Source organism: Pelobates fuscus, chromosome 4 (genome assembly GCF_036172605.1).
Source record: "Pelobates fuscus isolate aPelFus1 chromosome 4, aPelFus1.pri, whole genome shotgun sequence".
Taxonomy (NCBI): Eukaryota; Metazoa; Chordata; class Amphibia; order Anura; family Pelobatidae; genus Pelobates; species Pelobates fuscus.
The window spans coordinates 81,420,946-81,546,235 of record NC_086320.1 but is presented as its reverse complement, the minus strand read 5'-3'; the positions used below and the strand labels follow the sequence as shown (position 1 = coordinate 81,546,235).

Below are 125,290 nucleotides of genomic sequence, written 5' to 3'. Positions count from 1 at the left end.
CAAGAGAGTCATCTGAGCACCACAAGCTGATTGTATATAGTGGTGCAGATTCTTCTAAACTGACTTAAAGAGACTCAACAATGTTTAAAGAGACACTTTCCGCACCCATACCACTATAGATTATCATAGTGGTTGGATGCAGTTACTATAGATTTTCTTAAACTGGACAAAACTGGACAAATCTGTCAAAGGTTGAATTGCAATAATGGGCTGCAAATGCTGGGCTCTGTCATATGGACTGATATGGGTTGATATTGGGGACATGAAACATCTACATTACCTTAGCAGCAGCTGAGATCTAGCCCTGAGAAAGGGCTAAATGTGGCCAAATCTCCTGAGAAAAAAAATTACGAAAAATTGAAGGGACTGCTTCCAAAAATCCCTTGCATAATTACTCTGGCTATTTACTTTGATATAGCGTTAAAGTTTGGCAGCCTACCTCATTTAGTTATCAACTTGTGTCACCCAAATGTTCTACTCCCAGAGGTATCTTGGTGGCCACAGGTCATCAGTAGGTTTATAAAGGGAGTTTATTACAATAAACTCAACACGTGTGGACTACTTAAATATATGCTCTCTCCAACAGCAATACTCACTGCAGATGAGAGACATATTCTTATACCTGAGGGTAAAAAGTGCCCTTTTAACGAAATTGAACGAGGAGCAGAACTTAGATCCCCTGGGGGGTAACACGGCCACAGCAGCTTTTGTCATCTAAGTGTACAAAACCACTAGCCCTCTGCTATGGAACTATCCTGCTAGGCCCGGCAACTCATAAATTATCTTACATGTCTCAGTGGGAGGAGGAGTTAGGAGTCACGATCCCATTACCTCAGTGGCATGAGGCAATGCGCAACACTAAACGCGCATCGAGGAGCCTGTCGCTCTGGGAGGCTTATTGCAAAATAATGATGCGATGGTACTTGGTGCCCCACAGGCTGTCGCGCATCTATGCGGATGCTTCTGAGAAGTGTTGGACATGTGAGGAAGGCAAGGGCACGATGTTACATGTATTCTGGGACTGCCCAATCCTGGGAGAGTATTGGGAAAAAATAGGGGCACTGATAGCTGACATAACACAATGCAAAGTCCCTTGGGGCGCCAAGGAGTACCTGCTACACATCGCCCCAGAGATAATGCATCACGGCAACCGTACAGTGGTGCTCAATATTCTTACAGTGGCGAAAATTACTATAGCGCTTCACAGGAAGAGTAAAACAGTACCAACAGTGGAGAGCATATGTCAAAGGCTGGACACGATTAGCTACTATGAACGAATAGCAAGCAGAGTACAGGGCAATGAACAAAAATATGCGCGAGAGTGGGACTGCTGGTCCGAGAGGACGGAAAACGCTGGCCAAACAGATAGGGGGTCCCCTAGCACCTAGAAACCTAGTGGGACTACCGCTCATGACGTTCTGGACGTTCACTAATAATTTTAACAACGGTTCTTAACTGTAGTGGGAAGCGAGAGTTGAGATGGCCTACCTCACAAAACATATACAATTACATACTTATACAATTACCGAACAACCAAGAATGCACTGGACAACAGCCCAAGGGCTGCAAACCCTACAAATGAAAGACGAAGGGGCGATATGATGAACCAAATATGACCCCCACCTCCCCCTCCTTCCTCCCCCCTCTTTATTTTTCTCCCTTTATGTTCTTCCTGTTTACCCCACCCACCCCACGTGACGACCTGTTAGTGACGGAGTCCACGCAGGGGGATCATACCCGCAGATTTGTCCCGTGATCTATCCTATGATTTGTCCCATGATTTGTCCTATGATCTGTCTTATGAGCTATCCTATGATTTGTATTACGACTTATGATTTGTCCTATGATCTATGATTTGTCCCATGATCTATCCCTATGATCTGTGATTTGTCCCACGATCTATCCTATGATTTGTCTTACGATTTATAATTTGTCCCATGATCTGTCCTATGATCTATGGATTTGTCCCATAATTTGTCCTATGATTTATTATTTGTCCCATGATAGCATCAGGGAAATTAAACCTGATGAATGCATTTCTCGATCTCATTTGTAATGTGGGATGGTTGCCCTAAGCTGATGTGAAGGCCAAACGTTGATGTAGGGTCACATCCACTAAGCAACTATTTAGCTCTTTCAATGTACGAGTGATAAGTTGGATAATGCATAAACAGTGAAGGACTGGGTTGTATTTGGCATATTGTTTGAAATTTGTAAACTGTACTGTTCGAATACCAAGTATAAATTTCTACTTTCTACTATGTAGGTCCTAGGAAAACAGATGCAATGATTAGCAAAGAGTGTTGATACAGCAGAAGAATTATCTAATTAAGATAGTTCTTGTTCTCAAGATGATAAACTAATTTTATGAAATATTTTTAGCATTCACTGGGATAAATCTCTCTAACTCAATACCACTTATTAAATATAATGTAGTGTTTTTTTGTTTTTTTTAAATCTGTTGCCCACATGTTTTTGTTGGGCATCACCTTTCACCGCCTGCAGTATAAAGGTAGATGGAATTTATTTTCCAACAAAATCAAAAGGGGCCACGGTTTGCCCACAGTTGTTTAAAACTAGCTAACGATGATTACTAATTATAATATTTCTAAGTGTGCATTTAGGTATTTGTCATATAAAATGCATTTAACAATATAGCAAAGCTGTTTAGTAGAAAAGAAACTCACCCTGACAAACCGCATTACTATGGCTTTAGCTTATTAGTTTAGTGTCGTTCTTACTCTAGATTCTCTTCCTATTCTAAGTTTTCTAACATGCTTCAAATGCAGTTTTCCATAGTATAGTTGCATAGTTTCAGCTAATTAAGTTGTGCTTTTTAGCATGCCTCACAGTAACATTTTACATCATCTACTTACAGGTAGCAATGGCATACAGCAAATTAAATAATACATATTCTTCAAGTTCACAAGAATAAAACCTGCAGCTCTCCATCTTGATGTAAACGTCACATGTAGAGACCTTAATGTTGCAACCAGCCTATTAGCATATCTCATACACGCCCCCGAGGATCCCAGTGTGACTGCTTTTCAGACTTCTGGCCAGCTCATTCATCTCCAAGAGACGAGATTGTATTTAGCACAGTTCACTTTATGCCTGGTTCCTCTCAAAATATAATTCTGGCTAATTTTGTGCCAACCATTTGGTGTATGCCCCATTCTTTTAGATCCATTCCCGTCTGGTTTTCTCAGGAAGGTGATTTTTTATTTGGTTATAGGCCAGCCCGTGAGAAATGTAATGCATTTCAGCTGGAGAATTACAGGAATTGGTTACAGACAGCTTTGAGAGTGCACTTAAACAATTGCTTCAGAACTACAGCTTGATGCTGTATCATGAATAGTGAATTTAAACAACAGATGGAGAGCTACAGGTTGTATGCAGAATGTAGAACCGCAGATTGACTAGCATTGAGATATGACGCAGAGCACTTGTTTTACTATACTTGAAGCTAGAGATGTAAAGGTTCCAGAAATTTAAAGGTGGCAGACATTTTTGGAGCTGCATGAAATAATGTAAAAAGTTGGGGGAAGTTTTCAACATATGCATTTTACATACAGATGAAAACAAAAATATGTGTAAATCGAATGCATCCAGTTTTTTTAAATGTATTTTTTGACCCAAGTTGAGGACCATTCAAGAAGTTCTGGCATGGAAACACAGTTGACCACAAAATCAATGTACAATATATATACAGATGCACACTAATGTTATACCAATTCCAATCTTATATCAGGTGCTGTACAGCCTGCCCTCTGTCCTGGCCCATCAATTTTCATGTGACTTTTATTTTCAAAATATCAAATATAGTGCCTATGTTTCAAGCCCTGGGAGGGTTGAAATGTCAACCATGGGGTTGATTTGCTGAAAACAAAGATCAAATGATAATTCTGTAGTGTGTCTGGTGCACTTTCTTTGGGAAACAAAATTGATGTAGCATTGTGCAATCCTATGGCATGGAACAAGCATTAACTGGTGATAGAACTCTGAATAAACTGTCTTAAACTTAATAGTTGCCCTGGCCTGTTTGTACACCAATAATAAGTATAAGATGAATAATTAGCCCTATACACAACTATGCAAATTGCTTAGCCTGACAAATGAACCCTTTTAGATTCCTCAAGGTTCAATTTAATAGTCAAAGGGGCAGCAAGGTAGTTAAACAGGAGATTAGACAAGATATTTGCATGGTAACCTTTATCTCCTGTCAACTAGTTTTTGGTTCAGGCAAATCTTTTTCATTTTACTACATCTGATTGAATGGCACGCAAAATATTTCCCATTTAATAACATTTTACCTTTTTTTTTTTGCTTACAATAATGGTCAAACTCCCCAAAACAAAAAATATATATATATTTGAGAATGATTTATTTTTGCTAAATATTTTTTTTCCAGGACGTCACATCTCTACTTAAGGCAGGAGTGTCAAACTTGAATCTTGAGGGACTTAATCCTTCTAGACTCAGGTTAGGCAACTTTCGGCACTCCAGATGTTGTAAACTACATCTCTCCTCTTGGTTTGCCAGCATTATGGCTGTAAGAGCATTATTGGAGATGTAGTCCACCACATCTGCAGTGCAGAAAGTTTTCTAGCCCTGGTCTAGATTTTTAGAATTTCTCTAATCAATATGTAATAAAACAATTAACACTGCATAAGACGGAACAACTCCCTGAGTGGCGGTTGCACCAAATATTGGAATTTGACACCCATTAGCTGAGGCCCCAGCCTATTTTGGACAGAAGACTATTACATGGGTTCGGAGATGCCACCGAAAACTAAAAGCTCCAGTTGTGGAAGAGGGTAAAATAATCATTGAGGTAACCAGCCCTCAATCACCCTGTGGGATGTTCTCTTTTTCCAGTTTAGTTCATTAAAAAAGGCACATGTTGCACAAGGCGCCGTCCGGAACCAACCAAATTAGATCTCATTATCTGATTTATGTGTCGGCCGGTGTTTCTTCTTGAGAATTTTCAAAGGATGTATTTATTGCTTCCAGAAAGGGCCCAGGATAGGTTTGTGCTACATGCTGGATTCCTCTATCGAGGTTTGTATTTTCATTGTGATCTTCTCGACCACCGAAGGCAGGACAAGATCTAGTTCGTGCATAATTTGGCTCAGCTCTTGTATTCCCAACCATCTCGCTGACTGTGCTTATTGGAGACATTCTCCACCGCCTCCTCTGCAACTGATCTTCTTTGTGTTTTATGGAATACCAAGCCAAAAATATAAAAATGAATCCTAAGAATTTCAGACCAGCTGCCAGTCCAAAATAAACAAAACGAAATGATGTCACGTTGTATTCCCAGCAAGAGCCTTGAACTCCACAATCCTGCTGCCAAAGCATGCAAGTTGTATCAATAACAGCCCCGAAGTAGATGGGAGTAGGAATGTAAGCTGCAAAAATAAAATAAACATACATTTATGAAACATCTCAATCTCAGTTATATGAATAATGATTGATCGTTAATATAACTGTAATGATAATTATTATTTATTTTAATGGGAATAATAGAAATATCTATAGGGGTTATTTATCAAAGTTCAAATAGCCATGTACCAAATAGGGCAACACAAGCAAGCTGCATACAGGGCCATTCTGATTGAAAAATAGGAACATTATTCACACTAATAAATAATGTCCAGAGTTTGCAATTCAGACCTTCAACTGACCTGAATTGAGGTTAAGATTTTAGTCAGACCAGACGTTGGCGGATAGATGAAAAGCAGACATGAATGCTTCAAATCTGGGCCCGGATTAAAAAAAAACAAAAAAAAAAAAAAAAAAAACTGAGCTGTTTGTCCATTGGCAGCACTAACAACCAGGACTAAACCTAAACTGGTTAATAACCCTCAGCGGTACAAGGGTTACTTATGTGGCACTTGCTAGTCAGCCACCACATTAACAATGTTAAAATGAATCAATAAAACCCTATGGGGATCAATAAGAGCACCATATTACAATAAGGGAGGTTTTAAATGTCGTTATGCCCCCAACTGCCATTTGGCAGGTGGGGGCATACCTACTGAACTTTTGGCACCATCCCCACTGAATAAATAACATTACCCTGTGGGCATCGTATGGTGGATTTTAAAATATCAGTGTATGGGTGTTTTACAGTGGATTTTAGAATATTTTGCGTCCGGTGGATTTTTAAATATCAGTGTATGGGGGCTATTTAAAAAAGAAAAGGGGTGAGAGCCCAGTGTCCTCCCCTGGCACACACCCATTGAAAGCAATGGAGGCCACAATTATACATGCCAATAGGTTCTTCACATTGAATATTATAATTAAACCCCACAACCACTGCCTAAAGGTAGGGAGTGGGGAAAGAAACTAGATTATCCCCCTGATATTAGCCCCCACCTGCTGACCACAGGTGAGGGCAGGGGGTGGACAGTTATCTGTCCATCCCCCATTATTTATTTTTAAGTCCCCATCAAAACAGCTTTAGCTTAATGATGCGGTTTTGGTTTACTGACCCTGCCCATCTCACTGTTCAATTTTCAGCCATTTAAAGGATAAATCACTTTGCTTATCCAGCCCTAGCCATAGCCCCTTTTGAGATTCACACAACTTCCCTACAGATTTCCTAAAAAAAAATAAGTGCATTTGCTACAAAAAATACAAAATAATAATAATTACTAAACCCAAATGTGTCAGGGAACCCTGAAACTGCATAAACATCGTATAAATGCATAATCAACAATATAACAAACCTGAGAGAATACAGAATTGCAAAGTGTATGCAGTGATGCAGGATTTTGAAAAACTCATGAATTATAACATGAAATGAACCTATGTTCAATATATGTGAAATAGTCTCTAAAATGAAAACCAAGATAGGCTATACATGCGCACCAAGTCTAATTGCTGTGTAATGGTGCCATCTATTGGCCATTCTTTGTAAACAATATACGAGTAACTGAAATGAAACTATAATTTACCATGAGCATTCATTCTATTAAAAACAGGGCTGGACACAAAAAGGTGACCTCTGGCTATCAGAGCATAATAGGAACTGTGGTCCTCGGTAGATGAAGCATTAGTAGGAGGTGGAAAACTGCAGACTTACAGATTTTGTGGAATTATACTCATGTACTGATGAACTGAAAAAAAAATCTTGATTTATTAAATGTAAGAAAAACTAGTTTAACTATAGAATAAAATTGTCTGAAAAGGCAGAATGTGAATTTAGTGGTTTTCTTTCCTTAACAAAGCAGAGACACTGACAGTCCAAAAGGAATACAAAATAACACAAGTGTAACACAATTACAAACCATAGTTGTTAATAGGATAATGATTGCACTCACAAACAATAACAAGAGCCTTGTATATACTCACAGGGTTATTCACGCAGCGAGAATTCTAATTCAAGGAGAATTTCAAATTTTAGCCTACACTTGCTGAACTGAAGGCAAAGTTGACTTAGAATATTTTCCCTACTATGTATTAATTTAACATTCACTTTTAATTGTGGTTAAACCTGTCGGTGTGATGTACTTTAACCTCTGTTCAAGGATCTTGCATTTTCCAAGAGTTAGGCAGAAGGATATGTAATAACATCAGAAGTGTAGATTAGAGTAGCCATATATCATACCTTTTTTTATTAGACTAACATAATATTTCAAAGACAAGCTTTCAAGAGTTTTCCTGAGGAAGAGAGGAAATCTCTCGAAAGCTTGTCTTTGAAGTATTATATTAGTCCAATAAATCAGAAGCAATACAATACTGTATTTTATTGTGTGTTACACTATGTGTGTTTTTTTTGTGTTCATTTTGTATTTCTAATATATTTTTCTCCTTTTATCAGCATTTTATTTGGGAATGTGGGCAAAGTCCTAAGAGAAGCCATCCACTTTATTCTGGAAATATATATATATATATATTATTTTGGGCCACTTGTGTGTGTATGGTACATTCATTCGCAGTAGTTCATTCTTAACCTAGGTTTTCATACAAATATCCTTATTGCCTTGTTGAACTGTGATCGGGAGCTGAACACTTACAGAGAGCTAATAGCTGGAGTGGCAATCATAGTGACTTTCAAATTTAGGGCCACGGAAGCCTAACTGAAAGTGTAGATGACTTGGAGAATTTTTCCAGTTCAGTTATTTTGTTTAGAAATTCATTTTGAATTCCTTACAATTCTCATTTTAGTGAGCAACCCTGTCTGAGTGACTTATGAAAGTCTTGTCTTTTGAAAAGTGATGCAAAGTTCTAAAAGTTGGAACATCACCATAGAAACCATTGGAAACAGCAAAATAATCCCATAGGTGATTCATTCACGTTTACAGCTTTGCACCCTTTGATTACTTTTCGTTACCTGCAAAAACATTTTGCTAAAAAATCAGTTCGGGCCAAAATGGGCAAACGGCCTATTGCTTCAGCTTCCACTGTATAAAAGGAATAAATAATTGCAGAGATAATGATCCCATGTTGGGTCCACTCTTAATTAAGCTCAGACTAAGCAGATCTCAAATATTTATCAGCATGTGATTTTGAGTTTGTTCCTTATGCGTTGTACACATTAACTGCATAAAATACATACAAGTAACAAAATTCACTATTCCATACATTCAAGTCTGCAAGAGTCTATACATTGAATCCAAAATACCTTTGTTATAGAAATCCAATAGGCATGGCCGGATTTACCCTAATTGCTGTCCCAAAGCCAGTTTCCTCAATGCACCCACGATATATACATATGCAAAGTGGGCTGGGAGAGAGTGTGTACATGTATAGAGTTCACTCTGCATTTTTCTAATGTAATATGGCCTAACTTCCAAAGAATCCATTACTTCTCTTGATTTGACTTTTTAATTTTTTTTTTTTTTTGTCAAAGCCCTATTATTATTATTAATATTATTATTATAATTATTATTATTAAAGGACCACTATAGTCACCCAGACCACTTCAGCTAAATGAAGTGGTTTGGGTGCCAGGTCCCCCAGGTTTTAACCCTTCAGATGTAAACATAGCAGTAAACATTACAGGGTTAATCCAACCTCTAGTGGCTATCTTCCTTACAGCCGCTAGAGGCGCTTCCCTGATGCTCAATGCTAAAATCGTATTGAGTATGCAGAACGTCCATAGGAAAGCATTGAGGAATGCTTTCCTATGGGCTTTTTTAATGCGCGTGCGGCTCTGACCGCGCATTCGGCTCCACTCGGGCGCTGACATCGGAGGGGGAGGAGAGGTCACCTGCGCCGAGGGAGCCCGGCGCTGGATAAAGGTAAGTGGCTGAAGGGGGCTTTAACCCCTTCAGCCCAGCGGGAGGTGGGCCCTGAGGGTGGGGGGACCCTAAGGATTATATAGTGTCAGGAAAACGGGTTTGTGGTCCTTTAACTTTTTTGCCTTTACAGTACTTTTTATTAAAAGGAAAAATAAAACATACATAATAAGAAGTAAACATTTTGCTAAAACCCATCTGCACAAGCGTGCTTAACAGAAAGCCAACATGTAGATTAGATTGCTAACATCAATTATTTGGGGTCTAATTAAGGATTTAATTGTATCTCCCATAATCTGTGTATTCAATCAAATTGTATTTCGTCTCTTTAACCCCTTAAGGACACATGACATGTGTGACATGTCATGATTCCCTTTTATTCCAGAAGTTTGGTCCTTAAGGGGTTAAAAGAGGCCAAAGGCAAAGCTATACACACTCTGCCATACCATAGTAATTGGACAGAGTTGGAGTTAAGTGGTATATTTTCAAGATGTACTGTCTAGCTTTTTGATGCATTCATCCCACATTTTATATTTTTTGGAACTAATATAAAATATAGAAGCAATGCCTCTCCTCCTATTTACATTGTTGTATCACAACTTCTTTTATATAATTCCATGTTTCTACCCGTGATGTTTTCCAATTTCTGGCTATATATAATTTAAACGCTAGCAATATAACAGTAGGCATTTTTTATTAAAGGGCATAACTGGTATAGTAAAGGAACACTATAGTCACCTAAATTACTTTAGCTAAATAAAGCAGTTTTAGTGCATAGATCATTCCCCTGCAATTTCACTGCTCAATTCACTGTCATTTATCACTATGATTGACAGAGCCTGCATGAAAAAAAAAAAAACTGGTTTCACTTTCAAACAGATGTAATTTACCTTAAATAATTGTATCTCAATTTCTAAATTGAACTTTAATCACATACAGGAGGCTCTTGCAGGGTCTAGCAAGCTATTAACATAGCAGGGGATAAGAAAATCTTAATTAAACAGAACTTGCAATAAAGAAAGCCTAAATAGGGCTCTCTTTACAGGAAGTGTTTATGGAAGGGTGTGCAAGTCACATGCAGGGAGGTGTAACTAGGGTTCATAAACAAAGGGATTTAATTCCTAAATGGCAGAGGATTGAGCAGTGAGGCTGCAGGGGCAAGTTCTATACACCAAAACTGCTTTATTAAGCTAAAGTTGTTCAGGTGACTATAGTGTCCCTTTAAGTCTAGGAGTCCATGTCGTATGTCTAGGAGTCCATTAATATTAAAAAGTATTTGTTGGGGGGGCGTGGCCTGACGTCCGACAAGTATGGACGTGTAAGTCCCGAGCTCCTCGCCACCAAGCCAGCATAAGCCGTCGGACACCCGTTAGCCTGCCTAAATGGGACGCACAAAGAGGCAGGAGACCCAACATACCCCCAGGGCAACACCGCCGGCACCGCCGTCAGGCCCGATGGACGGGTACCTGCAAACACCGCTGGGACCGAGCCGCGAGGCGCACGGATCCAAGATGGCGCCCGTCTCCCCAGCTTCCTCCTGCTCGGAGCCCGACCAGCCTACTCTGGCTGATATTGGGGCAGAGATCAGGAGACTGGCAGCCACTATGGCCAATATGGTAACCAAATCTGACCTACAGTCCCTGACAGCCACCCTCACGGCCTCCCTCACATCAGCGGTCACGGCACTGCGCACTGACATGGAGGCACAAGGTGGACGCATCCAGGCACTGGAAACCCAGGCCCTGGAATCAGAGCGCCAAGCATCTGCTGCAGATACAGCCCTAACTAGGCAGGGCAACATGCTGCTGGCCATGCGCAGACAGGTGGAGGACCTGGATAATCGGAGCCGCCGCTCCAACATTCGGGTAAGGGACCGGAAAATGTGGAGGCACTGCTCACTGCGCTCTTCCTCCAAATCCTGGGGACAGATGCACCGCCAGATATACGCTTTGAGCGGGCGCATAGGGCCCTGAGACCCAGGATCAGGGATGGGGACCCCCAGAGATATCATCTGCTGCTTGCACTCCTTCCCCCTTAAAGACCGCATAACGGGCCAGGACCCGACACACGTGGCGCTATCAAGAGGCAGAGGTCTCCCTGTACAACGACCTCTCTCCTACCACGTTGGAAGCTAGGCGAGCTCTCAGACCCATCACTACAGCATTGAGGGAACGCAATATCCCGTACAAATGGGGCTTCCCATTTAGCATCCAAGTGAGACACCATAACGAATGGGTCGCTGCGCGCTGGCCGGACGAAATAACACGCTTCCTCCAAAGGCTAGATCTCCCGCCCATAGCGGTCCCAGACTGGATACTGGAACCGCTGGACCGAGAACCCAGACCCCAGAGACAACCGCGGGCCCCACGGAGAGGCCCCAGGGAGAACCGCATACATGATGCGCCTCCACACCCATCCAACCCAGAGGAGTAGCCATACCCAGGTGACGCCGGACTCGGCACTACTATGCTACCCGAGACCCGGCTGCTCGAGAAGATATGGACACACGCAGTTACACACAGCTACTATCCATAGATCACAACCCCCTGATTCAATATGTCGACTCCATGGAATGTTTAGGGTGGGCGCACACCTTGAGACCGACACAGTTTGGGTGGGGACTGGGAGGGATACGACATGCACTTGACCACGGGAGATTGATCTGATGGTCACTGGTTTGAAAGGCCCGACTGGCCATGCTGACTCCCACCCTACACCCATTTTTACGCAACCTATGGCCCACGGGGGTGGTACCACCGCAAGACTCTTTTTGGGAGGGGGAAAGGCTTGTGATAGCCACATGGGGAACCCTGCGAGGTTGCAGAATCACGGGCTGGCCCACCTGGCCCGACTCACTACCACGCCTCCACTGTGCCGGCGCAAAAGTCTGATCCGGGGATGAACACCCGTCCTGGCAGGGATATCTCAATCTGGAGGACTCATACCAACAGGTTCAGGGGGGGATGGTGGACGATGGGTGGACCAAGTATTATGGGCTTATGTGGGGAGCGGGTGGGAGGGCGGGACTTACAGAACTGTATATGATTGCAGGAGGGGGGTCTTAGGCCTAGACCAACAGCTCTGGGATGGAGAGGTAAGGGGGAAAGCGGGAGAAATGGGAATCTAGAACCCCTTTGAGTAGATGCCTAGTGCAGATAGATCGTTGATACAGATCGTTGATACAGAGGTTACCGTGAGCAATACCACCCCATACCCTGCAGGCCTAGATGTGATTACAAAAAGACACGCTGGGGTAGGATGAGGGAGTAGCTGAAGGTGAATAGGAGTTGGAGGGAAAGTGAAGGGGACTCATTGCTGTACCTACTGTATATATGCCCCAATAAATGTTCTGAATGGGGAGGGAATATACTGTAATGCATGATATGCATTTTTTTTTTTATTATTTTATTGTTCACCAAGACAGTGGCCGTGACAGCTTACCCATTGAGATGGTTGGTGGTGACCCCACCCCTTCAAAGGCCCAGCCCAACATCCCGTGGTTCGACAAGCACGGTCCCTCGGGGCACCGCCCTCCTCACGTTCCCTAGCCTTGACACGACGTGGATCTCGATCCCGGCCACCACTCCCCGTCTGAGATTGACAGTGCAACCCCTAGCTATTACTTTGCCTGGTTACATTACGTTAACTGCACTTCCCGACCGACAATTCCTGATCCCCCGACCGTACGTTGACCCCCGCGGCCATCCGCGCCCTATCGCCCCAGGGGTGGGGACGTATGAGTAATACAATGAGGTGGGACTCATGCCTCCACACCCACATGATATCCCCTAACTAGGCTACAAATAACGACAACACTGAGAGCCGTTGAGGACCCTTGATAAGGCCCATTACTAACACTAACACGAGCAAACGACATTCGAAAGCTCCCATAGTGGTGGTACACCCGTTAGGTAATCTCGGACTTATATACCTAAAACGACAACCAGTGAACACATCCTAATCTGGTGATAAAATAAGGACGCGACCACTAACCCCCGACAAGTTCGCGTGAACAAACCCGAACCACGGGGAGTTGATAGTTGGAGGTCGTTAGATACTCTCTGACAGACCCGACTGCCGGCTGCTGCCGTGGTCACGCGAACTAGCCCTGCCAGGAGGGACTTCCGACACCTACCTATAGGTGCCGTAACCGTTTCCCTCTGGGGACGGAAAATCCATCTTCACCTTAACACCCCCACCTGCGCAGTCGCGCAGACAGGGGTCCCGGGGACAAATGACGGATCTCCTGACACACATCGATGTCCTTAAATTGCAACACAAACGCTCCCACCTCGAAGAGACATACAAGGAATTGCTGGAGGCCCGAAGATCGTTACATGCCCACATGACGACCCGATACTACAGCTCCATACAACGTTCGAAAGCCTTCTTCTACCAACACGCCAACAAAGGAGGGAGGCTGTTGGCCAGAATGCTTAGGGGACCTCAGGGGATGACCCAAGTCCATAAGCTACGGACGTCGGATGGCACGACCACACAATTCCCGGATAAAATAGCGTCCGAGTTTCGCTCGTTCTACGCCTCATTATACAACATCCCGGGACCTACACTCCCAGAGGAGATGGCGACCAGACGAGACAGGATACGGAGCTATATCGAATCGCATGTAAGGACGCGATTGCAGCAAGGGGAGTCAGAGTTACTAGATACACCGATCACGGAAGCGGAAGTAGCAGGTGCACTCAAGTCCGCCAAAACGGGCCGAGCCCCAGGTCCTGACGGCTTTACACTGGACTATTATAAGAAATTCCGAACCATACTGCTCCCGAAACGAAACTCACCACCGCGTTCAACTCTTTGGTAGATGGTGCCCAGTTCCGACACGAATCCCTAGCGGCAACTATAACGGTCCTCCCGAAACCGGGGAAAGATCCTGAACTATGCAGCAGCTATAGACCAATCTCACTGCTGAATGTGGATGTGAAACTTTTCACCAAAATTCTCTCCACCAGAATCGGGAGAATACTCCCGAGACTGGTCCACCCAGACCAGACGGGGTTCATCCCTGGGAGGGAGGCTAGGGACAGCACCCTTAGAGTACAATCCATCCATCACCTAGCGAAGAAGTCCACTGATAAGCTCCTACTACTGTCGACAGATGCGGAAAAGGCATTCGACCGGGTCGACTGGACATTCCTTGTAACCACACTTCGGGAAATGGGCTTCGGAGGGAACATGATGACATGGATTGATGCGCTCTACCACTGCCCCAATGCGAAGGTGAGAGTGAACGGAGCGCTTACCGATTCCTTCCCGATCCACAATGGGACACGACAGGGGTGCCCACTCTCCCCCATGCTCTTCGCCCTGGCCCTTGAACCGTTCCTGGAAGCGGTACGCAACTCGAATGCGGTCATAGGCTTCAAAAACGGTAATACAACACACAAAGTAGCGGCATACGCGGATGATCTTTTATTCTTTATCACGGACCCGGAGGCAACAATGCCCCACTTAGTCACTATGATCATGGACTATGGGGAGGTCTCAGGATTCAAATTGAACATGAATAAATGTGAAGTACTCAACATCACCGTTCCGACAGCCCAAGAAAACACGCTGAAAAACCAGTTCCCATTCCGCTGGTGCTCACACCACATGCAGTATCTAGGTATAGCAATAACCAGAGACCTGGGCGACATGTACCGAACGAACTTCTTGCCATTGATGCGACAAATCCAGCAAGATCTAAAAACGTGGACATACCCGCACATTTCGTGGTTCGGCCGGATCGCAATTCTTAAGATGAATATACTACCACGGCTATTATATCTGTATCAGACGATCCCGCAGGCCCTACCGACGGCATATTTCGCTTCACTCCGGTCCGCGATGGTGAAGTTCGTTTGGAATGGGAAACAGGCAAGAATCCGACAGGACATCTTATGCTTACCTCGAGCGAGGGGGGGACTGGCACTCCCCGACCTCCGCAAATACCACCATGCGACAGTACTACAACGTGTACTGGAGTGGCATACCCAACCGGCGCATAAACAATGGATTGAACTAGACAAACACCATATCGGCCCCTCCTTTCTGACTTCAGTGTGGAATTCGAAGAGGATACCAAGGGTGACTCTGGAACCAACCTCTACGGTTGCGCAGACACTGAAAGCATGGGATACTATCAGGAGAGCCCCCCACATATCTCAAACACCAAGCCCGATGACCCAAATACCGCACAATCCTCAGATAGGAGGAGGACTGCTGCAGGCGGCATGGTCCTTCCTTGGAGAGGAGGAATCATTCCCCATACATAGGCTGCTAACCAACACAGGCGTGACCCCCCTGAGGGAACTAATGGAGGGCGACCAACCTACCAGCCTACAAACCTTCCGTTATATGCAACTCAGATCATACTATCGGACACTCCCGGACAAGGAAAAGCTACATAGGGACTTAACCTGGTTCGAAACACTCTGTGACCGCAAAACTACCCTAGCTAAGGCAATATCACTATTATATCAACATATGCTAGTAGGGCACCTCACCAACAACGACCAATTCCGCAGGCGCTGGGAACGCATGATGGAGACATCCTTCACCGCGTCCCATGGGATAAGATCCTCATTTTGCACCATAAATGCTCATCGAGCTCCCAATTTCAAGAAACGAACTATAAACTCCTTTCATTCTGGTATAGAACGCCTGACAGTCTACACAGGATCTTCCCAAATATACCTGACACATGCTGGAGATGTGGGGATGAGCGGGGAACGCCGCTACACATCTGGTGGGACTGCACACTCGTCAAGCCATACTGGGACGAAGTTCTACAGAAAATAGTGGAAATCTCGGGGACAGAAGGAACCCTCAATGCAGAGGCGGTCCTTCTACACTCCACGCCTGAACCCATAGGAATATATAGGAAAAACATTCGTAGACACCTAATTAACGCGGCTAAGTCATTGATTCCGCTATATTGGAAACAATCAAATATCCCGACGATAAGGCAATGGATGGAACGTGTGGAAGATATATATAGAGCGGAATCGCTGCAGGCCACACTTATGGGCCTCGAGGACAAACACGTGGAAAGGTGGAGCCCATGGCTACTCTACATGGCGGACCGAAGCACTGCTGGGAACGGTTGCCTGCAGCCCCAGGGAACCTCGCGCCCCCACACGAATGGGGACTAACATCAGACACGATACGTGCGATACCATGGGCACGGGCGATGGGGACCCTCGCCCCACTACACCACCTTGCCCATCCTTCCTTCAATCCGCTTTCCCCTTCCCCTCCCCTCTCTCTCTTTCTCTCGCTCTTTACTCATTTCTCACTCATCTTCTCTCTAAAATCTTCCAACAATGATTTCTGTACTAATTGAATAATAGCCGCAGCCCCTCTCAACCCGAGATTACTAACGGCTGTGTCACTTACTCACAATCACACATCTAAATAGGAGCAAACATCCTGTGATCCTTCACCCTGCGATCACAAAACGCAAATAAGACACACTTACGACCAAAAACTGACTAATACCGCAGGACCGATACCCTTCATCACCCCGAAGAGTAAGAGGCCTAGAGGTGATAAGGTACCGTTAATGGAACCCAATAGGCAGACACAAAGTCCACACTTACGAGTATACCTCTCCTCGAGCAGCAAACCGGTCACTCATATGACTACCCTAACGTGCTAAAAGTAACCAAATACCATATCTGTATAGTACATAAAATTTCTCGAGTGATGTTCACGCATTCTACGATGGGACCTGCGCGTGTGTTCTGTTTGCTTGTTCAATCTATAGATTCATGCTGTTATACATTGCTCAGGGCACGCCCTGAATTGTTTATGTTTGAATAAAGCCATTTTGAACCATAAAAAGTATTTGTTGCCAACCAGATTGAATTATGGAACAATCCCACCAAATGTGTCTTTCATTCGCCTCTGTTTGACCACATCTCCAACAAGAATAAATCTCTCCAGGATACATTTTTGTTATTCGAGCAGGGGCCAAATACCATCTATTGGACAGTTTATATTGTATTTCCACTAGATTTAAGCAGTGTACCGTGCAGTATACCCCCTGTAGAGAGATATACCAATAATTTAAATTGATATCAATTCTAAGATCTTTCCGCCAGCTTCCAAGACCCCTAGAGCACAACTGCCTTTTGATTGCCTTCAATACTTCTGTACATCTCGCTAATCATTTATAACCCTTTCCTATCTTTATAATATCACTGAGTTTCTTAAAGAAGTGATGCCACAAGAAAGCTTCTAACTCTAAAATAATTGTATATCTGTTCCTTTGGAAGATTATATAATTGTTAAAGATCTTAAAATGTTCTAGGTTTTATTATATCCATTATATGAAGTATATTCATAATACCATTATTTATCCATACCTTTAGATCTATATTATCTATCAAATACATTAGACATTGTGCTGGAAAAGAAGGAAGTATTTTGTTTTTCACGTTCACTTGTCTTTTAAACATACGCTAGAAACTCGTTAGATTATTAAGAATTACACTATATTCTCCCTCAATGTATTTTTTATTATTCTTTATGTCCCAGAAAATATTAATCAGTTTATACAGAGATTTTAAATAAGCTTCTTCCAATGCGTACCATGGTATCTAAATGCATCTGTATAATACGAGACAATAAGGCTGCTCTCTGATATAAAAAAAAATCTGGGAAGCCTTTTTTAGGGATAAGAGGTTTGAGCTTATCTTAGGCTTTCTTCCGAGCCATACGAATTTAGAGAAAGCTGTATTAAGCATTTTTAACCAGGGAGTAGGGACCTCTAGTGGTATCATTCTGAAAAAGTAAATAGATTTTGGTAGAATGTATGCTTTTAACATATTCACCCTACCCCACCACAAAATCTCTAATGTTCTCCATCATTTTAACGAATGAAAAGTACCTCTCAATATTGGCCAGAAATTTGCTTCAATTATCTTATTGGGATGTGCTGTGATGTTAACTCCTATATATTTATAGCTATTTTTTTCCCCATCTAAATCCATATTGCCTATCCAATTCTTTAATTTATTGGTTCCTCATATGTAGTGGCATTGCCACCGTCTTTGCCACATTTAACATATAAATAGATACGCTGCTAAATTTCTGTATGAAATGCATTGCTTCTTTAGTAGATCTGAACGGATCTATGAGAGTTTTACAAAGTGTCATCTGCGTATTGACTTATTTTTATTTCTCTATTTTTAGAATTGTAACCCCTGATTTTTTTTATTAGAGTGGATATCTATTGCTAGAGGTTCAGCTGATAGTACGTATAAGAAAGGTGAGAGAGGACATCCCTGGCAGGTTCCATTTCCCAGGTCTAACTAATCAGAATTGATCCCTTGTCCTATAATTCTGCCCGAAGGAGCTGAATAAAGGGCCATAATAGCTTGGCTGATATTCCTTTTAATTTTACTCGATAGCAATTTATTCACCTTGTTTCCTTTATAATAGTATGTTGTTCTTAACGTTTGGAGACTTCTATTTGCTTTATTTAATAACTGATTGTTAATTTTAGATTCTACTTCCTTTATTTTTTCACTAGTTTCTTTAGATGGTGAGATCTCCGCCAGGGATTCCTCTCTATTTTTTCTTATTTGGGCATCTAATCTTATCCACTGACCTCTAATCACACATTTAAGTGCGCACCATTTTGTCTTAATAGAGACTCCACACTCTTTATTATCTTTAAAATATTGAGTTTGCTATATGTTTTCTATTTGCCTCTGTTTAATGAATTGTTGTTGCAGTTCTAACAGTACCATGGAACCAGCCTTATCTCTAAGGCCTCTGTCCTGGTCAGAACTCCTACATCCGATAAAATCATATCTATACGCGAATACGCGCAATGGGGCTTAGAAAAACATGTAAAATCTCTCTTTAGAGTGTAATATCATCCAGGTATCTAATAAAGACGCTCTTAGAATTAGTTGACTAAGTTTACTAGCTTGATTAATAAGATTCTTGTCTGTCTTATTCTTCCTTCTTGTTTTTTTTTATCTTACAAATGATTCTGTACACAGTTAAAATCCCCAGTAACAATGATCCCTGCATGATCCTATCCAATCTAGACAAAAACTTAGCGATGAAACCCACTGGAGAGTGATTTGGTGCATAAATATTTGCTATGGTGTATACAATCCCTTCTATCTCGCCTATCAAAATTATCCACCTTCCTTCTGTAGCTATGTCTTGGAATTTGATTATCGGATATATATTTTTAGAGAATATTATTTCAACTACCCTCTTTTTTATCATTAAGTGAGTAGTGGATCATAAGAGGAAAGTTATTTGTACATAAATTAATTTTACCCTTCAGTCTCCAGTGAGTTTCCTGTATACATCCTATTGAAACTTTTTCCTTTTTTAACCAATCTAAAAGCATGCTCCTTTTTTGAAATGCCTTGGGCATTGATTGAGACCAGCCTAACCATTAACCATAAAAAAATGACCAGTACACGCAAGCAGTCTCCAACCACACTTTCATCCATGGTCCCAGAATGTACTTATAAAAACATAAACCACATAAAAAAACATAAAACTAATTCCAATCATTAATTGGGAATTTAGGAAGTATCTCCTGGGCTCATATGGGCTACAGGGACACTTCACCCACCTCATAAATCTATGAGCTGAGGGTGTGGAGATACAACCCGAGCAATCGTATTAATTTCAAAGGCACGACATTCTTTATGTTAGAGACAAATTGTTGTTGGATTCATAAAAAAAAAAAAGAACTTTCTCCTTTCCCTTTCTTTTTAACTATTTAGTGATTAACATTACCTTAGTGTTACTTCAAACCTAAAATAATACTCTTTTTGACCCATTAAAACTTTAAAGACAGTTATTAACGTTCAACGGTATCTTATTCTTTATATGTCTATCAGTTTTTGTCCCTGTATTTATCCATGTTAACTCTGGTTTATCATTCTTATTGTGTATTTCTATACTGTCGACTTATTGACCTGAAATGATATTAAGTGAAACCTATAATTAATACTGTGCAATTAATCTACAGAGGATCCACTGAAAAACTATTTTCAGTGGATCCTATTTAAGTTTCCTATTTTTCTTATATAGTGTAACGATCTCAATCTCTCAAACTTTGTGATCTTCCTTTATGCCCATTAGTGATTTTATTTGATTTTGTTTCTTATTTGTATTCCCCCCCTGGTACCTTTCTTCCCCCTTTCCTTTATCATATCCCACTTATATGTGCTTTATACTAATTAATCAGTTCTCTAAACGGAGAAGTTCCCCGAAATCTGTATGTCTAATATCAACATGTACACTTTTTTGTGTGTGCTTTTGCTCCTTTTACTAGTTTCCCTCCTACTTCTTGTTGAACCATGTGGCATTGTAGCTAAACTTCTAAGTACAAATAAACATAACCAAAAATCCTGTAAAAAAGGTTTGGATAATAAAAAAAATGAAAAAAATATTTTAAAAAGCTCCTTTCTCTTTTGTCTTCCTTTGCTGTGTTTCTTTATTTTCTGTGTCAACTTCTTCCAGGTTCTTGCATTTAGGACACTGATATGTTGAGTCTGGATCTGCCATGATGTAAGATGTTGCTTCATAGAGAATAATAAGTCTAGTTGGGAAACCCCATTTATAGCGGATATTGTTTTCCCTTAAGATTTTTTGTACAGAACGTAAACAATCTTCTTTTCGCTCTCGTGTAAATAGGAAAAATCTTAAAATATTTTGATTCTGTTAAAGGGGTCCTCTGTTCTTGATAGTTTTAATACTTGTTCCTTTGTTTTATATGATGTGCAGCATATTCATACATCTCTTGTAGTGTTCCGGCATTTGACGTGTTCTCATAGTTCTATGACATCTTTCCAGTATCGCTGAGTTGGTGGAGTTCTAAATTCCTAATTTTTGAAGAAATTCTAAAACAAATTTAAAACTAGTTTGTCATTAGTGATTTGTTCTGTTATATCTCTGAGCCTAAAGTTGTTGCATCTGGCTCTATCCTCTGCATCGGCCAGTTTTTGTTCCATTTCTTCTATCCTTTTTTTTCAGAATCTTTTGATCCTTTTGATCAATATATTGTTGAAATAATAGCGCTTAATTTTTTTCTTCAGTTAATTTAACTCTGGTGCCTAATAATATATATATATTTTTTTTTTTTAAATACCATCATGTTGAGCTGGATTTCAGATTTTATCTTCTCTAGTTGAATCTCAAAACAAGTATTTAAATATTCTTGTAATGAGGGTGTTATTTCTTTGGCCATAGTCGTTTTGGTGAGTTGTACCGCTAGTTCTTTCGCTATAGGCTCAGTTTAATTTTGCGGTTCTGAGTCTGCCCTACTAGGTTGTGGAGAGAAGAAGGATAGCTGTTTTTCGGTTTTATTATCAGACTTCTTTTCTTTCTTGTTAATGGCTCGCTTTGTATCTAAGTTTTTGTTCAATGTCATTGTAAATCTTTGTAAACAAAAAAACAAAAAAAAATAAAAAAGGAAAAGACGGAAGAAAAGATAACTGGAGTGTGGGGCAGCCCCAACAAAAAGAGTTGCCTTTGCCTTGTTTCCTGAGTTTATTAAGTATTTTGACATATAAGGAGTGTCCAACGCTGTTTCTTAAAGAGGGCTTATTCGCTTAGCTACTTTTCCTTTTTGTTTTAAGTGTATCTCTATATATGCTGATTTATTTGACACAAATCAAACTTCTTCCTTATATATTTGGGAATTCTTTAGAGTCTCTACAGTTGCGTACTGTAAGATATGCTCAGATTGCACCAAAGCCAGGCTTAGTTTGGCACTAAATCAAACGACTTTGCAGGACAACATTTTCTTTGGGGGGTTTCACGTTGTTAGCGTATTATGTCAAAGGGTTCCACGGAAGAAAATAATTGGGAACCCCTGCCCTAGAGGTATGTGTTAAGCATAGCCCTTTACATCATTAATGCTGATCATCACACGTGTCTTAATATATTTAGGGGCCCGGCATAAGTGTTTAAAAGTATACAATTAATTTATATTTAATATAAAATTTAAGGGTGAGGGTACACATTCGGCACATGAGTACGCAATACATTTGTCTGGGAGTTCTTTCCCTATGTTATTTTTTATTTTACATAAGTATTTAGTAATGGAGCACTTTCAATACCACCGCCATTACAGCCTGATGAAGTGGTTATGGTGCCAGGACAGCCCTGTCATCCTCCCAGCTTACTTAGTCATAATGTTTTATAACAGTTTAACAAATTTACAGGGAACCACCAAGGGCCAGCACCGGCAGCCCCTGCTTCCAGATTCTCCATGCAAGAGAATCCAGTTCACTCCCACCGAGCTATGCAGGGCTGTGCCCATTGGCTGAGAGCGTCAGCTGAGTGCACTCAATCAATGAGTGCAGTCCTGTATTGGCTGTATTTAGGATATTTTATATATGGGACTGCATGTGTACGGTAGAATACTGTGGTTCGTTGTGTAAGGAGTGTGTGTGGGGGTGCATGCGTGGGGACTCTGCTTGTTTTTCATTTGTTGGGAGACTTCTTGTGGGAGTCTGTGTTTTGGAATTCTGTTTATGGGGTTGCATGTGGGGTGGAGGAGCTGTGGTACGTGGGATGTGTTAGGGTTGTAGCAAGATGTAGATGGATGTGTGGGGAGGATAGGGACTATGGTATAGGGGATGTCGTGTGTGAAGGAATAGTGGCAGTAATGTATGGGGAGACATGGGCTGATGTCAAATAGGGACTTTAGTGTATGGGGGTAAAGGGGGTGTAGTATGTTGGGGTATGGGCTGTTGTAGGTGGGGGGGATTAGGGTGTAATATGGCTGTAGTGGGGGATGTTCGTTCAAGTAGTGAGGATAGGGGGTGATAGACAAGTATATATATAAAAATTAATAATTAATAATCAAAACTAAAATGTATTTCCTCCTCTCCTCCAGCATTAGCATGGCCAGGCCAGTAAGAGAGCCTTTGATTTCCCCACCAGCCATAGAGACCCCTCTTTGGGTCAGCTATCCAATGCCCAGACAAAAAGATCTTTTGATCTCCCCTGGCTGCCTTGCAGCCACATTAGGGCGTCTAGGGTGTGGGCTATACATACAGTCACTCACAGACATAAATCCCACCTTAAATGTACTAATAGAACGCAAATGCATTTGATTGAAAAAAGAAAAAAAGTTTTGCTGCTTTCTACAGAGTAACCCAGCCTCTTTCACTGGCTGAGCCGAGTATGCACTCAGAATATATCGAATAAAGAAGTTGCTTTGTGAAAAAGAGAATGTGTAGTTAAAGTTACAGGGTTTTGCTTTATGTTGGTGCCCAGTGTTCCTATAATCGTATTGGTGCCCAAAGTGTGTCTGGAGTGTTCTTTTAATCACAAAAGTCCAAACTGGCCCATTAATATAGCTACATAGTTGGAATTAAGACATTGTTTATCCCTGGCTGGATAGACATTAAAGAAAGTGCATGCACTAAGCAATGTGATAGTGACAGCGCATACTTACCAAGAGTCCGCAAGAGAACAAACTGCATTCCTAAGGCAAAGGGCCTCTCTGCTTCCTCCACTGACCTGGAATCAAAAGAAATGCACTCATTACTGATGGCTGATTGTTGCTTCTCTTACTATAACCAGTTCATTACATGTTTATATTACTGTCTTGTACATCAGAACCCATTATATTATTATGATGTTTAATGTATGCCACTACAGCGTTGGTTTTATTATCTTGTGGTTTGGGCATATAAGTCATTACAGGTTTGTTATTCTGTCATTTCTCTATGGAGTCACTAGTCATTGAGCAACTCAAATATTTCTCAAGTCCAATTTCCTTTCAGCTCAGTGGTGGAGCTAGGAATAGATTGCATACAGAAAAATACAGATACAGGTCACAAGGGGCGCTGTTCTGCCAGCATACTGAGGGTATGGTTGATGACTGTGGACACTTTAATATGTAAATGATAAACCAGAGCATTCCAATACTTGTTGGAAGAATATACAACCTGTCCACTGTTACTAGTGTGAAGGTGTGAGATGACATCATATGGAGTTATCTGTCCCTACCCATACCTAGCTTGCTTCCATTCTTTCTCCAAGGCATAAATCCCAATATTAGCCTATTAAACACTGGATCCACAATTAAATCTTTGTCCTTACTGAATATCACATAAATCCCTAATGACACATAATGCTGTAGACTAGTTCCCTATTGAGTTATATCAGTTAGTTATTTTTATTGCCATGTAGGATATAAAGCAATACCAACTTTCCTCCATCCACCATTTTCACAAGCAATTCGGCAATAGTTTCTCAAAAACTCACTTTTATAACCCATTCAGAGTATTTTAAAGACAAATGTTCTAAATATTCTGGCTAAGCCATACAGAAGCTTTAGTTTAGCATAATGGCAAAACAGACACCTGGCGGCCATGATATCCACCATGGAGGACAAATGTTTGTTTATCAAATATAAAAGTGTCAGCTCATATGGTTAGGTACCTCCCAGGTCATAATTCACGCTTTAGAAGCACTGGAAGAGACTTGTTACAACTTAACGTGTAGCCAGGTTACAGATGTTAAGAGGAAAAATTCAGCTGCCAATGAATGTTTGCCTCGTGTTCTGGATTTAAGGGAGTAAGTGAAATTACAAATCACTTGCGAATTATCAGATGACTTGAGCCAACTGTCAAATGAATGAAAAAAGATTGCAAAGTGTTAGGGCTAGTAGGTGAAGAGATAGGGCTGTGAATAAAGGAATTAAGTTTAGTTTTGCGCTTATTTTTCTGAATCTTGAAAATAGTCATGTAAGCTTATTCTCCTGCTATGCAGCTGCTAGTTTGCTGTACAGCTGTGTATATACAGAATATTCATCTATATCCTACAATTTTACTATGTGACATTGGTGCTAAAGCAGAATGGTTTATATGCATGAATTGCAGAAGATGAAAAATTACATTCCTCTGAAAGAAACTGCTGGAATTAGCAAAAACATGATTTTTTAAAAAATATATATATATATATATTCATCGGCATTCAGAATCTGGTGCAACGTCAGCAAATTAAAGTCACCACTTCAGTGCAGAAAAGCCCGGGGCTGAAGCTGAACAAACTGTTGTGTAGTACGGTATTTGGTTGAGTGCCTCCCAGGACATTGATGAGAATGCAATCTATGCAGCATGTTAATGTCATCTCCATACAGACGTTATCATTTGCATCATCTGGAGACTGAAACGACGATTCACTATCTGTTTGGGAATTCTATAAATATAATGCGAATATGAAATAGCTTAGACATTTTTTTTAACATCCGAGCGACATGATTAAAATATTTGTCAATCATTTCATGACGCACATAATTAAATCTGACTCATACAGGCCTCAAACTATTATAAACAGGGTAACTGGACGTAAAAAAGAAATGATGGATTAGAGCTGCGCCCTTAAACTGCCGCTTACAGTAAAACCACTCTCAACACTCTCAGCAAGCCACACAGTGATGGGAATTGCAGCTCACTGCATCTGATGAATTGCAAATTTGTTCAAGTCAGTTGCATAAATAATCTATATTTACTATGTGCACTGTTGTTTTTTCTAACAGAACTTGTAGTTCAGTAGTTACAATTATCACATAGGGTGAGTGGTATTGTCTATAGAGGTGACAGTGGTCACTCTGTGGCTGCTATCAGGCTATTCACAGTTTGAATCAGCTGTGTGCAGGGATTTTCCAAGTTGCTGCCACACAAGTACTGCTGGAGTCTACTCCAGAACTGGAAAAAGGAGAGGAGAGACATTGTCGGCATATACCTGCCCAACAAGCACATTCTGCGTGCAAGACCATGCCTGAATCATGGATAGCAAAGTACGACATAAAATTCCTGATAAAAAGAACAGTCTTAAAGGGGAACTGTCACTTCCCAAAATTTCTTTTTTTTTTTTTTTATGTAATTTCTTTTTATTTGGTTTTACACATAAAATATACATTTCACATTTCAATATTGGTATGCATATAAAGGTTTAGCAGTGTACAAACAAGATGCTTAGATGTAGTACTAATACAAAAGTCTTTCAATGCAAAATAATGGTGTTGTGAGACAATTCCCAACAGTCGTGGAGTAAACAAAGAAACAGAACTGTTAAAGACAAAAAGACGAAACAAGGTAGTTCCTATCGACATGTGTATTTGTGTGAGCTCATGAAGGAGGGTGGAATTGAGCGTTTCTTGAATAAGTAATACCCAACAATATGTCAGTTTTCCCTACTAGCTGCTGTCTGAGATTACATTAAATTAAGTTAAATTAACTGGGGTTTCTTAGAAAGGAGGTCCATGGATCCCATATTGTGTAATAAGTGAGGTATTTGTCTAGTGCTGACAATCTCAATTCCTCCATTTTATTAATGTGTTCGATTTTTTGAAACCACTCCCGCCTTGAGGGTCTAACATCAGTTTTCCATAGCCCTGCTACTACAAGTTTGGCTGCGGTTAACAGATAGAGTATTATTGAGTTTTTGAACTGTTTCAAGGAGATTGGGATGTGGAAGAAAAGGAGTGCTTCTGGGGTTAGTGGTATTGGGACTTTGCTTATTAGCTCTGTGATTCTCTGTACTTCTTTCCAGAATCCCTTAATTCTGCTGCAATCCCACCATAAATGGCGGTAGTTGCCTAGCGCCTTCATGCATCTCCAGCAGATTGTTGGTGCATTTGAATCATATTTGTTGATGTCAATTGGAGTGGTGTACCATTGAGATAGAAATTTATAATTTATTTCTTGGATTGTTACGCTAGAGTGTGCTTTTATCATTTTCATAAAGATCGCCCTCCAAGTTTTTTCCTCCACTGGGGAGGGAAACCAAGAATTGTTTCTGATTGTGTACCAAGGGAGTGAGCCATTTGTGTTATCTTGTAGTATTTTGTAGCATATGGAAATAGTTTTAGTTTTTGGCGGGCGTGTGCATAACTTCTCAAATCTAGTGGCCTCTCTGGGTTGCCAGTGTAGCAGGCCTTCCTTGGATAGAAAGTGAGTAATTTGGTGGTATTGAAACGATTGTGATAGAGTAGGCTGATTTAAACCTATAATGTCAGTCAGTGGTATGAGTCCTTCTGTTGTGACTAGATCTTGTAGCATAACTTCCCTGTTTGCAGGTCTGAGTTGGAGTTTAGATAATAGTGTATTATTCCTGCCTGGGGGGAATCTGGGATTGTGGGATATTGGGAAGTAGGGTGAAGGTGTCGGGACAAAGTCTTTGTTCGTGCGTATGGTTTACCATACTTGGAGGGTGGTTGTGATGGTCGGTAGGTCTTTTGTTGAGTTCTCGTTATCTGTGGGCAGAGACCAGGGGAGTGACCTTAATGGAATTTGTATTTGTGCTTGTTCAATGTGCACCCACGCCTTCCTAGATTTCCCCTCCCGTGACCACTCCAGGATCCTTCCCAGGTGAATTGCTTTGTGGTATCTTTGTATATTGGGGCATCCTAGCCCCCCTCCCTCTTTAGGTTTGGTCAATAAATTGAAGGCAATTCTCGGACGTTTATGGGCCCATATGAATTTGGTGAGCAGCGATTGTATATTCCTGAAGAAAATCCTCGGGATGTGTATAGGGATGGTGTTCAGGAGGTATAGAATGCGTGGGAGGACATTCATTGAAATGATGTTAATCCTACCCATCCACCTGAAATGTGGTTTGTCCCATCTAGTTAAGTCTTTTTGGATTGCTGCTAATAGGTCCGGGAAATTTTCTTTATATAGGGTTTTATGTGTATTGGTAACTTTGATCCCTAGGTATTTAATGGAGTGGTTGGCCCATTGGAAGGGGAATTTTTGTTTTAATTTCTTTATTTGATCTGGAGGTGTAGTGATATTGAGGATTTCGCACTTGTCTGCGTTAATTTTGAAATTTGAGTGTGTACTGTAGTCCTCTATGATTTGGATTAATTTGGGTAGGCTGAGAATGGGGTGTTCTATGGTGAAGAGTAAGTCATCTGCAAACGCAGATACTTTATACTCTGTTTGTTGGACTGTGATACCTTTAATGTCGGGATGGTTTCTTACTGCTTGTAGAAGAGGTTCAAGTGTCAGGATGAATAGCAGTGGGGATAACGGGCACCCCTGACGTGTGCCATTGCTTATCGTGAATGGTCTAGAGAGTTGGCCATTTACCTTAAGTCTGGCTGTTGGGACGGAATAGATTGCCTTGATCCATTTTATCCATCTTTGCCCAAATCCCAGCATTTCTAGAGTATTGAACATGAAGGACCAATCAACTCTATCGAATGCTTTTTCAGCATCGATTGCTAGGAGCAGGGTTGGATTTTTGGTGTACTTCGTGTTATGTATTAAGTTTATAATTTTTGATGTATTATCTTTTGCTTCTCTGGCTGGGACGAATCCTGCTTGGTCTGGGTGGATGAGGTTTTGTAGGAATGGTCTGAGTCTAGTTGCTAGCATTTTGGTGAAAATTTTTATATCCACGTTGATTAGGGATATTGGTCTGTAGCTGGTGCATTTCTCAATGTCTTTCCCTGGTTTGGGTATGAGGGTTATTGTTGCCTCTAAGGTCTGTTTCGGGATGTGTTCTTTTTGTGGGATAGAGTTAATTGCCTCTAATAGGTGTGGGGTTAGTTCTGTTTGGAAAAATTTGTAATATGAGGCTGAGAACCCATCGGGGCCTGGACTTTTATTATGTGGGGTCTGTTTTACAGCTGTGTTAATTTCGTCTAGAGTGAATGGTTCTTCCAAGGACCTTGTAGCAGCTGCTGGGAGGATAGTGTTGAATTTGGTTTCTAGGTATGATTTAATTCCCTCTGTGTTGCCTTCCTTGTCTTTTAGGTTATACAGAGATGTATAATAGGTGTGAAAGGTGTCTGCTATTTCTTCTGTGGTGTGTGCGTAGGTCTCATCTGAGCGTTTGATTTTAGGTATGTATGTGAGCATTTGTTTTTGTTTTAAGGCTTTTGCTAGAAATTTACCACTTCTGTCTCCATGAGCGTAATGGAGCTGTTTTGTCCAGAGAATCGCTTTTTTTGCTTTGTCTTGGAGGAGTAATTTTAAATCGGTTCTAAGGGCTAGGAGTTTGCAATAGGCCTTGTCTGTTATGTATAGTTTGTGTTCTTCCTCTAGTTGCGAGATTTCTTTATGTAGGTCATTGATTTTTTTGTTTTTCTCTCTTTTGAGTTGAGCGCCCCACTTGATCAGTTCCCCTCTAATTACTGCTTTGTGTGCTTCCCATTGTGTAAAAGCGGAGGTGTCTGGGGTTTTATTTTCGTGGAAGTAATGTTTTATCGACTTTTCTACGGAGTCTTTCACTTTTGGTGTCTGTAATAAAAAGGGGTTTAGTTTCCACGTTCCTTTAGGGCGTGGGAGTGAAGGGATAGATATTGTGAGATATATTGGCGAGTGGTCGGACCAGGTCATTGGGCCTATCGAAGTGTCTGATATCAGACCTAAGTCTCTATGTTCTATGAGGAAAAAATCTATTCTGGAGTATGATTTGTTTGGGATGGAGTAGTGGGTATAATCTTTTGTCGTCGGGTGGAATACCCTCCAACAGTCTGATAGTTGGTGGGTTTTGATGATGTGTTGCATTTGAAGTCTGGTGGCGTTAAGATGGGTACTATGTGTTGATGTGCTGTCTCTATTGGCATCGAGTGATATATTAAAGTCTCCTCCTATTATGAGAATGCCCTTAGTATTTTGCTTTATTTTTGCCATTATCTTCCTCAGTGCCCCGCATTGATGTTTATTGGGTAGGTATATTGCCACAAGGGTTATAGGTTCCACCCCCACCATGCCTTGTAGGATAATGAATCTACCTGATTCGTCTGTGATATGTGTTGAGTACGTGAATGGGACTTGTTTCCCAATTAATATTGCTACGCCTCGTGACTTACTCTGGTTGTAGTTATTGTAATACACATGGGGGAATTGATGATGCTTGAGTTTTGGGGCTTCTGCACCTTTCAGGTGTGTTTCTTCCAAGAACACTATGTCTGCTTTGGTTTTTGCTAAGTCCGTTAGGACCATCTTCCTCTTCTCGGGTGTGTTCAGTCCCCTAACATTAATGGAGCATATTTTCAGTGAGCCCATTGTTGAGTGTTGTATTGGTATTTTGACTATTCGATAGTTGGGATGACTGTATGGGAGTCTAGTACTGGGTGAATACGTTGGGTATGGTCGATTAGGGAGTAATTGTTCGGGGATGCTTGTGTGTGTGTAACACTGCTAGTATACAGGTATACAAAATAAGTTCATTAACGATTAAACAATATAACAGCAACTATTTACAGGTATCTTTCAATGAAGTCGCAGGTATGAAGTACTACGAAGGGGAGTTCTGGAAGAACTTTGGGCCCTTCGTGTAGTTATAGAGATCTACCTTTAGATGAGTTGTGGTAAAATGAGAAGTTTGATTATGGGTAGATCTCTAAATAGGAGACGGTACTCTCCTCTGGGTTAATCTAGCACTAGGGGCTAGCCCAGGTGATGTTTAGAATTGTGGCAAGGTAGTGGAGTATGTGTTGGTACCGCTCTTGGCCTTCAGGGCCGTGGGTTGTGTCTTAAGTGAACTGGAACACTATATCACCGTGTACAGTGCTTCTAATTCTTTGCCTCCGGTACTGAGTTAACTCTCCGGATGGCGGCCATTTGACGCATGTCGTCCTTAACTGGCTTTGAACAGGTGTAGTTTAGGTGGATGTTCTAGATAGGTGTCAATGTGACAAGTACTAAAAATATAATGGTGTTTCGACCCTTCTGGTTGATATTATACATCAAGTCATTTACGTAATAACAACATGTCAAATGCATATGCTATAATCCAAATACATATGGGTCAGCAGCTAACTATTTTATCATAATGCAGTTACAAATGTATTCTTAATTAGCTGGTAAGTATAATTATTATTTACAGTTAAATATATCACATTACTAGTCGGCATTAACTGAGTATAATTACCCTTCCCTTAGTCGATGATTAGGCGGGTGGGCAAGTTCAATATTACTTTAGGCAATTATATGTCTCTTTTAACTTGAGAAGTTGTGTCCCTTTTGCTTCTAGGCCTTGTTTCAATTTATTTTCCTAGGCGTCATTGGATTCTTCCTTGATCTTAGGAATGGTGAGGCTGGCGGGGTCTTCCATGACGTTCTTCTCCGCGTGTCCATTACTTGTCCCGTCTGTCTTATGTTTTGCGGTTTGGTCTTTTCAGGTTCCGATATATCGTACCAGTCCGGTATTTCTATGTTAGGTATGTTTAGGCGTTGGGTGAAAGCTTCTACTTCTGCTGCTGAAGTTAGGGTGGCTTGTATTCCTTGGTGGGAGGCCGTGAGTGCAAAGGGGAATCCCCATCTATATTTTATATTGGCTTGTTGCAGGGCTAGCGTTAATGGTCTCAGCGCCCGTCTGCCCCTTAGGGTTAGCCATGCCAGGTCAGGGAGGATCAGTATTTTCGCATTATTAAACATTATGTCTGAAGATTCTCTGGCGTTTCTCATAATGTCCTCTTTTTCAGTGTAATAGTGAACTCTGCATATTATGTCCCTGGGGGAGTCTTGTGGTAAGCCTTTGGGTCTTAAGGCCCTGTGTGCTCTATCTAATAGAATTGGGGTGTCTTATGGCCTCTGCAGAATCTTGTTAAATAGAGACTGTAGTATAGTATGTAGGTTTTCAGGATTCTCCTGTGATTCTTGGATCCCTCTTATCCTAATGTTGTTCCTTCTGCCTCTATTGTCGAGGTCTTCAGTGTTTCTCATAATGTACAGGGTTCTGGTGTCTCTGTTTTTTTGTTGATGTTCTAGGGTGAGGAGTCTGTCTAAAATTTGGTCTCTATCCTCTTCCAGGTCTCCCACCCTCGTGTTTACTTGCCTGATGTCTGCAGAAATGGCGGAGACTTGATCTTGCACGGAGGATTCGAGCTTCGCTATCATGCTAGCCAGTTCATCCCTGGAAGGTAGATGTGCGAGGGTTTCTCTTATGTTTGCTAGCCCATCTGCGATGCTGGTTGATGGGGAAATCCCTTCTCCTGTCTCGCTGGGATCAGGCGTTTTGCGCGGGCAAGATGGCGTCGCCATGTTGTCAGTTAAGCCTTCTCCGAGTACTTTCACTGTATCTCGGAAATACTTATCGAGACCGTTCGAGTTTCGTGGCGTGCCCGATTCTTGAGTGTATAAGGGCTGAGTCTGTTTCCTTTTGTTGCCCATTAATTAGATATTTTCAGTTTTTTTAAGCCAGTATTGTTGCCGCCGACCGGGAGCTCACAGCACTTGCGACCGCTCACATCGGATGTCAGGACACGCCCTTCCAAAATTTCTAATATTATGTTTACTTATCCCTGTTTATGGTTAGCAAATATGCTTGTGTGGTGTGAAAAATACATTCAAAGTAGAAATCCACCCTTCTTTATGCTGTTGCTGGGCACCTCCATTTCAGCTCCCTGTCAATCATTGCTATAAGCATTGTCCTTTGTACCTGGCAAAAGGCATAAATAAAGCACACAGAGAAGAGAAGAACCGAAACAATGTTTCTTTTCCCCGTCTTCATCTGCAATGCTTGCCCTGGCTTTGCCTTGTCTGAACTACAGTATGATGTAATTTGCTACATATTTAGTGTAAAATAAAAAAACAAAAACAGAATCTTGAAAATAGTTAGCACAAGTTATAGGTGATTTTCAATGTTTTATTCTATTCTGTGTAATTTCTGGAGACGTACGTGCTGTTTTCAAATCCTTGCACTTGCAAGCCTCACTGAGAAGGAAGTGAGAGAGCAAGCGCTTCCTGCACCTTAGCGTATGCCAGGTCTAGGCAACCTTTGGTACTCCAGATGTTAAGCACTACATCTCCCATAATAACCGTACAGCAGCAAAGCATCAGAGAAAATGTCCACAACATCTGGAATGATGAAGGTTGCCAACCCCGGCCAATGCACTGAGCAGAGGCTGTTATGGTGCTTAGACCCTTTATGTCTTATTGGGTAGTTGGTACATATAACAGACGAGTAACTGCTGCGTGAAAATACAAAGGGTACCCAGAAATCTTTCTATCTAGATCTCATCCACTAAAACACAAAATATTATTTGTATTTTAACAATATTTACAAAGGAGAGAAATATTAATTATTATCAAATCAATAATTCTTCCGTGACCAAAAAGAAAAAAGAAAAATCAAAACAACAAGCTATACGTAAGAGATGGAAATCTGATGATTATAAACTGTGGCTTTATGAACCTGGATTTAATTATTTAATTATAGTGAAAGTAGAGTTGTTGTATGCATAATTCTTATTAGCTGCCTGCATGAGTCACATCACATTACACTATGCAGAGATCAGTGGAGTTATTCAGACAGCTGTTCTACATCACCACATTCTTCATGTGATACGGGAAAAGCAACTTTGTTCTGCTTCATATTATTAATACATATATCTATTCATTTATATCCAAATAGATATAGTTCTCCTTTTGCCTCAAAGTTTTTTTAGTATATTCAACAATATATGATTTCAACAGCATTATTTGTTGATTTCTAACTAGCAGAATAATGCATCATGCTATTCCACACAGAAAGACTGACAGACGCGTAGAGGGAGATATCCTCGGGAAGACATGATAAGCATGGAAGGTGACTCGATTTTCATATATTTGTCAGAAAGGGTTAGTAAAGGAAAACTGTAAAGTATAAACCAGAAAATATATGTTTAAACAAAAACAATTGTTCGCAGTGTTCGGAGAAATATTCGGTATTGCCAAATTATAATTAAATCAAAAAGAAAGATATTCCTGTTCGGGTAACTATTACTGTCCAGGATTTATTTCTGCAACTACTATTTTACTGCAAGACGTGGCTAGATCAGAAATATGATTTAAAAATCCCAACATTTTAAACCATATCTCTGAGATTACATTTTTCCTTTCAATTTTTTTTTTTTTAAATGTGCACACATTCCAAAAACACAACACTTCGAAGTCTAACATCTCGCAGTGGAATTCATCATCGTGCATTAAAATTAAAAATGTAAGATCCTGGAAGCAGGAAGCGTATGTTTGTCTATCTGTATCTCACCACCTTTCCACCATTCCTGGTCACATCTCTGTGCTACAGGTGGTTAGGACTTGACACTGCTGAGAACTCACCTGAGGGTAACTATGATTGCAGAGGGCTGTGCACACGCAGTGATGAGGGTAACAATGAAGAGGAATATGAGAAATGGAATGAGTGTGTTGCAGGTTCGATCACATTTTCCAGACACAGCGTAGCCATTTTCATTTAGGTATGTCTTGACGATAACCACTCGAAGTTGACTGCGCTGACCCACTGTTGGCGGAGTGATCACCTGACGACTTTGGACACAGGCGCACTCAGTATAATTTCTTATCTAAAAAACAAATACAAGGAGTGTAAATGTTGGATTGGCAACATTGTTTACATTGTCAACACTGTCAACACTGTCTGTACTTATAATTTGTTGGTGTGCTACTTCAGTACACATTGCCACCAGTTTAGAAAGATATATTCAACGACTAATGACAAACAAAAACGCAAAATTTAAGACAATATATATGATATATCCAACTTTATTAAAACTAGAGTTTGCAATGCATTTTCCATTTCACCACAATTCAATATTTAGGGAATAAACTAATTCATGTTTAAGTCTGCCAAGATACCATGTAATTATCTGTCAGTCTTTTTAAAGCCATGACACTGTCTTTCTCTCATAATGGAATCACACGCTATTATGCTATACAGCTGGCTAAAAGAACATTGGTGATTTCTTCTACATTATATAGATATTACAGGTAATTTAATAGCATCTTTGTTTTAGTTTGTTTTGTTAGATATCTGTGATTCGTTAAACACTGCTATGAAGAAAACGTAAATGCTGTAATTAATAGTAATTGCTTAAAATAGGAACAACTGGCACATAAGGGAGGTGCTAAAATATTACATTTATTATATTTATATAAAGCATGCTGGAAAGGGACACATACCATTTACACAATATATTCCAAAAACAATCAAAAAAAATTGAGGTTTTTGTGTTTTGGTTTTCTTAATATATTTTTTTTCTTCTTTATTTTTTTGCCATTGCCTATAATATTGAAAAGAATTACCAAACCATTCATTTTTAGATCGAGGATGATCATCAGATGCTGTGCAACTACATCTCCCATCATGCAACCATAGGTCTCTTGTCGATAGAAGGCACATAAATGAGTTACGCTAACTTGACCTCGTTTGGGTTGTTCAATAAACCGAGAATTCTAGAGAACATGTTTTTAGGCCAAAATAACAAAAATTGATATTTCCAACTTGACAATTTTTCTGGCTTGGCTATTTTGACCTTTAAATCTGTAATGTATGAATACATTTTATCTACAGCATGGAATTAAACTTGAAGGAATTTAGTAAAATCAAAAAAAAAAAAAAAGTACGTACTATAGCACTTAGTTACCATGTAAGCTCAAAACAAACACAAACACACACAGATGTGCTAGTTTATCTTGGCTCCGTCAATTTATGCGGTGCTCAGCTTACAATATCATATTTTAATTCCAATGAAGTGTAGGAAATAACTGAGATAATATCTTGACATATCTAGAACAAAGGTATTTTTTACATCTAACAATTATAATTAAGTTATTTTGGCTTCAAAGCTCAGACGCTTTTAATAAACTGTTTAATAAAGTTTCTTAAAATAATCGAAGAAAAGTTGCATATACCCTTTCCATACTATTTAGATGCAAGACAGGCAGTGATAATTTTTAAATCAATGACACTGATCAGCTCCATTTATATGAATAAGAGAAAGCAACTAATTGGAAATAGGATCATGCAAGCGATGCTCAATATTTAAGACCAGCTGCCAGCTTCGGATTGCATTAGGCATTCAGAACAACACATAATTTAACATATCGAGAAAATATATTTGCTATAGCCAAACCATCGGCAACCATGATGACAAAGATTAGATTTTTAAATTAAAAAAAAAATTAGATCACATTTTTTAGATAAAAACCACTGCTATTTTTGAATACACAATCAGAATTCTAAGATCAGAAGAAAACAAAAAGAAAAAAAAAGTGAAAGGAACCTCAGAGTTGATGACCTTCAGACATAGAAAGATATGATACCAATGACTTATATGATACCAATGACTTGACGTTCTCATCTTACATTAGCATGACAGTGAAAGGATGGAATGCCAACACGCTGTGATTTTGCTTCCCGAGCATTGAGATCACCACCTAAAATGGTAATTGATACACTGTCTGGACACCCCAACCCCTTGTTTTGAGCTAATTTTCAATCAGCAAAACATTTTTGTCAACTCTTCTAAAATGGATCTTTTAAAAAAAAGCCAGGTATCAAGTGTCTGAGCATAAGTCCAGGAGTATTTATAATGGACTAGAAGCTACCACATTGCCTAGCCACATGAAGGTGAATAGGAGGGTCTTTAAAATTAGGTCAAAGTTAAAATGTACAAAAAATGCAAGATCATTTTAAGGAAAGAGAAGTTAAAGACAAAATAAGCAGCATTGCTGGTCAAATTAACAATAACGAACACCACAATAAACTCAACACTAAAGAGCAAGTATGAAGATGAACTTATAAAAGAATCACATTGAATAGCCTAGGTCAGTGATGGCGAACCTATGGCACGCGTGCCACAGGTGGCACGGCGAGCCCTCTCTGTGGGCACGCGGCCACAGGTCCGCCATCACTGCAGAATAGGCGCCTGCCTGCCCGAAACGGCAGGCGCCTATTCTGCTTCTGCTTCCGGGTCGGGAGGCAGGGGGAGGGATCTGTGTAGCAGCTCCCCTGTCCTCCCGCGCGATGCTGTGTGGAGCGTTGCCGAGCGTTACCATGGCAACGCTCCACACAGCATCGCGCGGGAGGACAGGGGGAGCTGCTACACAGATCCCTCCCCCTACAGTACTTACCACCACCGGACCACCAGGGATGGCTGTGTCCCCCCCCCCCTTCATTGAAGGTAAGAAGGAGGGGGGTGGGATACTAACACACCACCCCTACCCCCCCAGCAACACCCTACCCACCACAGCACCACCCCTACCCCCCACAGCACCACCCCTACCCCCCACAGCACCACCCCACCCCCCAGCAGCACCCTACCCCCCCAGCAGCACCCTACCCACCACAGCACCACCCCTACCCCCAGCAGCACCCTCCCACGCCCCCAGCAGCACCCTACCTACCACAGCACCACCCCTACCCCCCACAGCACTACCCCTACCCCCCACAGCACCCTCCCACCACCCCCCAGCAGCACCCTACCCCCCACAGCACCACCCCACCCCCCCAGCAGCACCTTACCCCCCCAGCAGCACCCCTACCCACCACAGCACCACCCCACCCCCCCAGCACCACCCCTACCCCACAGCACCACCCCTACCCCACAGCACCACCCCTACCCACCACAGCACCACCCCTACCCACCACAGCACCACCACCACTACCCCCCCAGCACCACCCTACCCCCCCAGCACCACCCTACCCCCCCAGAAGTACCCCCCTACCCCCCCAGAAGTACCCCTACCCCCCAGAAGTACCCCTACCCCCCCAGAAAAACCCCTACCCCCCAGCAGTACCCCTACTCCCCCACACACAGTATCCCTACCCCCCACAGCACAGCACCCCTCTCACGCACAGCACCCGTCCCACACACACACACAGCACCCGTCCTACACACACACACAGCACCCCTCTCACACACACACAGCACCCCCCCACACACACACCCAGCACCCCCCCACACACACACCCAGCACCCCCCCACACACACACCCAGCACCCCCCCACACACACACCCAGCACCCCCCCACACACACACCCAGCACCCCCCCACACACACCCAGCACCCCCCACACACACACACACACCCAGCACCCCCCCCACACACACACACCCAGCACCCCCCGCACACACACACACCCAGCACCCCCCCGCACACACACCCAGCACCCACACACACACACACACCCAGCACCCCCCCACACACACCCACCCAGCACCCCCCCCCCCACACACACACACCCAGCACCCCCCCACACACACCCAGCACCCCCCCACACACCCACACAGCACCCCTCATTTACACACACACACAGCACCCTCCCCCACACACGCGCACCCCCCCCCACACGCGCACCCCCCACACACACACACACGCACCCCCCCCACACACACACGCAATTGCCGTGTTGGCACTTTAAGGAAAAAAAAGTTGCCATGTATTGCGGTTTGGGCACTCGGGCTCAAAAAGGTTCGCCATCACTGGCCTAGGTCATAGCCTTATCCCCAAGATATGATTAGTAAACTATGGGAACTGAACTAGTATGACAAAAAGTTGAAAATACTTTTTCAACACTATATGCTTATTTACTTTTATATGAATAGATTGTATTAAACTAAAACTTAAATTTTACATACATTTTACATGAAGAATGAAATAGTCACTATGGGGGTAATGGCACAATGTAGAAGCTATATTTTAGGTAGCTACTCATTGTACTTTGAATTTCTCTTTTTTATCATATACGAGTCTATAAATGTACAGTGTGACATAATTCTGAAATTAACCTGTATATGGCCTATACATTCACCAGATGATGTATTCAGTAAGCCTTGCTTGTGGTAATCTGACAACCCTGCTAAAATAGTAAAACAACTGCAGTCTGCTGTAGTAGTTATGGTCCCAGGACAGCCCTGGCACTTTTTCAGAGCAAGTATCTATTTAAAAGCCATTTGACAACTTACCTTTGGTACCCATTGCCAATGCCCCCTCATGTTAGCTCTATTGAAATAAGCCCTAATATCAGCTAATGAGCGTGACCGTGCACCTCCAGACTTAGCTCAGTGCAGGAGCTTCCAGACCCAGAGAAGGTGGCAGTGGACCTGGCACGCCCCAGGTAAATTGTCAAACCTTTCTTAAACTGTTTCACTACTTACTCTGAGACTGCACCAAGGCAGTCCTAGCACCAAAATCTTTAATTATTGAAGTGTACCCTTAAAGAACAAACTGTTTACTTTTCACTTTTTTATTTTCTTTTTTTTTGGAGCCAGTTTACCCTAGTTTACCTTTACACCATAGTGTATACTTCCCAAATGTCCTATGGCTAGCAGACCAGTTCCAATTTTGGGACCCTGTCTTACCCTTTTACCCATTTCTGGAACTCTGTTCTGAGCTGCCTACTGTGAATTCTGTGCATATTTTATATCTGTCGCCAGCATGCACAGCTTGCAGGCAGAATACATACAAAGGGAAGCTTACCCTCTGTGCAGTCCTTCCACTTTCATGCATTAAACTAATAGCAGATTTTTTTCTAGTTTATTTTAATTAAAATCCCTCCCTTCCTGCCAACTCATTCCACTCCCCTTTGGACTGGCGAGGTCATCCTGGTCCCCATTGGGTCACATTCAACCCACATCACAAGACATTCCGCTAACCTTAGAAGCTGCGTGGCGCGCCCAAGATGGCTGACATGCAATAATCTCAACAGAGCCGAGTGGACCCTGAGGGCCTGTGGTGGAGAGACCTCTTCAATGCACGCTTTGACGATATCTGCCAGAGGTTCTAGAAGTGAATTTCCCACAGATCTGACACACTCACCACTCCTGATACACAGCAAAGCCACAGAGTAGTGTCACCTGCTTGTACCAATTCTGGGCTGGTTGCCCAATCAGAGAAACCTCCACGCCGGCAACCTCATACCCGAGGGTTCTCTAGAAGTCAGCAATCCTGCAGACCCATGATCCTGCCACCACGGAAAGGGGGATCCAGGGACTAAAGGCAGGGGCTTCCTATCAGGCCTGGAGCCAAAGATTCATGGAGCTGCAGTCCCAGAGGCACACACAGCACTGCTCACCCGGTCTGATGGATATGAAAGTGGGAATTACCACAGCTATGGAGCTGGTCTTTCTGCCATGGCCCAGCATGGAAATTACCGGTCTCTGGAGGCCTCTCTGTGGCATCGGATGAACAGAGACTTCACTGTTATTTTACTGTCCATATTGGGATTTCTGTTCTCCTCTCTGAGCTTTTCAAGAGTGTTGAATACCCATTAAGCTAATTTGTTGTTAACTTTAGTCTAGCGTGTTTCATTCCTATTGTTTTTTGTATCTCACCTTAGCCTACGTGCCTTAGCATATAGCCGGAATTATGACACAACACAAAGCAGTCGTTAAGCAAATACCAGCCATAAGGCTTTACATCTTCCTGAAACACATACCACTACTCTTACTCGGTAGACAGCTTGTCCTAACTCTTCTTTCTGTGTCTACACTGACCAAACTATTACTTAATGCTGAACAAGTGAGCTAGTAGGTTAAGAAACTCTCCTACTGTATTATATCTCTGTTTCATATAAAATGTGCTAAACGTATTCTTAAAAAGGTGCTGTTTAACAGAGTGCCATAATACTGTTCACCCTGAGTTATCCTTATAAGCTTGTACCTGCTGTTGTGGCACTACAAGGATGTTTTGTACTTCTCAGCACGTAAAAATAAAGAATGTCAAAAATAAATAATGTAACATAAGATTCCAATTGACAAGATCATTGATACTTATTGGGATCCACTGGCTGTTCTTCAACTTGCTGGTTTGGGGAAGCTGGAGTGGAAGGGCAGGGTATTCAATCTAAAAGGAATCTGGTCAGGATTCTAAATAAACATAGAAAATGGAATTGGGGTAACACCTCAAATATAGGCAAAATACAGATTAAAGGGACTCTATAGGTACCCAGACCACTTATCTTAATGAAGATAACTTGTTGCCATGTCCCACCGTTTTAAGCCTGTGAACAAAAACATTGCCATTCTGCAGGAACAGCAATGTTTCCATTGCAAGGTTAACCTGCCTCTTGTGGCTGTCACTCATGTAGCGTGGCCGAGTGAACCCCGGTACCCGATCTGACAGGAGTGAGCACTTCCTGTCAGACCAGGTAGAGGAAACTAAAGTCCCTCTACCCTTGGTCCGCTTGGCCATGTTACATATAGAGACAGAAGGGGAGCGCTGTGCTGTGCGTTCCCCACCAGACGGTCACCCGTCCACCACGGACCCAGTGCAGCTGTGCAACCAACCATGAAGTTATGGTGGCCCTCGGTCACGGGGTTGACATGTTGGCCGGGCCCTTTGGAGTGAGCTGCAACCATTGCGACCATGGTAGGTACGCCACTGCTTACAAGGCTACTTAAAATCACCTATTTTAACAAATAAATATGGGGATTTAGTCACACCAGATGGCAATATCATGTTTAAGCCTGCCACTGCTTTATAGTATATAAAGTAATACTGCTGGGTACTACATTAAAAGAACACTATAGTGTTTGGAATATAAACGTGTATTTCTAATGCTATAATGCCTTTCTAATTAGTGAGGTGACCCCATTTCTACAAAAAAGAAAAAACTTTCTACTTACCTTTTCTCCCTTGCAGCGCCAGTCTCTGTGCTGCCATCCTGCTTCCAAGGCTGATTTAAGCAAGATTGAGGATCTAGGTCAAACCAATACTTTCCCATAGGGGGCTATTGTGCATGCACAGCAGACCATCTTATTGAAATAGCCGAGTTTCACTTGGTTATTTGTATGGAAGCACCTCTAGAGGCAGAGTTAAAATGACAGGGACACGGCACCCAGACCACTTCATTGCGATGAAGTGCCTATAGTGTACCTTTAATTATAACACTATTATTATTATTATTATTATTATTTATAAAGCGCCAACAAATTCCACAGTGCTGTACAATTAGTTGACCAACAGATAAGTATTTGTAACCAGACGAGTTGGACGCACAGAAACAGAGAGAGTTGAGTGCCTTGCTCAAATGAGCTTACATGCTAAAGGGAGTGGGGTAAAGTGATACAAAAGGTAAGGGAAGGGTATTTTGTTTTGTTTTTTTCTTCTTTTTTTAAGTACAGTTGCAGGAGAGGAAGCCAGGTGGTAGAGGGAAAGCTATTAACAGTTACATTTAAAACATGCTAACTACAGTACTTATTCCTCAAACTGCTGCAAGAGGCTCTTGCCAATGTATGCTACCCTGTGCTCCATTTCAAAACGTCACCTGAAGTGGAAGGGAAGAGTGCTCAGCCCAAAAGAAATCTGCTGAGAATTCCAAATGTTCCATGTCCTCTTCGCACTGATAATGCATAATGATAATGCAGAATTAACCCTTTATTACCAAAGCCTGTTTCATCCAGTCCATAACTGTCTGACAGTGTGTGTGTGTGATTTAGTGATGGGGATGTAAATTCTGCATTATCAATACAAACGAGGAGATAGTGGTGTCCAAGAAGAGCCTTAGTTTATGTCAAATCATTCTTAAACACTTCAATATTATACCTGGATAATCTAGACCAGTGTTCCCCAACTCAGTCCTCATGGACCACCAACAGTCCAGGTTTTGTCAGTATCTCCATTGGAATAAAACAGAAAAATGCATAAATCCTGGACTGTTGGTGGTCCACGAGGACTTGGTTGGGGAACACTGATCTAGACAACATAACCATTGCAGTTGTAGTGATTGTGTTGCTTAGAATGCCTCTTTTAATGCTTCATTCTTTCTTACTTACTTGAATAGAACTTTTCGATTTTTTGTTATTCCTACCCATTGAACAAACCTGAAAGATGTGCTGTAACAGTATACAAGTGTCTTTCTTCACTCACAATCAGCCACTGTCTAAAAGGTTTGCACTCTTTGTGTACTTACTGCTATGCTCTGATTTCCCACATTGATGCAACCAGCGAGACAAGGATTAAAATACGTAATTCCATCTGATCCACAGACTGGTGCGTATTCATGTATTTTACAGCCGCAGTTAACATTACAGCCACCTGTTAAATTCCGGTGTGTCATGGTTAGCGTGGGACTGTAGAGGTTAGAAAAGATATAGTTACAGTACGTTACTTTACAAATAAGCATAAGCCATTACTAAAGCACAACTGTCACTTCTGACTTTACAGTTCAAAGAGAAAAAAAAAACCATATGCTGCAATTCCAACCCAATAAAAAATATCATAAGATAGAGATCGAAAGGTTTGGTTGAGAGCTGGGAAACTTTTATATATTTTTATATATCTCTTTCCCTGGGTGACAGAATACGAGAAGATATATGCAAAGACCCAACAAGTGACAGTACCACTTTAAGACAAAAATGTAAATTAGATGTACCAAATTGAAAGACAAACATACAGGCAGTAAATAAAAAAAATATATAACAGAATATAGGAAGAACGTGGTCACAGAACTAACATTTCACTCTTTGAACTATCAATACATTCAGTTTATGGATCAACATTTGATTTGCTAGTTGTTAAGAGTGCAACTATTCATTAAATCAAAAGCAATTAATAAACTGCATCTCCACAATAGGTATTTAAGATTAGAACACCGCTCTCTTGAATAAAAAGCAATCAGATGAAAGTGTTGCTTTTAATTTGAGAAACTGACATTTTAACCCTTCAAAACATATTATGTAAAATTGAGAATCAATGCCATAAATCAGTTATTATTAAACAATGCAATATACATTACTTGTTCTGGATTAACATAGAAACATATGATATCTACATATATTTATGATTAAACCCCAGTAATTGTTAGGGACAGACACACCAACAGCAGCAATAGTGATAGGTATGGGCAGGGTCAGACGTAGGGGTTCCAGTGGGTCCACTGTGTCCTAGAGGAACTCAGATGGGTATTTTGCTAAACTAGTTTGTAATCACCATCATGTTTCATTACCTCGCATGGCTGGAACTCTTGGCAGTCACCTGTTTACCTGTACAGGCCATTCCCTAGGTGAGTGAACTACCCCGCTGGTTCCCAGCAATATAACTAACTGCACACAGACTGCTGGCTGATTGTCACATTGTTACACCACTGTGAACATGGGGGCCTGACAGGGAACACCACTAGCATCTCAGAATGGCAGGTAGAGCATTAACCACTGACTGACACCGAGCTAGCAATGTGTAAAACATTCTTACCTAGGTAAAAATGAATATATAGTTGGTGAGAATTCACAAAAAAAAAGATACATTTGTGGAAGAGTGCAAGCGAACTCAGGATCTGTTATCCATATATGAAATAAATAAATAGATAATGGTCCAGCACAAATTCTTAGTGCATTTTCAGTGCATAGGGAGAGACAACGTTTCAGCTAACTTATTAGCATTTGTGAGGTCCATTGACTTTAACGAGGGCTAATACGTTACCTGAAACATTGTCCTTCTCTGTGTACTGAATATAAAGGATTGCAACAACTAAAAAGGTGTGAGTGACCACTATCCTATTATTAAAGCAGGTGTGAGTGACCACTGTCCTATTATTAAAGCAGGGTTACTGTCAGTAGCTATCATTACATATTTACTGTGAGACAGGCAGTGGGTGCCGAAAGGGTGAACTCATATCCTAGCATCCATATCTTGCTTAATGAGTGATGCTTCAAGGAGAAGGTGGGAAATCTATGACAGCACATAGAAGACCTATGCCTACCTAAGAATTGAACTTTTAACTCCATGAGTGCTGCTACCTCTTTGGACTTTTGGATAACCAAGCCCTGGCTGAGCACCCGGCAAACAAGGGATTCTTATAGCGTGAGTGCAAGAGCTTTTTGTCTTTCTTTATATATACCGTATTTTTCGCTCCATAAGACGCACTTTTTTCCCCTCAAAAGTGAGGGGAAATGTCTGTGTGTCTTATGGAGCGAATCTGAAGCTTTACTCACTTGTCTTGTAGCGTGGGCCGGCTTCACAGCGCGCACCGCGGTACAGGAACTTCAATTTCAGTTTCCGGCGGGATTGAAAGGAAGTGCGCACTCAGTGTGCGCACTTCCTTTCAGTCCCGCCGGAAACCGGAACCTGAAATTGAAGTTCCAGTACCGCGGTGCGCGCTGTGAAGCCGGCCCACGCTACAAGACAGGTAAGTAATTATGGGACAAGGGGAGGGGAGAGGGGGTGGACAAGGGGAGGGGAGAGGGGAACACTATGGGAGGAGGGGGGGAACACTGTTGGGGTGGTGGAGGGGGCAACACTAGGGGAGGAGGGGAGAGGGGACACTATTGGAGGGGGGAACACTGTGGGAGGGGGAGGGGGAGAACACAATGGGAGGAGAGGAGGGGGGAACACTATGGGATGAGGGGGGAGAACACTATTGGAGGGGAGGGGGGAACACTATGGGAGGGGGAGAACACTATTGGAGGGGGAGAACACTATGGAGGGGAGGGGGAACACTATGGGAGGAGGGGAGGGGGGAACACTATGGGAGGGGGGGAGAACACTATGGGAGGAGGGGAGGGGGGAACACTATGGGATGAGGGGGAGAACACTATGGGAGGAGGGGAGGGGGGAACACTATGGGAGGAGGGGAGGGGGGAACACTATGGGATGAGAACACTATTGGACAAGGGGAGGAGGGGGTTAAAGAACACTATGGGACAGGGGAGGAGGGGTTAAAAATCACTATGGGACAGAGGAAGGGGGGTTAAAAATCATTATGGGATAGGGGAGGGGGGTTAAAGAACATTATGGGACAGGAGAGGAGAGTGGGTGGTAAGGAACACTATTGGACAGGGGAGAAAAAAATATTCTGAACAAACTTTCCCATAGTAAACACTATGGGATAGTTTGTTCAAAATATTTTTTTTTCTGGGTTTCCTCCTCTAAAAACTAGGTGCGTCTTATGGTGTGGTGCGTCTTATGGAGCGGAAAAATACGGTATATATATATATATATATATACACACACACACACATATATGTATCTTTGCGTGAAAATATATTTATGTACATTTTTGTGTATATGTGTCAATGTGTTTTGTGTATTGCTAACTAAGAGTGTAAGAGTGTAGCTAGTTACATATGTGTGCAAGTAATTACATATGCATGGCTAATTATGCATGCGTCTAATTAAGTGTGTATAAATGGCTACTTATGTGTGTACATGTATGACTAGCTAGATATATGCGAACTACCGGTTATATTTGTGTGTGATGTGTTGTTTGTGTAAATGGCTTCAGGAGGTATGGTTTGGAAGTTGTAGCAGAGGGTACAAATTTGCAATGAGAACCTGAAACTTAAATGTATTTCTCTAGCCATGGGTTCAAGCTCCGCTACAACTAGTGGCATCATGCTTTAGATCCTCCCAGCTAAACATCATCAGGTACCTTAGAGTTAAGAATGTTAAGAATCAGTGTTTGAATTATCTCAAGTTAAGATCACAAGTTTGTCTTCCTGTTCTTCCCATTCAACATGCTAGGGTAGCGATACAATCTTTGGCTTATGGGTCTTTAGTTATCAAGCATAGATTCAGGAACCACTCATATATACATTGGAATTCCTGATCCTCCAAAAGAAGGGAGCATCTATGTCCTTCATTCAAAAGTATCTGAAGTCACCAGCTCCTTGTGTAGGTGTCACATCCTGCTCTGTTCTGTGGAGATGTCTGGCTTTGGCTTCTGGTATCCAGTACTCTTTTTACAATTCTTGTTTAGTTTTTCTTGTTTTTTTGGTTTTCTATTCTATGTCTGGTTTTCTTTATGCTGAGATTTCTGGGTTCATTCCTATAGTCTGTCTCTGGATTTCCCAGTCTCTTGGATTCCTTTAAATGTTTGTTTTATGTTGCCACACCCGTTTGTTTTCCATCATTCCTTTTGTTTCAGTGTCCTGCAGGCAGCTGCTCAAGCCTTCTGCCCTTTCTTGCAGGTAAGTGCTATATATGTCTTCTTTGGTTGTTTTAGCGAACATTAGGCAGTGTAGGACCTGCCAGATATGGGGTACATTGGCGTTTTTGGCAGGCTTGTGCAATGTATGATCATATAATGTGACTAAATTGTTTTAGTTTGTATACCCAGTCCATGTACAGTCCTGTCCAGTCATGCCCATGTTATGTTCATGTTTCCCTCGTGTCTTGTGTAAATGTTCTGGGTTTAGCTTCCTATCCTTCTCTGGTTCTGGGGTCTCCTAGTTCTGTCCTAGTTCTTGTTTTCATGTTTGGTGCCTTTTCTAGCCTTGTCTTGTTTCTGTACTGGATACACTCCTGCTGCAGAGCCTCACTATTCAGCTCCCGGGGGGTCTGCTTAATTCCAAGTTTCTGAGATCCGCAGAAGCTGCATCAGGGTTCTGGTTGTGGCTGCACAAACGCTGGTGCTCAACACCAGGGGGCGTGCGGTTACCCTGCACCAGACCCTGCTAATCCACCTCCATACTGTGACTCCTACATTGATCATCACGCATTCTGGGTCCCGGTCCTTGCACCGCCACCCGGACAGTGTCTGGGTCCAGGGCACCGGACCGCCACCATGACAGTAGGGCATTCCTAATTTATACTTCCCAAATTGCAAGCTAACCCTTCATTTTCGTCATTTGGAACCCTTTTTCCTCTTATATAAATGGGACAGGCTAAGCAGCATAACCATGACATTTCTTTTTCCAGAATAATTAATCTCACTTTCTTTAAATGAAACAATTGAAGGGTTAGCCTCCAATTAGGCAACATGTTCAGGAATTACTAGACAGAAGCAGTTACCTAACGTATACATTATTTTATACACTTCGTGACTGGCCAGTGTGACCTGTCTATTTGTTAACTATTTAAAAAGACCAAACAAACACTGTGTACCCGTGCGACGAGCATGTCAGATTTTAGGACACGTATAAGGATCACTATACAAGGTAGGTATTTTTTTTAACTTACCCCGTAGTGTAAGGTATGTTGATTCCACCGAGGTTAATACTTTCACATCCCACAATGAAAAGTGTGGAAAAACACAACAGAGATACACCGCTGCAGATCATCGCTAACTTGGCTGATTCCCTGGCGCCAAGTTTCAACTTTTTGATGATGTAACCTCCAAGCACAATACCAACACCAGCACTCGGAACAATTATCAAACCTAAAAAAAAAATTGTATTATTTCATAAAACTGTATAGCCAAATTCTGTGTTAGTGGTGATTTATAACCATGAATGGTACATTCTAACATTCAAAATTAGTATATTTATTTTCAGAGTGTTCCTTGATGTGTTCAGACCACCCTTGGTTTAAAAAAAAAAAAAAAAAAACTTACATATAATCCAGTGTCGTGACAGTCTATTTTCTACAGCTGCTCCCCCCTTGCCGAAGTCGTCAGTATTGATGGCTAGCGTCCATCCATTGCTTCTCATAGGGAAGCATTGGGGACATAGGATGCAATCTGATGTTTGTTTACCATTGTATGCATGCAGCATCATCATGCTATACATGATTATGCAGAATATAAAGACCTTCAAAAATCAAGATCACAGCTCAAATGTAATTTGGCTACAAAAAGGAGGACAGCTCCTGCAGCCTTTTAGCACCATAACTACTACAGCAGCATTACAGCATGTACAACAAATGTTTGAGGATAAATGATTTTTTTTTAATGCATAAATATAATTGAACTATGCATTTCATTTGTACGCAGTACAGCTAAACGATGTTACTTTTGTACTAAAAATAAATTAGAGTAGCATGAAAAATAAACTTGCGGAATGCAATGAAAAACCTGAAGTATAAAAACAAATTATATTGATTCTTCATCTAAATGTAATATATAATGCATAAAGCACATTATTTCAGTGTAAGTACTTTGGTGTTTGAACACATGAATAAAGAATGATCTGTTAAAGCAGTTTTTCTTCCCCCTGTTTATTATTGGATGTACCTGTGAAAGCACAGCAGTGAAGGAGAAGGGTAACTGTTCAAGACGGAACATTTCGATTCAAACTAGGAGCCAGCTAAATTACAACTGATGCAATTAGGCAATCAGACAATATATCGGGGCTATCTGCACTACTCGTGTTTTGGTAGGGAGGATTCAAGAGGGAGGTCAACCCATATGTACTTTTGAGTTTGTAAATCAACTAAATCGAACAAATCTGACCAGCTGCCTATTTTAGAATTTGAGAGAAGAGATGTTTATACCACTTGTTCTCTGGTGTCATTCGTTTATTTTCTACCTCGGGGTTACCAAGTGCAGTATGCAAATAAAGTACACATTTACATATGTATTTCTTGTAGCCCTCCACCTTATATAGATGTTGAATTATTTTAAAATAAAACGCATGTTATAGAAGCTATTTACTTCATTGAGAACGTTGCTATTTGATCACTGTACAATATATATTTCTCACATTCGAATGTTTGAAGCAGTCATTGCATTTTATATACTTAATACATACATAGAAAAAATGTGGGTATGTTTCATTCTTGTTTTCTTGGACACATGTCAATTCTTACTTGTGCAAGGGTGGCATATGAAACCAAGTAATTCAATATCAAGGAACCCTGCATTTCCGCATTAAGAAGTGCCATGGTGGAAATACCGTAGAAGCCCTACTATGCTGCTGTATTTTCACACACTGATAGCTTGATTTCAATGCTAGCATGTTCAATTCCACAAAGCTGTTGGGATGAATACAGCCAATAAATTATATTGATCTCTTTACGGATGGGTTTTTTTTTTTTTGGGCAGACAAAGCACACGGCACAATAAGAGAATGTACTCAAGATGAAGAATTCAGAGTACAACCTGCTATGATTGTATTCCCAGACATGTGCCATTATAAATAGAACTCACACTCAAGTATTACATTGTAACTTGATGCAGAAGGACTTTTCAAGGGCAAACCGCTATCTTCTACAGACGATGACAACATCAGATGGGGAACCTTGTGATCTAGTCTTAGTGTTCGAGACCGGAATTTAACTACATGGTAAGTGAACTCAATTACCTCCTGCTAAAACAATGCATTTTTCCAGTTTATAAATAGGTTAGTGTTTTCATTCCCTGATTCAATATTCATGTTAAATATACAATCCCTTGTATTTATATCTTTAATGGGAGAGCCACTAAAAGCTTTCACAGTGTATCGACATCCCGAGCACTGCATTAAGACTTCTTCAGGATAGAGCAATTTTTACTCAACTCACTGACAAGTAAGAACAGATAGCTCTATCGGAACAGTATTAAAAGAGATTAAGGTGACACAATGAAATAATAGTTAATAAAGTATCATCATGCTTTCTTCTATTTGTTTTTTTCGCACATGTTACAAGATAAAATACTACGAAAGCACATACTTAAAACTCCTATACTGTGCTATTGCATTTAAAGCCGAAAAGCTAATTCAAAGAAATTACACTATTGAAGAAAACATTAAAAATGTATCCATAATTTCTTTTAACTTTTTTTCATGTATTACTCATTTCTGTTTCAAAGTGCATTAAAGGGAAACTATATGCTTGTAATACAAAATTGTATTCCTAGCACTAGAGTACACAATAGTGCCCTTTCTTGCTCACGTGCCCCCCTCCCTCCTTCACCCACTCTCTCCTGCAGTGCAGAAAGGGTTAAAACACTTAATTCACTTACCTGAATCCTGAAAATCCCTCGGCGCTGGGCCAGGCTCTCCCTCTGCTATTCCTGCCCCTACGTCGAGGACCTAATGCGCATGCGGGCTAATCACATTTAGACCACCCCATACGAAAACATTGAATTAATGTTTCCTGTGAAGTTTTAGTTGACACTGGATGTCCTCATGCATCCAGCGTTAATTAGGCAACCAAAAGTCACCTAAAGACCCGTAAGCCGCCCGCAGAGTGAGACTGAGGCAGAAAATGACGTAATCTTCCGGCTCCCAGCCTCACTCTGCGGGCGGCGCCCGAGGGAGCTGAGCAGACAGCTCAGAGGAAGAGCTCCCTCGCCAGCCGCCTACCCGCCAGTGCACAGCAGCCTGCACGCCTGGCCGGCAGCCACTGGACCACCAGGGAGAAAGAGACCCCCCCCCAGCATTCCCAAAGGTAAGGAGGCTGGGGGGAGGTTAAATTAAAAAAAAAAATATATATATATATATATGATAATATTAGTGTGTGTGTGTGTGTGTGTGACTGTGTGTGTGTGTGTGACTATGTGTGTGTGTGTGTGTGACTGTGTATGTGTGTCTGCCTGTTAGTGTGAGTGTGTGTGTCTGTTAGTGAGTGTGTCTGCTAGTGAGTGTGTGTGTGTGTCTGTTAGTGTGTGTGTGTCTGACTGTGTGTGTCTTTTAAATGTGTGTGTGTCTGTTAGTGTGTGTGTCTGACTGTGTGTGTGTGTGTCTGACTGTGTGTGTGTTTGCCTGTTAGTGTGAGTGTGTGTGTCTGACTGTGTGTGTGTGTGTGTCTGACTGTGTGTGTGTTTGCCTGTTAGTGTGAGTGTGTGTGTGTGTCTGTTAGTGTGTGTCTGACTGTGTGTGTGTCTCTGACTGTGTGTGTGTGTGTCTGCTAGTGAGTGTGTGTGTGTCTGCTAGTGAGTGTGTGTGTGTCTGCTAGTGAGTGTGTTTGTTAGTGTGTGTGTCTGCTAGTGAGTGTTTGTGTGTCTGTTAATGAGTGTGTGTGTGTCTGCTAGTGAGTGTGTTTGTTAGTGTGTGTGTCTGCTAGTGAGTGTGTCTGCTAGTGAGTGTGTATGTGTCTGACTGTGTGTTTCTGTTAGTGTGAGTGTGTTTGCCTGTGAGTGTGTGTCTGTTAGTGAGTGTGTGTTTCTGTTAGCTAGTGTATGCGTATCTGTCAGTGAATGTGTGTGTGTGTATTTAGAAGGCGGGACGGGGGGGAAGGGTTGGGTGGGGGTGGCGCGGGCGGGGGTGAGAGGGGCGCCTGAGTTTTGTCCTGCCTAGGGCAGCACAAAACCAGGATACACCACTGCCTGTAGTGTCCTTTTAAGTATATTAGCAATGACAGCATAATCCACTTCGGTCCCAAACATAGTCAGAGCACACTCTGAGGAGGAGGAGAATAAAAACAGTGGAGGAGATTGATCAAAGTGTCATAGGCAGGTTTGTTCCTTTCTTATTGTATTTTTTATTTTTTTTGCACAATTTATTAAATCTCTCCATATATATATATATTTAACAGAATCCAAAACTTATAATTTGTCATATATTTTAATGCTCTTCAGTCACTTCTGACAATTAGGGACCATCAGGTTTAAACGAACACTATAGTGTTAAGAACAAAATCTGCATACCTAACACTATAAAATGTCCCAGGCCCTCCCCCCCCCCCCATCTCCTCCCCCCCCCCCCCATCTCCTCCCCCACCCCTCCCTTCAGCCATGTGAAGTGTTAAACCCTTTTTACACTTACCTGATTCCAGCAACGATGTCCCTTGGCGCTGGATCCGACTCCTCCTCCACCGATGACTGTTCACTCCAGGAATCTAATAAGCATGCAAGGCGAGCGCTAAATGCACATTAGGCCTTCCCTGTAGAAAAGTGTTGGCTTAATGCTTTCAAATTGAGTTTTTCTACAGGCTGGAGGCCCTCATGCAAAGCATGAGGAAGTCCAACGTCATTTCATGAGGAAGTCCAACGTCGTTTTCATACTGTGAAACTGCATGTGCCGCCTCTAGTGGCAGTCTGGTAGATAAACACCAGAGGCAGTCTTAACCGTGCTATGTAAACATTGCAGTTTCTGAAAAACTGCAATTCATTACATTGCTGGGTTAAGGGAACAGGGTCACTGCATCCAGACTACTTCAATGAGATGGTCTGGGTGCCTATGGTGTCCCTTTAAGATTTGAAGATTAAAGGAACACTATAGGGTGAGGAACACAAACATGTATTCCTGACCGTATAGTGTTAAAACCACCATCTAGCCCCCCCTGGGCCCCTCATGCCTCCCAAAAGTTTACTTGTATTCAAGCCTGTAGCTGCTGGCTCTGCCCTGTCTGCCTCAGACCAGCAAATAGTCTGCTGACATCATCAGAAGTGGTATCCTGATCCAATCACAGTGCTTCTCCATAGGATTGGCTGAGACTGACAAGGAGGCAGATCAGAGGCAGAGCCAGCATGATTCAAACACAGCCCTGGCCAATCAGCATCTCCTCCTAGAGATGAATTGAATCAATGAATCTCTATGAGGAAAGTTCAGTGTCTGCATGCAGAGGGAGGAGATACTGAATGTTTGGATGCATTTTAGGCAGCCATGACCCAGGAAGGATCTCTTACATCCATCTAAGGAGTGGCCAGTGAAGTTACCACTAGGCTGTAATGTAAACACTGCATTTTCTCTGAAAAGACAGTGTTTACAGCAAAAAAACTGTAGGTAATGATTCTACTCACCAGAACAAATTCAATAAGCTGTAGTTGTTCTGGTGACTATAGTGTCCCTTTAATTGCTTGCACAGAAAAACATAATTCCATATATTATCATGATTTTTTTTTTCTATTTTATAACTGATTAGTAATATTTTGAAGAGACAGAGTTTTTATATATTGAATAACAACCTTGCAAACATCTGTGGTTTCAGCCTGTGTTTGCATGTTTCACATTACAGAAAAATGCCAGATGACTGAGCAGATTACCAGGATTTTATTATTATATTGATGGATACAATCTGCTGACAGAAAGGCTCTGTTCTATATTTAAAGAGATAGATTGTGGTTTTAATGTTCCTTTTTACATCAAAACCCAGCAAACAGCATTGCAGTTCTTTTGGAGCAAAATATCAATAAGCGGTAATTAAAAATATTCTTTCTACTATAAAAATGGAGAATTATCAGGTAGACACTCATGAGTGACTTATGGTTCAAGGACTAGTGGGTGAGTTTTAATGGGACTTACAGCATATAATGGGAAAATGGATGGTTGTTTATATTGGCAATCATTATGTTATTATTAAGGATTTTTTCAATCCCAAACTTCTTTTCCAAGAGCCCTGTAAAAAATATTAATTGGCTTCATCTACTGTGTAAATTAATTGGTAACTAGGATTAGCCTACACTCAACTATCTGTCCTAGTATACACTGTCAGAAATGAATAACATGGGAATGGCTTCAATGGTGGGCATTTATCAAGATTTTAGTTGAGTCTGTTCATGAGTCTTAATAATCCAAAACCCAGGCAGGTAATATCTCTGTCCCTAGTTACATACGTGATTCTCCGGGTTATCAATCAATCAAATTGCCCAATTTGTGCCATAAGTGAGTGCACTACAGGACTCCATTCTACATTGCACTGTGTGTGCGTGAACCCTTTCATATCACTGGGCTGGCAGTGCCCATGAGCTATACCTCAAACAGCTCCCAGATTAACAATCCATAAAGCTACCCCGACCATCGCCAGAGCAAGGATAAATGGCTTACATACAAATATAAATCTATGGATTTCTCATAAATTAGCACAAACCAAAAAGAGAAAATACCATTAAATACATTAAATTTATAGCATTCCTTGCATAGCATAAATCCACTCCTCAAGAACTTTTCTGGAAAATAATTTAAATAAATAAATAAATAATACGGCAAAGGACACATCTCTAAACCATTCAAAAGTTCAGTGCTAATGTATACATCAAAAGTGTGTCTTGAATCACATGGGTTTTCTTGTACACTAGAATATATTTCTAGCAATGTTTCTGATCTAAGGAGATGAACGGAGAGCTTTCTAAAGAGATGAACTGAGAGTTCCATGTGGATTATCTTCTGAAACTAACCAGTCAAAACGATTCCTCCTCAGTATTTATGAAATGGCATGGGAGTGCCATAAGGTGACTAATGGCAAATACATAATAAAGCTATACAGAAGGAAACTGTTCTGAATATAACATACCGGTAGTCTATTTGCCGTTGGTTAATATGAAGTCAAGGAATACTCTCTCCAACTACTATACATACTTCCACAGAAAACAAATGCTTAGTGTTGCTCCATTGTTTTGTATGGGAAAGCACTGATTGGACGAAACATGCTAAGTCAATTCCATGTTCCTGCCAAGTTTGCAAGAACAAGGAAGAAGGTTTGTAAAGAGAATCTCTGCAGATGTTTTTGTCTTCTTTCTTCTAATTTTTTTTTTTTTTTAAAGATTAGTCTTAAGTCATTAAGAGTCCTCAGCAAAACTCGAAATGGGGACGTGGTTCAACTCTTGCCAGTAGTGTCCCTTTAAATTATTCTGCATGTTTGGAATGCAATCAATTGTTACATCTAGAATCAATAAATTTTTATTCATTTTTTTTTTTTTTATTTCATGCAGTAATATGAATTTACAAAATCCCAGTCTACTTTGAAGGACTGAACTTTGACCACAGAAATCATAATAATTAATCACTGGGAAATCTACATTCACATTTTTTTTACTGATCATGCCAGAAACAATTTCAATCAGTCTATCCAGATCTTGGAAAAACGTGTGGCACAAATGTCTCTGCAATTTCAATCAAATAGAATTTTTTAAAAAGACTGCTAGTCTGCTTGTCTTATTATTGTTGTCAACCCGAGGAAGCTGCAGTTTCATGAGATGAAAGAAGACTAATTTAATATTGTTTAAGTGTTCTAGAGTTCTCTCTCGGATTTCCATCTTGCACCTCCATGTTCCTATCAGGGTTTTGTTCCATTATGGAGGACAATGGCTAATCACGAGCCAAGATGGGAAGAGCCATTGCTTATGTTTGAGCAGTTGGCATAACCAATTTGTTTTGTACCTATTTTATATATCAGTGCAATTGTATTGTCTAAAAAATATATTTCTATATTTTATCAATTGGATTATCCTTTGCCTTTCTTTTGCTTCTCAGAGGATGCTAGAAGAATGCCAACCATTGGTGGGTATCCAGAAGTGTGCTGGCTTTATAGTGAACCTCATTTGTCATACTTTCATGTAAAAAATCTAGACATGTTATGGTTTGTAATATAAAGTATGTTATGTTTGAACTTACCGTTAAATCCATTGCCGAGTTTTCACACATGCATCTTGTCCTAGAGCCGGTAATTATTAAACATCCAACTCATCAAACTAAGGCAGTGTTGATGTTTTATGTGTTGAAACTTTACACAATTATAATATCCATACAATTTATATAATATTTTTTTTTTTATGGTGTAAAAGGCAATGGGAATCAAAATCATACTGGTTAAACAATCTGCTTTTGCTCATTGTATCACAAATTCACTTTACATGACTCATTTTCCTATGTTGCACCATTGTACCCCTTAATGTACCATGCCACAATGATCTTACCAGTGTAGATGCTGGCACTAGAAGCTGGGATGCCAAACTGTGATTCGATGAACTTGGGAATGAAGGTAATAAAAGCGGTGACAATGGCACTTTCAGCTGTGTATGACAAACTCACAAAAAGGAATGTCATGTTGCTTAAAATTCTGACTGCTGCTCTTGGAAGGTCTATAGAAATGACAAGAAATGGATTTTATAAACAATAAATGAAAAAAATGAAAAAATGTCCTGAGAAATGAGAAGCGTGTAATGGATACCCAAGATACCATTTGTTTACAGATTGCCCGTTCTGCGCCATTACGCTTACAGTTTATTCAGGAATATAAATACAGTTTTAAATGTAGCATACGTAGGAACTTGTCAGATCCCCTTGCTAAACAGCTCAACTTATGTGAATGGAATAAATGGTTCTGGTGAAAAGGGAATTGTCCATCCCGCAAAACTGTTGTTCGACCAGATTCGAGACTGAGTCTACAAGATAAATAGGCTGCCCACTTCGTCAACAGCCAGACTGGAAAGGCTGGACCAGGACACTCCAGCTGGAATCCGACAAGTTCCCACTTATGCAAACATGGTTACCAAACAATCAACAAAATTACAAATCACTGTGATGACCAAAGTTTATATCCAAAAGTTCCACCAAGAGTAAAAATAAAAAAACACAATACAAAACAAATAAAGAACGCCCAATGAAAATGTTAAGGCAGGCAAACAATTAGGATTTCACTACTTCTCAAATGATTTTGATAGCAATGGCACATGCTATTTCTCTAGAATAACCTCCCTTCTGCTGGGCAAATAGACTTTATACAAGGGAATTAGTCCTATAACCTTGACAAATATACTACTTGTCTTTTCACTTGTTTGCTCATAGACTATAATTCAAACTAATAAAATACAAAATCCACGCAAAAACTCAAAATATAACTTTGATAAAAAGTATAGCACAATATTAGTAATTTCTGATTATGTACTCAAGTCTGCATATGCATATATGAGATATATACTAAGCTCGGGAAAAGAGAGAGAAAAGAGATCCAGAGAGAGAGAGAATAAAGACACAAAAAGTCACAGTGAAGTCAGAGGATAGAAGAAAGAAAGCAAGAAGCATTGTGTAACAAACAACAAGAAGAGATGATCAGAACCCTTGCATTGTGATGCCGTGTGAGTCTGGGCTGAATAAGTACACACTGAAATAGCCTGCCTATCTTTGAGTATTATTAACTATTGTGAGTATTCTGGAGTGTTCTGAAGTCATCTGAAGTTTCCAGAGTCTTCTTGAATATCCAGTATATTTCTCCATTGCATGCACCCTTGACATATTTTACTAATGCTCTATCACGGATTCATCTCACTAATGTACGCAATAAATTTCCGTAGCCATGTTCTCTCAATCATCTGTCCAAGATATATCACACAATTCATCTCCCCTAAGCCAAAATACCCCACCATACATCACCTTTACCTAGATATCACCCCGGTTCATCTACCTACATCTCCGCAGAATGTTCACCCCAAACACAACTCTTCCAGTACATCTCCACACACACCAGCGGTACATTCCCCCACCACTCCCCCAATATATCTTCTCGTTACCATCTTCAATGCATCTTCCCAGTCACATCATTTGCACGCATATTTACTTGCATGTCGTTAAGTATATCAACCCATGTCCCCAGGATAATGCTATACATATCTTCCATTGCATTTCCCCAAAACTCTTCCCAGCATAACACCCCATCTCCCTCACTTGTACATCTTCCCTATCACCATCTCCGGTAAATCAACCTGTTATACATGTATTGCACACAACACACTTTTACAGAGACACACATATACATTTATACACTCAATCACAAACTGGCCCCTAATTTCACAGATCCCTCTGCCATATTCATACAATTTCAGTCGGACTGAGGAAGAATCCGAGCGTTAGGCTCCAGCACAGAGCTGTGACGTTGTCAACCATCAAACTGCGGGCTCTGCTAAGCTGGGCAGAGTTGCTACAGTGCCTGGTCCAAATTCCATTTGAATTCCAATTGCATTAGCAATTCTCGTTTTTTAGTAAAGCCATATGCGGTCAGAATTCAGTCGGTCCAACCGATTCTGTAACATTGGTTCGGATAAGGAAATCACTGATTTTCCAAACTCATCTGAAGCAGTCTACAGACGATCTACAACCAATCTACAAATTTTCATTAACTTGCTATTTGTCCAGTCATTTAGCTTGGCGAGAGAAAGAGAAAAAAAAAAAAAAACAAGTTGCGATGTGTACTCTGGCTCTGACTGGATTGTGATGCCACCTGCTAAATTTTTTTCATTCATAATAAAAAAAAAAAAAACAGAACATGAAGAAAGGGTTAACACAAGTTATACGTGATTTTCACAGTTTTATTCAGTGGTATAATTTCCAGAGAAGTGATTTCAAAATGTTCCTACCTCATTCATGAGACACAGCTTTTAAAGAAGACAGAGCTTCTGTAGAGGTTAAGAGCTTTCTACACTAAAGAAAGCACGCTGCAGTTTGCACATATTGGGTTATTCGGTCAGGTGTAAATCGTTGAGAGCACAAAGTGAGTTCAAAATTATTTTTATATTTAAGGCGAAAACAGCTAAATTTGAAAAATTCTCAAAAACAGCTGAAATGTACTAAATGAAATTCTAGCAATCCAAATTTTTGTGAATAACCCTGCTTGATGTCTTTATCTTCTGATTACCTTCATTGATTTAGCAAACAATCAGGGCAATTCATTTAATCGGGAATTTGGGGAAATCGGCCAGGGCATTGTATATTTTAGAGCCAAAATATCCCAGCTTTGCAAAATTATTGGAGTTCAATTTTAATATTTTAGTCTACAAAGTGAAACTGCCACGTCCATTTGTATATTAATTAATCAATACATTCTCCAGACACAGATACGTTATTTAGGGCTATTTACTAAAATGAGAATTCAAAGTGAATTCACAATAGCTGAACTGATAGCACCTACTGATAGAATCTTTCCAGTTTTTACCTTGAATTTAGAATGCACATTACATTCTCACTTTAAATATTTTGCACCCAGTCAAGTTGTTTTCAGCACGGAGCATAAAGTATACACGTAGGTTGTCCCATTGAGCCAAGCACATGATTGTAGGATCATGCTGGCGGAGGAAAGCTATTTGACACTTGCAGTGTTATGCACAAAAGTGTGAATTGTCTGGAATTCAAAGTGCATTTTAAAGTTAATGACTAAATAGCTGAGCTGAAAACACAGCTCACATGGAGAATTTTTTTCAGTTATTTTTGCCTAAAATTTTAAACTCACTTTGAATTCGAGACAATTCACACTTTATTAAATAATTTCATTATATGTGTTTCTATTTATACCACTTTATTTTAAAACTTTTTTTTTTATATTATTAATTATCAGTGCTTCCTCTGTGAATTGAGGTAAATTAAAAAAACAAAATTCATTTTCAAGATTTAGGCCACTTAATGTTGAATATAGCGGACTTGAGTGCATCTCTTTAGTAATTAAATCCTATCATTATCACAGACGCAAAATTACAACAGTGCCTATTACCTTGAAAATTTTTTCCAAACCCAATTGACGGACCAGTGCCAGCATCTACTTTGATCTTGTTGCTCGTCTTCTCCTTTAATACATCATCATCAGAGGAAACGTCGTATGAATTACTCTTTTTTTTCTTCTTCTTCAGCCGTGGTGGAAGCTTTTTCGGAAATGTAAACATTGGGAATATCACAAGAAGCATTGCTGTGGCACAAAGTAGAAATCCACTCCACCTAAGACAAAAAAAAGAAAATATATTTTTTATTAGTTTGGGAATTAACTGGTTTTGATGGTTACGATACACTATTAGATGTAACAAAGGACTGCAGGTTCTTAAGGAGGTGCTCTAGAATAAAGACCAACCTGTGTTAAGGTCACCAAGTATCTACACCAATGAGGTCTATGATCAGATCTAGACGTTTTTTTTTCATTGTCCCATTTTTTGAGGAGGAATATTTTCTCAAACCTTTCCCCAGCATTTGTTGAGTCTGATCTTTTTCTTTTTCAAGGAAAACCATCAAGCATGCTTTCTTGGGATGACGGGGGTTCAGACCCTCAACTCCAATCTCAGTATGTATATTTTTCAAATGAATGATGTCCATTTCTGTGCTGTGCCCTCCCACATCGCAGGGAACTGAATGATAAGGAACAATATCCTTGAACGTGACTCTTAAATTGATCGTATCACTCCATAAACAAAAGAGCGGCTCCTCTAAGAACCTACTAAAGTCCCCAGTGAAAAGATAAACTCAATGAAACCAAGAAAAAAACAAAAGCAGAACATATGCCTACTTTGCCCCTTCTACAAGGTTTATCTATTAGAAGCACAAAATCATGGTGCTTCACAGGACAGACAATATTATACAGAAAGGCAACCACAGATGAGAGAAAAATAATTAAATAAACTGAATATTGAATCTATGAGGTAGAGCTTTCGAATCCAATTGCTTACACTGCAGAAAATGAATCACTGGGGAGCGGTGTTTACAATAACAAGTATATTCAAGGTCAATACAAGACTTCCCTATATAGAAATACTTTGTATACTATTCAATCAACAAATATTGATATCTGGAAAGGTTAAACCAAATGAATTTTAGATTTGTGTAACCTAACTAATTATGTACCTAACTCGCTATGTAACTGGAGATTGGTCTTGTACACAATACAACGGCAGCTACACATATTTTCATTTATATGTGTGTAACAGCTGTTATGAAAGATTTTAAACATTTTTGCAGATGTAATATGCGATGATTGCAGGTTCTTATAGGGCTGCAAGCAAAAGCATTTACCACAAGTAATATTTATAAAAGATTTCTTTGGAACAGCACTTTACTCAATAAAGTCTCAAAATCTTCTTAATCCAGCATTTTATTCCTGACTTATGTGATACACAATAATTGGTGAGTTATCTAAATGACAGATATTTTTTACATCATTTTAAGATAGTCTGTCAGCATCTTGCCTACTTTACACTGTTAACTAGGTATACCCAAAATTAAAACATGGAGCAAGCATTTTTTTTTAATTGGGGATATTTCTAAAAATAACCCTCTAAAGCTGCATATCTCCTGTCTGCTGCCTTTGCAATCCCTCCTCTTCTAACCCCGCCCAGACTTTCTGTGGATGTCCAATCAAAGACATTTTAAAACAGATCAATGAGAAGTCTTTGCAAGACAGGTCCTCTGGGCAATTGCCTGCTTCTTGAGTTTAGCTCTACTGAGCTAAACAAACCAGGAAGTAACAGGTCGATTGTCTGATTGAAAGCTAGGAGGTGTAAGAATGTTAATTGATAAAAGTGGCAATTTTTGTTGAAATCTGTACTTTTGTAAAATGAAAAAAGACACACTCTTTACACAGAAAGGATTTCAGCAAGCTAAAGTGATGTAGGGGTTCGGAATGTCTCTTAAACTACTTAGTTATAGTGACTGTTTTCACATCCCTTACAAAGTTATAAAGCCCAGGGGACTCTTAACTACTCAGTGGGTAACAGGGAGCTTTTAATAATAATCATAAAGATGGATGGGTAGACATATCAATTGGAGGCTGCACAAATAAGTGTTGCCATGTTGCCAGATGCTTAAAAAAAGCCGAATACTCACTAGCTGAATATTCAGCATGCCAAGTGGTAGCTTGCCCTGTATTGTTTAATTTATGCCATCTCGAACATTTAAGGAAGAAACCATACCAATACATATGCTATATAATGTATGTAGCACATCTATACTGTATCAGAGATGGACTGTGAGCCCATTTAATAAGTCAAATGCCAGGAAAAGTTGTGTGCATCTTATACCTCTTGCAGGTACACAACAGAGCACTGCATTGACTGCCAGCAGGGTTACTCCAGAAGTAAGAAAGCTCTATTGTTCCTGATTTAAAATCCCTTGTTTATTGTCATGTTAAACATATAATTTCATATTGGAGGGACATAGCATTTTATGTTGGAGGGTTATACCATTTCATATTGGGGGATATACCATTTCCTATTGGAGGGATATACCATTTCATGTTGGAGGGACATACCATTTAATGACTGTTCATATGCTGTTTTTAGTCCAAAATAGAGAAGGACTCCTTTTTCAATGTGGTGTGTTGCAAGGTATACATAAGTAGTAAAGGTCTCATTGTCTCTGCCTAATCGCCTGTTACAAATGTTCCTCAGTTTGCCCATGGAACGATCTATCAAAGGACTTTATTGCTTATTGTTCATTCTCCAGTATCAATATTATCAGGGTAGAAGGCTTCTCCAGTACCGGTACTGCATAATACCTAACTCTAGTGAACTGCAATAATCAAACTATTAAATATTTCAACTTGACTGAATCCCTAATAAAACTGTCTCCATCAGAGGTCAAGTCCTAGGGAAAAAAGTGTGGGAACTCACCCAAGGCTTACACCACTCCGAGATGGGTGAAATGCTCTGCGGTTGTTTTGCACAGCGCAAGCATATTTAATGACACACTTGCATTGTGTTTGCTGGTGTCTTGTCTCTGGTGTCCCTATAAGTAGGATGCCAAGTAAAATTGGACAGGGCTGGTGTCTAGAAGAGGCTGTTTGTGGTGAAATGAATGTGTAAAGGGGTCTGTTTGTGGTGTACTATGTGTAGCTAGGGGGCTGTAGTGTGTGTGTGTCTGTGTGTGTGTGCACATATAGGGTGCTCTATGTGCTGCGCTGTGTGTTTATCAAAGAGCTGTTGTGTTATGTATGTATAGAGGATTTGTAGTGTCTGTGTATAGGGGTGAAGTGTGTGGAGATCAAGTGTGTGCAGGTAAAGTGTGTTGGGAGGTGTACTGCAAATGTGTGGGGAGGTGTACTCTATATGTGGGTATGTGGAGGATGTATATTGTATGGGGGGAGGCACGCCTGCCACCTCCCCCACAGCCTGTAGATCAGCTCACCCGGCTCCTCTAGACCTCAGACTAGACGTACGCGTGTGCATGATAAGCTGGTTATTTCCTCATGAAAAGACTGAAAGTCACTTCTGGGGGAAAAGAGGGAGGTCTTTTTAAGGCTACAGCTCATAAGATATACACTCTTTTAAGATATACCTCCAATGACTACATGCATAAAAATGCATGAATGCATACATTTGGGGTATATCTACTAAATAGAGACATTAATTTTTCTCCTACTTGGGCAGTGGAGTGTCCCTTTAATGCCAGAGAGTTGCCACGTGTTGTACTGTAAGTGCCGGAGCTCTCAGAAAATATATATTCAAGTTGTGATATGCTACAAAATATATTGTATGTTTTGTATATATATTTGTATATATATTCAGCTTACATTCAAAGGCTTAATAACAAATGTATTGGTTTATGCTTATAATGCATATAATACATGTCTTCTGATTGGTAATACATGTCTTCTGATTGGCTCTCATGAATAAAGAATTAAAAAATATATTTTTTTTTTATTAACACATTACTACTTTAATTACAAATTTCATGTGCATAGAACTAGGATTTAGAAGTGTACAGTTCCCATTTTCGAGATTTCATTGTACATTATGAATCTTTTACAACAGGCTAAGAAGTCATTAGACTGGAAAACGTTTTTGCTTTTATGAACTATGAATTAACCATTTGGAGGTCAATATCAAGCTGAGCATGTCACGACATGAGAACACCTGTTTATTCCTTTGTCCATAATATGTTTTGGGGGGGATGTTAACTGAGACCACGCTCATAGTTTGGTTTGTTAAGGTACATTATTACTAGCATTCAAGTATTTTCAGTGTCATTTAGCATATTTACAGTTTGTAAATCCTCTAACTAGATCATCCAAAATCATTGTATCATAATTGGGGGGGTGCATGAAGATTTGCTTCTGAAATAAAGTGTAGGTTAATGTATGGTATGTACATGTACAATGAAATATTGCTCTTACCAGTTCCCAATGAATCGAGGATCACTCTGCTCAATATGGACAATGGTTTTGGGATCTACATAAAAACCAATAAGGACCCCTCCTAACAAATATCCTGCGGCGGGACCAAGGGCTCCCATGACGTACATGATCGCTGTGAAAATGCAAAAGGAAGAGAGACTATAGAAAGAAATGTAATGCTCACAGATGATGAAAATTACTATGTATTACATGAAGAAGCAACTTATTCAATATGAATGTTGAGGACACTCGAAGCACCACAACTCATGATGGAATACTTTAGTGGTAACAGTGCAAGAAATATTTGGGTTCCACCTCTCCTGTTTTTATCTGACCGTTTCTAGTAGTCTCCCATAAAAACTGGGTTCACCTGGAAACCAATGCCCAGCCTATATATTACTGCTCGGGTAACCTGATTGCTTCACTTACAAATTATTTGTATAAATCCATTTAACGCCACCCTCATTGCTTGCAACCCATCAAGACCCATCTAGGGTCAAAATATTACTGATTCCGTCACCTTGGCTGAATAAAAATCAAGGTTTTTTTCCATCACAAATTGACTAAGGTGTTAAGCTGTTCATTATCATTGTTATCAAATTCTCGTAAGATATCTACAGTGCAGACGTACAACTTCAATGTACTTCTATAATGCAGACGTACAACTTCCAGATTATTTTATCGGCAGCGGGTTTGCCAGACTTTGGGTAGCAGGAGATACCCATTTTTTGGGTGAAACAGAACAACAATAGTTTGAATTAAAAAATAAGTGGGACAGTACCCAAATAATCCTTGCACCACAACCACTACAACATCTTAGCGTATCTCTTTAACATACTGTATCATGAATGAGACAGAGTCATATTTCCATTTGTTAATAATGTCATGTATACATTCTGTTACCTAAAATGGCTAGAAAACACATTGATTGCAAAGTTAATATCTCATTTTCTAGTTCCATGTGTATGCCACAGCCCACATGATTATAATGAGTAAATAACTCACAGGCCAATGTATTATAGAAGATGTCTAATAACACTCATGCACACTAAACTTCCATAAATGTAATTAAACGGTAAATTGGGTAACAACTTATTAATGATATGCAATTAATAGATTTCCTATGCGCATTCCACAAGCAAGCATAGATTACATTATTATCAGCTTAAAGTAAGACTCTTCTCATTTTAGACAGAGTAGTATCCCATTAAATAATGGTAATGCAGTATGGAGCTGGAATGAAAACATTATAAGCATATGGAGAGTGTAATTAAATAAGAATTTGATGTGATACCTACTGACGTTCTGGGAGAACAGATAAAATGGATAATATTCCTTTCTGTAAATTTCCCAAACTTGTCAGACTCATTAGACAGCAGAAAACATTAATAATGGTATGTTATTTATATATATATATATATTCATATAACAACCAAAATGTAACCTCTTTATGAACATATGCATCATATTAGATAAACGCTAAGCAATTACAATGACGAAATAGTTTAGTAATTATATATATATATATATTAATCATTGATAGCATTTAATAAAATCAAATGAGTAATTAATTGGATTCTTTAAGTGTATTACATTTTGTACTTACAAGAACAATATTAACAACTGGAGAACATTCTAACTTAGCATTAATGTTTATAAAATGTGATTAGAACAGTGTTGGAATTATTTATATATGGACTTGTCGGTGATGAGTAGTCTATGAAACCGATTAAACATAAAAAACTAAATTCTCAAGAGACTTCCCAATAATATACTAATATTCTATAAAAACAAAACAAACAAAAAACATTTTCTATATAAATGAATTAAATAATTTACAATATACAGAGAAGGAATGAGTGTGTTTAAATGTGTTTAATACTTAATACTTGATATTACTTATATTACCTATATAGCATTATTCTCCATGGCCCATAATATAGTTCCCCACTACTACACCAATACATTTAAAAAAAAAAAAAAAAAAAAGATTAATTAATGGGACTAAACAAGTAGAAGGCAGGTCAATGAGTATACTGGTGTTGGCATGGAGCAAAGGAGGATATTAGAAAATTAGATGAGTTGAATGGAATGTGGAGGATATTGCTTGTGGTAAAAAAAAAAAGGATAGTGGGCTGTTAAGGGAGGAGGAATATGTTTGTGAATAGGTGGGTTTTCAAAAGTTTGTACATTTTGTTAGTAGTTTGAGAGAAAACTTTGGAAACGATTTGGAGGACAGAGGTTTAATTGCACTATAAATATAAAAGGTGTGAAAATAAAATGTTGATGAGTTTGAAACCAGTGAAATCTTTGCTATAAGTGGTTAAATGATCAGAGCAAGCAGCAATGTGAAAAATAGGGATGAAACCTGAAAGGAAAAAAAAAACATGCAAAATAAAGAAAAGAACAATACCTATCACCTTGAATGTCACTGGAGATAAGTATTTGCAAGGTGAAGATAGGGAAGAATGAATGGCAGAAAGGAAAAGAAAAGTGTGTGACAGAGTCAATTGGAGTACTTTATGATAGGGAGACCTCTTCGCAGCTAATAAGCAATGAGTTTTCAACTACAGGTCAGAGCTCTGGACTCAGGACTCGGTTAAGGTCTGATTATGATCTCCACATAGTTGTGGGACCATCATCTGCCATAACTGGGTCCAAAAAGCAGCAACTCGGACACTTTTGTCTTCACGATCACAACCCAACCCAACAGACTGGTCATGCAAGATTCTGTAATCAGACTGATCTGATTTTTTTTGCAGAATTCCTTCCCTAAATGCAGGTCAGGTATGGCCCCGGTAAATACCAGGGTTTCCTTTAAATATTAAAAGTGGCAAACACAGAGTTACATGGTTGGTCTTCCAAGCCCATTATGCCAACTACTTAACAGTTAAAGGGTTATTTTAATAAAAAAGCACTTGTAGTATAAGCCTACCTATGCTGGTCCCAAGCCCCTTCTCCCTACCCAAAAAATAGCTTAATATTACCTCTGTACCAATGCCAAGGCTAGGCCCCCCCTGCAGCTCAAGCTTTCTTGGCTAATGTCACCCCATGTTGCCACTTCCCTTATTTGGCTTTCACTTAATCCATCCACTTCTTGAAAGCATGTTTTCATTAACTATTGCAGTCTATTTACCGACTGTCTGTAACACGCGTCTCTATCACTGTCAACCTGCCGCTAGATTGTAAGCTCACAAGATCAGAGCGTCTGTCCCAGTGTGGATGTTTTTGTTTTATGTCATAGTTTGTGTAATGTTTGACACTGCTTTATATTGCACAGCATGAATGAATGGGAGAAACAGGCTGGAATATTATATCACAATAAATAATAAGCGTTAGAAAGCATTGTGTTCCTGTTTGGTGTTAATTGCAGTTTTTCTATTGGCTTCTCAGCATAGTAGAATGCATAAAAAAAATATAAAACTAATATTCATACTCCAGCTAATGTTGTTTTACTTTGCCTGCTGTTAATACGAGATATATAAATCCTGGTTCTGCAATGCTTGCAATTACCCTCCATTTGTTCTCCCAGAGGAACCATGAAATCGACTGCAAGTTGCTGACCTAAGTCACTGGAATTTAAATAGAAACTTTTTTTATTGCTAATACGCTTTGGAACAAACTTAGAAGTCTAATATTTGCTATATTATGCTTGTTACAAGCAAACTGTAATGTATTGAGTTAGTAAGTAGAAATTTGTATACATTATACTGAGGCTTATTCATTGATTAGTTGAATAAAGCTTTAATATTATTATGAGAATGAGAATGTTCCATTAATAGTTATTAACGTCTTCAAGGTTTATATGTGTTACACCTAAACAAAATTAAAGGGTTAACCCAAGGACCATGACCACTTCAGTCATTCGCAGTGGTCACGGTGGCTGCAGTCTGTATGTGCTGCTGCCAAATGTGTAACTTTACCTATGGCAGTGTCATAGGGGTGTCATCAGCCAGATCAGAACTAGCGTTCCGGGCTGGCTAATGTCAATTCTGTGCCGTTTTCGTTGCTCGCTGGTTGAGAGGGGTTGAGAGGTAAGAGGGCATTGCTAAGCAGTTTAGCCCAGCGGTTCCCAAACTGCACACAGGGGTGCCGCGGAATGTTTTTTCGGATTATAGCACCAGGGAAACATTACTGATGAACAGGGGCCTGGTCAGGTGCCGCAGTCCTTTAAGACCATGACCGGACCCCTGTAAAGTCGGCCGGCAGGGGGGAAATGACAGCCTGTCACGTCCTGCCCATCCTGCAGTTAGGCAACACTGGAGGAGGCAGCCACAGCGAGAGGGGAGAGGTGCACAAAGAGCTCCCGACCCCTCATTCCCACCAGCAGCAGGACTCCAAGCCACCCTCCTGGCACATAAAGTAAGCTGACAGGAGGGTGGCTGGAGACATTACAAATAAATCACTTGTATTTGCATGAGTGTGTGAATGAATTTGAGTGTGTGTGAGTATGAGTGTGAGTATGAGTGTGTGAATGAGTTTGTGTGTGTGGGTGTGTATGAGTTTGTTAGTGTGTGTATGAGTGTGTGTGTGTGTGTGTGTGTGTGTGTGTCAGGGTGTTTGTGAGTGTGTGTGTCAGGGTGTGCATCTGGGGGTGTGTGTGTATATATATATATATATATATATATGTCAGTGTGCTTCTGTGTCTGTGCACACATCTGTGTATGTGCGTCTGTGTGTCAGGGTGTGTATTTTTATGTCATTGTGTGTATCTGTGTTATGGTGTGAGCATGTATCAATATTTGTGTGTGTCAGGGTGCATGTGTGTATATGTCGGTGTGTATCTATGTGTGTGTATCTATATGTGTGTATGTGACGGTGTCTATATGAATTTGTGTGTATGTGTCTGTGTATTTATATGCATCTGTGTGTTAATGTGCATGAATATCTGTGTAAGTATGTATGTACGTGGTAGTGTATGTGCAGATAGTGTATGTATCCAAGCAGTCAAACACCAGCACAACATACAAGCACAATCCTGCAATCTAACTCAAATATTACATACACACACCCCTGCATTCAAACAAAATATATATATACAAACACATCTCTTCACTCACACACAAATACTTCACACAAATGTACATCCGCATTTAAAAGTGAACATTACATTCAGACATACTCCTGCAATCAAACACAAACATTAAATGTAAACACACCCCTGTATTAAACCACAATAACTATATACAAGCACCCCTTCAGACACCAACACTGTACATTACACAATAGCGCCAGTAAATGCCCCAGCGCTGTACAGATATGCAACCTAGAAATTGTGACTTGGGGTGCCTTGGAAAAATACTGAAATATTAAGGGAGCCTGGAACCTAAAACGTTTGGGAACCACTGGTTTAGTTCATTGCTGGTAAACTGGGCCAGGGTACTCCTCGTAACATAATCTCTACAGCGTGCTATAGTTATTATACTTGGAGTAACCATTGCATTCAACTTCTTATAACTTCTGCTCTTCCCAAATCACCCCTATTCCACTATAATATTACAAAAATAAAGTGTCAAGAAGTACATAGGACAATAAAAGAAACACTAGATCACTATCACATGTGGGTCTATAATGTAGCTTTCAGAAGATAGGGCCAGAGAAATAACAGCACAGTAGGAAGCAGCAGTCAAAGCTCATTATAAACTGGATACCATAAAGCAGTAATATACAAATCACAAATAGAGAGAAGTACTAGAGTGCTTATGCAAAGGCTGTATTAAGTGGAGGCTTAAAAAGGATTCCAACAATGGCAACAAATGTATGCATGATAACTTAGCCAAATTCTTGTTCTGGGTAATAATGCCTAATTTGGAGAGGGAAATATTCCCAACTGAAAGAATTGATACCACACAGTATCTGGAACTTTGATCTTGAATGGAGAAGAACCAAACACAGAGAAACCAAAATGGTGTGGTACCAAATATATAAATGACTAGTTACTTTTATGTTTGGATTAGCCTTTGTGGTTATAATTTAAAGGACCACTATAGGCACCCAGACCACTTCAACTCAATGAAGTGGTCTGGGTGCCAGGTCCCTCTAGTGTTAACACTGCAGCTGAAAACATAGCAGTTTCAGAGAAACTGCTATGTTTACACTGAGGGTTAATCCAGCCTCCAGTAGCTGTCTCATTGACAGCCGCTAGAGGCGCTTCCGCGCTTCTCACTGTGAAAATCACAGTGAAAAGACGCTGGACATCCATAGGAAAGTATTGAGAAATGCTTTCCAATGGGCGGTTTGAATGCGCGCGCGACTCTTGCAGCGCATGCGCATTCGGCACTGACCTTGGAAGAGGGGGGAGAGTTCCCCAGCGCCGAGGGAGCCTGGCACTGGAGAAAGGTAATGGGCTGAAGGGGTTTTAACCCCTTCAGCCAAGCGGGAGTGGGATCCTAAGGGTGGGGGGGGGACCTAGAGACCCTATAGTGCCAGAAAAACGAGTTTGTTTTCCTGGCACTATAGTGGTCCTTTAAGCATCTGTGTATTAGTATTTCAAGAATGGTTACTTACCATTAGGCAAGACAAGTATTATTCAGGATTTGTGCTAAAAATATGGCTAATTATTGTTTATTTTAGTTTGTTTGTTCTCACATCTCAAATTTTAAAGAGACATTCCAAACAACATAAACACGGCAACTCACCACAGCAGTTATAGTGCCAAGACGGCCCTCAAAGTGCACCTCAAAGTAGTTTGACTACTTACCTTGGGTCCAGCAGTCACCCTCCAATGAAAGCAAGTAGCTCTCTGTTCTCAACTAGTCGAGGTATGCAGGGCTTAGCTCATTGGCTGACAGAGATCATTTGACACTCTCAGTCAATGAACCAGCCCTACACAGCTGTGTTTACTTCAGGAGAGCTAAGCTCTTTGCATGAGCTTCAGGCTCTCCTGGAGGATGAAATCAGCACCTGGTGAATCCCAGGTAAGTTGTTAAACCATTTACAAATGGAGTGAAGTCTTATCTTCGGAGTACCAGGACACTCTGTTAACAAATAACTACTACAGCACAATGTTGTGGTTATGGTGCTTGGAGTGTTCCCTTAAATGAAGCCATGTAGGATGTGGTAAAGAAATGTACAACCATCCAAGAAAGTCTTGAATGCTTTCAAGTAGAAATGGACTGGCACAATTCCAATACCTTGAAGAATAGGCATTCTATTGATTTCAGACAAGGTGACGCTTTTCAACACCTTTTAGAGTGTGCTAAAAGATATACATACATGTTTAATTTAAATGCATAGTGCTCGGCACTCAGTCCTTGATTCAAAAGCTAATAGAGAAGTACTCATGATGTTTTGAAAATGTTTTTATATGAAAAATAATGCCAGCCAACATTTTTGAAGAACAATTAATGTTTGTATTTACATGTCTTACTACGTTGGTTAAGAGTAGGAAAAAGCACGTGCTTGCTAGGAGATACTTGAAAAACAAAGTACATTTCAATTTATTTTTTCAGTAAATACTTAAATACATAAATGTATTTTTATATATATAAAAAACAGACTTTATAAACAATTATACAACTTTAAGGGTAGTCTAGATCCTGGTTTCTTAACCTGTGGTAAACGTACCCCACGCACCAACACCGTAAACACACACCAACAGTGAGAGGTCGCAAGGGAGCAGAGCAAAAAGATCACAACGATGACAACAGCCAAGCTAGACCCCAAGGAAAGGATCCACTCCAGCTCTCCCAGAGGTATTTATAAGTGTATGTGTGTGTGTGTCTGTCAGTGAATGTGTTTGTGTCTGTCAGTGTGTATGTAAAATCAGTAGACTGTGTGTCAGTGAGTGTCTGTCAGATGTCCCTTTGGAGGTGTGACCACAGGAAAGTATAAATTTGAGGAGGTTTTGGATAGTAATGTCACTTTAATTATAATTGTAATTTGATATAGAGCAGATATATGCTATGCATTATTAGTAAATACATCAAAGCACTATCAGTTTAATTGTTTAGTTTTGACGCTGCATTTTATTTATATCCTGTTTTTTTTTTTTATCACATTAATTTTGCATTATATACATTCACAATTATCTCACAACAGATTATTAAAATACACTTTAGCTTATTTAGGACTAGCGCTATTTCATTTGTCTCCCATGTTGGAATTAGTGTGGGATCCACCGATATTAGGGTACTTCAAAGAAGTGATGGGCTTACCACAATATGATTATATGGTGGAACTGAATCCCCATATTTATTTGCCGAGATAGGCGATTTTTAAGTACCCTTATAACATTTCAAACTGTATTTTTATGTGTGCGCTATTACTTAATATGTATATTAAATGAGCATAATATGAGCCTCCGTGTCTATAAAATTCCAAGACTTTACTAATATCATGATGTAAAGTCATGATTATTAAGACCCTTCTTGTTTTCTTTTGTAGCTACCTTTTTCTTTTCCTTCCCAACCTTTGCTTTATCTGGTAAGTAGGAAATTATGTTTTCTTATATGTGTATGTTTTTATAATCTTTCTCAATGCTTTATTGATACTTGATCGTTCTTACGATAGTGTTTTTTTAAATACATTTGTGATACGTGTGATTTGTCTCTTCTTAAGTTTCCATATTACTGTATGTTTCTTCTTTTCTTTTAGTGCGACATAACTTCATCTCGAACTTCCAGGACGGCAGACACACACATATATATATATATGTGGGATGTTCTGATTGGCTGAGACATTGTCTAATGTTTAATATTTATCTTATATGATATCATTTGAAGTTTCAAATTTTATTTTCTCTCTCTTTGCTGCTGAGGGAATAAAGAAAGAGTTCAGCATAAAATATGCCTCCTTTTCTAAATAAAATCATGACTATACGTTATTAGTAAAAATTTGGAATTAAACCTTAAAATAAAAATGCATGTTTGTTATAATTCAATATATTGATTTCTGAACAATGAATTACACAAATGGTACAACATTCCTGTAATCCTCCAGTTTAATTTATGCCGTGGCTACTGTTATTTGGCTTTTTTTATCTCCCTTATCATGATAATAGCATGAGGCTACACATTCAATGTTATATCTTTCCTACCAGCTGCCACTAATAAAGGTCATCTGGCGAAGGATACAATAGAAAATAGTGTCGAGTCAGCACTATTGATGCTTTTAGTATAAATGAGAACAGTCAGAGATAACTGTGAATCTCCTTTAAAATTTATACAAGCAATTAAATTAAAGTAGCCTGATGGTTGGGGTTTTTTCCCCTTATTTTTTATGATAAATATTTTTTAAACTAATTCTAATGAAAAGTCCATAATTTATAGAATGTTGCTTTTAGATTCTGGTACACCCTTAAGAGCCAACAGTCAAATATCAATAAGATGATTAATAGATTAATTAATTTATAGAAAGGAAATAAATAGGAACCCCGCTATAAAGTGGGAGGACAAAACTATATAGTCTTTCTGCATCAGGCCTTGGTGCACACCTCTCTGAATGCTTTATTGTGCCCATCTGAATAATATGAACTGCAAAGATCCTCAGTACCTAGTAAACTCACACATCTACTGATTTACACTTTACTGATTCTCTAAATAATGGGGAAGAAAATATAAGGTAAACTGTAAACAAGTTTGATAATGAACCCATCCAAAAGGCTCTATTCTCATTACCAAAGGACAGGCTTATGGAGGTGCCTGTGCAGTTTACATAAAAATTGGTGGTCTACAGAGAACACATTATATACTTAGGGGAACAAGTTCAATGGGTCCCCATTCTCCTCACTCTTGCATTGCTGATGAATACGGTAATTAATATTTATGGTACCTACATCTTGACGGAATAAAAAGAGCCACATTGTCCCCCCTGGGAAGCAATACAGTTAATGTCCTGTGTTTGCCAAATATCCAAATTCTGTATCTTTTGTAAAAACCTGAATTTTGCGATTTGAATGCGATTTGAATGACTGATCACTGAATAGGAAAGCCGGTTTTAGACACAAAAAAGAGGTCTAGCGGTTTGTGGCAACTAGCTCTTCTTATTAATTTGTTTTGGAAATTCCTGTATCAGACATCCTATAACAGTGTGGTAATGTATTCATGTGTAATATGTCTTATCTTATAGGGGAACTAGTAGAAGACAGAGCCAGGGTACATCATTTTGTCTCCTGTATATAGGCTGAAACGTAGTCAAAACGATTCTGTGCCTTGTTTCTTCAATCCAGACTGTCTGGATCTCTCTGCTACTAGTGCACCTTCGGGATTCGCCTTCCCTTCCTGGAGCACCCTTATGGGGATCAACAATTTTCATGTGTGCATTCTCCTGTTGATGTACAATACTTATAGGGAAACTGTCACTTCTCTGGAAATGAGACCATTGAATAAAACATTGAAAACTGAAAATAGACTGTAACATCTTCATTTGGTGCTCTGGTTTCTGTTAAATTTGCAAATAAAAAGAAGTGACAGAATCATTATTTAATTGTCCCTGTTCTCTCTGCTTTCTCTAAGCTGAATGCAAGATGTAAAGGATAATGATTGACAGGTAGCTAAATAACGAATTTTAAAAAATAATAAACGATTAGACTGCCTCAAGATTGTCAAAATATATATACATTTAGATCACTGCCTCTATATGCAGTAAACATAATTTCCCATATACATTTATACAAACACTCCTCTTATCAGTACATGCTGACTACATTGTAAAATATCTGCTCATGTGAAATACATTTAAATTGTTTTGCATTTTAATAGCCGTGTTCTTATTATCAGAACATGTTTCAATGAATTTGTTGGCTTATATTATAAATATATTCTTCTTGTCTCGGTGGAGAGTGAGCAACCATTTGGGATTTATTAGTGTACATGACTGCTCAAATAAAGAGCAACGCACATTAAAACATAGAAGTAGCTGCGCTTTTTAAAATACATCGTCTTTAGCATCACTGGCCCCATTCACAAAGAATTTCCATTTTATGCCACTGGTTTGCATGAATTATTTTAGAATAAGGTTCTTTGGGGACTATGTGATACACTCGAGATAGTTCTTAAAAAATGCGTTACTCAATAAATATTCAGTTTGAATGGGAATCTCTTGGAATTTGGCTTACTATGGTAGTTAATACATTGCTACCACCCTCTCCTACCCATTGTATTTAATGAACATATAAATGCAACATGCGTTATAAAGAAAATAACACAATACACAAAATGTAAATGTATTTGCTATACGAAACAAACTTTTTTAATATCAAGAATCTAAAATGCACATTGTTTTAGCCACTAGCCACTGGTGAGTAAAGATTTTGTCCAAGTGAATAGAAATTCACCCGTCGTGAGTGTGTCTAGTAGCCCGGCAATCCACAAAACAAAAGACACAATTTGGATATAATCCCATGGAGATTTATTACGGTATAACATGTAATGTTTCAGCTACTGAGAGCCTTCACCAACCTTTAAAAGTCTTGATAAAGGCTCTCAAACATGAAACATTGCACAGGGTTTTCTATCATATAAGTGGTGCTTCTGACCACAAAATACTTGAAGGGATATTGTAGGCACCTGTGACACATTTGCACTTAGTGCTGCAATGTTAAACATTGCAATTCTAAGTCTGCCCCCAGTGGCTGTCTGCCACACAGCCACTGGGGGCACTTCCGGAATCCTAACGGACCTCCAGCAATTTTCCCCATAGGAAAGCAATAAATAAGGAGCCTGGGACATCGGCGCTGGATTCAGGTAAGTGGCTGATGGGGTTTTAACCCTTTCAGCCCCACGGGAGGGGGGGCGCAAGGAAGGGGGGGGACCTATTAACCCTATAGTGCAAGGAAAACAGCTCATACAAAACGGCTGTGATTGGTCAGGGCTTGGCCTCTGACCCCAGAACGTGCGTGTGCGTCGACATCGTGACATCACACACACGTTCCCATGACCTTTAGAGGCGGAGCTACAAATGGGCGCAACCTCGTGGTCGGCGCCATTTTGGATCCTGCATGTGAAGGGGACGGACGCCCCAGCGGGTCAGCTCCCGGCTTGCTGCTGTACAGGTAAGCTCCTAAACCTGCCAGTGTGGTTGCACCGATCGGGTGCGACCACGTGCAGCCGCGAGCGGTGGGCCTTGACACACGACGACTGAGGTTTTCCCTAGTTCCTGCTTGGAAGCGGTCCTTGGTGGAGCTACCAGCCGGGGTACAGGGAGCTCCACTACATGGGTTAATAACTTCTTGATCCAAGGAGAGATCTAACTGCCATTCTGGGATCAAGAAGGATTTCTGTCCTAGTTTGTTGCAAAATTAAAAGCACTGCAAAGTGTTTTTTTTTTTTTGCCTTCTTTTAGATCAACAGAAAAAACATATGTGAGAAAAGCTGAACTTGATGGACGTAAGTCTCTTTTCAGCTATGTAACTATGTAAATTATTAATAACCTCAAATGTGGGAGTCCACAAGAATAAAAATGTTTTCGTTTTCATTCAGTCCTAGCTGTAAGTAATTGCAATAACTGTAAGAGTTCAGAAATACATTTGTTGCACTCTCTAGTAGAATAGGTATTCAATGCTTATGTAGCAATTGTGGGCACACAGTAGGTAATTATTTACCTGGGGAAAAGTCATCGCAACATATAGGCTCATTTACTATCCACTGGTAAGTACTGTGAATTGACAAGGGAAATACAAATGTTAAGCCAAAACCGATGACCTATTAAGCCAAAACCGATGACTTATGGTAGGATAAGCTTTTCAAATTATATATTTTTTAATACATTAATATTTTATTACCATAATTATTACCATTTTATTAAGTGGTTAATGCACAAAATATACATGCCAGTCAGTTTTTTTTTTTTATGTTTTCAATAATATTTATTTTACCTCTCCCCTCCCATCCCTGTCCTTTAGTGTTCCTCTCCCCTCACCTTCCCTTCCTGTCCCTTAGTGTTCCCCTCCCAGGCCCTTAGTGTACTTCTCTGCTCCTTGTCCCTTAGTGTACCTCTCCCCTCCCTGTCCTTAGTGTTCCCCGCCCCTCCAAGGCCCTAAGTATACCTCTCTCCTCCTGGGCCCTTAGTGTACCACTTCCCTCCCTGTCCCTCAGTGTACTTCTCCCCTCCCTGTCCCCTAGTGTACCTCTTCCATCCCTGCCTTCCTCTACCCTCCCTCCCCACCCTTAGTGTTTCTCTCCCTTTCCTGTCCTTTAGTGTGTCCACCTCTTAGTGTCCTCTCCCCTCCCTGATGCATCTCATTACCTCTCTTGTAGCGCAGCCGACCGCGGTACAGGAGCTTCTCGGTGAGCACTTCCTGTCAGTCTGGCCAGGTACAGGAAACTGAAGCTCATGTACCGCGGTCCACTCTACTCCACTCGACCACGCTGCACCGAGTGACTGGTAGGGGGAGCGATGTGCGCTTCCTTCCTGCTGGTAACTCGATTCTTGTGCCCTCATAGCTGGTACGACCTAATGTGGCCGCATGTTCCGTCTTGGACGCACTAGCCCTGTGTGCACTGGGCCACTGCCGCCTCTCACGTTGTTGGCAATATCGGTATCAATAGTGGCCGATACCGGTATTTACCAAAATCCGGAATATTGGCCGATAATATCGGCCAAGTCGATAATCGGTCAATCCCTAATATGAACATTGGAATTCTTTAAGTTAGATGATAAGAAATTATAAAAACACAGAAATAAAATGTAGCTTAGTAAGATTGTGTTTTGATTTTACATCAGTATTGGACTCTTTTATATTTATACTTTTATATACGTATTTCTGTCTTTGGTGCAACCCTTCCCCTTTTTATCTTTGTATTATTCCTACGAGTAGGGCTTAGTCTGCTTCCTACCTTAGGTCTGCTGCCCCTTTATTAGTATTGGTTTCTCTAGCGCTGTTACTTTTGTTTTGTATTTTACAATGGAATGATTGACCCTGACTTTAAATGATTACTATAGTGTCAGGAAAACAAACCCCTTTTCCTGAAACTATCGTGCCCTAAGAGTGCCCCCACCCACAGGGTCCCCCTCCCTTGGCGCTGAAAGGGTTAAAACCCATTCAGCAGCTTAACTTTATCCAGCGCCGGGCTCCCTCTGCGCTGGTGACCTACCCTCCCCCGCTGATGTCAGCTCCCGAGTGGAGCGGAATGTGCATACGCGGCAAGTGCCGCGCACGCATTCAAACAGTCCATAGGAAAGCGTTTTTCAATGCTTTCCTATGGACGTTCTGCACGCTGGATGCAAATTTTGCATCCAGCGTCGCAGATGCGCCTCTAGCGGCTCTCAGGAAGACAGCCACTAGAGGTTGGATTAACCCTGCTATGCAAACATAGCAGTTTCTCTGAAACTGCTATGTTTACATCTGAAGGGTTAAAACCTGAGGACCCAGACCACTTCATTGAGCTGAAGTGGTCTGGGTGACTATAGTGTCCCTTTAATGATTTTTCAGCGTACAGTTTTAAGTAACTATGACCTTGATTTATTAAAGGGACACTATAGTCACCTGAACAACTTTAGCTTAATGAAGCAGTTTTGGTGTATAGAACATGCCCCTGCAGCCTCACTGCTCAATCCTCTGCCATTTAGGAGTTAAATCTCTTTGTTTATGAACCCTAGTCACACCTTCCTGCATGTGACTTGCACAGCCTTCCATAAACACTTCCTGTAAAGAGAGCCCTATTTAGGCTTTCCTTATTGCAAGTTCTGTTTAATTAATATTTTCTTATCCCCTGCTATGTTAATAGCTTTCTAGACCCTGCAAGAGCCTCCTGTATGTGATTCAAGTTCAATTTAGAGATTGAGATACAATTATTTAAGGTAAATTACATCTGTTTGAAAGTGAAGCCAGTTTTTTTTTTCATGCAGGCTCTGTCAATCATAGCCAGGGGAGGTGTGGCTAGGGCTGCATAAACAGAAACAAAGTGATTTAACTCCTAAATGACAGTGAATTGAGCAGTGAAATTGCAGGGGAATGACCTATACACTAAAACTGCTTTATTTAGCTAAAGTAATTTAGGTTACTATAGTGTTCCTTTAAGCTTTCCAAATAATTAATTGCTGTTAGAAAAAATTTCCAAATGATTTATCTCCAAAATGTTCCATATACTATAATGGTGACTTATGTAGACAAATTATTTGGAAAGTACTGCATAATTTCAAAGTGTATTAAATGAACATCTATATGCATTCTGCCGGAGATAGTTAAGCTTTGGCACTCCAACTGTGGTGGATTGCATAACAGTCCACCACTGTTACAGGTGGCAAGCTCTGAAAAAAAGAGGTTAACCTGCTTCTCGACCCTGAGTGGCCAGCCTATATCACAGATTAGGAAACACTTATCTCAGTTAGTTATTACTTCTCCAACATGCTCTAACCCCAGTATAAATCTTTTTCTTCTGGAATGGATTGGGAGGTGGCTCTCTGTTCAAAGATCATAATTTTTTTCCCCTTTTATTATTTTTATGTTCTTATGTTTACAAAAATATGGAGTGTCGATTGCTGTATCATCTCTAATACTGAGATCCTGCTTAATTTCTCATGATGATGCGATCAGCATTTTTTATAATGTCTATCATTGCAAATAAAAAAGTATTATCCAAAAAAATAAAAAGAAACAATGAGGTGGCACCCACTGAGTTTTTGCCCCACTGCCACTAAAATACACTGTTCAGGTTACGGTACTTTAACATTAGTGCAAACGAGAGTAGGTAATAAAAAAACATCTCTACCGACGATAAATATCAAAATATAGTACAGTAAATTACATTTACAGCATTTAAAAAAAAAACAAAAAAAAAATTAATCTTGCAAACATGTCTCCAAAATTAATTGGAATAAAGGTGTATTTGCACAACAGTGAGAAGAGACTTTGTCCACTGTGCACCTGGTATAAGACCTAGCGAAATGCCTGAAGCTTACAAATGAAAAGTAGTCTCTGCCAATGCCATCTTTTTAGCTGGCTAGCTGGGAGGTTTGGGGCTTTCCTACATGGCATGGCAATATCTGCGATACCATGGAAGTCACAAGGACTGAGACCAACAGGGACATCAATGAGGACCAGGAGGGTAAGCACAGCCCAGATAGCTGGAAATAATACCTCCAGCTCAGCTTTAAAGGACCACTATAGGCACCCAGACCACTTCAGCTTAATGAAGTGGTCTGGGTGCCGGGTCCAGCTAGGTTTAACCCTTTTTGTTGTAAACTGCTATGTTTACCTATGGGTTAATCCAGCCTCTAGTGGCTGTCTCATTGACAGCCGCTAGAGGTGCTTCCGCACTTCTCACTATGATTTTCACAGTGAGAAGACGCCAGCGTCCATAGGAAAGCATTGAGAATGCTTTCCTATGGACTGGCTGAATGCGCACGCGGCTCTTGCCGCGCATGCGCATTCAGCCAGGAACGTCAGAAGAGGGAGGAGAGTCCCAGTGCCGATGGAGCCCGGCGCTGGGAAAAAAGGTAAGGGATTAACCCCTTCCTCCCCCTTCAGCGCCATGGGAGTGGGACCCTGAGGGTGGGGGTGATGTGGAATTATTAAAAATTATTATTGTACTTGTATTGAATTATTGTACTAACTCCATTTTAACCTTATATTGTGACAATCCTCCATTTTGTCCTCCTAACCTGACTTCTTCAAATCCTCCATTTTGTCCTCATGACTTAACTTGTTCATTTTAAAACTACATTACGTGACTGAACTTCTCAACCCAATTAATACAGTAGACAAAGACCGTGTTTCCTTCAAGGACAAGTACCAGGAGGTGCTGGCTACTCCTTAAGACTTGCTGGCTACTCCTTAAGAGCTTGTAAGATAGTACAGTTTGAAGGCCACAGAACACAGTAGTAATGAAATGTTCTATTCATAAGAGACCTTGCACCTGGACATAAAGCCTGATATCATTGACCGTGTAAAATGACGCTTAGGACCCCCTTGTCCCCCACCCGTGTCCAGAATAATCCCACCTCTGATGGGTGGGCACGGGACTAACCTCTTAATTTTACTAACCAATAGGTAAGACACTAACTCCGTCACTTAACAATTAATCCAATTGATGATGTTTATTTGCTGATATTCTAATAATCAATGATGACGCAAAATGCCTCTTAAAAGGGCCTGCGCGCCCGCTTTTACTGCACTTGCCAATAAACTTTCTCGAAGTTATTTTAACCTGAACCTCGTGTGTCAGACTTAATTACTTCAGCGTATATACGCAATTTAATTTTATTGATTTGGACAGGAACAGATAGACTTTAAACATTTTGGTTTACTTTCAAAAAGTACCATAACAACTTGGCGCCCAACGTGGGGCACCGGGCTATGTCTGGCCGGTGAGCCGTCCTAAGGAAGACAAGGGTGGACGGAGGAATCCAGGGGGAAGGAAGGGAGATTGATCACCTCCAGATACACGGTAGAGACTTCTGCAGAGCCACCGGTACGTTCCGGCCCCTTTGATTGACCCGTCCACGTGTCTGTGACTGCTTCCCGGGAGGACATCAAAGACAGGTAATATCTTGCCCGGTGCCTCGTTACTCACTTGTTTACCTGCATTTTAGTCTATCTGTTGCCTGGGTGTGTTTGAATTGTTTGCCTGTTTTCCCCTTTTTGGGATAAAGGGGGGTGGACCTGAGGGGACTTGCCTGGGTCTTCGGTTTGTCTGTTTATCTGTTTGTATTTTACCTCTTTTGGGATAAAGGGGGGTGGACCTGTGGATTCGTTCCTGGGGGTCTTCTGTTGCCTGTTTTACCTCTTTTAGGAACCACGGTGCTGTGGTTGTAAGGAAAAAGGGGGGTTGACCTGTGGATGTGTTCCTGGGGGTCATCTTTTCCTGTTTAACTCTTTTAGGAGCCTCGTGGCTGGGGCTGTAGGGAAAAAAGAGGTGTGTTGGATCTGTGGAGATTGTGTAGACTCATAGTTTCCTGGGGATCCTTCTTGTGCCACTTTGATAGCCTAGCTAGCTTCTCTGTGCACGTTACTCTGCTTGCAGAGTGGTGGTACCCTCCAGCTTTGAGCGCTGAGCTGGAGCCATTCCAATTTTTATTTTGTGGTGTGTGAATTCGGGCAGGCATTGCTGTCTTCATCACCACGGAGTAGTGGGACTTATAAAGTGGGTCTTTATAGGGGCACTACAAGAGTGAGGGTAGCGCAGACACTATTAGTGGGCTGCTGTGACGAGGGAGGCATATGGATTTCGGACCGGTGTTAGTTGTTATCCTTGGCCGTTGGTAGTAAGATACTACGGGATTGAGGGAGGTGACTTTGGAGTAAGCACACGAGTAAAGGAAAGGAATTATTGTTGATTTCATTTGAATTGTGATGCATGCACTGTATTTCAACTGTATTGTTGTCTTGTTTGTTTAATAGGAGTCTCATGAACTCCTGTGTCTGTCTCTAAGGATTTTCCTTGCCTTTCATCTTTTCTGTACTTCCTATATTATTATACTATCCACTCCCATTCCTCTTGAAGGAGAAGTGATTGGTCACACACTTCTCACCTCGCTCCAATCCGTGTCTACCACCCCGGGTAGGCGGATTCAGTGACTAGTCTACGTTTTGGGAAGACGCACCTGAGAAAGTTTTACGGTTCTCGGGTGGCAGTCGAGCATTGTAGACGTTCTTGTTCCGTTTTCCTTCTCTCTCCCTATATCTAGGACGCTGGTATAGGGGTAAAGGGATTATGGGGCAGGATTTAAGCAAGCCCAATAAGGGCTGGTTAGCATGTGATTTAGTAGAAAACAGAGAGGGCGAGGAGATGGTTAAAGGTGTTGTAAAGATTGCAAAAGTATGTAAAATTACTGTACCAACGGGTGGAAGATTGCAACCAGAAAGTTGGCGTAAGTTACTGGCAGAAATGAAAGGCAAGCTTACAGATAATGGTTTATTAAAGACTGCTGAAGCATGGTACAGAGTAGCGAAGGCTATTCAGCTAGAAGGTTGGGTTGAGGAAGAAATAAATCACAAGGGTGTGAAATTGTTTGTGTATCATCAGAATTGTGTTGCTGGGGTCTACCCTCAGCCAGCGCCCCAAAGTGGCGCCCAGGGGACGTCTATCCCCAAGGTTCAATCAGCAGTAGGTGATAGCCAGCTGACTATGTTCCCCGCTCCCAATCCTCCTAACACTCATCCCGCCACCTCCCCTGTTTGCCCGGTCCTGAATTCTGATGGATCTTTCTTTTCCCCCTCCCCGTCCCTAACATTCCCATCATCCTCGTCCATCCCTACGCTACCTGCTGTACCTCCCCCTAACATTTCATCTGCCATTCCTTCCCTACGCTCCCTCTCCGTTCATGACCCCCTCCCTTCCTCATCCACCCAACTAACCACCCCTTCCACCCTCGCCCCGACTCCTCCCCCTCCCATCTCCACCCCAGTCCAATACCCCACCTCCTTCCCCTCCCCAGCCTGGCCCTACCCCTTCCCGTATCCCATGACTCTGCCCTATCCCGGATATCCACTACCCCTTCCCCAAGCCACTCCCCAGGTCCCGGTCATGCCCAGTCCGACACAGTCTGCCCCGGATGTGCCCTCTTCCAACATGGCCGCCGCTTCTTCCCTTAACCCTAATGTAACACCTTCTCCGGCCACCAATATGGCGGCCCCCAGTTCGGCCCTGATGCCGGTAATCCCCGGTGACTACCTATCCCCAGGTTATGACTCACTAGCCACCCCCGCATCTGGGGCTCGTTCCCAACCACCGATCCTTTCACCTCATTCGGGCCCTGCACCACGCAAAAGAGCCAATATCATAGAATTCGATGATGACGAGATGGACAGGGTGTCCCATGTCTCATCGGAGCTTGCCGCGGGAGCCCCAACTCACCGTTCTATCGATGACCCTTTTGGCCACAAGGGTCGGGGAGAACAGGCCCCTTCTAAATATGTTGCCTTTAACCCCACTCAAGCTAGCGCATTAATGAAATCGCTCCCCGACCCAGAAAAACAGCCTATGCCTTTTTACCGAGGGATAGTTCAAATTCAAAAGACTTATTCCGCCGCATGGCGTGATCTACTCAGCATTTGTGCTATTAAAGCAGGGGATGCCTATTGGCCAAGTATGGCCCGTCACCTCAGTACAGATCTGCTTTCCAGTGATGTTGATTACCCCTCCGGGGTAACCTTTTGCACCCAATTAAGAGAATGGGCTAAGGACAAACTTGCAGATCAGGCTGCTGGCCTTACTGATGTTGTTCAAGAAAAAGGAGAATCAGTGGAAAAGTTTCATGCAAGACTGTATCAAATGTTCACAGATTTGGGGTTTGATCTTACTGACAAAATTCATTCACAAATGCTGTCAGGTGCGTTTGTCCAAGGCGTTAAAGACTCTATACGCAAGGGAATTATTGCTGCACGCCCTGAATATAAGGTTGTTCCCCTGGATACCCTGCTTTTAGTCGCTAGGGGCCTAGAATCTGCCCAGACCCCCAAAAGGCCAAGCTCTGCTCCTCTTATGGTTTCACGCAGTATCCCTGTTCCCAGGGGCACCAGACCAGAGGATAGCTTCTGCTTTAATTGCAAAGCTAAAGGTCATTTTAAAAGTGATTGCCCGGAACCCAAAAGAGAGATAAGAAAGCCATCCAGACCTGCCCCGGTCACTAAGACCGAAAAAGGGGTCCCAATAGTTGAGGAACCCGATGAATAGGAAACTGGCAAGCCTGTGTCTGTAACCCCTGTAATGGCAGTGTCTACAGGGGATAAGGGGGGACCACTTGCCACAGTGACTCTGCCCATTGAAGGCCACCCCACCACATTTCTAGTTGACACAGGTGCAGCCCGTAGTGTTCTACGAGAACAAGACTTGCCAGACCCATCTTTTCTGTCAAATATTGATGTCTCTTGTGTTGGAGTGGATGGCCAGCCGAGACATAGCCCTCTAACAACCCCGCTACGAGTTGGCTCTAGCCTGCTCGCTCGCTTTGTAGTATCCTCCACATGCCCCATTAACCTGTTAGGTGCTGATGTCCTCTCACGCCTGCAAGCATCCATCACTTTTACCCCGGATGGGCAGGTAGAAATGTTTACACCCCTGTCTGTATCAGACACTTCAGCCCTATGCTCTTTGCCTCTGATGCTGCATTTAGAAAAGCCCCGTGAGGAGACAGCAGAATTAAGGTCCAATTTCCCAGAGGAATTAAAAACACAGGTGCCCGCAAAGTTATGGTCCTCAGGCCCAGAGGACATAGGTCACCTAAATGTTCCCCCTGTGGTGGTAAAGCTTATTCCAGGAGCTAAGTTACCAAGAAAACCACAATATCCATTAAAACCAGCACAGTCAGCTGCAATTTCTGTCCACATTAAGGCACTCTTGGAGAAGGGTGCCCTTGTCAAATGTAAATCTGAATGCAACACCCCGTTATTTCCTGTGAAGAAGAAAACTCCGAAGGGTGAGCCAGAGAAGTACAGGATGGTTCAGGATCTCCGTGCTGTTAATGAAGCTACAGTCCTGGACACCCCTCTTGTACCAAATCCTCATACTCTGCTTTCTGGAGTCCCACCATCTGCAAAATTCTTCACAGTTATTGACCTAGCAAATGCTTTTTTCAGTGTCCCACTGGACCCATCCTGCCAATATCTGTTTGCTTTCACTCATGAGATGCAACAGTATACCTGGACTGTCATGCCCCAAGGGGCACAAAATTCACCAAGTCAATTTGCAAAGGCCATGGCCACCATCCTTGACCCATGGCAAGCCGAGCACCCAGAAGTTGTTCTGCTTCAGTATGTGGATGATTTGCTGCTCTGTGGAGATGACATACCCATCACCGAAGAGTGCTCAATTAGTCTGCTTTGTTATTTAGCAGAACAAGGATGCAAAGCTTCACTCATCAAGCTACAGTTCTGCCAACCTTCAGTAATTTTCCTTGGACATTGCCTATCTCAAGGTACCAGACATCTTACTCGGGACCGGGTAAGAGCTGTGCTGGATATTCCGCCTCCAAGGACTTCTAAGTCTCTTCATGCCTTCCTAGGCCTCATTTCCTACTGCAGAGCATGGATCCCAGAAGCCTCTCTGCTCATGCAACCTCTCTATGACGCACTTAAGTCTGACCCTTTCTGTTTAACTAAAGAAGCTATGGACAATTTTACTGCTCTCAAACGAGCCATTGCTTCTGCTCCTGCCTTGGGCCTCCCTGACTACTCCAAAACTTTCAAATTGTTTGTCTCTGAAAGACAAGGCCACGCAACAGGAGTGCTCACCCAAACTAATGACTTAAGAGGCCGCCAGAGGCCTATTGGATATTTCTCATGTCAACTGGACATTGTGGCCAGAGGGACTCCTTCCTGCCTCAGGGCTGTTTTTGCTGCGAGAGAACTCATAGAGAAGACCTCAGACCTGGTCCTTGGCCACCCTCTGGTTGTTTTGGCCCCTCATGACATCTCTGCCATCATCAACCAAGTCCAGCTCAAGCACGTGTCTCCAGCCAGACACCTGCGCTTACAGTGTCATCTTCTTTTGCCTGACAACATTTCCATCCAAAGATGTCAGGTGCTTAATCCGTCCACTCTTCTTCCACTCCCTGAGGGGGGTATCTATTATGGATTTATCACGGATGAAACCTACATTCACCTGCTCTGTGGATGTATCAAGAAAGTCATGCATCCACATTTGACATTTTATGAAGGTGAAAAACCTCTCTGTGAAGGCCCAGATCACGCCTTCTGCACCACGTGGTACAAACCAAACATTACCCCTGAACCTTGCTATGAAGATGAGCTTTACCACCGGACCGATGTAAAGCTTACTGCACAAGACTTCTATTGTGACTCTGACGGCAATAGTATGGTCTTGATCCAACTACCTCAACAACTTAACTACCTTTACCGTCATTGGGATACTGCTATCCCACATATTCCTGTTACCAAGTTGAAGACAAGGTCATGGAATGATCTTGGGCCCATGGCAAAACTATGGGCCACCATGACTGAAGAACAGCTACAGGAAAATGGTATTGTCAAATACCCAACAACTGACCTTCTAGAAGCATGGCCACGCCATTTCCTGGAAAAGGAATTTCAAGATCTGGTCATAAAGAATGATTATGACCCAGAAACACCTCATGACTGTTTTGAACAGATGAAAATGGAAACAGTGCACTTACCAACTGTGCATGAGAACCCATTACCAGATCCGGATTTTACCCTGTTTGTGGACGGATCGAGATATGCCGATGAAGGAGGAACATATCACACAGGATATGCCGTAACCACAACAGATGAAGTCATTAAATCATCATCCTTACCGCCAGCAATGTCTGCGCAAGAAGCTGAATTACAGGCTCTGACTTCAGCATGCAAAATTTCCGAAGGAAAACGTGCCAACATCTATACAGATTCAAGATATGCTCTAGGCGTGGCACATGACTTCGGCCTAATTTGGAAGACTAGAGGATTTCTTACCACCGCCGGTACACCAGTCAAACACAGCACTGCAATCAAGGAGCTAATGGATGCCCTCCTACTCCCCAAAGAAGTGGCCGTTTTGAAAGTAAAGGCCCATGGGAAATTGGATACAGATGAAGCAAAGGGCAACCATTTGGCTGATCAGGCTGCTAAGTTAGCGGCCAGGGATTTGCAGGAAGTGGATGAAGAAGTGTCCGGACAAGAAGAAGAAGTCCCTATTTTTGCCTTGCAAACTCTTCCTACTGATTTGCGAATTTTACAAGAACAGCAAGCTGCAGTTACTCCTGAAGAAGTCCAGAAATGGAAAAAGAAAGGAGCTGTCCAAAAGGACGGAATATATTACAACAACTTCAAATTTTGTCTTCCCAGAAATTTGTATCCAGCAGTTGTCCAATGGGCACATGGGCCTGCACACCTGTCAAAAGAATTGATGGCCGCCCTCATACAGAAGTATTATGAAGCACCTGGAATCACAACATTGATCAATAGCTTCTGCAAGGCCTGTGTCATTTGTGCAAAATGCAATCCAGGAAAACCAGTTAAAGTACCTGTGAAACACCTGGCAAAGCCCATGTACCCCTTCCAGCGGATTCAAATTGACCACATCCAAATGCCCAAGAGTGGGCCCCATGAATATGCACTAGTAATAGTGGACATGTTCTCAGGCTGGCCAGAAGCCTACCCAGTGGCCAATATCACTGCAAGAACAACCGCAAAGCGCCTACTTACAGATATTGTATGTAGATTCGGACTCCCAGAAGTTATTGAGAGTGATCAAGGCCCAGCCTTTACAGCAACTGTGACTAAAGAAATTTGGACTGCTCTAGGGGTGACTCTAGCCTTCCACACCCCTTACCACCCACAAAGTAGTGGTAAAGTGGAGCGCATGAATGGCACCCTAAAAACTAGAATGTTAAAAATGTCACAAGAAACAAAGATGCCCTGGCCAGAAAGCCTACCGATAGCTCTATTTAGTGTTAGACACACACCTAGAGGGAAGCATTCACTGTCCCCATATGAGGTTCTATTTGGGACAGCACCCAGACTAGGTTGTTATTATCCGCAGCAGTTGCAACTCCAATCAGATGTTTTAGTAGACTATGTAACTGAACTTGCAAATGTCCTAAACAAAATACATGCCCAAGTTTTCTCTTCAATTCCAGATCCCGAATTGGATACAGGTTCCCATAACCTACTCCCCGGAGATTGGGTCCTGGTCAAGAAGTTTGTGCGGAAAAATACCCTGGAACCAAGATTTGACGGTCCATTCCAAGTTCTCCTGATTACCGCAACCTCCGTCAAATTGGCCGGTAGGCCAAATTGGATCCACGCTTCCCACTGCAAGAAATCTCCTGCCCCAGAGGAAGCGAATATCGCACAAACATGTATCTCTGGTACATCTTCTCCTTAATTAGCCTTATGAAGGCCCAGCAAGTAGCCATTACCAAAGACATTAGTGGGTACACCTTCTGGTATAATTCATCATGCACCCAGGTGGCTACTTATACCTTTGATTACTGTGATATTGTAGAATGCCCATTTCCCACACCACAAATCCAGAGCATCTATAGAGATATCCCTCATTCGAAAGACCCATATGTTTGTGTAGTTGACAAACAATGGGGGCACAATTGTGATCACTGGGGGGCGGCGGGATGGAATGCCGGGCCTGCCTGGGGTTACAAACCAAAAAGTGCCGTAGCTAAAGTAGATGATCATGGTAGATCGCTTCTCCAGAGAATGACTTTGAGAAAGCCTGGGGGGAGCACACCAATGAAATTAATCCTTAACATTGAGCGCCCAAGCCCAACAGACGCAGACCAGTATGTGATGGGAATGTACTGGAAAAAGGGTTCCTACCAGAAATTAGGGCATTTCTACCTCAAAGATATGTGCAACTCTTCTGAGTGGCAAGGGGCCACCCATATGGTCCCTAACCCATTAAAACCCCATATCCAGACCTTTCAGGACATGATGGCCATTGCTAACCCCACTTTTGAAGATACCATGGCCGCTGAAACAGGTTTTAATGATGTAAATTTATGGTTAGAATGGATGAAATATAATGCTAATAAGCATAATAGAACCGCATGTTATGTGTGTGGAGGTGCCCGGCCTCACCTGGGTACCGTACCTTTAATCCTACCCGTAGATATAGAAGAATGTGTTTTAAGCCTTTTTGCCTATCACTATAATTTTAACAGGTCCATATGTATTGCATGGACAAAGGAGTATCCTCTTCTAGCCAAAGACGTCAAACCCCCTGATGGTATTACCGTATATAAAGGTAATTACACTTGCTATGCCATGTACGATGGTATTGGTAAATTTGTAGGTAACTTTTCCAAAGGCTATTGTGCTACATACAGAACTGTCCCTGTACGTTTGCTGCAACATCACACTAGGTCACTAGGAGACATTTATTGGTTGTGTGGGGATTTACAGCTAAGATCCAGAATGGACACAGAATGGTGGGGAGAGTGTACTTTGACTAAGGCCATTATGCCTATACATATTATTTCTGACACACACCTCAACACCCATGAGTTCAGCCACACTAAGGTTAAACGTGACGCCCCAGTGAAAGGAAGTTTTGATCCTCATGTATATATTGATGCCATTGGAGTGCCCAGGGGGGTGCCCAATGAGTTTAAAGCTAGGGATGAAGTTGCTGCAGGATTTGAATCAATTTTTACCATAGTTACCGCAAACAAGAATCTAAATTGGATAAATTACATTTATTATAATCAACAGCGTTTTGTCAATTACACCAGAGACGCCCTCCAGGGATTGGCCGAACAGTTACAGGCCACATCCCAAATGACTTTTCAGAATAGGATGGCCCTAGATATGATCTTAGCCGAAAAAGGAGGGGTTTGTAAGATTTTGCCCGACACTATGACATGTTGTACCTACATCCCAGAAAACACAGGCCCTAATGGTAAAGTCACACTAGCTATAGAAAAATTAAATGACTTGTCTGAAGAGTTAAAAAGGAATTCTGGGATAAAAGATCCCTGGGAAAGATGGTTTGGTTGGATGACAGGATGGCAAAAGGCTTTAATGCAGATTGGTATGGCTATACTAATTTTTCTTTTTATTTTTGCTCTTCTCTTTTGTTGTGTCCTCCCATGTCTGAGAAAATCCCTCATGAAGACTGTTGACCAAGCGGCACCCGCTTTTACCCATCTCGAAGTTGATGACCAAGAATCTCAAGACATCAACTCACCCTGTCTGCCGCTGCAAACATTCCCTTTTGTCGATAAAGTGCAGGAATTCTAGGAAGGGACTAGCTCAGGGACAGCATCTGTCAGTGAATGGTAAAGGCCCCATGTGGAGAAGTGGTGGGTTAGCTGCCATGGGATACCCTTGGGTGTGAAGCGTTCGAGAGCCATACTGACGGATGGTTAGCCTATTAGGGTCAGATCTAGGGACAGCCTTGCACTTTGCATTAACATCTAGCTAGCGGCCACGGGGTTTCTGTGCCTTTGGGTTAACACGTCTTCTGATACTAACATAATAAAGTTTTATCTCTTAGAATCTAACATTTCATAGGGGGGACTGATGTGGAATTATTAAAAATTATTATTGTACTTGTATTGAATTATTGTACTAACTCCATTTTAACCTTATATTGTGACAATCCTCCATTTTGTCCTCCTAACCTGACTTCTTCAAATCCTCCATTTTGTCCTCATGACTTAACTTGTTCATTTTAAAACTACATTACGTGACTGAACTTCTCAACCCAATTAATACAGTAGACAAAGACCGTGTTTCCTTCAAGGACAAGTACCAGGAGGTGCTGGCTACTCCTTAAGACTTGCTGGCTACTCCTTAAGAGCTTGTAAGATAGTACAGTTTGAAGGCCACAGAACACAGTAGTAATGAAATGTTCTATTCATAAGAGACCTTGCACCTGGACATAAAGCCTGATATCATTGACCGTGTAAAATGACGCTTAGGACCCCCTTGTCCCCCACCCGTGTCCAGAATAATCCCACCTCTGATGGGTGGGCACGGGACTAACCTCTTAATTTTACTAACCAATAGGTAAGACACTAACTCCGTCACTTAACAATTAATCCAATTGATGATGTTTATTTGCTGATATTCTAATAATCAATGATGACGCAAAATGCCTCTTAAAAGGGCCTGCGCGCCCGCTTTTACTGCACTTGCCAATAAACTTTCTCGAAGTTATTTTAACCTGAACCTCGTGTGTCAGACTTAATTACTTCAGCGTATATACGCAATTTAATTTTATTGATTTGGACAGGAACAGATAGACTTTAAACATTTTGGTTTACTTTCAAAAAGTACCATAACAGGGGCACCCTCAGGGCACTATAGTGCCAGGAAAACGAGTATGTTTTCCTGGCACTATAGTGGTCCTTTAATGGATATTTCCAGTTCAACAAGTTTGGCCTATATTTCTCAAGTTTACTGTCAAGTATCCGCAATTCTCTGGTTTGTGATTTATGATATTTCTAGAACCCCTTAATTTCCCAGAGTCTGTGCTCACAGTCATGCACTCTCTCTCATTATCTCTGTACCAATTCATGTTCAAATAAAGATCGTCTTACCTGTGTAAGGGCAAGCTGTTATCTTTATAGCAAAACACTGGGGGAAGAGAATATGTATGATTGATGTTAAGGTTGAACTTTTAATACCAGCTCAATACCTAAAAATAAAACTGATTCTGACTGCCTTTCAGAGCCTCATCGTTAGAGAAAGCCTGCAACAAAAGACGGCTCGTTACCTGCTACAAAAGACAGCTTTCATCTGGTATAGGTCGTGCAAGGTAGACTTATTCACAGCTACGGGAGAGAGAGAGAGAGAGAGAGAGAGAGAGAGAGAGAGAGAGACAGAGACACAGACACAGAGACAGAGACAGAGAGAGAAAACGCTAGCTATGCATTCTCATTCAGACCAGATAGGGTCCAGAGCACTTCACTCTGGAGTAATAGTCAGGCATGGTCACCTCCTAGTTAGAGGAGAGGTCTTGGGTCAATAGTGAATACCTTCAAACTAGACAAAGGATCTTGGGGTTCTGGCGATTTTTTCCCCTTTCAAGCTTTAGTTTTGTGGTTTATTATGAAGCTTTTAGAAGCCCTACAAAAAAATTTTTTTTATCAATATACGCAGATCAATGTTATGTATCTTTTATATTACCTGATATATAAAAGTTAGGGTTAACTGTTAGTGTTAGGGTACTTTAGTGTTAGTGTAGGGATAATGTACTACAGTGTTTAATGTTTAGTGATAGTTTAATGTAGGGGTTTATATGTAGTGTAGCATGTTAGAGTTCTGCTAAGGTAATGAAGGGGTTAATGTTTAGTGTGTTCGGATAGTGTGAGGGTTAACGAGAGGACTTTACTGTAAAGGCACCAGTGTCCTTGTGTTGCCTGAGAATAGCAGGAGTTAGAGTTAAGGATGCAGCGGGTTGCACTTGGGAGTGTTGCCCACACTAATCTCAGCCAGATCAAGACATATACATTTTGTCCTGCTCATGTAGATTGCATGGAGGTGATCTGTTAATTAGTATCCGTTGATTAGGGGGAACAATGGCACAGATCACGTAATATATTTCTATAGCATTTGCCTATATTGTGAGGATTGAATTGCATAAATAGGTTGTAAGTGTTTACGGTGTGACCAGTACAGCAACAACCTGTACCAGCAGAGCCTATCTCCAGAGACAAGTCACATCACTAAGCATCAAAACCTAACATATAATTATCAATAAGGTATTTCAGGGATGCACATCATGTTACCTGAGGCTGGCAAGCACTTCATCTGTACAAAAACAGACGTTATATCTGCCAACTTTACAGTATTACTGGGATTCCTTGTGTTCTACCAAGCAGACTAAAAATATTGCAGCATTGAGGCAAAGGGAGACGCTTAATAAAGATCTCTCATGGCTTGAAAGGCATATAGCATATATATATATTTATGGGGGTTGATTAATTTAAAAAGCCTTGCTAGAACACTCTCCTTATCTGCTGAATTATTTGGAGGTTGCAGCGAGATTTGGAAAAGCAGTTTGTACTCGTGTAACCTAAATGTGGTCCATGTCTGAATATTGTTTTAATTAAGCAGCAGGCTGCAGTGGTTATGGTGCCAGGACTGCACCTTTAAATGATTCTTGCAATACTGAGATGCGCCTATTCAATGATCACCTGCAGCATACTGGCTAAAGGCTGGTCATTAGTAAATCACAAAAAAATCACATTGTCCCTCACTGACCTTTATCTTATGAGCACCTGACATTGTTCCAGATGATTAACAGAGAGTCCTGAACTTCAGTAACAAAATCCTATAGCTGTACAAAATCTGCAAGGGGAAAATCTATAATAATAGATTTAACAAAGAATGGTCTCATTTAAACTGCATGCAACTGGCAGCATTTTAATACATGCAAAAGATACTTTATATCAAAGACAGAGTGAATATTTAAAATTCTAATATAAATAATAAAAGCAAACACACATCAAACTCGGTAAACACTTTAAGGCAGGCTTCCCCAAACTCTGGGCCTCCAGATGTTGCTGAACTACAACTCCCATGATTCTATGAATTAAATAAATAGGCTGAGAATCATGGGAGTTGTAGTTCAGCAACATCAGGAGGGCCGGAGTTTGGGTAAGCCTGATTTAAGGGAACACCACTAATTTGGAGTAAATAAATAGCTGCCCTTGAAAAATATGAATACAGTTAAATTTAAGAACATATAAGTAACTACTGCTGCTGGGTTACAGTTTATATAAAAATCCATAGAGATAATAATCCCTTGAGAAATAGCTAAACGACATTGCACGGAATAAATTAATTAGTGTTAAAAGTTGGACATAAACATTTATTCCCAAACACAACACATAAAACGATACCCATTAGCGTGCTAGGTCACAAGATTTGCTTTTTAAATTAAAAGATTTTATTCTTCATACATATGTTATGTATAACAAAAAAAAAAACAATCTATCAATAGCACTGACATAGGTGGGTAAATGAATAAATAATTAAACTGCAAGAAAGTAAACATAGTCTACTTTATAGTTTAGTAAACAATAACAACTGGGGGAAAAAGCCTTTAAAACATTTTTTATAGATTTTTTTTAATGTTTAATAAACAATAATGGAGTTTATCCTCTAATTCCAGAAATATTTTGTTTCATTAGTTGTCCACTGATGTGTTTATCTGATTGGATGTGTTTATACTGTGATTTTCTTTTTTTTAAAATATATATATATACACAAACACGTTTTGGAGAACACTAGTCCATATTCTCAATAGCTGCAGCAAAGTGGAATGGAACGAAGTTAAATGATATCTTGTATATCTTGGAATAACAGTTGTTGTGGACTACAAATTCTAGACTCCTTACCCACCCAGAGGAAGGTGGACAGATGGACATTTAGATTTGTAAAAAGAAAGTTAACATACAGACCAGAGACTACCGGTAGTATCTAGAATTTACCTGTATGATTAATGTGGACCTGTCACCTTAAAAGATATCTAGCTTGCTTGACAATCCCAGCACCTCCATGTGACTGTCAGCTCAGCTTAGTCTGCTTATTCTAGATCAGGGATAGGCAACCTTCGGCACTCCAGATGTTGTGGACTACATCCCCCGTAATGCTCTTACACCCATAATGCTGGCAAAGCATCATGGGAGGTGTAGTCCAAAACATCTGGAGTGCCGAAGGTTGCCTATGCCTGTTCTAGATCCTACCTCAAAGGCAAGACTATATTTAAAAAACAAATTCCTAGACAAGTTCCTAGAAATTCTAGGTGACAATTTATGTAACTAAACTGTGACTAAGAACAAGCACAGCATATCTTTTTTTACCAAGACTTATTTCTAAACACATATATTGCAGTTAAAACATGTTACTGTGACTATTATTACTGTGACTCAGACACGCCAACAATATGGAGTTCCTAAAAGAGGGGCATGTCCTAAATAGGGAACACTTAGGAGTTATTTAAGTAATTACTGATATATACATATCCTGGTTGTTATATACACACACAATACTTGAAGGAGCAAAAATTGATTTTGGTTCCAGAATGAATAAAGAATCCAAAAAGAAAATGTCCCGCACACATCAATAGCCAGCACTCATCAATAGGTAAGCCTATTTTTATTTTTGGATTCTTTGTGTTCTTTTCAGATGGTGTAAAATGAAGGACCGGGAGGATCTGATAACACAGATCTCGGTTTTCTCAATATCATTAAGCCAATGTCATATCATGTAGTTTTTTTAGAATGCACCATCGTGCCAGCTATGATGCTCCAAAAGACACCTGTAGATATTAATTAACTGGTTGAAGAATGGACCACCCACCCTTCAAAAGGTGTTTTATTGACACTTTTCTAAAATAAGCAAGAGGGGACAGCTTCAGTATTGGAGTGTCACTTTAAGCTCCTTTGTTACTCACATGGCAGGACGTGTAGGGTATCAACAGATCTTAAGTGCTTTGGTGGCTGATGGAGGTGCTGTTCCTCTGGCAAACAAGGACAGTCTGGATGGCAATAAGACTACTATCTGGACTTGTGGGTTAAAGGAACACTATAGTCACCAAAAACAACTTTAACTTAAAGGATCACTATAGGGTCAGGAACACAAACATGTATTCCTGACACTATAGTGTTAAAACCACCATCTAGCCCCTCTGGGCCCCCCTCATGCCTCCATAAATATAGCAAAACCTTACTGTATTCAAGCAAGAAGCTGTAACTCTGCATGCTGTTAGACTCAGGAAAACAAGCAGTCTGCTGACATCATCAGAAGTAATAGCCTAATCCAATCACAATGCTTCCCCATAGGATTGGCTGAGACTGACAAGGAGGCAGATCAGGGGCAGAGCCAGCATGATTCAAACACAGCCCTGGCCAATCAGCATCTCCTCATAGAGATGAATTGAATCAATTAATCTCTATGAGGAAAGTTCAGTGTCTGCATGCAGAGGGAGGAGACACTGAATGTTTGGATACATTTTAGACAGCCGTGACCCAGGAAGGATCTCTAACAGACATCTAAGGAGTGGCCAGTGGAGTTATCACTAGGCTGTAATGTAAACACTGCATTTTTTCTGAAAAGACAGTGTTTACAGCAAAAAGCCTGAAGGTAATGATTCTACTCACCAGAACAAATTCAATAAGCTGTAGTTGTTCTGGTGACTATAGTGTCCCTTTAATGAAGCAGTTTTAGTGTATAGATCATGCCTCTCTAGTTTCACTGCTCACTGTCATTTAGGAGTTAAATCACTTTGTTTCTGTTTATGCAGCCCTAGCCACACCTCCCCTGGCTATGATTGACAGAGCCTGCATGGAAAAAAAACTGGTTTCACTTTCAAACAGATGTAATTTACCTTAAAGGAACACTATAGGGTTAGGGACGCAAACATGTATTCCTGACCCTATAGTGTTTAATCCACAATTTAGGTTGCTTGCCCCCCCTTTCCCCCACCCCTATAAAAGTTTAAAACTCACCTTATTTACAGCACTGCACAGCTCCGCCTTCTTTGTGACATCATCATAGGGAAAGCATTGCATTGGCTAAAATCGGCAGGGGGGGCAAATGCCGTTTTGCCCAATCAGGACCTCCTCATAGAGGAGGGCTGCTTTTTCGGCAGCACTGACCCAGGAAGCACCTCCAGTGGCCATCTAAGAAGTGGCCACTTGGAGGTGTCCCTAGAGGCAATGTAAACACTGCATTTTCTCTGAACAGGCAGTGTTTGCATGAAAAAAGCCTGAAGGGAACTATTATACTCACCAGAACAACTACATTAAGCTGTAGTTGTTCTGATGACTATAGTGTCCCTTTAAACAATTGTATCTCTTGCTCTGTAAATTTAAATGTAATCACGTACAAGAGATTCTTTCAGGGTCTAGCAAGCTATTACCGATAATATAGCAGGGGATAAGAAAATCTAAATTAAATAGAACTTGCAATATGGGAAGGATACACATTAGATGACTCTTTAGAGTAAGTGTTTAGGAACGCTATGCAAGTCACATGCAGGGAGGTGTGACTAGGGTTAATAAACAAAGGGATTTAACTCCTAAATGGCAGATAATTGAGCATTGAGACTGCAAGGGCATGATCAATACACCAAAACTGTTTTATTAAGCTTAAGTTGTTATGGTGACTATAGTGTCCCTTTAATACTTGGCTGAGCCATGTCACTACTTGGCTAAACTGATTATGTATCCAGGGGCTATTTTTAACCATTTAGAGCATCTCTATTTGTAATTATCACAGCTACCTCGCTGCCTGCCTACTGGACGCACATCCGGCTGCCCGACTCCACTGTAGCCAATCCAATGTTTTCTCATAGGAAAGTATAGGGAAGCTATTGCACATGCGTCACAAAACTCTATGCCAATCAGCATCTTCTCATAGAGATGCACTGAATCAATGCATCTCTATTGGGAGCATTTGGCGCCTCCATGCAGAGTGTGGAGACGTAGAATGTAGGTGCTGCACACTGTACAGCCCTCAGATAGGAAGCACTTTAGTGGCCATCTTTGTGACTGCATCTAGAGGTGTCACTAGGCAGCATTGTAAACACTGCTTTTTCTCTGGAAAGGCAGTCTTTACATTGAAAAAGCTTGTAGGGACAAGCTATGGACACCAGGATAACTACATTAAGCTGTAGTGGTCCTGGTGACACTAGTATAATTTTAACAAGTATTTTTGTTGTTAAAAATAAAGCTTGGTAAGATTGAAAAAATCCTGGCTCCTAGATTCAAAGCAAATTTGTCAAGCCCTGTGTTAATATCACCCACCATTGTTTTTATATAAGGGCTTTTATTGATGGTTGTAGCTTTATGACAAATAATCAGAACCCTTTGGATTCATATTTTGCATGTATCCCTGTGTCTGCAAGGTTAAAGGCATACTCGTAACAGCTTCAGGAGTGAGCATCTGTTAATATGTGTTCCACCGTCAGCTGTCCATCAGGATCACACTAACAGGAGGAACCAAAAAGGGGGTTGGGCTATAGGGAAAGAATTATAATGACTCCATAAGTACTACAGCTTATTGTAGTGATTATGGTGCTAGGAGGTTACAGCTGAAGTCCCTTCAGTTCTGCCAAACCAGATTCAAAGCAATTTGACAACAAACAAAGGATTCCCCAGCGCACTAAGCTCATTCTCTCGGTCGGAGGCATCACAATGGGAGATTCAACTGCTCGTTATTGTTTACATTATCTATACAGCATTAACACGTTCAACATGGCTGAACTGAAACCGGCATCCTTGTCAACTTAGCAGGGGTGAATGGGTCAACAGTGATTCCTCAGTTAATTTTAAATGTGCAAATATTTTAGTCTAATGAAGTACAACACTTCCTCATTATGATGTCCCGCGCAGAGGATGCAGGCTTAGAGTGCCAGAGAATTCTCCTCAATTTGTAATTTTCAAACCCTTTTATAACAATTTAACAATAATTGGAAATACTTAGACTACAGGCTCTGACCACAATACCTTGTAATAGGTAAAGAATGGAGGGCCTCTGTTACAAAGTATTATAAGGAGCTAATTACCGGTTTGAACTGCAAAGAACATGTTTATTTTATTTTTTTATCCACAAATAGCAACGCTATCTGCAAATATCCAATTCAATATGTTTAGGGCACAGCAGTTTTGTTCTAACATTGTACTTTTAAAGCATTTAACAAGACTTTATACGTATCACTCCATTTAAGGGAGCCATGCCTTAAATGCCTTTAACCCACAGCTGAAAATATTGCTGTTTTACAGGAATGGCAATGTTTTTCTCGCAGTTCTAACATTCCTCTAGTGCAGGGGTAGGCAACCTATGGCATGTGTGCCATGCACGGCACTTGAGGTGTCTTTGCACGGCACTCAAGACTACAAGAGCCAAACAGGCTCTGGCCTATCAGGGGTCCCAGTGAAACTTCACATATCTGCTAATACGAAAAGGTGGTGAAGGACAATACTCAACTTGTGAATGGGAATCCACACTGGAGTAGAGCAGTCCACAGCTGCTGTTGCAGCTCCTGTCCTTGACCTGCACCTAGCCAGCCTGCCCCCTCCCCCAACCCCCCCCCGGAACCAAGGGAAGCCACCCACACTGCTAGATATACACAGAGCTTCAGAATAACCCTCCCATCATATAAGTAATACGAACAGCACACATACACAATCTGCACAAACGTAACACCACAAACAATCCAAATACACGCACAAAACCACACATGCAGCCTCTCACATGCAATATCACAAGCAGTCCGACACATACACACACCGAACACACAATGTGACATGTCCCCCCGACACACACAATTCCACAAGCAGCCCCCATACACAGTTCAAATTCACACATATACACGATACCACAAACTGAATATATACAATATAATGGCTCATATACGCACAAATACAATGATACAAAGTAACTGTAGTATAAATAACACAAGCGGAATACCGGCACGCTACAGGACATCACAATTCGATTTCGGCACAGTGCTGCTAAAAGGTTGCCTACCCCTGCTCTAGTGGCTGTCTTCCCGACAGCAACTAGAGTCGCTTTGGCAGTAATAATTGAGTTAAACTCGGCTATAGCTCAAATAACTCTCTAGAGAGTTGATTGGCGCAGCGTGGCTTTTTGCCACTCATGCGCACTTGCCTGCCAATGCTTTCCTATGAGGAAGCATTGGATTGACTGAGAGCATTAAGACTGATGATTTCAACAAAGGACGCGGAGCGGCTCCACGGAGACCTACGTAGGTGTCTTATGGGTGGACACCGATGTAGGGGAATACTTAAGCTTTAGGAATACTAAAAAATGTGAACAGATATTCTGAGCATTCCAAATATACTCCATTGAATTGCAGCCATAATTCTTAACTTTATTACAGAACTTGCGCCACTTACTGCATTGATCCCAGTGATCCATACAGTGCTATAACCCCAGAAAAATAAGATATCTAAGAAAAATGAAGACAAATGGGTTTTGTCACAAAAAGAACTCCTGGAGAAGGAAAAACACACAAGTGCACTATTCCATTAATTCGCAGTGTGTAATTTTAAGTACTCGTGTTTTTTTTTTAAATCATCCCTTTATAGGTTTTTATTAAAAAAAAATTAACTGCATACGCTCACAAGAAAATGTCTCTTCACCCTATTTTATGTTTGTGTTCACTTCTTGGTATTTTATATTTATTCGCTTCACATAGAAGATAATATTAATAATTTAATAATATAGAAATAAATATCACTTTTTTATTAAAGGGACTGATGAATCCTAGATGCTGTTTTACGTTGTACAATTCACGGCTGTGATGGAGATAGATCAACAAATAATTTGCCTATACATGCCAGGTGTACACATGTTTTCCTACCTCTGATCCTAGCCATCAGGATAATGATTAATTACTATAAATTGAGCCTAATCTGTTGATGTTTTGCGCGTAGATCTGGGTATTTACAGATGAGACCCTGGCGTGACCAAAGACACATGACTTAATACCCTTGGGCTTCTGGATTTCTAGGCTACCGGATTTGTTAGAGGTTAAACAAAGTTCAAGCCTGACTCATTCAACACGGTCACACGAGGTGTTTGATTTATTTTACCTACTCTTTTTTGCATATTTGCTTTAAAATTTAAATTTCATGAAAACACAGAAAAAAGTACAAAATTAAAGGAACAATATAGTGTTGGGAATACAAAACTTTCTGCCCCTCCTGGCAGACAAAGGGTTAAAAACCCTTTTAACATTTACATGATTCCAATGCTCAGATCCCTAGATTGCTCTTCGCCTCCTCCTATGTCAAAAATGAGGGAGGGGGTCTAATGCGCATGCGCACGAGTGGCACATGCGCATTAGTCCTTCCATGAAGGAAAGCATTGAATCAAGACGCTGAACGTCCTCATGCAAAATGTGAGGACGTCCAGTGTCGTGTCACAGAGTTAACCTCCCTCTGTGAAAGGCCAGGATGTGCCTTTAGTGGCTATCTTAACCCTGCAATGTAAACATTTCAGTTTCTCTAAAACTACAATGTTTTCAATTGCAGGATTAAGGGGATAGGGACACTGCACTCAGACTACTTTGATGAGATAACGTGGTCTGGCTGCCTATAGTGTCCTTTTAACCTTATTTTAAAAAAGCATGATAGGATAGATAAGGTCTGGCATCGCTGCTGTGTCCTCAAAGAAGCAGTTTCCCTTTCCATGTGCCTATCAGACCAGTCCCACCGACCATGTTCAGAATTTTAGGCCTGTCTCCGCTAAAAAGCAGAGATTAAAAACAATCTTAAGAGCCACTTTTTAATCTCATAGGCATCATCACTAAAGTACAGCTAGTTTCTTTCTAGATCCAGAGAATAACGGTCGATATCGTCATCAATGGGCCTCAACCCAGACACCAAGAAACGCAAATGATTCAAGATCTAGGCATTTACCAGTTCTCATCGTATAGGGATACAGGCAAAACCTGGGCAGATTGTATAGATATTTTGTATTTCCTTATACAATTTGATCCATCCTCATATAAAGGACCACAGCTTGATTTATTCATGATGCAATACTAACAATAAACCTTGCTCAATGCACACTCACAGACACATCTACTTTTACTGGCTCTTTGTAAACAAGAGCAGACATCCAAAGTGTATGATATATAAACAGGGCTTGAAAGGACGCATAGTATACAGATTTATGGAATAACTGTTAATTTCAACACTGATAGGAATTAATTATTTGAATTATTAATAGAAGTATTATTGTAATTTGACCCAGGAGACCAGAGGCCAAAATAAGATCTGAAATACATTTGAAGAGTTTATCCAATCTGCCCATTTTAGTCTCAATTTTGGAGTTCCGTGACTGTGTGCATTTAAAATAATAAGATTTTTTTTTTTGCTGAAAAATGCATATGGGGAACCACTGATATGATCATACATTTCTGATACAAATAATTTTGCATGCCATTGGGGTCGAAAAGGCCGCCAACGTTCTGGGAAAGGAATCAAGGTCAGTTGTGATATAATTGGGAATATATCTGAAGAGCTGGGTACTATACAGAAATCCATGCTACTGATCCATCACTCTATAAAGCACTGTCAAAGTGGCCTGACAGCCCATGTCAGACACACCATTCAACATACTGATAAAGGAACATTACAATGTCAAAAGATTAACCCCATGCAGTAGAATAAAAGGATTGCTGCTGGGTGTACATAATGCACATGGATGTTCATATTTTAAAAAAAAATATTCCTTTAAATTTATTATTTGTGGAATAACACAGATATTCTCTAAAAATCAAAAAACCCTAAACAAATCTGACAAATATTAATTTTTTTTTTTTTTTTCAAATAATGCCGGTGTTTTTATGGAAGTCAGTAAGGAACACATTTGTTGAGATGGCTTTGCTACAGTCCCTTTAGGCACATGCCTATCCTAGTTGTAAAGTGCAACAATGAACTGCGTATGAATTATCATTTTGTAGAAACTGTGGTTTCAAACCTAGGAATTTAGAAGAGGTTTCCAAAAAAACTGTACAGAACGAAACAAGAACACAAACAAAAAAAATAAAATCGGAGTGGGTTGCATTTTTAAGGGGAACTATGATGATAAAATAAATATCTTTAGCAATAATTAGTTTAAAAGAAATAAATATGTGCTACAAAGTATAGTAAAATTATTATTTCACTGTAGTTGCTCTTTAAAAATAGTACAGGGCTATTAACTTAGGTAAGTAAGAATTGTTGGGAATTCAATAGGAATTTCAAAAGTTTAGCTAAAATAACCAAAATGGAGAACATTCTGTTTTTAGTTTGGCTGTTTTGTTTTAACTTAGAAATTCAAACTTTCAGTTCACTTTGAATTCTCAGTATTTCTATCTTTATTGTATTACCCTAACAGTTTGTGCTTATGCTTAAAGGGACACTCCACTGCCCAAAATAAATAAATAATAACAAAATCACTATTTTGCAGATATAGCCCAATGAAAACACGCCTGCATTTAATTGTGTATTATTTTAATTGGGGGTATAAGTAAAAAAAAAAATAGCCCTGGTCTGCAGCCTTTGCAAGTTCTCTCCTTCTAAACCAGCCCAGATTTTCTTTGTCTTCAACTCACAGTCTACCCAATGCAGCTCAATGAGAAGTCTTGAGAAGGTGCTCGGAGCAATTGCCTGCCTGTTGAGTTTAGCTCCACTGAGCAAACCAAACCAGGAAGTAACAGGAGCGGTTGTCTGATTGGTAGCTAGGGTCGTGTGACATTGTTCATTTATAGAAGTGCAAATTTATATTAAAATCTGAACTTTTTGTAAAATGAAAAAAAGGCGACCAACACTTCTCACATACTTTCACAGTAAAATAAAGTGCTTTAGGGGTCTGGGTTCCTTTAATGGACAGGTTTTATACACAAAAGGAAAGAGGAGGCACACAATCTTATAATATGTATTACCAAAAAAACATGAGTTAAAAAAAATCATAAACATTATAAAAACACTTTTACACCGTGCATCCAGAAGACTTAAGAACAAGAATGCAAGATGCTTAACTGTTAGTAATATTTACCAGGAGGAGCTACAGTAAACGTCAGTAACATTTCTGTGGAAACCCTAAACTACTAGAAAGATCTTAAAGGACCAATTTAGCTTTTTGAAGTGCTTTATGTGTTAAGAGTTTGTCCTTGTTTTTTCATTGTTCCAAAAGTGCAGATTTAAGATGGAAATAAGCACACTTATAAATTAACCTTATTACACCTCCTAGATGTCAAACAGACAAGTCCTGTTACTTCCTGGTTTCTTCAGTTCAGTGGAGCTAACCTCAAGAGGCAGGCAACTGACGAGAGCACCTGCCTTGCAAAGACCTCTCAGTGAGCTACATTGGGAAGTCTGTGATTGGACAGTCACAGAAAGTCTGGGCTGGGGAAGAAGGGGATGGCTTACAAAGGCTGCAGAGAAGAGATATACAGCTTTTGCAAGCTGTATTTACATGTACCTTCAATAAAAATATGAAATTAAATTATTACATGTTTTCATTGGTGGTATATTTACTAAATAGTAATTTATTTATACTTTTGTATTTGGACAACTGAGTGTCACTTTAAAGTTACTCAACAATGTAAGTCTTTAGGGGCCATGGGACACTCACCAGGGTTGAATTTCTACCTAGTAGGGCTTAATTTGCACATGCAAATGGCTAGTAGGCGATTGGAAATTTTGAGCCCTGCCATAAGCAATGGTTTTAATACTGAAATGACAACATAAACCAAATATTCTTGACCTCTCTTACCAAGATAGAGTGATGCATTTTCCTTCTTGACGTTGTCATCTAAGTAGGTCGGTCCGAGAGTGTAGATAGGTGTGGAACCCATGCCAATAAGAATTTGGGCACAGACGAATAAAGCAACATACAGGGAGTGATCCTTCCCACCTGATTCCCCTGGACATGAATCTAAGGAATTTTTGGACGTATTGGTGCTATCCACGCACAACCCTTCATTTGCAATGGATGAGTTCAACTCTTGAATTTGATATGGTGGCGAAATAAAATGAGGTAAAGAAAACAGTGCAGCTCCAACAGCAATGAACAATCCTCCTACAGCAAGCCATCGAGGTCTCCGCCCTCGTCCACCAAAATAACTGATAAAAACCACCACCAAAAGGCTTCCAATGTCAAAACAACTCACCAAAAGTCCAGATTCTGAACTCTTCAAACTATACCTCCTTTCAATAGTGGTAATCACACTGCTCAAATAACCAGAGACCATCAAGGATTGAATGAATGTCAATAAGCACATACAAACCAGAAAACATCGCGAGTCGGTCAGTGCTATTCCAAAAACTTTACTACTTCTTATTGTAGACAATGTCGTTGACCGAGACACTCCTTTTCTGTTGCTAGTGCTTCTATTAGGTTCTGTCTTTTCAGGATTTCCACTACCTTTAAAGCTAGGTGCTTTCAAAGAAAATACTGTTCTAGAGGAAAGTGCATTACTTTCATATGATACGTCTCTGGCCAGGCCATCTCTCAGATCAGGTACTCCTTGAAAACTAGTTTGTGCCAAAACTGCAGTTGAACGTGTTGTGTCCACCACTTTTGATGCAATTCCTTGAGAAGATGTTTTACAGAAACCATTTAAGACTGGTAAACTCTGAGACCTGGAACCATCCATCTTTTCTCCTAGCTCTTCCTGATAATTACCATCAGAGTGATAGGTGACACTAAGAGCCTGGGATTTTTGAATATCCAAAGCCATCATGTGCAAATATTCCTTTTTATTAAAACTAATACAGTAATTAAGATCTATGTGAAATAATGTCAATCTCTATATCATATTCCACTCCATTTTTCCTGTTAGGATTTTTCCATTTTGCTATGAGTGAGACTGAATAAGTAATATTTTTATAGAAATATTTAACCATATGTATTATGATGTCCATCTAAATTTCTTTGTGGACAAAGCTGGTTGTAGAACAAATGTTCGTCTACTCAACACAAAAACAGCCTGGTTGCTGTCCTCGTGTTGTTCTCCCTTTGACGTTTCCATCCGGACAAGATGCTAATTAACAAAAAAGTGCCATTAATACTGATGAGACCTCAGCTTAAAGTAGGCCGTGTCTTCTCTTGTTGTATCTTCACCATTTTTGACATTTACTTTCCAGTATCCATCTCATAAACCAGCTGTTTTGGTTTCAGTGCCTCAAGTAAATGTCTTCAGTGCTGTTATCTGTAAGCAGAAGAGCATGGAAAGAGAGTCAAATGCTGCTTTTGTCAGCAAAACCTGGTCAAAGATGTGTAAATAGTATCCAAAGTGCTGAGTTCAGCTTAATGGAATGTATTAAGCATTGTCCTAAATGCATGTTTCAGAGACTCGTTTTAGAAACTACAATACGTAAATAGATATTTCTAGATTTGTACATTTTTAACTTGATGTTTTTGCATTTAACGTTGAGAGTGTTAGGTAGTGAGCATTTTAAGAGTTTTGGTAGTATAGATGGGACACATGCAAAACTTAGAGCAGCTTTACCCAATTTCACATCTAACAAACATATGGTTTCACAAAAAAGTGTGTATTTTCAAATTAAAACAGAATATCATGTTTAAATCCACAGTATTAAAAAGCCAAGCTTTCAGTTGGGATATTTTGGCTTGTAATTTTAAATTCACTTCGAAATCACACTTTAGTTTGTGTAATTTGCTTATTTGGTCATTTTTCAGGAATAATTTATATTGGAGTTTCGATACGTATGTTCCTGCTTGCTGAATGCAATGCTTTGAAATATATATATATATATATATAAAAAAAAATTTTTTTTAAACTTTATACATATATTGTGCTGTAGCTTTACTATTGCTTTTGGGATTATAGCTACCTGTGAATTGGTACTGTAAAACATCTAATTATGGCTACGGCTTTGATCGACAATTAAAGGGACTCTTTAGGCCCACAGACCACTTAACCTCAATGAAAATATTTCTGTTTAGTAGATATGGCAATGTTTACATTGCAGGGTTAACTTACCTCTATTGGCTGTCTTCCAGGAAGGGGGACGCTAGAATAGTTAGGTTAAAGGACCACTATAGTGCCAGGAAAACATACTCGTTTTCCTGGCACTATAGTGCCCTGAGGGTGCCCCCACCCTCAGGGTCCCCCTCCCTCCAGGCTCTGGGGAGAGGAAAGGGGTTAAAACTCATCCGATCCTCCTCCTCTCCTCCCATTCGACTGAATGCGCACGCGCGGCAAGAGGTGCGCGCGCATTCAGCCTCTCTCATAGGAAAGCATTATCAATGCTTTCCTATGGACGCTTGCGTGCTCTCACTGTGATTTTCACAGTGAGAATCACGCAAGCGCCTCTAGCAGCTGTCAGTGAGACAGCCACTAGAGGATTTGAGGGCTGGATTAACCCATTTATAAACATAGCAGTTTCTCTGAAACTGCTATGTTTATAAAAAAAAAATGGGTTAACCCTAGCTGGACCTGGCACCCAGACCACTTGATTAAGCTGAAGTGGTCTGGGTGCCTAGAGTGGTCCTTTAACCCCTTAAGGACACATGACATGTGTGACATGTCATAATTCCCTTTTATTCCAGAAGTTTGGTCCTTAAGGGGTTAAACCTATAGCGTGAGGAATACATGTCTGCATTCCTAACACTAAAGTGTCCCTTTAACCCCTTAAGGACACATGACATGTGTGACATGTCATGATTCCCTTTTATTCCAGAAGTTTGGTCCTTAAGGGGTTAAAGCAGCAAAAATAGTATTTTATAAAGATAAAATCTTCATGAAATACTCCAACTGACTGTTTTGGAATTTCCGTATTTTTCCTATACCTGACATTTATAGACACTGGGCGGAGCTACCACTGTCTAGAAGTGTGAATCTCCCAGCTGTCACCAGTGATGGCTGCAGAGATATTAGCTGAATCCCTGGAGGTACGGTCTCGCTGGATAGTTCTCAATAGTCCATAGTTCTCAATGCTATACTCTTGTGCGTAAGCGAGTAAAACAATTACGTCGGCTCCTGGCACTGACAAGGACCGGCCGGAAGTAAAAAGGCATCCACAAGGGACAGGTTCAGGTATGTAAATTTCAACTTTCCTTGCCCCACCCGGCCACCGGACCACCAGCAGTGATGTCATTGTCATGCAAATTATGCAAAGCCCGCAGACAGTGACAGTGTCGCTTTAAGCAAGATTTATATAACTTTCTGAGAGTTAGCAACATCAAAGTTACTTCCCAAAAACGTGTGATACATTGTATGTAAATATTTGCTTTATTGCTTTATTTAACCTTTATTTTCTATTTTCTTTTGTAAATTTGGTATAACGTTTGATGTCTATTTTTGTTATACTGTTGAAAGAGGTTAATTTTGATAGGTGTTAAAATTAGTTTGTTTATTAATATTTAATAGGTGAATAGATATTGTAGAGGTACATGTGATTAAGGAACACTCCTGCATTTTATCTTTATTTATAAACTGTAATGTTTTGAACACTGTATAGATTTAGGGCCCCTAAAAGCCCTGCTCCCCTAAAAAAAAGAAGAGGTAACTTACTTCTAATTCTGAAGCCAGAGAATCCCTTGCTATAGCTCCACTCCGCATCTTGGAGATCATCTCTTGGGGATATCTCAATGAAAGCATAACCCCAGCCATGTATGTAATGTGATCCTGCCACTCTACCGAACTAATAGAGGGGTGTGCAGAAAAGCTCTGTTACCTGGCACCCCCTTCTCTACCATCACCTGGGTGGGCAACAACCCCCTTCGCACTCTTGAAGAGCACTATACTAGTGATCTTTTTTTTTTTTTAACATCAGGTTTCTGATATAACACCCCTGTACACCCTTCTATTAGTTGGGTAGCATGGCTGGATTACATTGAATACCTAACTGCTTTAAGAAACAGCTGCCAGATGTAGAATTAAAAACTAGAGAGAAAAAAAACAATATCCACCGGCCCCGTCCACTACCTGTAGAGATCTACAGCTAACAAGTCTCACATTTGGGGATTCAGCCATCAAAGCCCCCCACTCAGCAATGCCAATGTCCCAGTCAATTCAATGCTTCTCACAGAGAAGTATTGGGAAGCAGGGCGCATATGTGACAATCGCCGCACTGCACCAGCAATTTCTCTTAAAATAAGCACTTTTATAAAATAAGGCTGGGGGGATACTTCATTAAGCCCTAAAGCACTTCTGCACTCTCAAGTGCTTTAGTTTGGAGTGCTCCATTATGTGTGGAAATACACATAAAATTAGTTAGGATGATACAACTGCTTTGGTGACATCAGAGGTCAGGACACCAAGGTACAGAGTGGTAGGAAGTTGAGCCAAGGGCTGAGGGAATATTGCAGTTCAGCGTTTGGAAATGAATGAAGCTGGCTTCTGAGAGGCGAGATGTGTCATTGTTTAATGCAATAAATGGATGAATGGTGTCAAATATGGATTTGACCACTTATTATTTCATAAAAACCAATGGCTGCTGCTCACACATGAGCTAAATCATTTATATGAATTTAAGTTGCAAATGATTAGACGGACACTTTTTGGGATAAAAAAAAAAGATCTTATATCAATGATTTAAAGCTTCTTAAAATGTTAAGTTTTACACTTTTTTTTGTGTGTGGGTGCATTACAGCGCGCATTCCTCTACTGAAGGACCTTGTTTTGTACAGGAAGTCATATTGGAGTGACTCGATAAACCCACACTAGCAAATGTCTTTTAATCCTCCAAAATTTGTGTTTCACCACAGTGTGATTTGTAACAGGGCAACTCAAAGACTGGGCATTCCACTGACTGTGAACTACAACTCCCATGTACCTTTGCTCGTCACTGCAAGTGACACTGAAGTTTTTTAAATCAAAAACACGTCAGACTGTAAAGTAACAGCCATGTGGACATTAAATCCTAAAACAATTAAGACATATTGTAAAGGAATTAGAACAATCATGGCTGATTGACCGTGTTTAGGGGTACCTAAATGAAACTGCTAATGTTGGTCGTCCCTGACAGAAGTGATGCAACCATTTCTGTATATCTGTTTTTGATAAAAAAAAAATTAATGAAAGTTCTGTAGCTTTTTTATCAAAGGATCCATGGGGATCTTGGGCAGCTCCTTAACCCGTTACGGCAACATCTCACATTTTTCATTCATCATCTTACAAATATTGTTATTCCTACATAGTTTATCCGCTTTTTCTAGCATTGGAAATACTCTAACGCCCTGGAGGCATTCCACTTCGGAATGGAATCCTTAAAGAGCTGATTGTTATGACGGCATAGATTGTTATTGGTTCTTAAGAGGTTGTCTGCATGATAGAGCATATTTTCAAAGCAGGCAGATAGGATATTCTTGCATTGACCCCAATTGCAGCTTCAGATAGGAGGATTGTGATTGGTGCAATTCTCTGTAAAGTATCTTAAAAATGGTGCAATCACCATAGAAACCAAAGGAATGTTTATGCTGATTGCTCCGAATGTAGAACCGTGCTCCAAATTTTCTCTAAATTTGTCCTTATAAAACACAACCTCCGCTTTATTGCCAAAAATGACATGATGTCAGATATTGTGTGGGTCACACCAGGTCATTTTCTAGTCTACTTTTTATTTAAATGACTAGGATGATGAATACATACAATATAGAAAACCTCTTGTATGCACCAAACCTTGCTCATTATTAATAGTGAAGGAACAGAAAGGAAGATTATAAATTTGGATATATTGTCTATTAATAGCTGTACATAGTGGACATTGGAAGCCAGAACATCCTAAGTTATTTGAAATCTATCTGTAGTTTTAAGAGAGATGTAACAAAAAATAGAATGTCTGTACATGCTGCATGGATTTAAAACTCCTTCTACCAAAGAGGTTTGTATCTGGTTTAAAATAAAGTCGACTACTTTATTTTTGGACTGTCTCCCCCCAGCTTATTAAAGTCTACTCTAAGGTATCATATTAAACATTTTGGCAGGTGGAGCAAAGGGGATTGGGAGCAAGGACATGGGATAGTTACACAGGATAATTATAATGTGACAAAGCCTTGCAATTATATCTTTGGGAAATGCAGTTATGAGGCAAAATTGGATATTCTCCTTATTGAAAAAATATATATAAAAAAAGATTTAATATGATAAAAAAAATTTACTTTAATGATCTAAAATGAAATATGATGCTAAATATATAGTTACATAATGAGATGCATTTATAATTGTATTTAGCTCTATTTTGTGCTGAGGATAACCTGGAATGTACACCCACTGGCAGTGAAGGAGTTACATAGCTTAAATACTTTTAGCAAGGGCTTAGGAGACAATAGATCAGTAAAATCTGATCTGTTCTTTAACTCCCCATCAGCAAAAAAACACACAGCAGGGCATTAAGCACCCTCATTGCAATGTGCCCAATAGAATGGCCAGCACTAGGGCATCCCTCCTTGTCCCCCTTTGTTCCAGGCTCTTTGTAATCCCATCCTATGCATTCCCCTTTGTTCCATCCCCTCATTCTCCAAACTGCCAGTGCAGCTAGCTGTGACAAAGGAACAGGGGACACACTGCCACTTATCACCAGCCCATTAGGATCTGGGGCTGCCCAGCACCCAGGGGTGAAGGTGAACAAGCCATAAGTGAGAGCCCTGGGTATACTCACAGTGTGCAAGGTCTGCTGTTGGCTGTGGGTGTTTATGGACCATTCATTCTGCTAGTGAGGGAGTCTCCTGCTGTGAAGAGGGGCTGTCCTGGCTGCCAGACCGTGGCTTCCCCGTCTCCCTTGTCCCGTTATTACCCCGGTAGGTGAGGGATCTCCTTCACTTGCCATGCACCCTCTCCTCTGGCAGGCAGTCTGTTCTAGTGACAGGCAGGGGGCAAGCGCACATAGCCAATAGAAGGCGGCCCCAGCCAATCAGAGAGCCGCGTTCTCAGTGGCCGTCTGTTCTCACCGCCCTCCCATATAATCCAAGGCTCCTCCTGCACAATGCTGTGGTGCTCATGGCTGAGAGAAGAATGGGGTCCCCTGGGTGGATCATGTGCATGGAATGGATACAATTGAGTAGCTAGGTTCCTAAATGTTCACAGTGTTCTCTGCTTCAGAGTAAGGAGGGTTGTTAAACCAGTTAAATCAGTTGTATGAACCAATACACTGCTAGACTGAGTCTGAGGGCAATAATGGCTAGCCTTGCCAAACCAAAGATTTATAAACTGCATTAGCTATGGGGCTCAGCTAGGCTACATACAGGCTTAGAACCAGAAATGTGCTACAGAGACAGCCCACACTGAATGAGAATGTAAAATTAGAATGGTTAACCTATTACTCTCCAAACTGGCAGAGCTGGTCATCATGGGAAAGGTAGGGAATGAGAGGGGAACAAGTTTTATTAAAAAAAATATTCTGGCTTGAATAGTTTAATGCTAAACATTACTTTCACACCTGTGTGTAGGATGTTGTGTTTTATTTCTGTTTACAGCACACCAGGGATGCAATTTAAAATCCATTTATAGGTTCCTAAAAAGTAATATACTGTCGTTTTTTTTGTTTGTTTGTTTTTTCTCACTTGCCATTGAGAGCAAGTATTAGTGCCTTACATAAAGCTGTGGACATGTTGCATCCCTAGCACAGATACAATTAAAATATAAAAATACATATTTGCCAAATACACCAGAGGTGTACCTGTGTCATTAGGCACTCTGGGTAAAATTGCCAGTTGACACAGCAAAATTGTAATTTTGTTTTGTGTGTCATTCTTCCCCCCTTTGTTTGTGTTTCCCCTCCTTTACTTCCTTATATATCTCTCCTTATCCCCCTTTAATCCCTTGTGCTTCTCTCAATACTACAGCTCAGTGCCCCCCTACACCCATTGTTTGTCTCTCAATCCCTCCTTACACTATTGTATGTACCTCAATCCCCCTTACTCTCTTGTATGTCTCGTAAAATGTGCCTAAAAGGAACACTTCAAGCACCATGATCACTACAGCTTGATGTAGTAGTTATAGTGCCATGAGTACCCTCGCTCTACCCCATTGTATATTGTATACAGTTTTAGAATGGCCTGACTATATTTTTATCTCGTGTCTGCCAGGTGCCACTCCCAGCCTGCCAGGCGCCACTCCCAGCCTCCGCTACATTTGACAGTGAGCATTAAAGAGCTATTGGTGCAGAGTGGTAGGAGAGGGAGCAGAGTCCGTTGAATTGGTATGATTGTATGGCAGCTGGGAGCAGACAGTATGGGAGTGCAAGCAGATTCTATCACTGAGTGAGCAGAGTGGATCATGGGAAAGCAGACTGGATTTAGTTGCAGAGTGAAAAGAACAGTAGAGCTAAAATGCATGCAGCACATAAAAATCCCACACTGCCTTACATACAGAGCCGGCCCAAGACATTGTGCTGCCTGGATCAAAGGATGAAATGCTGCCCCCCACCCCCAACAAAACCACACCAAGCAAAAAAACGCCCACACCCATTATGTTATGCAGTGTGTGTAGTGGATGCAGTGAATGTAGAGTGTGTATTTGTGTAGTGGATGCAGTGAATGTAGAGTGTGTATTTGTGTAGTGGATGCAGTGAATGTAGAGTGTGTATTTGTGTAGTGGATGCAGTGGATGTAGAGTATTTGTGTAGTGGATGCAGTGGCTGCAGTGTCTGTTGATTGCATGCAGTGTGTGTAGTGAATGCATTGTGTGTCTGTATAGTGGATGCAGCGTGTGTATATTTTGTAATGGATGCAGTGTGTGGATAGCAGATGCAGGGTGTGTGTGTGTATAGTGGTTGCAGAGTGTGTGTATATAGTGGATGCAGTGTGTGTGTATAGTGGATGCAGGAGGGAGAAGGTGACACAGTGAGGGAGGGGGTGACAGGTGGCAGAGTGACTGAGGAGGTGACAGATGGCAGAGTGACTGAGGGAGGGACGTGGTGACAAGTGGCAGAGTGACTGAGGGAGGGGTTGACACAGTAAGGGAGGGGGTGACAGGTGGCAGAGTGAGTAAGGGGGTGACAGAGTGGGTGGCAGAGTGACTGAGGAAGGGAGGGGGAGACACAGGTGGCAGAGTGACTGAGGGAGGGAGGGGGTGGCAGAGTGAGGGAGGGGTGACAGGTGGTAGAGTGACTGAGGGAAGGAAGGGGTGGCAGAGAGACTGAGGGAGGGGGCGACAGGTGGTAGAGTGACTGAGGGAGGGAAGGGGTGGCAGAGAGACTGAGGAAGGGAGGGGGTGACAGGTGGTAGAGTGACTGAGGGAGGGATGGGGTGACACAGTAAGGGAGGGAGGGAGGGATGGGGTGACACAGTAAGGGAGTAAGAGAGGGGATGGCAGAGTCACTGAAGGAAAGAGGGGGTGACAGGTGGCAGAGTGACTGAGGGAGGGAAGGGGTGGCAGAGTGACTGAGGGAGGGAAGGGGTGGCAGAGAGACTGAGGGAGGGAGGGGGTGACAGGTGGTAGAGTGACTGAGGGATGGAGGGGGTGACACAGTTGGGTGGGGTGACAGTGAAGGAGGGGATTGTAATTTTAAAAATACCTTTATTTTTTCCCTAGTGGTCAGGTGGGTTGTCTTTCCAATCTGCCCTGAGAGGCAGAGAGCCAGCACAGTCTGCAGCTTCGCCGGGTGTGATATCCAGATATCCAGAAGTCAGAGCGTTGCCGTGGCAACCCGCGGCAATGCTCTGATTGGCCAGAGATAGCGAGACACTGCACAGTCTGCAGCTCACACCTGGCGAAGCTGCAGACTGTGCTGGCTCTCTGCCTCTCAGGGCAGACTGGAGGGGCCTCACATCCGGCGGCATACTGGCAAACCGCCGGGCCTCCCTACTGGTGTCGGGTCCTCGGTGAGGGACCGAGGACCTGACACAGTCTGCCTGTCCTATGGTGACTTAGGCAGCCCAGAGGCCTTAGGCGACTGCCTAACTCGCCTAATTAGAGAGCCTGCCACTCGCCTAATTAGAGAGCCTGCCACAGTCTGCCACTGACGAGGGGGGCAAAATGGTGCCCCTGTCAGAGTGCCGCCTGGAGCCCTGGCTCCACCGCAGACTATAGACGGGCCGGCCCTGCTTACATGCAAACTGTATCACACACTGTGATACTACACAAATACACCTCCATCACTTTGAAAGGTTGTACAATGCAAAAAACTTACAAGTTGAAATATTTACTCCACTTAAAAGAACACTCTGTAGTGGTTATAGTGCCAGGATTTTTCTGGCATCCCTATTGTATGTAGACAAACTGTTTTAAAAAAATTTCACTTCTCATCTACGGTCCGCTGGGTTCCACTCCCTGCATCCATTACTTCCGACAGAGAGCTAGAAGCTGTCTGTCTGAGCTAAACTTAGCAGTGCTTAGGAGTTTTCGGGTCTGCATCGGAAGTAGTTGAGGTGGGGAACAGCACTCGGTGGACCCCAGGTAAGAAGTCAAACCATTTAAAATTATTTGACAACTACCATTGGCAGTAACCAGGGCACCTCTGCAACCATATCCTCTACAGTGTGCTGTAGTAGTTATGGTTCTTGCTTTGAGTGTTGCTTTAATTATAATATTCTGCATTGCACATGAAATAATTTACTGGTGGGGCTGAATTTTTGTGGGGCGACATTGGTGATGACATTACAGCCCTCTTCCGTCTGACCCCACCTCCTTCTCACTGAGCAACTCTGATTTAAAAAATGCAAGGGACAATTTTTTTTCCTAGTCTGTCCTTGGCGGGGGCTCTAATTAAATAATGGTGGGGGACATGCCTTTATCCAAACCCCAAATAGTTGGATGTCTAACACCTCCCCTCCCCTGGGTGGTTAGTGATCCCCAATTAAACTAAAAACCATTCTTACCCCCCTCACTCCAATAATAGTGTGTTGGTGGAGTAAAACCAATTAACTGTAAAATAAATTATACTTTCCCATTTGTCTTATCTTTAACACCCAAAAAAGGCCAAACAAGTCTGTATTACTGAGTGAAGAAGTACTAGAGCAGACAGCAAGTCCACTGGCACTGTATCCGATTCTGCACTACTGCCACCACCACTACCTCCTCCACTACTATCACTAGTGATGTCACGAACATAAAATTTTCGGTTCGCAAACGCGAACTTCCGCAAGCGTTCGCAAACCAGCGAACTGGGCGAACCGCCATAGACTTCAATGGGCAGGCGAATTTTAAAGCCCACAGGGACTCTTTCTGGCCACAATAGTGATGGAAAAGTTGTTTCAAGGGGACTAACACCTGGACTGTGGCATGCCGGAGGGGGATCCATGGCAAAACTCCCATGGAAAATTACACAGTTGATGCAGAGTCTGGTTTTAATCCATAAAGGGCATAAATCACCTAACATTCCTAAATCGCAATGGATATGGATTGACACCTGACATATGACATATTGACACCTTGACATATAGATTGACACCTGTCCTCAGAGACCCTGATACACACTGACACAGAGCAGAATAGGGACTGTTCCCCCTACATAAGGTCACTTGGCAGATATGGATTGACACCTATACTAAGGATCCCTGATACACACTGACACAGATCAGAATAGAGACTGTTCCCCCTACATAGGGTCACTTGGCAGATATGGATTGACACCTGTCCTCAGGGACCCTGATACACACTGACACAGAGCAGAATAGGGGCTGTTCCCACTACATAGGATCACTTGGCAGATATGGATTGACACCTGTCCTCAGGGACCCTGATACACACTGACACAGAGCAGAATAGGGACTGTTCCCCCTACATAGGGTCACTTGGCAGATATGGATTGACACCTATCCTAAGGATCCCTGATACACCCTGACACAGAGCAGAATAGGGACTGTTCCCCCTACATAGGGTCACTTGGCAGATATGGATTGACACCTGTCCTCAGAGACCCTGATACACACTGACACAGAGCAGAATAGGGACTGTTCCCCCTACATAAGGTCACTTGGCAGATATGGATTGACACCTGTCCTCAGAGACCCTGATACACACTGACACAGAGCAGAATAGGGACTGTTCCCCCTACATAGGGTCACTTGGCAGATATGGATGGACACCTGTCCTCAGAGACCCTGATACACACTGACACAGAGCAGAATAGGGACTGTTCCCCCTACATAGGGTCACTTGGCAGATATGGATTGACACCTGTCCTCAGAGACCCTGATACACACTGACACAGAGCAGAATAGGGACTGTTCCCCCTACATAGGGTCACTTGGCAGATATGGATGGACACCTGTCCTCAGAGACCCTGATACACACTGACACAGAGCAGAATAGGGACTGTTCCCCCTACATAGGGTCACTTGGCAGATATGGATTGACACCTGTCCTCAGAGACCCTGATACACACTGACACAGAGAAGAATAGGGACTGTTCCCCCTACATAGGGTCACTTGGCAGATATGGATGGACACCTGTCCTCAGAGACCCTGATACACACTGACACAGAGCAGAATAGGGACTGTTCCCCCTACATAGGGTCACTTGGCAGATATGGATTGACACCTATCCTAAGGATCCCTAATACACACTGACACAGAGCAGAATCAGTAGGGTGGGTCAGTAGGACAGCAGGGCTAGCAACCTCTCATGCTACATGTGTGATGGATGACATTCACAGTTCGGTAAATATTTTTCCAGCAGTAAGACAAATTGTGGCAAATTGGTTGGGAGAGCAGGCAGTCACCAATTGGCACGTTGAGTTAATGGTCACCGACAGAGCTATTAACAAGGTGAAAGCTTTTCAGGATGGTTCTTTTGTAGCTGTGTGATGTTTGACAACTCATAATTAGCATTAGGCTAGGCAATATTCAGCTGTATTGGCTCCTTTTCACCCCCATCTTTTGGCTTGTCCAAATATTTCTCTTAATATTTTTGCATGAATAATATTCGGAAATCACATGGATGTTATTCAGACGACCCAAACTAAATTTTATTCTAGGATGAACTGGTGCGGCCAAACCAATTTTTTTCACCATACACTAGCCTAAATTGTATTCTACAGTAAAATCAGAGCTAACCTGAATTTTTATAAGCATCATCCATTGGAGTATCTGCTTAGCTTTCTTTAACCCTTAACGCAAAATATTTTATGGCTTATCTCTCACTATTTTAGACATATTAGCATAGGACCAGAAACACTAGGCTATTTTCAGGACTTTATCAGGGAATTCTACATTATATGCCATAGCAGCTTATCTGGAAGCACATCTGACTGGGTGAATTATTCCAATTCAGTTATTTGTGCCTAAAATGTACAGTTTCCAAGTGAATTGCTGACATAGCACGATTCACTGAATAACCTTACAAATAGATGAAATCTGATCTACTATGCTAATTACAAGTATTTCCAAGAAACAATAACCAGATTTCTTACAATTGTGTGTATGTTACTGTACATGTAGTGTGTATATATCTATGTGCCTGTGTATAATGTGTATTTGTGAACTTGTGCATAATATTTACATTTAGCATACCGGTAATTTGTGTTTGTTAAATGTTTGTCTTTAATTATGTGTGTGTTTTTATTGTGTATTTTTTCCATAAGGTTTTCTATTAAAATAAAGAGATACTCTTAAGCGTAAAGAAACACTATAAGGTCAGGAACACAAACATGTATTCCTGACCCTATTGTTTAATAACACTATCTAGCACCGCTGCCTCTTCTTACCCACCTAAATATAGTAAAATCTTACCTTTATTCCAGTCTGCTGGTGCTGGCTCTGTCCCTGATTTGCCTTGTTGGCTGACATAATCAGAAGTGATGATCTCAGCCAATCACACTGACATAGCACGATTCACTGAATAACCTTACAAATAGATGAAATCTGATCTACTATGCTAATTACAAGTATTTCCAAGAAACAATAACCAGATTTCTTACAATTGTGTGTATGTTACTGTACATGTAGTGTGTATATATCTATGTGCCTGTGTATAATGTGTGTATGTGAACTTGTGCATAATATATACATTTAGCATAATTTGTGTTTGTTAAATGTTTGTCTTTAATTATGTGTGTGTTTTTATTGTGTATTTTTTCCATAAGGTTTTCTATTAAAATAAAGAGATACTCTTAAGCTTAAAGAAACACTATAAGGTCAGGAACACAAACATGTATTCCTGACCCTATAGTTTAATAACACTATCTAGCACCGCTGCCTCTTCTTACCCACCTAAATATAGTAAAATCTTACCTTTATTCCAGTCTGCTGGTGCTGGCTCTGTCCCTGATTTGCCTTCTTGGCTGACATAATCAGAAGTGATGATCTCAGCCAATCACATTTTCTCATAGGAAAGCATTGGATTGGCTGAGATTGTAAATTCTGATTATCTCAACCAATGAGGCGAGCCAGGGATGGAGCCGAATGCCAGCATGGCCAATCAGCATCTTCTCATAGAGATGCATTAAATCAATGCATCTCTATGAGGAAAGTTCAGTGTCTCCATGCTGAGGGTGCAGACACTGAATGCACTGCCCCAGGAAGCACCTCTAATAGTCATCTGAGTAATGGCCACTGAAGGTGTCACTAGTCTGTAATGTAAGCATTGTCTTTTTTCTGAAAAGACAGTGTTTACTGCAAAAATTCTGAAGGGAATGATTATACTCACCAGAACACATACAGTACATTAAGCTGTACTTCTGGTAACTATAGTGTCCCTTTACTAAAGCAGTTTTTAGATCATGCCCCCCTGCAGTCTCACTGCTCAATTCACTGCCCTTTAGAAGTTAAATTGATTTTGTTTCTGTTTTTGCAGCCCTAGTAAAAACTTCCCCTGACTGAGACTAAGACAGCCTGCATGAAGAAATAGTAAAATTTTCGATCAGATGTGACAGCACAGTATGTTTACTTGTGTTAAGTAAACACTATAGTCAACAGAACCACTATAGCTTTATATAGTTGTTCTGTTGTCTATAGCCGGTCCTTACAGGCTTTTAATGTAAACGCAGCCTTTTCAGAGAAAAGGCAGTGTTTACATTACTGCCATAGTAACACCTCTAGATGCAGTCTTTCAGATGGCCACTGGAGGTGCTTCCTATTTCAGTGCTGCACTTTGTGCAGCACCTACAGTCAGCGTCTCCATGCTCTCCTTGCTCTGAATTGCCCCTTCATATTTGTGGATTTACTCCCCTGAAATGTGTGTTCCCCTTGGTAATTTTCCCTTTTTGTAGTTCTTACACTAAACTCTGCAGATTACTTTTCAACCACATGGGGGACCCATTTGGAACATTTGGTTAGAATGTTCACACCTCGCTATCGTGGTGTGAAAATCGCAGACCACAAGCTTCAACCACGCGGGGGTGCTGCGGCGCATGGGGCTCAGATACTCCATTTAGAATGTGTGGTTAGAATGTTCACACCTCACTATTGAGATGTGAAAACCGCAGACTGCAAGGGAAACAAGCGGCGCATGCTTCCCCTGGGTGGCCGCCGTTTCGTATCACTAAATGCCCACTAGGGGGAGCATTCGTCTCCCGAACCAGCCTGTGTGGTTGAAAAGTAATCTGCAGGGTTTAGTGTAAAAATAACAAAAAGGGGAAACAATTACCAAGGGGAACACACATTCCAAGGGAGTACATCCACAAATATGAAGGGGCAATTCACGGTTAGGCAGTGGACCCGCCACAAAGTGTTTCACGGCGCATGTGCAATAGCCTCCCAAAGCTTTCCAATGGGAAATCATTGAATTGTCTGAGATACACAAGATTTACACATGATATCAGCCTTTGAGGCAGGGCCAGCCGTGGCGAGACTGTTGCGGCAATGGAGAAAAGGAAAGTGTAAAACCATTTTTCTTCACTCTGAGGGGGCCCAGGGGCCCAAACAGCAATTCCAACACTATAGTGCTAGGAATACATGTTTAAGTTCCAAACACTATAGTGTTCTTTTAATTGACCTTTAAGAGATGCTACGAGCACCAAAACAACTTTAGCTTAATGTAGTGATTTTGGAATATAGATCATGTCCCTGCAATTCTGCAGCCTTAGTCACACCTCTCCTGCATGCAATCACGTTTTATGCAGCCCTAGACATTTTCTCTACACATTTCCTGTAAAAAGAGATATATTTTTAAAACTTCCTTTATTACACAGTCTGTTTAATTGAATTTGAATTCTTTCTATCTCATGCTCCATTAATAGCCTGCAGGAGCCTCCAATGTGTGATTAAAATAACAGAGCATGCAATAAAAAATTCTAAAGTACCCGTATATACTCGAGTATAAGCCGACCCGAATATAAGCCGAGGCCCCTAATTTTATCCCAAAAAACTGGGAAAACTTATTGACTCGAGTATAAGACTAGGGTGGGAAATGCAGCAGCTACTGGTAAATTTCTAAATAAAATTAGATCCTAAAAAAAATATATTAATTGAATATTTATTTACAGTGTGTGTATAATGAATGCAGTGTGTGCGTATGTGTGTGTGTATGAGTGCAGCGTGTGTGTATGAGTGCAGTGTGTGTGTGCATGAATGCAGTGTGTGTGTGCATGAATGCAGTGTGTGTGTGTATGAATGCAGTGTGTGAATGCAGTGTGTGCAGGGCCGGTGCAAGGATATTTGCCGCCGTAGGCAAAAAACATTTTGCCGCCCCCTCCCCCCCCATATGTCCTGACTTCCCCTCCTCCTCCCTCAGTGGTCCTTACCTCCCCACCCCCGTGTTCCTTCACCTCCCCCCCCAGTGGTCCTGACTCACCCCTCCCCTAGTGGTCCTTACCCTCCCCTCCCCTAGTGGTCCTTATCCCACCCCCTCCCTCCCATAGTGGTCCTTATCCCACCCCCTCCCATAGTGGTCCTTATACCCCCCCTCCCTCCCATAGTGGTCCTTATACCCCCCTCCCTCCAATAGTGGTCCTTATCCCCCCCCTCCCTCCCATAGTGGTCCTTATACCCCCCCCCCCTCCCATAGTGGTCCTTATACCCCCTTTTTTTTAATTATTATTTTATTATTATTTCTTATTTTATTTATATATTTTTTTTTCGTCCCCCCTCCCTGCTTGATATATGGCAGGGAGGAGGGCTCTCCTTCCCTGGTGGTCCAGTGGCAGTTCAGTGGGGGGGAGAGGGGGGCTGGCAGAGCTGTACTTACCTGTTCTGCAGCTCCTGTCAGCTCTCTCCTCCTCCGCACGGTCTGTGCAGCTCCTTCTATCAGCTCACACTGTAAGTCTCGCGAGAGCCGCGGCTCTCGCGAGATTTACACTGGGAGCTGACCGAGGTGCTGACCGGACGGCGCAGAGGAGGAGAGAGCTGACAGGAGCTGCAGAACAGGTAAGTACAGCTCTGCCAGCCCCCCTCTCCCCCCAGTCTGTATTATGGCAATGCAAATTGCCATAATACAGACCTTGACTCGAGTATAAGCCGAGTTGGGGTTTTTCAGCCCAAAAAATGGGCTGAAAAACTCGGCTTATACTCGAGTATATACGGTAAACACATTGTGCTAATTAAAAATGAAGCCAGGGGAGGTGTGGCTAGGGCTGCATAAACAGAAACAAAAGTGATTTAACTCCTAAATGGCTGTAAATTGAGCAGTGATACTGCAGTGGCATGATCTAAACACCAAAACAGCTTCATTAAACTAGAGTTATTTTGGTGACTATAGTGTTCCTTTAATCACACACAGGAGGCTTTTTTTTTTTTTTTTAAAGCAAATTACATAATAATACTGTTCAAAGGCAGGGCAAACATTGCAAAAATTGAGAAAAAACAGAAACATGGTTTAATTTCTGCTCGTCTCTCTATGTTTTCTCTATACTGACTGCCAGGTGCAAAGGACAGAGCTTATAACAATGATTGCCAGGGAGCTAGGATGGAGGCATCCAGTTCCAGGATAAAGTGGTTTGAATTTCTTAATTTAATTTTATTTTCCACACCTCACAAATACATATTTATTAAATATATGGATATGTAAACATAATATTAAAAATGTTGGGAATTGACCGTACTCCTTTAATTCTCAGATATTTGGGTACATGTTACTATATGTTTGCCCTTGAATATTATCACATGCTATATTGATGTCTTGTCTCTGATGCTCCACTGGAATATCCTGGATACCCTTAGGCTATTGGGAGACTTGCATTGTCCTCTCCTTTTCTGTGCTTGTCTGTATTGATTTAGGCTGTTTAAGCAGATTGATATTTCTATGTCAAGTGCTTCTATGTCAAGTACATTGTGTTTGTCAGTAGAGTCCTCCTGAGAGCATCAGCACAAGCTCTATGCTTGATTTTTGGCTTTATATAAGAATCTCATATCTATGCAGGTTCTACATTTTCCTGATGGTTTCTTGACTCACTAGATTGCTCTATAATACTATGCTCTGTTGCACTACTGAAAAAGTATGAGTAGAACGCGTGTTTGGGTAGAACGCGTGTGAATCAGACAGCTTGCACTCTCCCAATCAACAAATGCACTGCGTTGCTGGGAGACACCAACACGGGACAGCTCAGATAATAATAAATAATAATAATAATAAACCAATGCACTGCGTCGCTGGGAGACACCAACACGGGACAGCTCAGATAATAATAAATAATAATAATAATAAACCAATGCACTGCGTGGCTGGGAGACACCAACACGGGACAGCTCAGATAATAATAAATAATAATAATAATAAACCAATGCACTGCGTGGCAGGGAGACACCAACACGGGGCATCTCAGATAATGATAAATAATAATAATGATAAACCAATGCACTGCGTGGCTGGGTGACACCAACACGGGGCAGCTCAGATAATAATAAATAATAATAATAATAAACCAATGCACCGCATGGCTGGAAGACACCAACCCGGGGCAGCTCAGATAATAATAAATAATAATAATAATAAACCAATGCACTGCGTGGCTGGGAGACACCAACACGGGACAGCTCAGATAATAATAAATAATAATAATAATAAACCAATGCACTGCGTGGCTGGGAGACACCAACACGGGACAGCTCAGATAATAATAAATAATAATAAACCAATGCACTGCTTGACTGGGAGAAACCAACACGGGGCAGCTCAGATAATGAAAAATAATAATAATAATAAACCAATGCACTGCGTGGCAGGGAGACACCAACACGGGACAGCTCAGATAATAAATAATAATAAACCAATGCACTGCGTGGCAGAGAGACACCAACACGGGGTAGCTCAGATAATAATAAATAATAATAATAATAAACCAATGCACTGCGTGGCAGAGAGACACCAACACGGGGCAGCTCAGATAATAATAAATAATAATAATAATAAACCAATGCACTGCGTGGCAGAGAGACACCAACACGGGGCAGCTCAGATAATAATAAATAATAATAATAATAAACCAATGCACTGCGTGGCAGGGAGACACCAACCCGGGGCAGCTCAGATAATAATAAATAATAATAATAATACACCAATGCACTGCGTGGCAGGGAGACACCAACACGGGGCAGCTCAGATAATAATAAATAATAATAATAATAAACCAATGCACTGCGTGGCAGGGAGACACCAACCCGGGGCAGCTCAGATAATAATAAATAATAATAATAAACCAATGCACTGCGTGGCTGGGAGACACCAACACGGGGCAGCTCAGATAATAATAAATAATAACAATAAAAAAACAATGCACTGCGTGGCAGGGAGACACCAACACGGGGCAGCTCAGATAATAATAAATAATAATAATAAACCAATGCACTGCGTGGCAGGGAGACACCAACACGGGGCAGCTCAGATAATAATAAATAATAATAATGATAAACCAATGCACTGCGTGGCTGGGTGACACCAACACGGGGCAGCTCAGATAATAATAAATAATAATAATAATAAACCAATGCACTGCGTGGCAGAGAGACACCAACACGGGGCAGCTCAGATAATAATAAATAATAATAATAATAAACCAATGCACTGCGTGGCTGGGAGACACCAACACGGGGCAGCTCAGATAATAATAAATAATAATAATAATAATAAACCAATGCACTGCGTGGCAGAGAGACACCAACACGGGGCAGCTCAGATAATAATAAATAATAATAATAATAAACCAATGCACTGCGTGGCTGGGAGACACCAACACGGGGCAGCTCAGATAATAATAAATAATAATAATAATAAACCAATGCACTGCGTGGCAGAGAGACACCAACACGGGGCAGCTCAGATAATAATAAATAATAATAATAATAAACCAATGCACTGCGTGGCAGGGAGACACCAACCCGGGGCAGCTCAGATAATAATAAATAATAATAATAAACCAATGCACTGCGTGGCTGGGAGACACCAACACGGGGCAGCTCAGATAATAATAAATAATAATAATAATAAACCAATGCACTGCGTGGCTGGGTGACACCAACACGGGGCAGCT

The 125,290-nt window shown here is 41.1% G+C and overlaps 1 protein-coding gene across 2 annotated transcripts; it reads right to left on the bottom strand.

Moving 5' to 3' along the window:
- Nucleotides 1-3,791: 3,791 nt before the first annotated feature.
- Nucleotides 3,792-111,801, bottom strand: SLCO5A1 (solute carrier organic anion transporter family member 5A1). 2 transcript variants are annotated; one of them, XM_063451337.1, is made up of 10 exons: nt 111,607-111,801; nt 104,753-106,190; nt 64,150-64,282; nt 59,770-59,990; nt 56,207-56,371; nt 47,893-48,091; nt 42,908-43,067; nt 34,316-34,557; nt 23,704-23,768; nt 3,792-5,411 (listed from the first exon to the last, which is right to left on the bottom strand). In XM_063451337.1, the coding sequence occupies exons 2-10, from the start codon at nt 105,720-105,722 to the stop codon at nt 4,954-4,956; spliced, it is 2,613 nt and encodes an 870-aa protein (XP_063307407.1). In that variant the 5' UTR covers nt 105,723-106,190; nt 111,607-111,801; the 3' UTR covers nt 3,792-4,953. The 2 variants fall into 2 exon arrangements, with proteins under 2 accessions (XP_063307407.1, XP_063307408.1); XM_063451338.1 differs by lacking the exon at nt 56,207-56,371.
- Between the last annotated feature and the right edge of the window lie 13,489 nt (nt 111,802-125,290).

Coding starts and splice junctions, on each gene's coding strand:
- SLCO5A1 (XM_063451337.1), bottom strand. CDS start 105,722: ATGATGGCTTTGGATATTCAAAAATCCCAGGCTCTTAGTGTCACCTAT. Junction 56,372..59,769: donor GTTTGGAAAAAATTTTCAAG/GTAATAGGCACT, acceptor TCATTTCTATAG/ACCTTCCAAGAGCAGCAGTC. Junction 43,068..47,892: donor AACATACCTTACACTACGGG/GTAAGTTAAAAA, acceptor TAACCTCTACAG/TCCCACGCTAACCATGACAC.